At 38.7% G+C, this 137,047-nt stretch overlaps 2 protein-coding genes and 1 non-coding gene across 5 annotated transcripts; 2 read left to right on the top strand and 1 right to left on the bottom strand.

Annotated features, from left to right (window-relative positions):
* The first annotated feature begins 9,880 nt into the window (after positions 1-9,880).
* LOC109563538 (kynurenine--oxoglutarate transaminase 3-like) lies at positions 9,881-32,723 on the top strand. The gene is made up of 4 exons (XM_019966923.2): positions 9,881-10,012; positions 12,690-12,806; positions 21,949-22,031; positions 32,154-32,723. The coding sequence occupies exons 1-4, from the start codon at positions 9,881-9,883 to the stop codon at positions 32,665-32,667; spliced, it is 846 nt and encodes a 281-aa protein (XP_019822482.2). The 3' UTR covers positions 32,668-32,723.
* Positions 32,724-36,558: 3,835 nt separating this feature from the next.
* Positions 36,559-133,076, top strand: MOXD1 (monooxygenase DBH like 1). 3 transcript variants are annotated; one of them, XM_019967447.2, is made up of 12 exons: positions 36,559-36,881; positions 63,501-63,647; positions 65,814-65,981; positions 66,147-66,230; positions 107,588-107,767; positions 108,047-108,149; positions 109,583-109,749; positions 110,820-111,011; positions 112,515-112,574; positions 117,304-117,446; positions 131,167-131,335; positions 131,820-133,076. In XM_019967447.2, the coding sequence occupies exons 1-12, from the start codon at positions 36,618-36,620 to the stop codon at positions 131,985-131,987; spliced, it is 1,845 nt and encodes a 614-aa protein (XP_019823006.2). In that variant the 5' UTR covers positions 36,559-36,617; the 3' UTR covers positions 131,988-133,076. The 3 variants fall into 3 exon arrangements, with proteins under 3 accessions (XP_019823006.2, XP_019823007.2, XP_070652269.1); XM_070796168.1 differs by lacking the exon at positions 36,559-36,881 and adding an exon at positions 38,939-42,110; XM_019967448.2 differs by lacking the exon at positions 112,515-112,574.
* On the bottom strand, positions 49,037-49,140 carry LOC139185050 (U6 spliceosomal RNA). The gene has a single exon (XR_011568635.1). It is a non-coding gene; the product is annotated as a U6 spliceosomal RNA (small nuclear RNA).
* Positions 133,077-137,047: the final 3,971 nt, after the last annotated feature.

Genomic DNA, 137,047 nt, shown 5'->3' with positions numbered 1-137,047 from the left:
GCTTTATTGAACAGGTTGGGTTATGGAGGCAGGAGAATTCGTACAAATTCTGCCTATTCTGAAGGCAGTGCAAGCCCATCAGGCCTGCTGGAATGTGATCCTTCTCTGTAAGTGCACAGAGAAGTGTAATAAGCCAATCTCTTAGGACTATTTATGGCTGCCACAGATCAGCTCAATTTTCTGCTGTGATTATACTGGATAAAGTGTTTATTCTCATACAGGCAAATGCATCTACTTCTGTTTATTTCTTGCTGAGTTCCCAATAACAGCAAAAGCACTTACTTTGGGAGACATGAGTTTAAGCACCTTAATTTAAAATATATTTTATAAATTATTTTGACTGGGACACAGATCATTGAAAGCAGGAGCCTGAGTGGTTTGTACTCTTTTTAAGAAATTTATTAAGAGAAAATTTTACACAAAATATTTGGAATACAAAGAGAGAAAAAAATAAAATGAAAAATGGTACAGTATTCAAATATTTAAAATTCTTAACAAAGTTTCCTTTTAGGTGAATTTTAGAATCTCTTTGAAAGGCCATGCTTACTTTCATGACTGTCAACATATCTGAATCTGTTTGAGTTGAACCGAGTCTCAAGCTAAAGAAGTTTCCTTATCAAATGACACACCATTCCTTTTAGTGTGCTTTGAGCCCCCTGAGCACACTGGATGCCCGGCAGTTGTGTTTGTGTTGTTCACTGAGAGCACTGTACCTTGAAGAGGCTGAAATGGGATCTTCTTCGGTGTCGTCACTGCTTTCGTTAAAAAATAGTAAATTCAAAATAAATAAATAAAAAATAGTAAATTCAAGAGGGAGGGGATTCTGTGTATATCTATGGCTGATTCATGTTGGATGTTGGCGGAAACCAGCACAATTCTGTAAGATCAGATCAGATCAGATCGCTCAGTCGTGTCCGACTCTTTGTGACCCCATGAATCGCAGCACGCCAGGCCTCCGTGTCCATCACCAACTCCCAGAGTTCACTGAGACTCACGTCCAATTCTGTAAAGCTTCAATTAAAAAATTAAAATTTAAAAAAGTAAAGGAGAAGGAAACGGCAACCCACTCCAGTATTCATGCCTGGAAAATCCCATGGACCGAGGAGCCTGGTGGGCTACCATCCATGGGGTCGCAAAGAATCAGACACGACTGAGCGACTTCTGTGTTTTTGAAGCTCAAAGGGATATGGGTCACTGAAAAGGATATAAACCAGGGCAGAATTTCTTAAAGAAGTAACAGATAAGTTAGTTACAACATCAAGATAAATGGAATTGAAACAGAGATGCTACCAAGAGAGTTGGGCAGTACTGCTTAAATAATGCTCAAGAGTTTCTATTCTTAAATTGTTTGCTCTTGAGAGAAGATGAGCAGCCCTGGGCCCACTCCCCTCTGCCTTTTCTGTTCCCCACTTTGGTTGTGTGTTGTCACTTTCAGAATTGCACTTTTTTCACCTTGTCATAGTAGCTGCCAAAGTGTGTTTTTATAAACATGGGGTTCTAGAGCGCTGGCTTCCTGGGGCAGAGGAGAGAAAGAAATGTGTGTTGTACAAAATCAGTACGTTCATATGTTTAATAAAATAGTTCTGTTATTGAAAAAAAAAAAAAAAAGTAAAATACACACAAAAAAATTTGTTTTGAGTACTGATTTAGACAGATTTACAATGAAAAAAGACTTTTTTATTTTGAAGGCTGCTTGTTCTGCACTTTGTCCTGGTTAGGAAAATGGACTTGTTTACCAATAGAGAAACAGAACTGCTTATTTTTTTTCCTGCCAACTCTAATAGACGAGAAGGAAAATCCAAGGCTTTCTCCTTGACATAGTTGACTCTTTCCATCTGTCAGCGTTTCACCACTTCACCGCAGTGTCACTGTCTCCTCTGTGTAGTGTCCTTTGCAGTGCAGGGAAGCCAGAAGGTACATTTTTCTAGAACCAGATCCCCCTTTGTTTTCTAGTTCTAAGAGTGGTCCAATGAGAGGCATTTCCAGGCAACTGAGGAGGCAGAGAAGGGCAAGTTCACCCGCCCTCAGACACCCTCCCTCAGACACCATCCAGACAGAAGTGTGTGCAGGCTGCGGACTTGGGCGTCACAGCATCTTCGAGGTTTCTCACAGGTCACCTGCTGTGGCGCTATCAACAGCCAAGACAGCCGCTGACAGCTCCTTGAGACTCAACTGGTGTCAGTGGTGCAGGCTGCGGTGGCAGGAGTCTCCGGAAGGCTTCAGATTCACAGGGTCTCAGGGATGAGCTCCTGAGACCCGCCTGGGGCGGAGCCGCAGACACACCTTCCCTTCTGATGTTTCTAATTCACCACACTGAAACCCTTTAGGCTTATGTCATCATGTGATGATTCTAACTGAACCCAGGTATAGAGGTTGAAACAGCTTAATTCAGCATGAAGGGAAAACAGGTTTTCTACATGTCTTGTCATAGTGAGAGGCATGCTGCTTCACTGAGCCTATTGACTTTGTTAAATCCAGCTGAAATGAAGCAGGATGAACCTGCAGGTTTATATCCAGGCAATTTCTGTATTTCTCATGTGATAGTACTTTTGAAAACACGGATTCCTAAAAAAAGGTGGAGAAAATGGTTTTATCTTCACTGCTGAGAAATAACAAGCTGCTCAAATCTTCTGGTGTTACTGAAGAGGTCTGGGAGCCAGAGGCCTGAGCAGTTTCCTCCCTCCCTTGCTGTCTTGTTGCTCAATAAATATTTGAGTACTTAATTTGGCATTTATGTTGTGTCAGGCTGCTACTTGCCTGAGCACAGAGGCTATTAGAGTGAACCAAAAGAATGTGGCTCCTGCCTTTAAGGAGCTTACATTTAGCACTTGATGTTAGGGGGGAAATGGTGGGTGGGAGAGGGAAGAGGTAAGGGAATGAGAATGGATTTGTCATTCTTTGGGCCACCTATACTTGGGGACCACTCATTCTTGAGGACTGGCTTCCTGTGGTTCATGTTCCTTCACTACCAAGTAACTGAATTTCATTCATTTTTCTTAGTTAACAGACTACTAGAAAAGGGTAGAGTAACTTCTAGTTTGAAAATTCATCTGTATGTATTGTCTCTAGTAAAGAAACTTCCATCTTTTGATGGCAGCATCTGAATTTAAAGCTAGTGCATCCTGATAGTCAGGACTGACAGTTATAGGAGTTCTGCAAAATTATTGCTCCCAATATTGGAAAGGAAGGAAAATGAAAAGGATTTTGGAATCTATATTTCTTCAGAATACACTCAAAGCCAATGCATTATGTGTGCTTCTTGTAAAATGTCCCTTAAAATATTTTTAATTTAACCCTGCCCTATCCCTTAATATTTTGGGTGGGGGAGGGTGGGAGGGGGATGGGAATAAAGAACAGCCTCAGTGGCTCATGTTTAACCCATTTTCTTCTAAATTAAACACAGTTTCGATTTGTCAGTTTTAATCCTTTGTCTTGGCAATCCTTTGGTTAACAGTAAAATCATGAAATTGGACATGACTCGGCAACTGAACAACAAAATTATGAAATTTTACTTTTCTCTGAACATAATTTTAAATGCAGAAATAGAGCTAAATAACTGACACACTAAATAGATTTTTATAGACCCTGTTGCTTCTGGCAGATTTTTAAGAGGTTGGTCACTTAATTACTCGGAGTGGGATTCCTGTAGGTTTTGTGTAGTGATGGCATTCCTGCTTAAAATGTAAGTGGTAGAAGGCAAAACCAGATTTCCTGTGCAGTCGTTACATGCACAACACCCTTACTTGTTTTAGAGGGAGTCTGCTAGAACTCAACTGAGTCTTTAAATAAACTTGAAAGGGCATTAATTCCCACTTTGGCAAACCCTAAGTACAAATTTTTAAGTGTTTACTGTAAGTACCGTTAGACAGTAGTTACTAACTCCAATATCTCTTAGCATTGGTGGAAACTTAGAAATGCAGTATTTAGCCTCAACAAAGATTTACTGATACTAGTTTCAGTTTCTAGTGCCTTCTGGAAGTTTCATATCAATATTGAATGGTACATCTGAAATACTGAAATCAGACCAGGATAAAAGGAACCAAATTTACATCTTCAGAAACTAGAGATTTAGCCCAAGAGTAAGGGTAACTTGCATAGCTGAAAACCTAATCATGAAAAGCTTTCGTGAGTAGCTAACTGAAAAGTAAGGCATAACTGTAGCAAGGACACACAAGGGGACAGAAAATATGAATGACAGGGGATGAGACCTGAAGGATTGAATGAGAAGATCGAATATGTGTCTAATCAGAGTCTGAAAGGTAGAGAATAGAAAAACATGGAAGAGACGATTGTTGAGAAATTGCCAGAATTAGCCAAAAACATGACTCCATGGAAGAGATGATTGTTGAGAAATTGCCAGAATTAGCCAAAAACATGACTCCATAAATACAAGAAAAAAAAATGTATATCAAACAGGATAAGTAAAAGGAAACCAATGTAGTTTCCTTAAAAGGAAACTTAAGAACAACAAAGACAAAGCGATCTTAAAAGCAGCCAGAATAAATAAACGTCACATACAAAGGAATGATAAATTGACAGCCAACTTTTCAGTGCCAAAAATTGAAGCCAAAAGACAGTAGAGTAACATCTTCCGGGTACAAAGTGAAAATAACTGCCCAATGAAATTATCTTTCAAGAATGAGGGTAAAATAAAGACAGTTTTTTGTTTTTTTTTTCAAAAAGAATTTATGACCAATATTCATTTAAAGAATAGGATGAATTTAGAGTAGGGAAAAATGAAGAAAGGTCTGAGATGCAGGAAGGAGTGATGTACTAAGAAGGGAAATATTAAAGAATGTTTCTATGACCTCTAATTAGGGAAATTTTTCTTAAAAACCAATTTTTGTTTAAAACCTCTTTGTAAATAGCACTGTTAACTGTTTAAGAAATCCCCAAGACCCGTCACCTAAACAATGTCTAGTTAAAAAAATCTAAAAGTCCTCTATACAATGTATGGCATCCCTATCTTATCATCCCTTCCCTAGGAAAAAGACCATAGTGTCCAATGGAACTAAAAAAAATTTTCCCAACCAATCTAAAGCAGGTTTTCCTTAACTCTTAAAAGAGAAAGAATGATTTCTAACACATATATTTGTCAGTTTTTCATTGAGTCATACTGAAAATAGAAATTACATTGTCAGTATGCCTTAGTTGCCTACCCAGAATCTATGCAACTCTTGCCCATTCTGAATGGTCTCAGACTTTCCTTTGGAATATTCTTTTTCCTCTGTTGGGTAGCAGCCACATGCTTTGGGTGGAATTGACTCCAACCTGACTTCAGAGGTGGTAGGCACTACTTTAGATAAGTTGGTCAGCCTGTCCCATTCCTTTTGCCTTGGCGATTGGTTCAGGGATGAGCAGAAACACAATCCACACAAGCAGCTCCAGGATTCCTCTCCTGCAAACTAATCATATCTGGGCAACATGTGGGCTCTGGTGCACCAGACGTGAAGTTGGACAGCAACGCAACATCTTAATACTGTGAGGGATGACATAGCTTCAAGACAAAGACATGAAGTTGGATAGAATCATTCATTTATTTATTCAGTAAGAATTTGCTGAATGCTTAATAAATACTGGGCTCTAAGAAAAAGCAAAAACTTAATTAGCAAATTCTGGCACTGGAGACAATGAAATGGTTCCTAGCTTCCACAGTTCATTAGAAACATCTCTTAAAACTTCATCCTTGTATCTAGGAACACATTTGTTTTTCCAATCAGAAATTTTAGTTCCAGAAAGAAAGAAAAAAAAAAGACAATGAAAATGTTGTATGAAAGGTTTCTTTCAAACTTTCCTCAATCAACAGTTTTTACCCCAGTCATGATGCTGAGAGACTTCAGAAACACAAGTGACTCTGTGTTCAGACCAAGTACTTTGGCTTTGGGAAGATGAATGATCAGACCTACTCACCATATGATTATAAGGGTCAGGTAGTTTAAAAAGAAATTACAATCTGAATTGAACCAGGGATGAACAGTGTTGCTATTGAGTTTCAAATCCCAGCTAATAAGCATAACCTTGTAAAGAGAGGTTAGTGTTTGGGAAACTGCATGTTCTTGCAGAAGGGCAAAGCTTTTGCAATATAAATAGTTGTGAGTGTACTAGCTTTCATCTTTGATGCCTTAACCCTCTGTGTTTTGAGTTTTGTTTTTTTTTTTTTTTTTAATCCGGGCCTGGAATGAGAATTTTAGAAGCTCCAGATACTAAAAAGACTGTGACAGCAACCCCAGATGTAATTTTTTTTTTATTTTTTCAAAAGATCATAAAGCTCACCTAAATACTGAAATTAAAATGGCTTTTTCTAGATTTCCTTACTTTGAAATGCTGCATAAGTTCATCACAGTTAAACTTTGTTAGAAAAGACTGTGACAGCAACCCCAGATGTAATTTTTTTTTATTTTTTCAAAAGATCATAAAGCTCACCTAAATACTGAAATTAAAATGGCTTTTTCTAGATTTCCTTACTTTGAAATGCTGCATAAGTTCATCACAGTTAAACTTTGTTAGTAATTTCTGGTTCATCTGCTTTTTTGGCATCTTAAGCACTTACTTAGCCTGTTGGGTAACAATTCAGCATCAGTTGCATTATAAATGTCATAATTTTTCTGTAATCTTAAAAATATAGACAAAGGGGAAGAGTTATTTCAGAGAGGGATTTGATCACTCATGGCAAACAATATGCTTTGATTTGGGGGTACTCTGTTGTTTTAGTTGCTAAGTTGTATCCGACTACAACCCCATGGACTGCTGCCTGGCTTCCCTGTCCATGGGATTTCCCAGGCAAGAATACTGGAGTGCCATTTACTTCTCCAGGGGATCTTCCCCACCCGGGGATTGAACCTGGGTCTCCTGCATTGCAGGCAGATTCTTTACCACTGAGCCATCAGGGAAGCCCTTGGGGTACTCTTGACTTAACTTTTTTCCTAAATAGTTCTAGTAAGAAACAAACTTTAATCCCAAATATATCACACACTGACAAAAATCCTTCTTTTTCTTTTTTTTTTAAGATAAAGCAGGTCTTATTTTGGTACTGTGCAAAGTTTGGTTTGAATTAAACATAGTTGGAGGAGACACTTAGGTGTGTAAGGGTCACTGAGATTAACGGGTCAGGCTTTTTGCTGATTTGCTTTTCTAGGACTTGGTGGTAATGTATCTCAGAGAACTAGGATAAGGTTAGCCAGTAATTTTTAACTAAAGAATGCTACTTTTTCCTAATTCCCCAAAGCTATTTATGATTTGTAAAGTAGTATGTTTTAACCTTTTTTAAAAAGAACATTGTATTAAGGGAAAATGAAGAGCCCAAATCTCCCATTTAGTAATTTCAATATGACATTTGTATTTTTTTTTTTTTTATCTAAAAACCTCCTCAAGCTCTATGAAAGAGAGTAAAGAGATATTGATTCCTTTTTTTAGGGGGGGTGAATCATTCACTGGAAAACATTTGTCATATCAGGATCTTACAGCAAGAATAAATACTGCCCTCAAAGCTTACTATAAATGAGTAGTAATCAAGACAATGAGATATTGGCACAAGAAGGAACATATAGATCAGTGGAAGAAACGTGAGAGTCCTAATATAAATTATTACATCTGTGGTTAATTGATTTAATTAAACTGCATCAAAATTAAAAGCACTTCTTTCTTTTGCATCTGTCCCTGCATGGTTAGTCCTTGCTAAGTCACAGCCCAAATGGGAACCAGACAACAGTTTGTGTTGGATAGACTAGTGCCAGGTGGGTGGGCCTTCTTTAAGAACAAGAACACAAATTGTTCTTGTGTATTCATAATTGAACAAATTGTGAATACAAAAAATAAGCTATGAAAGTATTTAGAATGAGAAAATGAATCACAGAAATACTATTTTTAAAACAGACGAATAGCACCAATACCACAAAATTTAAAAAAAAGATAATATGTCTAACAGTTCTGTAACAATTTTCTTCCTCCATTTTTGGGCTGCATACACTGTATCTCTTCATATGAAAGTTTTTTGCAGTGTTTTCTCTAGAAAGAGTGGAAATTCAATCTTTCGTCTCTCATGATTAATGGATATTGAGTGATCAGAAAGCTTTCTTGCAGTTTCTTCATTCATTATTGGTAATGCCTCATCAGAATTTCTTTCTCAAGCAGTGGTCAGGAAAATGATAAGAAAACTCCAGCCTGTTGATGTCACTGGGTATGGACCCTGATGACCTCCTGCCACAGCGGATGGTCCACTTTGATTAGGTCTTTTCTGCTCCCTCTTCTGAGTGGGTGGTACCTGAGGTGATCAACAGAAAATATTCCTGAATGCTGGTCATAGTTGCCCATAAGCAGGGAGACATCTCCTTAACCCTTCTCACAGATGTGATCGGAGGCCTGAGGTTATATTTGGAGTCCCAATTACCACCATCAGATTGCAGAGGGTGACTACCAAGCTGGGCACTGCTCCCTGCTTCCTGCTCATGGCTAGCTAGGGCCACTCCTCCTCCAGTTAACCAGAGAACACAGGAGGCCTTAGAACCCATCCAATGGGAGGCCCTAACATTAAGATTCATTAACAACTTGGTAAATCTATAAATCTTCCTCTGACCACAGCTGACATCTCTCTGGAGGGTGTGTTTGTACATTTCCAAACAGATACTCAAAGCGTCTCTGTCACAGCATGCTAGAAGGCAATTAGCCACATGCTTTCATTAGCATAACATCCCTACCAGAGGCCTTGAAATTAGTTCAGAGTCTGAGTTTAGTCAAGTGGAGATATGCCAGTGGACAGACAGCGTAGGGGGAGAGGTACGATGAGTGTGGAAGTGAGGACAGATAGCAGGAAGGCACAAGAGAAGCCTTTGGGGAGGAATACCCAGTAGTAAACTGTCAGTTAGACTCAGTACTTGAGTGGTTTATTTTACGATTTAAACTTTTTTTAAAAAAACACAAAATCATTGTATTAACAGATTATACAGGCTGCAGTAGAGACCAAAACAGAACAGAATGAATTGCCACTGGGGCTGTTTTTTCAACTGTGAGAACTTGTCTTTGAAAGAGCTGGACAGAAGGAGAGTAAGCAGTCAACATGGGAATCAAAAGGCATGCTGCAGGGAGTGAGGGCCTCAGAGAGAAGACAGAAGGAATGGGAGCATGAACGGTGTCTCGGGACAGCAGAGGCCAGGTCCTCATCTGCACAGCCAGGGACATCCCTTAGCTGAGGTAGCCAGCACCATTGAAAGTCCACGGCCCAAGAGGCGGAAAGGAAGAGCTCTTACATCTGGAGGAGAAAGTGTGCCCCCAGGAGCTCACACTGGAGTCATTATCATCTGTGTGTCTCCTAGCATGACTGTGGATATGGGTTGAAGGGGTGGATGGCTTTCCTGAAGGTGGAGTACCTGCGGGTATAAAGTGACCGGTGAGTTTGCTCTGACTGCAAGCAACACACTTTTTGTGCTTCCTGGAAAATTCCAGACAGACACAAGAAGGAAAGACTGTCATTTGGTAAACTGAGGCTCTTAATCCATTTATCAAATTTAAGGTTAAAAATAACCACACATGAGATACCATTGGTAGGTCTTAAGGGAATTATTGTTGATTTTTAGTTGCTAAGTCATATCCAACTCTTTTTGCAAACCCCATTGACTATAGTCCACCAGGCTCCTCTGTCCGTTGGATTTAATAGGCAAGAATACTAGAATGGGTTGCAATTTCCCTGTCCAGGGGATCTTCCTGGCCCAGAGATTGAACCCACACCTCCTGATTCGCAGGAAAATTCTTTACCACTGAGCCACCAAGGAAGCCCCTTTTTAAAGGGTGACAAATTCTGAGTGCTTTCACACTAAGAACTCTTCAAGAAGAACCATCTTTTCTGAGAGTCACCTGACTCCCTCCAGACCGAGAAACAACCAGCCATATGGTCCTGCCTCTGCAACTGAGAGTTTCTAAAGAAGAGGTGCTACTGTTCGGCTCCACATCACAGTCTCCTAGAATAGGTGGCCGGGAGGAAGGTTCCTTCGTTGGTCCTGTTGACCAGCCAGCAGAGGGAGTAAGAACGACAAAGTTTATACCTTCTGAACAACACTATCAGCTGAATTTTTCACTGTGGTATAACTTTAAACCAATACATAAAAATATTGATTGTGAAAACATCTTTACTGATTTTCATGTTTATAAGGATAATTCATGTTTATTTGTAAATAATGTTAAAATATAGAAGGTAAAAGACTTAAGGTTTCCAGTTATCCCTCTTTCCAATAAAAAGTGTTGAATCGTTTGGTTTACATCCTTCCAGAAAGTTTTCTAAATAGTTTGAGTCCCCATCCTAGGTAGTTTGGGGAAATCTAGCATTTCCTTCAGCAGTTTCATCAATTCCTGAGAAAGATACTAATATAGTGGTTGTTGATTCCTCTAGCTCTGGATTCTAGGCTAAACTCAATTGCATGTTGCTTTGTTGCCTCCTCTTCATGCCTGCCGATAGCTCCAGCTTTTCTTTTGTTTTCTTTTCTTGGCTTCAAAACTTCAAAACCGGAGTTTCTTCCATGGACTGTGCTTTCCCCAGTGTGTTCAGCAGAGAAAGGGATTGCTTTCTCTTTTTAGCTTCAGTAAAGGATTTCTCAGGAATTCAACAGGTGCTTGTTTCAATGGAAAACTTTAGTGAGTACAATGACTCACCTTTCAGTCCAAAATCTACCTGACGAAGTCAGTTCCACAGCCTATGTGTCATGATGGCCTGCCTTAATTTTTTTTATATGCTTTTAAAATTTATTTTTAATTGAAGGATAATTGCTTTATAATATTGTGTTGATTTCTGCAATACATCAACATGAATCAGCCGTAGGTACACATATGTCCCCTCCCTCTTGAACCTCCCTCCCAAGTTTCTCCCCATCCCACCCCTCTAGATTGTCACAGAGCACTGGTTTGAGCTCCCTGAGTCATACAGCAAGTTCTCGCTGACTGTCTTACATATGGTAGTGTGTATATGTTTCCAGATACTGCTTTACAATGTTGTGGTCTCTGCTGTACATCAACGTGGATCAGTCGTAATTATATATATCCCCTCCCTCATGAACCTCCCTCCCTACCGTTCCAACCCTGCCTTCATTTTAAATCCCTTTGAGGTATGCTTTTTGGCTTCTGTAGAGGTATATGTTTGTGGGTACATTTGGCCATGCTTATAGAGATTCATTTAAATCTTTGAGCACTGATAGATCGAAAAACTTGTTTTAAGTTTATAATTTTGAGGATACTTGTTGATATTATTGCTCTTATACATATTTATGTTTAAAAATCAAACTTACAGAGGATGAATGGAGTAAGCCTAACACAGAATTAATACATATTTTAGTTTCAAATAACATGCTATTTCTCTAAAGCAGAATTTCAAACATTAAATGAAATGCTTGTTTGTTTATCCTTAGGAAAAGTAATACTCAGACTTATATGTTTTTTTAAATTTTGCAGGCAATGTTGTTTAATACCTAATTTGACTCAGTTGATGATAAATAAGAGATTTCACAGAAAAAAGTCAATTAACTAGTCCAAGAAATAATAAATCTAAATATTGAAAAGCATACTTTAAACCAATAAATGACAGACTTAAGAGTTGTTTAAAGAAATAGAAATAATAAGACATTTTCTGTTTGAAGCCTTAGATTTTGTTTAAAATAATATTACATGGTGTTGGTTACTACACCGTTTGTCTCCATTTGAAGAAAGCACATGATTGAATGAGCAACTTTTGACGTTTGAAAATCAACACTGTTTACATTTGAGAAAATTCACTGTAGGTTGTTTTTAATGAATTTAAAAAGATTCACAAACACTCATATAAACTTTATGTTCATATTACTTCCCTTCAATTTTATTTTTCCTAAAGTTTAATAACTATAAACCCTCTAATCCATATGTCCAGAGCAGTCACCAATTATCATTATTTTACATTATACTTGAGTTCAAAACATATCCCCAGTTAAAACTGGTTTAAAAACTAGGGCTTCCCTGGCTTCCCTGGTGGTGGGGTGGTAAAGAATCCGCCTGCCAATGCAGGAGACAGATTTAATCCCTGGTCTGAGAAGATCCCACATGCCTCGGAGCAACTAAACCTGTGTGCCACAACCATGAAGCCTGTGCTCTAGCGCCTGAGACCACAACTGTTGAGCCCATGTGCTGCAACTAACAAAGCCTGCATGCTGCAGAGCCCGCGTTCCGCAAGAGAAGCCACCATGATGAGAAGCCTGTGCATCGCAACTGGAGAGTAGCCCCCGTTCGCTGCAGCTAGAGCAAAGCCCGTGCAGCAACAAAGACCCAGCACAACCAAGAATAAATAAATAATTGTTTTATTTAAAAATAAGTAAAAATAAAAAGCTAACAAAAGGTGAAAGAGTCGGTAGGTTCATAATTGGGAAACAGGTTATGAATAAAGAAACTAATTATTGTGAATTTGTGTCCAGAACATACAAAAAAAGAAACACATAAAAATATTTTTAGCCAGTTAATCTATTGGCTTTCTAATACAGAATATGATATTAAATCTTGTACACAACAGAATACATTATGGATATACATGTTTTACCACTTGACTGTGGAATTAAAAAACAAAATGAAGTTGTTCAGTTAGGGATTGAGTTTTATGTTTGTATTTTTATCCTTTACTCTTTACCCCCAAAACCTTTATTGAGTGACCAATGTGTAGTCAGTTGATACATATTTCTCATTTTCAGTTTGGAGATACCAGTCGAGTGAGTATACTTAATGAAGAAGCATTTCCGGCACCAATGTTCCAGGACTCCCAGTTTAGAAGAGCAGACAGAGCTAGGAGTAAGATTTATGGGGCACAAGTATGAGTAGGAGGAAGGGACTATACCCTTTGGATCAAGAAATTAATTCCTTTCTCTTGCATTTCAAAAGATAGCCCAAGAAAAAACATCTTGAGCTTCTCTCAGACTTGTTAGAGGCAGGAGCCCAGAGACCTAAACACGTTCAGATATCTCAGTGAAAAGGCTTGCAGTCTTATTTTGTCTCTGACCTTGTCGTAAGCCTTTTCCCTTTTCAGTTGCAATATTCCATTCCTTAAATAACCTTGCTATCTCTAATTATATGCTATACATAGGTACATATATATTAAATGAACAAGTGAAGAGAACCAACCCAAGTTCATCTTCCTCCTTCAAGTTTAGGGATTCTCTAAAGATCAACTTCTATTGATACCTGAGTCTCTTGTCTTTTCAGTGGTGGTTGACCTTTTGTTGTTGTTCAGTCACCAAGTTGTGTTCAACTCTTTGTGATCCCATGGACTGTAGCATGACAGGCTTCCCTGTCCTGGAATCTTCCCAAGTTCACTTGCATTTAATCAGTGATGCCAACCAACCATCCTCTTCTTCTGCTTTGGATCTTTTCCAGCATCAGGGTCTTTTCTAATGAGTCAGCTGTTTGCATCAGGTAGCCAAAGTATTGGGGCTTCTGTTTCAGCATCAGTCCTTCCAAAGATAATCAGGATTGATATACTTTAAGATTGACTGGTTTGATCTCCTTGCTTTCCAAGGGACTCTCAAGAGTCTTCTCCAGCACCACAGTTTGAAAGCATCAGTTCTTGGGCACTCTGCCTTCTTCATGGTCCAACTCTCACATCTCTACATGACTACTGGAAAAACCATAACCTTGACTAGATGGACCTTTGTCAGCAAAGTGACATTTTTCCTGCCGGGAAATAATTGACTTCATAGTTTCATTGCTGAAGTCACTCTCCGCAGTGATTTTAGAGCCCAAGAAGAGGAAATCTGTGACTGCTTCCATCTTTTCCCCTTCTATTTGCCATGAAGTGATAGGACCGAATCCTGTGATCTTAGATTTTTAATATTGACTTTTAAGCTGGCTTTTTCACTGTCCTCCTTAATCCTCATCAAGAGGCTCTTTAGTTCCTTTTCACTTTCTGCCATTAGAGTGGTATCACTCTGTTGCCAGTTACTCTAGTTTCTGTATGTCTTGCATTAGCTCATGTAAGATGAATTCAGTTCATATTTCCCACATGATAATAACCTGAGAACCAACTGGAATGGTATCTGCAGGCACAGGTGCACTGAAGAGCTTTCTTCCAGGAAAATTACGTACACTTAACTTTTATACCAATTTGGTGAAAAGTGCTCTATGTGCTGGAAAGATACAAGCACGCCAGCTTGATCTCAGGGCTGCTGGTAGACAGAGGAATGAAAGGTGTGCTCCTCTACTCTCCCTTTCTCCCGCCCCACTCCATGTATGTTCACATGTGTGTTTCTGTTTACCCCTGTGTGCACTTGAAAACCCTCTCTGAACTCGTAACACTTTAAACTCATTTCAGAAGGGGTGAGTTGGTTTCAATAAAACAACATATGACCATCTCAAAGAAAGGAGAATTTGGGGTGTTTTACATGTAATTTTGAATCTTATTAACTGCTCCACTGGAGGTGACAATAACAATAATAGTATCTTCATCATTAGAATACACTGTGGGCAATTGATCCATATATTCTTTTTAAATTTTCTATATTATCATAAAAAAACCTTCAGAACTAAAAATATATTGTATTTTGGTAAGCATACTGTTGATTCCAAGTGATTTTTGATTCTCTGTTGCATCTTTCCACCACACTGACAGCTGAATTAGTCTAACACCAACAAGAATTTCTAGGGTAATTGGCTTGGTTCATTTGCCATGTGAAGATCTGACTTTAATCAGCCAAATAACAGTCTCATGACATATTTAAAACATCCGTATGTCCCAGGCACAGAAATAACCCTCTTCTCCATACTCTAGTCAGGTAAGTATTTCCCAATATTAAGGCAATCTTGCTTAAGTTAAAAATCAATTGTTGTTTGTATTCTTTTTAATACAAAAAATGGACATGCTTTGGTGTACTCTGGCATAACAAAAATCTGTAAGATGAAAGCAAGGAATAAATAAGTCTGATTAGGTCACATTCTTGCTTTTTGAAAATGAGCATTCTTCTCCACTTGAATATTTGATGTCATAAACATGTTTTTTTCTGATGAAGAATAACCAAATATAATCCTTTTGTGGAACTTACATTTAAAAAGCATTTTAATTAAATATGCAGTGAGAAACAAAAAAATTTAAAACTTTTGTATTCAGTTTTCCTATGGAGTTTTCTAAAGTGACTGTGTAGGAATTTGGTTTTTCAAGTTTAGCATTATAAGAAACAGAGTTTACCATGCCTAAGTTTAATAATTAGATGAAATGATGGAGGAAATGCTGAGCCCAAATAAATGGGTGAACTTGTGAAATTTCTACCCCTTTTCTGGTTTCAGAGACCCAAAAAGTGTTAGTTCCAATATAGAAGTCTTGTTAAGTTTTATGTAAATAAAATATATCAAACTTGGGCCAAAACAAACTATTTCTAGGAAAATAGGAAACTCAGGAAATTTCACTAACCAAAAAAAATTTTAATAATTAGAAGCTAGATGAGTGGTGTAGATGTTGAAATGAATAGAAACAAATAGGACGGATAGAAACTTGGCACATTACACCTACAAATCTGGGATACTGGGACTTCCTTCTACTGGGAATTAGTAGAGTAAGCTTTTATCAAGATGATATGGCTGAAGCTCAGGCTAAAATTTCATCTACTCCTTTACTAATTCTAGAAATATTTATTGTCGGAAGGAGTGGGGTGTAACTCAGTGATAGAGTGTGTGCTTAGCACGCGTGAGGCCCCAGGTTCAGTCCCTGCACCTCCACTTGAGGATCTCTAATGGGGACTTCAGCAAGCCAACTAGGAGGAGTTTTTCACTTTTTGATGAAAGTAATGGCTCAGACGGTAAAGAGTTTGCCTGCAATGTGGGAGACTCTGGTTTGATCCCTGGGTTGAGAAGAAATATTTATTAGACATTGACTGTTTGCCAGGAACAGTCCTTGGGTCACAGGACACAGCAGTGAACCAGTCAGAACAATATCCTAGCACTTAATAGAATACATGTTCTAGTTGGAATATAGACAGTTTTTAAAACTGAAGTATAATTGATCATGGGGTCTCAAAGAGTCGGACACGACTGAGCGACTGATCTGATCTGATCTGATCTGATACAACATAGTGATTCAGTATTTATATACATTATAAAATGATCACCACAATAAGTCTAGTTACTGTCACCATAAAAATTTCCTTTTCAATTTTTTTAATAGTTTGAGAAGAGATGTTAACTCTTTCTAAAATGTTTGGTATAGTTCACTTGTGAAGCTGTCTGGTCCTGAAGTTTTGTTTTGGGGGGAGATTTTCAACTTGTTTGCTTTTGTTTTTTACTGTTTAAATCTCATTACTGATAATCAGTCTGTTCATATTTTTTATTACTTTCTGATTTAGTCTCAGGAAATTGTATGTTTCTTGGAATTTATTTCTTCTATGTTTTCCATTTTATTGGCATATAATTGTTCATAATAACCTCCATCATTTTAGCTACTCAGAATATGTAGTTGCTATTTTTAAAAAATAAATTAGTACTATGTTTAACAGTGATAAATGCTAAGGAGAGGGGAAAAGCGAGGAAGGAGCATAGAAAGTGTGCAGGGGTGAGATTTTAGATCGGATGACTGGCAAAGGGATGAGCAAGTGAAAAAGCCTTGACACGAGAGCATTTTTCTTTTTTCATGACCAATACTCTGTATCTGGGAATATGATGGACTAAAAAATATGAACATCTTTATAAGACATCTTCAAATGCTGGAAATGGTATAATATTGGATTTCTATAACTGTGTAACAAATTACTTAATGGCTTACAGCAACAGTAAACATTCATTATCTCTCACAAGTTTTTTAAATCAAGATTTCAGGAGCAGCCGAGCTGGGAACCACTCCCAAAGTGGTTCCCTCACATAGTTGGAAAGCAGATGCTGGTTGTTGGTGGGAGGCCTCAGTTCATCCCCATGGGGGCCTCTCCACAGTGTGCTTGAATGTTCCTACAACGAGACGCCAGTTTGCCCAGGAGCAAGCAATCTATGAGAGAAGCCAAGATGGAAGCTGCATTGTTTCTATGGCTTTTTTTAGAAGGCACACTTGGTTATTTCCACATTATCCTAATGGGCACACGGGTCAACCATGATTCATTGTGGGAGGGAACTACCAAGGACATGAACAGCAGAAAGTAAAGATCCTTGAAGGCTGTCTTGGAAACTAGATAAGCACCACTGCATACACACAGATGTGCACTGAAGAAATAAGGAAAAGCAGGTACAAGGAGCTAAAAACATTTGCACTAAACAGCACTGAGTTAGTAGTTATTCCCAAGGGATTTTCCAGTCTCCATCTTCCTGGATCTGAGACATAATCTTCTAAGCATAGCAGTTATTAATAACTAAGGCTTAGATGCAGGAAGAGGGGAATTTGGAATGAAAACTAACAGTATAACTGTATCCCTGTGAGTGTTACACCCTTAGCAAAGGGAGACTAGAAAAATCTGCCCACCAGGAAAGGAAAACAAGAGTCATCCTAACTGGCCTGAGTTCTGGTGGAAAAATACTGTTTACGAAGAACTTGTAACCACTGTTAGACCCTCACATGGCTTCAGGTTTGGATTTATACTTCTTGGAACCAAGAGTCTCAAACTAAAAAAATTCACAGAACATGGTCTAGAGTTGGTAGCCTTGAGGTGTCTGGCAGAATTAGTTATAAATCCTCTCTGGAGAAAGATGTCTTCAGACCATGATCCCCATGTAATGTATGCTTAATAAATATAAGCATACATTACAAAATTATAAAGCACACAAATAAACCATTATGAGTGAGATTCAAAAAAATATTAAGCTACAGAACAGAACACCCAGGAGTTTGGATTAAAGGATTATGAAATTAAAAGTCTAATATATTTTAATTACAATGAAATATATTAATTAAGCTACAGAACAGAACACCCAGGAGTTTGGATTAAAGGATTATGAAATTAAAAGTCTAATATAAAAAAATAATAAAAAATAAAAGTCTAATATATTTTAATTACAATGAAATATATTAAATAGTAAAATAAAAATAAAATAAACATGTAAATAGATCAATCAGATTTAAAACTAAATGAGGAAAACAACAATCATGAATTACATTAGAATAAATAATATGATACTCAGAACTGTAATCTCATTGGGATCTCCTACTTGTAGCTCATCAGAATAAGGCGATAAATAAATCCTCTCCCCAAAAAGCAACCATAAAGCTGAGGAAAACACCATACAGCCATCTGAATAGGTACAGAAAAAATATCTGGCAAAATCAATACTGTTTAGGATAAAAATATCTCAACAAATTAGAAAAAGAAGGAAACTCTCTCAGCTTAATAAAGGGCATTTGTTGAAAAACCTATAGCTAAGATTGTACTTAATGATGAAAGAGTAAAATATTCCTTCCCTGTCATCAAGAACAAGGCAAAGATAGCCACTGTTTATTACTTCTATTCAACATTGTGTTTGGGGGTTCTAGCAAGAAATAAAAGGCATCCAGTTTGAAAAGAAGTAAAATTTTATTTATTCAGGTGACTTGATCCTGTATTCTGAAAACCCAGAGATTCCATTAGAGCTAATAAACATGTTCAGCAAGATTGGGTAGAAGATCAATATATAAAAATCAATTTTATTTTCCTGAATAGTCATTGGAAGGACTGATACTAAAGCTGAAGCTCCAATACTTCGACCACCTGAAGCAAAGAGCTGACTCATTGGAAAAGACCCTGATACTGGGAAAGATTGAAGGCAAGAGGAGAAGGGGATAACAGAGGATGAGGTGGTTAGGTAGCATCACTGACTCAGTGACCATAAATCTGAGCAAACTCCAGGAGATAGTGGAGGACAGAGGAGCCTGGCGTGATGCAGTCCATGGCGTTGCAAAAAATTGGACACGACTTAGTGACTGAACAACAGCTACCAAAGATCTGAAAATAAAATTAAGAACACAGTATCATTAAATAAAATTAAATACTTAGTAATAAACTTTATAAAAGAATAGCAAACCAAGTAGAATAAAAAAAATATAAAACTTGGCTGCTAAAATTTACAGAAGACATTTTGGTAACATGTAAATGGAGAGGTATTTTATGTTTATGGATTGAAATACTTAATACTAAGATGGCAATTCTCTCCGAATTCTCCCTAGCAGAAAATTTGAAAAAATTGGCAAACTGCTTCTAAAATATATGGAAATGCAAAAGACCAGGATAGCTAGAAGAATTTTGAAAAAGAAAAAGCCAGAGAATTTAGAATTCTCGATTTCAAAAGGTAGTATCAGACTACAGTAATCAGGACCATTAGTATGGGCATAAGAATAGACCTATAGATCAAATGAAACAAAAGTTAAAGTCCTAAACAAAATCTTTACATTTATGGTGAATTGATTTTCAACAAAGGTGTCAAGGCAATTCCATGAGGAGAAAGGATAGGCCTTTCAATAAATACTGTTGGAACAACTGAATATATCTATATGCAAGAAGAGGAATTTAGATCCTTATCTCACATAATATACAAAAATATTCAAATCAATCACAGACCCATATAAAAACTAAAATTCTTAACTTTTGCCTTATGTGTGTTATTTGTTTCGTTTTCTATGTATTTGGCACGTATCTATCATTAAACTCTCAGAAGTCTGAATTTTCTCTCAATACCTCAAACATGACAGGTACCCTGTCAATTTCAGAGTTTTGAAAGTTCTCTTGGGGCCTTTTGTTTTGCACCCATGCACACTAATTCCTTTCCATGACAGAGTCATTATTTCTGCATCTCTCTCCATCCAGCTCTTGCGGAGTGGAGGGGGACTCTCCCTTTATCTCTCCCATATCTGAGACGTTGATTCACGGCTCTTGCTTTATTTCCTCCAGAATGTTTCTGAGAAAGGATGCACAGGAGACAAGTTTTTTGAGATTTTTTTCAGGTCTGGAAATTCTTTATTGGTCACCTCATCCCATCTGATGTTAGGAAAGATTGAAGGCAGGAGGAGAAGTGGATGACAGAAGATGAGACGGTTGGATGGCATTACCAACTCAGTGGACATGGGTTTGAGCAAACTCCAAGAGATGGTGAAGACCATGTGGTCAGAAAGACTCAGACATGACTTAGTGACTGAACAACAAGCAACAGCAACATCTTTAATTGGTCATTTGACTGGGTCTAAATTTTTAGGTTGGAAATAATTTTCTTTAGGAAATTTGATAGGTTTGCTCTAATGACTTCAGGCTGCCATCGAGTTATTGGGACGTTTGACCCAATCCAATTTTCATTTTTTTACACAATTTTTTTTCTCAGGCAATTTTCAGATTGTTTTCATCCCATATTTTAGTGATTTCATGATGATGTTCTTTTGATACAATTTTATTTTCATCCTGAACTCAGTGGACCCATTTCTACAGTTTTGGGAGATTTTCTTGAACTATTTGATAACTTTTCCCTCCTCTATAGTCAAGTTACTCTGCTTTCTTTTTCTGGAAATTTTTTTATTTGGACAGAAGCTTCCTTACTAATTTGGTGTTATTAAAAATAGCTATTTTGCATCTTATTTTTATCTCTCCCTCCCCCCCCCCTTTTTTTTTTTACATTATTCTCTATGCCTTCTTTTGAGCTTTTCATTTATGGTATTCTTAATCTCTGAGATTTCCTTTTATTATCTGATTGTTTCTTTCTTATGGCATCCTGCCAGCATTTCACAGACGCTATATTATTTGGCTGTGAAGAAAGCTGAGCGCCAAAGAATTGATGCTTTTGAACTGTGGCATTGGAGAAGACTCTTGAGAGTCCCTTGGACTGCAAGGAGATCCAACCAGTCCATTCTAAAGGAGATCAGTCCTGGGTGTTCTTTGGAAGGAATGATGCTAAAGCTGAAACTCCAGTACTTTGGCCACCTCATGCAAAGAGTTGACTCATTGGAAAAGACTCTGATGCTGGGAAGGATTGGGGGCAGGAGGAGAAGGGGACAACAGAGGGTGAGATGGCTGGATGGCATCACCGACTCGATGGACGTAAGTTTGAGTGAACTCCGGGAGTTGGTGATGGACAGGGAGGCCTGGCGTGCTGCGATTCATGGGGTCGCAAAGAGTTGGACATGACTGAGCAACTGAACTGACTGAACTGATATTATTTCTTACTTCTCTGAGGATGTTAATGATTGACTTTTGTTGTGCTGTGTTTTCTCAGAATAGTTTCCATTTCCTCAAGTTGCATTTTTTTTTTGATGATTTGTATTCTTCCCCACCCCCCAACCCAACTTTCATTTTAAAACAGTAGAGCATTTCCTCAAATACCTTGTTATTTTTTGCAGTTCACTCATACTGAAAGTTAGAGAGTTGAACAGGAAATTCTAGGGTCTAGTGGGACATGTATACTCTTGCGTGACTTGACTTAGCAGTTTTATTGGGAGGCACCCAAAATTAAAATGTTTAGGCTGAGTAGATTCTTCAGTGAATGGTCTTCTAGTCTGGTGAGTCTGTCAGCTCTCAGGGTTCTAGAAGCTGGTGGAGACAAAACTGTAATATGACATTCTTCACTTCACATGTATTTCCCCTCTTTCCTTCCAGGACTCTTGCCTCAGTGCTGCCTAGTCCCTTCTCCTCCTTCCTCAATTCGAATTGCTCTGTTACCCTTTTTGGAGAATAAACCTATTTGGGACTGGAAAAGGCTTCCCGCTGGCTCAGTGAGTAAAGAGGCCACCTGCCAATGCAGGAGACACGGATTTGATTCCTAAGTCAGAAAGATCCCCTGGAGAAGGAAATGGCAACCCACTTTAATATTCTTGCCTGAAAATCCCATGGACAGAGGAGCCTGACAGACTGCAGTCCACAGGCTTGCAGAGAGTTGGACAGCTGAGCAAACTGAGCACACATGCACAGATGAGGGTCATTAACCCAATAAGGAGACCAGAGGGGATTTGGTTGCCTATGTGAAGCATGTAACTACTTCCTAAATTTTTGAAATCTTCTATTTTCGCTGCCCTCTCCTTCCCATCACCTTCACTTGCAGGGTTATCTGGAATTCACAGTGCATGGTCATTTGGAGATGCTGGGCTTGAGGTCACTTTGCTCCTGGACTTTCTCTGTTGCAAGGTTAGGGTTTTGTTCTCTCAGATTTGCTAAGTTGGTCACCACTGATCCGTATGCTTTATGGTTTCCAAAACTTTGCTGCTGTTTCCTGCCCTAACATTCTCGCTTACTTTGTTGGTGTAGGACTTTGAAAAACCATGTTAGTCCGGGAGGAAATCAAATGTGTGGTTAACCATCTTTACTTAGAAGTGTGTTATATTATCGGAGAAGGCAATGGCACCCAACTCCAGTACTCTTACCTGGAAAATCCCATGGATGGAGGAGCCTGGAAGGCTGCAGTCCGTAGGGTCGCTGAGGGTCAGACACAACTAAACGACTTCACTTTCACTTTTCACTTTCCTGCATTGGAGAAGGAAATGGCAACCCACTCCAGTGTTCTTGCCTGGAGAATCCCAGGGACGGCGGAGCCTGATGGGCTGCAGTCTATGGGGTCGCACAGAGTCGGACACGACTGAAGCGACTTAGCAGCAACAGCAGCAGTGTTATATTATTCTTTATGTCTTTTTGTGCCAAAAGTTTTCATAATTTAAATTAATTAATTAGAAAGATTTTGTGCTCTGAAACAGGTACATTCAGAACAAAGCTGGTGATTGATTATAGGTAAGGAGATTTATCGCAAGAAGGTCAGGTGCCATACTGTTAGCATAACCCTATGGAACCAACTTTCTCTACCACACAGAGAAATTACATTTCTATTGACCTCAAAGGAAATTGCAATTCCTTTCTTGATAAATGTAAATTAAAAAAAATACTTCTGGCTTGTTTCTTGCTACATATTTTAATCCTCCTGGTCTTTTTTGGTTTATATTTATTTTTGTTTGTTTGGCTGGGGTTTTTTCAGTATAGATTTGATTAGCGATTTAGTAAACTGGGAATTAAAGAGCAATAAAAAATAATCCCAAAATTCATATTTAAAATTTTCAGAATTAATGACTAGTTCAAAATGATTTCCTAGGTCCCCAGATTGGTATTTTAACTTTCCTACAAATGAATAGCTGTCTCAGAACACTTTCAGAACTAGGTCAGAGGGCAACATGACGCTACTCATAGAAAGCAAGTGCTTGGCAAGTGATGTCAAAAGCCTCAGGGGGAGTCTGCAAGTCTGAGAGGGTCTTTATTCATCCCAGTCAAACTCAAGGGTCCCAAGAAGTCACCACTCAAGAGACAAGGGAATGAAAGATCTGCCTCTGATTTCTGTGTGCTCCTTGATCTTCAAGAGGAACTGCCTGTAACATCATTTGCAGGCTCATATACCAGGGTTGGTGAAGATTTGCACTTAGGGTCAAAACTGCTTGTTTGGTTAGTCTGCTGGAAAATGATGTCAAACCCAGCCCATATCTCAAGGTTGGGTGGGGCCCCTTCGTACCCGCTCTTTCCCTTTGCCTTTGATGTGATTGCCCTGGAGCTGTTCACCTCTGTATTTACTGTTAAGGCTAGACCACTTCTCTTGTAACCTTGTTATTGGAGTCAGCCGAGGTCAACAGGACTCTGTGCATGCTTTTAATTATAGATTTTAAAATGTTTTCTTCTACTTTCCTGTATTTCACTTTTAGTCATTTTTGCTATACTTTTCTCTCTTTCCCCTCTGCTGCTCCAGTGTCATCTAATTTCAGAAAGAATCCTGCCTTACGTTGATGACCAGGGGAATGGAAACACTAAAACTTCTGGAATGTTTGTTTACAAATGTGAATTAAATAGACAAGAAAGAATCAATTTCAGTTTCTTGAAATAGATTATATTTGTTGGGCAAGGTTGGTGCAATGTGGAAGGTAAAAAAACTGGGTGGCTTGACTAACTTTCCACAGTTTTGTTCTAGAGAAATAATTTCTAAGTGAGGAACAGTTTTGTTTTTAGGCTTATTTATTTAACATGTGCTTTAAAAGTACCTCCTAGTGCCAGGTTTTAAGGAATTCATGAGTTCATTTGATCCTAAAAATCCTATGAAATAACTATTAATTTTATCTACAATTTTTAAGGGATTAAAAAATGAGGCACCGAGAAGTTAACTAAGTTCCTGAAGGCTGCACAGCTGGCAAGTGGCAAGGTTGAAGTTCAGCTCTAGGTGGTTCTCTGCTCCAAAGTCCATGCTCTTCTATTTCTAAAATTTTGAACTAATATCTTGTTACCTTTAGGTGTGTTCTGCTTGTAGAAATTACACAAGGAAGGGAGAGGGAGGGAGGGAGACAAAGGTGGGGAGAAGGAGGAGGAAAGGAGAGAAACAGAATCATAAGTGACTGTGATTGTTTTCATCACTATCATCACAAGCTGGGTTTATTTAATTCAATACCATACATTAAAAGTATATGCCATTTGAAAATGCTTCCAATGTAATCTTCTCTATGCTGCAATGCCAAGTGCAGCTGTACTTGAAAACACCAAAATAGTGCATTACAATATGAACCTGAACCTATTTAAATCAGACATTTCAATTTGATAAATAGACTATGATTGTGAGGGAGTTAAAGAGATTATTTCATCATATTTTTCAGGATATTCAGAAGATTCTCAATAATGGGCTAAGGAAAATATGGGCTTCAAAAGAAAGATTTCAATTTCTACTGTGGTGCTAAAAATTGTGTTTTGTTTTCAAATGTAGACTCAGCAACTGAGTTTTAACTTTTGCAGAAATGGATAAGGTAGATATTAGGAAGGACTGATGCTGATGCTGAAGCGCCAATCTTTTGGCCACCTGATGCAAAGAGCCTACTCATTGGAAAAGACCCTCAGCTGGGAAAGATTGAGGGCAGGAGGAGAAGGGGACAACAGAGGATAAGATGGTTGGATGGCATCACTGACTCAACAGACATGAATTTGAGCAAATTCCAGGGGATGGTAAAGGACAGTGAAGCTGGCGTGCTGCAGTCCATGGGGTTGCAAAGACTTGGACACAACTTAGCATCTGAACAAGATATTAGAAAGAAGTATGTTTTCTGGGCAAATACAGCTATTCCCTTACATATAGATGTTCTTAAACATGTGGATAAAAATACCACATGTTAATGCATATATATGGCATCTGGGAAAACGGTACTGATGAACCCGTTAGCAGGGAAGGAATGGAGATGCAGACACAGAGAACAGACTTGTGGACACAGTAGGGGAGGGAGAGGGTGGGACGAATTGAGAAAGTAGCATTGACATATATACTCTACCATGTATAAAGTACATAGCCAGTGGGAAGCTATTACCTAACACAGGGAGCCTGGCCTGGTGCTCTGTGATGACCTAGAGGGTAGGATGGAGAGTGGGAAGGAGGCTCAAGAGGGAGGGTATATAGTTATGACTGATTTGTGCTGTTGTATGGCAGAAACCAACACAACATTGTAAAGCCATTATCCTCGAATCAAAAAAAAAATTTTAAGTTAAAAAAAATGTGGTATGAAATATATGGTGAAATTGGAGATGTATTTAATCAAGTTTGTTTGTGGGTGTGCATGTGTGTTGCCAACGCAGTAGTCTAGAGGGTGATGTCAGGACATAGAGGAAGTAAGACTTTGGAAGTGAGGTGAAACAGGGGGACCCAAAGAGTGACTGTATGTCAAGTAATTTGAGTAAATATAAGACCAGAGGAGATAAAAATATTTACACAGTTAATGATTAAAAATGTCATACCTAAACATTCATTCGGTTGATTGAATTTGCTTCCTAGTAAGTTAATTTGATAAGTTTAAACAGCTCTACTTTGGGGTAATCACATAAAGACATGCACTGGCATTTCATTCTCACTCTCCTCTAATCTTGCTCAGAATGGCACATCTCCGTTTGTTTCTTTAGATGCATTGTTTCTTTATGGTGGTTTACTTTGTGTCTTGGCTCCACTAAGAGTCTCTTGATGCAGTTCTCTCTTATGTAAATACTCTTCCCCAAAATTTTTGCTTTGTTTTAGTTGCTCTTCATGTTCTGATAATTCTTACCACATGGAGCAAAACATTTCAGCACAATTTATTCAGGAGAGTGGAGGTCCTTATTTTGTTCTTCCTTTTGATGGAACTCAAAATAAGAAAGTGACAATATTTCACAAATGGTTTTATACTAAAGAAAAATGTGTCCTTTATCCACCTCAAAAACTTGTCTGGTTTTTGACTACCTATAATTTGATTCTTCTTCTAATGCTTCCTGATCTAATCACTAAAATGCAAGCTCCATGAAGGGATAGAAATTTTTTAATAAGTTTTGTTCAGCAGTATCTCCAACATCTAGAAGTACAGGCACACAATAGGTTCTCAAAAGTATAATGAATAAAACAGCATCCTGGGATGCAGTTTAAATGAAAATTTCACAAATTTCAAATAAAAAATAAAGGGATTAATCCCCTAAGGAATTGAGAAAATATTTGTTTATAGGGTTGTGTAATCATGATGATTTCTTAGGAAGGTTTTGCTCTACTATACATGTGATGGGGAACACATGTATACCTGTGGCAGATTCATTTTGATATATGGCAAAACCAATACAATATTGTAAAGTTAAATAAAATAAAATTAAAAAACAAAAAGAAAATCTTTTCATCCTCTCATGAACATCCACTGCTCTGATAATTTTTATAATTTGATTTGTTTATTTTGGCTGTGCTGGGTCTTTGTGCTTCAGGGGCTACTCTCCAGTTGCAGTGTGAGGGTTTCTCATTGCAGTGGCTTCTCTTGTTGCAGAGCATGGACTCCAGGGTGCGGGAGCTTCAGTAGCAGCACATGAGTTCGGTAGTTGCAGCTCCTTTGTTCTAGAGCACAATAGTTGTGCTCAATAGTTGTGGCACACAAACTTATTGCTCCTTGACATGTGGGATCTTTCTGGATCAGGGCTTGGACTCATGTCTCCTGCAACAGCAAGGGAATTCTTTACCACTGAGCCACCAGGGAAGACCTGATAATTTTTAATCATTGGTAAAAATCCAGAAGCTTATAAATTCTGGTGGCTATTCACAAAAGACTGACTAAAAAAAAAATAATCTCCATTAGAGAATGTGTACTGTGAACATTTCTTTCTATTATATATTTGAAAATTGGGAAATGTCAGTTTTCATTCCAATCCCAAAGGAAGGCAATGCCAAAGAATGTTCAAACTACTGTACAATTGTGCTCATTTCACTTGCTAGTAAGGTAATACTCAAAATCCTTCAAGTTAGGCTTCAATAGTATGTGAACTTCCAGTATGAAATAGTATGAAAACTTCCAGATGTACAAGCTGGATTCAGAAAACAGAGGAATCAGAGATCAAGTTACCAACATTCTTTAAATCAGGGAGAAAGCAAGGAAATTTTAGAAAAACATCTACTTCTGCTTCATTGGCTACTCAGAAGCCTCTGACTTCTGTGTGGATCACAGCAAACTGTAGAAAATTCTTAGAGTTGGGAATACCAGACCACCTTATGTTCCCCTGTATGCACATCAAGAAGCAACATTTAGAACTGAACACGGAACAACAGACTGGTTCAAAATTAACATTGGAGTACATTAAGGCTGTATATTTTCACCCTGCTTATTTAACTTTTATGCAGAGAACATCATGTGAAATTCCAGGCAAGATGAATCACAAGCTGGAATCAAGATTGTCAGAAGAAATATCATCAATCTCAGATATGTAGATGACACCACCCTTGTGGCAGAAAGTGAAGAGGAACTAAAGAGCCTCCTGATGAAGTTGAAAGGGGAGAGTGAAAAATCTGGCTTAAAACTTAACATTCAAAAACCTAAGATCATGGCATCCAGTCCCATCACTTCATGGCAAATAGATGGGGAAAAATTGGAAACAGTGGCAGATTTTATTTTCCTGGGCTCTAAAATCACTGTGGATGTTAACTGCAGCCATGAAATTAAAAGATGCTTGCTCCTTGGAAGAAAAGCTATGGCAAACCTAGACAGCACATTACAAAGCCAGAGACATTACTTTGCCAACAAAGGCTCATCTAGTCAAAGCTATGATTTTTCCAATAATCAAGTATAGATGCCAGGGTCAGATCATAAAGAAGGCTGAGTACTGAAGAACTGATGCTTTCAAATTGTGGTACTGGAGAAGATTCTTGAGAGTCCCTTGGACATTAAGGAGATCAAACCAGTCAATCCTAAAGGAAATCCACCCTGAATATTCACTGGAAAGACTGATGCTGAAGCTCCAAGACTTTGGCTACATGATAAGAAGAGTCGACTCATTGAAAAAGACCCTGATACTGGGAAAGATTGAGGGCAGGAGGAGTAGGGGGTGACAGAGAATGCAATGGTTGGATGGCATCACTGACTCAATGAACATGAGTTTGAGCAAACTCTGGGAGATAGTGAAAGACAGGGAAGCCTGGAGTGCTGCAATTCATGGGGTCTCAAAGAGTCAGATACAACTTAGCAGCTGAACGACAAATATTTGAGTAGACTTTCCTAATTTTTCTGGTGAACAATTTTTATTTTATTATTATTTTTTAAATTTATTTTTAATTGGAGAATAATTGCTTTACAATATTGTGTTGGCTTCTACCATACAACAACATGAATCAGCCATAAGTATACATATGCACCCTCCCTCTTGAACCTCTCCCCACCCCCACCCAACCCCACCCCTCTAGATTGTCACAGAGTACCACGTTGAGCTCCCTATTCTACACAGCACCTTCCCGTTAGCTATCTATCAGTAATTTACATATAGTAATGTATATGTCTCATTGCTACTCTCCTGATTTGTCCTATCTTCTCCTTCGCCAACTGTGTCCAAATCTGTTCTCTGTCTGCACCTCTATTCCTGCCCTGCAAATAGGTTCCTCAGTACCATTTTTCTAGATTCCATACCTATGCATTGAAATATGACGTTTGTTTTTCTCTTTCTGACTTATTTCACTCTGTATATCAGGCTCAAGGTTCATCTACCTCACTAGAACTGACTCAAATGGAATTTCTTGATTTTATAATAAAATGTTCCTTCTATAAAAATCACAATTTTGTTAAGCTTTCTGACTTTAGAGTTCTGGTGCTCCTCAACCTAACATTTTTTTCTATCAATGGAAATCTTTCTTCTAACCAAAACTTCATAGAGGACTCCTCACAAATTGGACATCACATCTTATATATATCTTGAATTTTATTTTAATCTTAACTTTCCTTTTCAGACTGGATGTTTAGATAAGATCTACTGCTACAGTCATGTCTGCACCAACTCATCTTCTCTCTCATTAAGATTTATGTTAATTGGGCAGAGCTATCTTGGATCACCTGTTGGGACATCCCAAGCTTCTGCTGTCCTGGTTTAGAAGCTCTATTGTGACATACCACCAACTAGCCAAGTCAGAGCAATGGCTATCATGGATGGAGAGTTACCTTAAAATTGGTGACTAACCAGAGGTGGTGATCATGTGGACTGAGGCCATGGAATTATGTTGGCAGGACTTTGGTATTCCCCTCGTCAGCCTTGTCCCTTTTTTTTTTTTTTTTTTGGCTGCACCATGTGACATGTAGGATCTTAGTTCTCTGACCAGGGATTGAACCTACGCCCCCTGCATTGGAAGCATGGAGTCTTAACCACTGAACCTTCAGGAAAGTCACACTCTTGTCCTTTTTATTTTTACACATTGCTCACTCTTCTGACTCATTCAGTGGGATTCAATCTGTTGCTTTTTCTAATCTTTCTTCTTGCATTTTCAGCCATCAAAGAAACATACAGAATTCACACTACCTTAGACAAATACTTTTCAGGTAATTATTTCATATAAAAGGAATCACTTACTTTTCTAGATTAATTAAGAATTAAGAGTCAGTTTAATTCAGAATTTAATCTTAATTCTGAATTAAGATTTGCCAATTCTTAATTCAGAATTGATGATAACTATGCCTTAAGAAATAGCTACCATATAGTTTATCAGTGTGCCTAACTTTACCCCCTCAAATAATAAACATTTTATCACATGGTGTTTGCTCTTGTTTACAGAGAATCAAATAATTAAAATTAATGTTCTTTACTTGGGTGTACTTATGACTTCCTTTTATATATTGATACAGGAATTTCTTCAAGACTGAATTGAAACATCACAGTTAAAGTGGAAGGGACTTAGTGGCCCTAGTGGCACAGTGGATAAGAATCCACCTGCCAATGCAGGGGTCACAGGTTCCATCCCTGATTCCTGAGTCGGACATTTCTGAAGTGACTTAGCATGCATGCAAGACATGTAATAGTTTGTGGTAATTAATAAATATTTAGTATTATAAGAAATTTCTTCCTTTACAGTTGAGAGGAGATCCTGTTGTCTTTGATTTTATATAAATTGGAAAGTATTTTTCACCCTCCCTTTCCTCCAGATAGGGAGGAAACAGCAATGTTACTGTAATGATTAAATGTGATAATTCATGTAACATTCCTGCAGCACTTAATAAATGTATTGTTACTATTGTGACAATCATTATCATTATGATTTTACTGCGAAGGCTAACAATACCTAACTCTATCCATATCCTCATCTTAACAGTTACTCTTTATTCTTTTGGTGTCTCAAGATCACTGTTGGAATTAGTTTTATGAAATATTAACTTCCATAAACTCACTGGAAGGCAAAGAGAAGAAATGAAGAGGTCATTGTGAGTACACTGAAATTTCCCTAAAGTATAGGGCTCCTTCTGCTCCTGTGTTCTTCTTATTATTAATGGTTTTACTCCTAAAGCTAATTTTGTAACGGCCTGGGGTTTTGAAAGACTCTGGGCAAATTCTGCTAAGTGAGGTGGCAGCAATTATTTGGTCAAGTATAGCAGTGACGGTCAACTTGATTATTTGTTTTAAAATTTACAGTCTTTTGCTTAATTACCTAAAGAAAAAAAAAGATGATTTTGGAATACCAAATTGTGTTTATGTAAAGCTAAGTTAATTAATCTTTAATTTCTAAGTGAATTAATCATTAATTTCTTTAACTTCTAATTTGGATCTTTAAATGTGAAAAGTTCCAAGGACTTAAGACTAGAGTGTAGATTTAAAAATGAAAAGAAATAAAATCTTGTAGCATGGGAAAGAAACATGCACATTTTTCCTTTTTTATTTAAGTATTGACTAGAGAAGGCCTTTCCAGGGGATGCAGTGGTAAAGAATCCACCTGATGATGCAGGAAACACAAGACACAGGTTGGATCCCTGTGTTGGGAAGATCTCCTGGAAAAGACAATGGAAACCCACTCGAGTATTCTTGCCTGGAGAATCCCATGGACAGAGGAGCCTGATGGGCTACATACAGTCTATGGGGTCACAAAGAATCAGGCAGGCAAAACTGAGTGACTAACAATTTCACTTTACAATACGATAGGCTAAGTGCTGATGTAAATCAGTTTCTCCCCTACCATATTATGGATACACATCATGGTTACGAATGAAGGTAAATTCTAAAAGATGGTCATTAGTGATAAAAATGAGTAATTTTTGTATACTTTTATATATTTATTTATTTAAGTTTCTGATTGCTCTGGGTCCTTGTTGCTATGCGGGCTTTTCTTTAGCTGTGGTGAGTGGGGGGCTACTCTTCACTGCAGCATGCAGGCTTCTCACTGTGGTGGCTTCTCTTGTGGAGCATTGGGCTCTATGGCTCACAGGCTTCAGTAGTTGCGGCCCATGGGCTCAGTACTTGTGGGTCCCTGGCTCTCGAGCACAGCCTCGGTAGTTGTGGCTCATGGATTTAGTTGCTTCGTGGCATGTGAGATTTTCCCAGACCAGGGAATGGAACCCATGTATCCTGCATTGGCAGGCACATTCTCTACTACTGAGCCATCAGGGAAGCCCCAAGTATGCTTATTTTTTTCTTCTGAGAATATTTTATTACTTTTCTAGTTGAAACAGTTTTATTTCAGAGAACAATTTATAGATAATACCAAAATGCAGGTTTTGCAAAGAGAAAGTAGTTTGCTTGTTGTTATCTTCATATGGAAGAGCCTAAAAGTGATCTTTCAATCCCAACTGGCACTTACTTTCAAAGTAACGTCAAGAACTTAGTGAAACCCATTTTAGTTCTTTAATGAAAGTAAAGGCACTATGGCCTCACCTTCACCCACATGACTGTCATCATTGGTATCATCCATTATTAAGATAAGGAATATAATACTGGGCCAATAGCAGATCATGGCATCTTGCTCATGTGAAAAATAACAGCCCATCTGAAAGTTATGTGATAATGACATAGTGGCTTTAAGCTTGGCTGGTCCATTGGTCCTAAACATTTGATAAAACATTTACAGACAGTTCAGCAAAACACCGTTTATACTTGTGCAACCCCTTTACAGGAAGCCTTGGCTCAAGCTTTCTGGATTGACATCAAGCGCATGGATGACCCAGAATGTTACTTCAATTCTTTGCCAAAAGAGTTAGAAGTAAAAAGAGATCGGATGGTACATTTACTTGAAAGTGTTGGCCTAAAACCCATAGTTCCTGATGGGGGATACTTCATCATTGCTGACGTGTCTTTGCTAGATGTAGACCTCTTCGATATGAAGGACAGCAATGAAACTTATGACTATAAATTCGTTAAATGGATGATTAAAAATAAGAAACTGTCAGCCATCCCAGTTTCAGCATTCTGTAATGCAGAAACCAAATTACAGTTTGAGAAATTTGTGCGATTTTGCTTCATTAAAAAAGACAGTACACTGGATGCTGCTGAAGAAATCATCAAGGCATGGAGTAGACAGAACTCTTGATACACACAGAGTGTGTTGTTTCTATTAAACAATCTAATATATAAAAAAAAAGTTATTTTTTTGTTGTTGAATATGAAGTGACAGCTAGGGAAAGTATATAATTAAAAAAAAAGAAAAAGAAAGAAACCAAAGTTCTATTTTTGGCTTGTCTACCACTGACTCACAGTGTTAACTTGAACCAGTGACCAGCTTTTGTGCATTAACTAAGGCTATCCACACAAGAGGCTTAGTGAATAGACAAAAATGAGAAAATGCTTCAGCTTCCCTATTTGACTGCTGGAGAACTGCTGAGATCACTTATATAAATATTTTTCTTTGAGCTCCCTAGAAGACAGGAACTTTATAAATATTTAGTCTTATTGTTGCACCTTAGGCACAAGTAGACAGGAAAATTATGATACTCCCATATTTAACTATGAAATAACCTCGTTCAGACAATCCTGGTTCATACCAAGGACTCTGCACTGGCTTGTCAGGGTCTCTTGAGTTTTCATTTTTCCATCCTCCTCCTCCCCCTGGCAGTTGACAAATGTGGAAATATAAATAAACCTTCCACAGCAGCAAGGGTTCCAAGGTAAGGAAGCCCAGCATGCATTCAGTCGCACTGGCTGATGGCATGCTGTGTATCAGAATGGGTGAGGATTCAAAATAAACATCACATTTAAAATTCCTGATTGAAAAGTGTGAGAAAATGACTCATTTTTAAGAATGAGTAATTTGGTTGAATGTACTGAACTAAAGTCAGACCTCACTGAATTTCCAGTTTTATCTCTTTTCTGTTTCTTTTTTAGATACATGTGTAGAGAAGAAACCTAAAAAAATGTGACTGGAACTGGCAGGCTTAGAGTCATTCTTTATTTCAAGTGGAGTTTTTCAAAAGTAATTCACCTGTTTCTTTGCAAATTCCTATTCAACAGGCTCTTCCTTCAAGGTTTTAATGGCTCTAGGTTCTGGAATGATGTTCTTGGAATGCATACAAGGGTTATTTTTGGATGGTGGAATTTCAGGTGATATTTTTAAATTGACTTTATTACTCATATTTTCCTGCATTTCTTGACCTTTAGCTTTAAATAAGAAAGAAGTATTATTTTTACAAAAACAATAGTGAATAAATTTGAAACCCCTTGCTACTGATTTTATTCTCTTCTTGGCCATATATCCTGAGTTTTTAATGGACCAGTGCTTTCTTCCTGCTTTCTTTAAGGATTTAAAACAAGCAGTTGTACAGTAATTAATTTCCAATTGGGAAACTGAGAGTTTATGAAATTGAATGGGGAGATGATTTTGATCCAGGGAACCCACTCAGCGTATAAAGCACACTTAGATAAAATTGTCTCTTTTGTCTTCATTTACTGGGTAATTCAACCCAAGGCAGAATGGATCTCTTGAAGGTGAATTATGCTAATAATGTTCTGTTGATCTAATCTCAAGATGATTCTATTAGTTTTAATAGTTCTTGAGCACTCAGGGTGCTTTAGATGCAATGCCAGCTGCAGACAAGCAACAGGCAATAACTTCACATTCAACAATCTTACTTGATGAAAGAATAAAACGATTTAAGACTCTGTTTTGTGTATTCGTGTGTGGTCGCTTTTCTATTTTGCCTTTATACCAGGGCAGGGCAGAGCATTTGATCACATAGGGGGCCAAGCTTTCCCTTCACAGCCCATCTTTGTTAAGAGGATGCTTCCTGGAGGATCTGAAATGCATCTATTTATTCTTCCTACAAGTCTTTATTAAGCACCTATTGCATGGTGGTCCATATTCTAGGCAATGGGTTAGAATAAGGAACCAGAATCTGTTTCTGATCCAAAAGGCTCCTGAAGGAAACTGTCTATAGACAGACACTGAAATGTTAGGAGTGAGGTCTGAAGAGAACATTCCATGGACATCAGTCCCACTGTGTAAGGGTCAACACAATCTGATGGAAATGTGGGAAGGAGGATTAGAAAATACTTCAAAGAATGGAGGGAAGAAAAGGCAAGTGTGGCAGAGCATGAGCAATCTGAAAAGGCAGAGTGATGGGAGAGAGCGGGGCTCTCTTTTAGGATTCTAGAGGCAATTTTTATATGTCCTTCTAGTGGGAAATGGGTGAGTGATATGAGAATGATTGATGGAAGGTAAAGCCAGAACAATAAACAGGGATCGGACTCTAGATGTGAATCTGGAATTTATATAACACCCCTCCCCCCACCAATGAAGTAGATGTAACCACATGTTCCAGGCTCCTCTATGCTAGGAATAAAAAGTAGGGTCACCAAAGAGGAAGTTTGCCTTTGATCATTCTGGAGTGACATAACTCCCTTGAAATCCCTGTGTTTCATGTAGCACCAAGATTGACTCTTCTTGGTCTCTGTGTCCACCATTTTGTTCCTCTCTCTGTATTCCTCTTCTCTTCCTGGCTAGAGCCATAGCAGTAACCACACCCCTGTACTTGTAAAATCTCAGTTCTAAGGATGAAATTCTTAGTTTGCTGAAGTTGATGCTGCTGCCTCTGATGTCTGCCCAGGGATCTACTGCGGCTACTCTCAACGGGTCAGTTCCTTTAAGTCTTCACAGGCTCTTTTATTTCTTGCCTTGTCCCAAGGTTTCAACACCTCTCTTCTCTGGTCTATTGTCATTGGCTAAACTTATAGATTTTTGTCCCCTCTCTCCTTGAGATGAATCCCCTCTCAAGCAATTTCCTGAACTCCCTGGTAAGCAGACCCACTGGAAGGTTGCCTTCTGGAATTAGTCAAATATGCCTGAGTCGTTGGGAGAGCACAGTTCTGATCATGCTGGTAACTCTGGGAAAGTTACAGGAAAAGGAACGGGAAGAGAAAACAAGAGCAAGAAAAAACAGGCTGAAACATGACTCTAAGAGACAAAGTAGGCAGCTTGTGTGGAGCTTCCAAATGCAGCGCAAATAGCACCGTTTGTATATTCTTCCTGCCCATGCTGTTTTCATCTGATATCCGCTCTTATTTTTCTATTCTGTATTATTTGTATCTTATGAGCCACCTTAGAACGTTTTAGAACGTTCTTAGAATATAAATAAATGAATGAATAAAGAAGGTAATTTGCAGTTACACTGAGTAATTAGCATTCTGAAGACAGGAGTGTTGTGGGTAAAAGAAGAGGCAAAAACACTTTTTGACAAACACGACTATGGCCAGAACTTGAAATAGTAGGAAGACTTCAAATTACAATTTAATTCCCAAATGATTTTTCAACCTTGACCTACTCTGCTGACGGCTGAGTACTTTGGCAGAATTTCTCCTAACCAAACCAAACCAAACAAAAACCAGGCATAAAGAGGCAAGCCTCAGGGCACTGACTCCTGGGGTCAGGAACCAAATGCGCTGGTGGAGGTGAACCGTGGGGTTAAGGGCATCGCTGTTTACAATGGTTTCCGATGCAGCGAATATCGAGATGTCAAGCAGTTACCCTGGACGGGACTTTCTCTCACTTGCTGTCCATCAAACCCAGGATTATTCCTCTGATTACTCAGGTCCTCCCCACCTCTGCTAAGCTAAACTTGCCCTCGCTCAGCAATCTCTGATTCTTTCCCCTGGGATCCCCACCCCCTGTTCCCCGCGACGTGCCCACACTGCCCAGGCAAGCACTAGCACTCCGCGCTCCTTTTCTGTCGACCCCCGGTCCTCGGCTTCTGCCTCCTCCTCTCTTCCAGGACGCCCGTCACTGCGCTCCCCACTGAATCAGACCTTGGGGACCAACAAAGTCGGGGGCGCGAGGCGGCAGGTGGATGGACCGGAAGGGCGGGTCGCGGATGGAGTCGGCGGCTCAGCCAGCAGACCGCCGGGGCTGAGAGGGAGAGCGACTTTGCGGCCCCTCCCGCGGGCGGGCCGGGGGGCGGTCCCAGGCCGCTTGCTCGCGCCGCCGCTCCGCGTGCGCCCTCCGCGCTCCAGTCGGCGGGAGCCCAGGTGCCCGTGGGCTGGACGCGCCCGAGGATGTGCCGCTGGCCGCTGCTCCTCCTGTGGGGGCTGCTCCCCCGCGCGGCGGCGGGGGGCTCGGGCTGGCCCTTCCCGCACCGCACGCTCCTCGACTCCGAGGGCAAGTACTGGCTGAGCTGGGGCCCGCGGGGCGGCCGGCTCGCCTTCCGCCTCGAGGTGCGGACCGCCGGCTACGTGGGCTTCGGCTTCTCGTCCACCGGGGCCATGGCCGCGGCCGACATCGTCGTGGGCGGGGTGGCCCGCGGGCGGCCCTACCTCCAGGTAAGCGCGTATATACCCTCCTGCAGCTGCCCCGCCGAGCCTCGGCCGGTCCGGATTCTGGGCAGGCAGGCGCGGTTGGGGGGCGCCCTGGGCCACCCGGCTTTCTCTCCGGCGGAGGCTGGCCGCCGTCTCCCCCGTATCCCCGCAGCCTCAGCCCGGCTTCCCCTACCCTTTGCGATTCGCTCTTGCACCCCGGAGCCCAATGCCCCTGGGGCTGGACTTCCCAACTCCGCCGCCCAGCCCCCGGAAAGCTGAACACGGTAACCCTGGGCTAGCTTTCCGTCTCTGAACACTTTCCTGTCCCCTGAGCCCCAATTAATACATGCCCCAAGTGCACACCTGCCACGCACCACCAGTCATCCCTGATGGTTAAGGAGACATCTTTGGGCTTTCGGGATCTACGGGACGGCTCTCAGGGTTGAAGGGACCGGAGAGTTTTGGCATCTGCTGTCTAGCTGTCTAGAATCGTGGATCTCAGAAGGCTTTTCTGAAGCTTCCCAACTCTGGGGCTGGGTCAGCTACCTCATGCCAGCAATGACTGAAAGGTCCCCAAGAATCCTTAGGAACTTGCTATTGGGAGCCGTTTAGGAAGCTGCGAAACCTACAAAACCTGAAGTCTTCAGGCAAAACCCCATATTAAGTGACAAAACGTTTCACTTACTTTGAGTTCAGTTCAGTCGCTCAGTCGTGTCCGACTCTTTGCGACCCCATGGACTGCCGTAGGCCAGGCTTCCCTGACCATCACCAATTCCTGGAGCTTACTCAAAACTCTTGTCCGTCGAGTCGGTGATGCCACTTACTTTATTTAATAGCTAACAAAATTAAATTGACAGCTACCGTTTTGCTTTGAAAGAGCCAGAGTAGAGACGTTGCCCGTTCACAGATATTTTAATGAATAGGAAAAAAAATTTAAAAAGAATTGAAGTGATCGGAATGATTAGATGCTTAGGTTTTTGGACATTTTTGTCTGTTTGATCTTGACCAACATTTGAACACTTCTCCACTATGATATAACATCGTGGTGAATATAGTGTTGCTTATCAAAGTTCATCCAAAAATACTGCCCTTTGCTAAAAGTCTCTTAATCCATATGAAAGCTAGTTCTTCTGGCTATGTATTACGTTTTGATGATAGTAAAATCGATGTACCTGATAAATTCCAAAAAGCATTTCTCAGTAATTTTATTTCTGACGTCTAAGTTTGATTTCCATTAATTTTTAACGCTAATTCTGGCAATGAGCTGTTAACTGGCTAGAAGTTTTAAAAATGACAGCAAAAAAAACTTTAAAACCCTTCCGTTGTCTATTTTTTCATGAATTAGTCCTTTCCTCCCCCAAATAAGCACAACTCCAATAAAGTTTTATGAGAATTACACCGTTGAAGTCATTCATGTATAAATTTAATCCTCCTGCAGCATCTCAGACATTAAATTTGTAAATCAAGAATTTGACCCCAAACACAGGCCTCACTAGCTGAGTAATTCAGCTCTCTTCTGATATGAAGTAGACTGTACCTTATTTCAACATCTATTGAGCCACATATTTTTGCTTGTCTATTTTTTTTTTTTAGGATGGGCAGAATCAAATGCCCCTTAACTATCCTTAAATGTTTTGTTGAAGGGAGCATGGAAAGTCTTACTTTAGTGGTATCATAAAACATGTATACTTTAAAGATAACTTGATGTTTTTCTCAAAGAGTAGCGTTTCTAGAAAGCCCATCAAGTTTGATATCAAATGAAAGACTAAGAGCAGAATTCTGTTTCAACATGCTATAAGGGGCACACCACAAACATAGTTTGTTAAACTACAGTATTTCCACACTGCAGGTGGCTCTTTGTAAAGAGAAAATAAGAACTAATTAAGTGCCCTTTAGATGGGTTTTGCAGCAGCAGCAGCAGCAGATGGGTTTTGAAACGTAGAACTTTTCTTAAGGTAATTTCTAAACACATAATACTGTTCAGTAAGCCTTGGATATGGACCTTTTCCCAATATATTTAATGAGCAAGAAATAGAACTTTCCCTTCTGTTTTTATTCCTAAGGAAATGGAATTTTTATTTTCATATATAAAGGATTATCATTTTCTCAATTGACTGACATCCTTTACTACTCCATTTTCTTAAGCATTGGTAAAGAGTTTGCATGCCAGTGAAGGAAATGCAAGAAACTGGTTCAATCCCTAGGTCGAGAAGATCCCCTGGAGTAGGAAATGGCAAGCCACTCCAGTATTGTTCCCTAGAGAATCTCATGGACAGAGGAGCCTGGGGCTTCAGTCTGTGGGGTCGCAAAGTGTTGGACATAACTGAACACACACACAGCACAGCACAGCTCACTCATTTTAAGGCATATAATATACAATAAAAATTATGCATAGCAGTTAAGTAGAAAGGAAATTGATTAAAAACCTTTTTAATAAAATTAAAGACCCCAGACACTAAAAACAAAAAGAAATGTATCAATTCCAGCTGGATCATCCAGGTTGGGAGATTCCATTTTCCAACACTTGAAATTGTATCTTCTCCCAAAACCTACTAATTTGAGATTCTTTGTACAGTGAATGGCATCTTCAGCAACTCTACCAAAAGGTAAATAAAGTTCTTAAACATTGTGTATGTGATTCCATTAGGAAACTTTGATTTTCATGTAATTTTACTTTCAGTGAGAACAAACTTTGCATGAAACAATACAACACCAAGCATTGCTTCTGGGGCAATGGCATTAAACTGTAGATGACTGATGACAACCTAAGCTGATGTCCAAGTCACATTCCCTTGTGGCTACTTTCTGTATATATTATTTCATTCTTTCTTATTTAATTAGAAAACTTGACCTTTAGATATTTTATTTTATTATTATTTGGACTTTTATTTTTTTCTGATGATATTAAGACTCTTCTTTCAATAGAATTTTAACTCCTGGATAACTATGTAAGACTAAATCCCAACTAGCCAGGCAGAGAATTGTTGGTGAAACAGATGTCATAAACCCAAATCCATACAGAGGTCAGGAAGCAAATGTAAAAGAGTGACAAGACTCCAGTGGAAAGGCAGTATTGTAATGCAGAAGAGTAGAGGGGATGGAAGAAACCCCAGTTTTCACATGTGAATTACTGTTATGTGGGAATGCAAATCAGGTATTGCCAGATCTTCTGTTTGTTTTTTGAGAGATGACAGATGTGTGTGTGTGTGTGTGTGTATGTGTGTGTGTGTGTGTGTAAGTAAAATCTGATTAGTAAATAGCAGCCACAATTCAAATTTGTATAACACACCCTGTTTTGCATATATACACACATAAGTTCAGTTGAGATATATCCCATGGACAGCTTGATCTGAGACCAAGAGGGAAAAAGCTAAAGTGAATCAACCCAAATTATGGAATCTGGTGAAAGGCTAAGAGGCTGGTTCCAATTCTCTTCAGGCCCCATTTATTCTGTGTTAGGAAATGTTCAGTGTCAGAGGGGACCTTGTCCCTCTTTTGGTTATCTATCACTGTGTATAAACTACCCCCCAAACATGGTGGTTTGTTTTGCTCACAAAGCTACTATTTGAGCAGGGCTTGGTGGTGACAGGTCTTTTTTGCTTCACTTGGTGTCCACTCCAAGGTGAGTCACTGAGTCATCTGGAGGCTCTCTCACTGGTTTTTCTGACTGGTGACTGAGGCTGGCTGTTGGCTGGACCTCCCCAGGTACTGTGGTAGGAATGTGGCCTCTCCCTGCAGCTGCCCGGCTTCTTCCCAACAGTGGCTTGAGTCCCAACAGTGAACATCTCAAGAGGCCCAAGTAGAAACTGTATGGCCTTGGAGTCCTGGACTGTGTCTTTTGCTGTGGTCCCAGTCCCTCTGGATTCAAGAGGAAATCTAGATACCACCTCAACATCCCATGGTGAGGAGGTCACATGGGAGGGGAAGATATTAGCATGGCCATCTTTGCAAAATCCGTGCAACCACACTCATTCTCACCAACCTGTCAATCTCCCTTCAACCACCGCTTCTGAGTACCTATTACTGTGTATCCACTCTACACTGCTGAGATGGGGAGGCAAGCGTTTACTTATTCACCTCTTTTTCACTCCCTCATGCTTACACACACACACCCCCCACTCACAAGAAGTTAGTGCATAGTTAGTCTTCCTGGTCCACACCCTTTCCACCCTCCCCCTGCCCTTCAAAGAAGAGTTCTAAACCTCAGCAACTCCAGATTTTTCAGTGGTTGCCAGTCACTAATTCAGGACTGGATGCAAGGAGACTACCTCCAGGGGGCAGTGCGATATTTGCTTGTAGATGGAAGTATCAGATTTTGATTCTGTTGCCTCAAGGCAGTATACTGGCTTGGACACTCTTAAAACTACACCCAGAGATGAGGTATTATGGAAATTGGCCCTGCCCGTTTTGTAATCCTCCAACCCTGGAGCAGATGTTTCTTTAAAGGGTGTATAATCGGGTACCATCAAAATGGGAAAGAAGAGAGAAACGTGGTTGTGGAGTAAAGCCCTTCTCCATGTAACCTATCAGATAAGTTGTTCACTTAGGGACACAGTACTCCTGGGATGGTACTGAGGTTGGCTTCCAGGCACTGTATTTCAGAGAGTTGCCAGGGGTGGGAAGCAGTCTTTCCTTTCGCCTTGGCTTTGGAAAGCCTCACTATTCTGTCTCAGTGAATTAACTCAATGCTTACTTCCTTGATAGATTCGTGTCCTCTCCTTGTACTTTGCCCCTTTCTGACAGAGAGCAATCCCACCCCCATCCAAGCCACTTAGCAACTGTTGAGTCGCCATTTGGGGAAAGTAATCAGGGTTGATGAATGCCTAGTTTGTGCGAGTTGGAGAAGAGGGCAGCATTGTCAGATGTGCCTGTTGAAATCTGCACAAAAATGAATTCACTCTTCCTTTGGGGGTGTAAATTGCTGGAGAATGGAGGCAGAAACCGATGTCATCATTTGTTACAACCTCACTGGTTGGCTGTTGCCACCACCAAAACTTTGCTGTGATGAGGAGTCTCTTCAGCAGCGGGGTAATTGCTGCTGGGCTGCTTGCTGAGGAAGTGCTGGGAAATTGTGCTGTGATTTGGAATCACAGAAAACAGTGAGCATTCTTTGTGGTTAACGATGTGCTTCTTTTAAGTGCACCGCAGCCAACGGCAACAAAGAAATGTTTGGAAAGCAAATTGAAAAGCTGTAAGGGGAAGACGAAGAGAGTGTACAACCCCGACACAGATCAGCTGGGGCTTTGTTAAGAGGTATTTATAAATCTTCAGGTTATGCCCTGCCCCCTGCTCCCTCTTTGCCAATTTCCAGATGACAAGGGACCTCTCCAACCTTCATGTTTGGTGTATTAGTAGTAAGTCCACATGCACCAGTGTAAGCGGGAACCAAGAATCACCAGGATGCTCTTCAGCTGTGTGGTCTCCCTGACCGAGCAAGTGATTTCAAGAAGCCAGCCCGAGGAAAGGACTAAGAGCCAGGAGAACAATGCACCTGAATTGACCGCCAAAGTTCAAGGCTTCAGGCGACCAACGGCCTATTTCTGGATTCTTGGGAAGAAAGCCAAGAGTCCATCCACTTCAAAGAAAGTGAATGGTGGTTTATTGATTCATCATTCGTAATAGAGCCCTGTTAAAATAGAGTTGCTGGCCAAAAGAATGAATTCACTGTATATCATCTTGTTTCTGGAAATGTTTGATCTATATGTAAAACAAACAAACAACTCTGCCTAAGGATGCCTCGTAATGTGGCTTATTGTAACTTTTAAAAGATAATTAGTACAGAACTTTTAAACAGAGAATTATTTCTCTAGAAAACCTCTTCTCCACTTCTGTCTTTTTTTAACTTGTTAAATTCTGGAGTAGACCAAAAATAAAGAAAAGCTTAAAGCTTCACAGCATATAGTATGCACATAAGCAGGAAATTCTGCAAAAATAAGAAAGCTTCAAATGTATTAATTTTTGTTAACAGTAAAAATGGGATTATATATGAATGCTATGGAAATAATGTATAGTTCAAATTTAATTTACTATTGAGGTCTTTTGTATTCAACTAATATAGCCAAATATTATGATAAATCTTTAAACAGTGTTTGGTTTTACAAATTGAATATTGATATTTTGGGCACTTACTTGTTGCTCTTCAGAGCTCAGAGTTCAGTTGATCCACCTTAAATTTCCTAACTCTCCCACCTGAATTTTACAGTTAAGAAACTGGGCCTTAGGTACCTATTAAGTGACCTGTTGGAAGCCATATAGGTCAGTGGTCTGGATTCATTTCCTCTTGGTCCTGGTTTGGTGTTCTTTCTTCTGCAAGCAGCTGGTAGCTTAAATAAAAACATTCCAATTTTCTTCCTCAATAGTGAAAGAACGTGTTAATGAAAAGCAGTTTTAAAAAGATTCGTAAAAATAAAATCATAGTATTTCTGTTACTATTTTTGTTGTACAAATACCATAGATATATATTTCTGTAATGTGATTTTTCATTCATGGAGTTCTTAATATATGCCATACATTATAGTCTTTCAAGTGTGTTATCTCATGTAATTCTCACAATAGCCCTATGAGGTCAATATCTTATTTCTTCCATTTTGTAAATGTATAAATTTGAGGCTCCAGGCCATATAGCATGGGGATCATTTGTGAGTTTCACATGACTGTTTTAGTAAAGTACTCACTGATAATGTTGGAGTGTTCATTCATTCATTCAACCAATATAGATTAAAGGTTTATTGAACAGTTCTAGATCCTGGGGACATAGCATTGACTGAGAGGAAATCAGTAGTCTCAAGGAGCTCCCATTTTGATGGGGGTAAACAAATAAGCAGGAAAAATATCAAAAAGTGGTAAGTGTGTGCAGAGTTTTAAAATAGGGTGATGTGATAAGGGGCAGTGCTGTGGCTATTTCAGATTGGGAGGCTTACAATTAAAACACGAAGGAAAACAAGTGTCCGAAGTTTTAAATGTTGTCTTTCAAGATTAACTATAGCATTTACCATTCAAAGTATTATATACTATGAGGAAGATTATCTGGCATGGGCTTCAAAGGACTCGGTAGACATTGACTATAGGAGTCTGCCTACGTGGAAGAAATATAATTAAAGTGTCTGAACCACCTGAGCTCTTTTCTGTTTCTGTAGCCTTGTTACACACATGTTTAGTAAGCTCAACTAGAGTCTTTCAGGCTTTGATCTAGAGATTTGGTGATTTTATAGGAGTTTCTTTCTTAATACTAGGTGTGAATGTTTTTCTTTTATACCCTGTGTTCCTTCTCATCTTCAATAATATGAGAGAGCTAAAGGACTTGGAGAAGCTAGATCAACAAAACTACATGAGTCTGGGGAAGATTTCCATCCTTCAGGCAATTTGTAAACTAACACCCGAGAACCTCAGTTTCTTAGATACAACTAAATTGCTACTATTTTTTTTTCTCCCCTAAAAGCTTCATGCCCAGAAGCCCATTCATATAGGAAAACTCATGGTAGATGAAACCATGTAGAAGCAAGGCCTCCTGGTATTTTGGACCTCCAGATCCCTTCAGACAGGGCCAAGATGGCAACGGCAAATTGCACTCCAGTGGTGAGCAGGCAGTGCTAATAGAGGACTGAGAACTGGGAAGATACTTCCCATGTCAGAAATTCCCGAATTTGCACGTTGGAATCACCTGCACATCTTTTAAAAATTTTAGCATCCAGGCATCCCCCCTCCCTCCTTTACACCATTAAATCACAGCCTCTAGCAGTCTACACAGGCCTTAATGTATTTTAAAGTTTCTTAATTGATTCTGTGCAGTCAAGTTCAGGAACTACTGACCTTATGTGGTCAGGCTCTTTGATCAGAATCAGGTAACTCCCATGTCCACCTACAGAAGCTTGGAAGATTCCAGACTCTGGGCATGGAGATGCATAGCAAGATTCCCAACAAAGCAATTCAGAGTGACTGATGTTTGAAGCAAGGGTTAGCATGCGCTTGGATAGAGATTATTTTGAAAAGTCGAAAAGTCAAGTGGGTTTTTCTAGAATTGAAACACTTCTGAGATATTTAACAAATGTGTTGATAATTTAAAGTATTTTCTCAAAGTTACATGCTGAAATGAGAACAGCAATGGAAGAACTGTGGGTAGCGGTGTATTTTGAAATACTCTGAGCCAGAAATCTCCCTCCTCCTCGTACCTCCCTGCCATTCCTACACATCTTTTGTCAGTAGGTTCTAGCTGCTATATTTCTAAGCAACAGAAATATCTGCCCACACAAAGCCTAAAATTGGTAAGTTATATATGGTCACAGGGCATCAAAGGAATATTAATAAATGAAAGTCTCAGGTTAGTCTCAGCCTGCATGTAAGCCAAGAGATGTGTTCTGCTCTCAAATCTTTTATTAGAATGAACAGTAACAAAATGACTCCCTTTGTATTTGGAAAAATTCTGAAGTGTATTTCTAGTTAGTGTAAAGTGTAAATAGATACTCTTTCCTTTCCCACTTTCATTTCCCAAGATTACTAATAAGCAGTGAAATGCCCTAAAGCTATAGTTGCAGCAGGGAGAAGGAGGAAAAGGAGTTTGCGTAGTAGATAATTAGTGTTTAATTAGGGCGTGGATGGAACATCTACAAGCTGATGAGTGTCTCATTTCCTGAGGGAACAGGAAAGAGTCCATTTGCCTGGTGGGTCCTCAAGAAATACCTGCTGAATAACTACTGAGCAGTTAAGAGCAGGAAGTCCTGCTATGAGTCCCAACACTGCTTGCTGCTTATTCCTTATGTGGCCCTAGGCCAACTCTTTAACCTTGCTCAAGTGACAGTTCCCTTTATGAAGAAGGAAATTATATCTACCCATGGCATTTTTTTGTGAGGACTCAATGAAATAGGCACTTAAAGCTCTTAGTAGAGTATGTGGTACACTGAAAGTACTCAGTCAATACAAGGGACTGTTAGCATGAGTCAATCACTTAGTGAAATATCAGAATTGTCAGATGATTGTGTGCATGAGTGTATGGTCAGTCACTCAGTCCTGTCTGACTCGTTGCAACACCATGGACTGTAGCCCACCAGACTCTTCTGTCTGTGGGATTTCTCAGGCAAGAATACTGGAGTGGGTTGCCATTTCCTGCTCCAGGGGATCTTCCCAACCCAGGGATCGAACCTATGTCTTCTGCATTGATATGTGAATTCTTTACCACTGTGCCACCTGGGAAGCCCTTATCAGATGATTACATGGAGACAAACGTCCCAGATTTTCAACTTGGAGAAAAAATATTTACTAAGGGAAGACTTAGGGGAGGTTGAGAGTCATTTGTGAAAACTCAAGGACAAACTTTAAGCAACAAATTTGTGAATGCTTTGCCTGAAGCAATTGGTTTGTGACTAGAGGTCAACATGCTTTCAATAAACACAGATTATACTGACAAGACTACATTTTCTTTGGCATTTGATTTGCTGGACTTGTAGTTCGGCTAATAAATGAATGTTGTGTCTAAACGATACTAAGGTAGTTGGCAGGTTTCCTATGATGTCACTGTAGAAGATGGACTAATAAAGTTGAATTCGTTATTGTAAATATTTAAACATCCATACCCGAAATATGTTGATAACAGGCTGCCTATATTAGGCTACAGAGTAAGGACTCAAAAGATAGTGATATATTAAAATAAAGAAAGAAAACTAAAAATTAAAAATTCAGTGAGAATACAAATAAACACTCTAATGTTTAATTCTGTATGTACAAAGTGTGTAAAGTTGGTCTTAATTGGAATTCATATTAGGTAGTCGTTCATCCTAAGCTCAAAAGATATGCCTGTTGAATACATGAATGCAATGCAATGCTGCTGCTGCTAAGTCGCTTCAGTCGTGTCCGACTCTGTGCGACCCCATAGACAGCAGCCCACCAGGCTCCCCAGTCCCTGGGATTCTCCAGGCAAGAACACTGGAGTGGGCTGCCCTTTCCTTCTCCAATGCATGAAAGTGAAAAGTGAAAGTGAAGCTGCTCAGTCGTGCTGACTCTTAGCAACCCCATGGACTGCAGCCTACTGGGCTCCTCCGTCCATGGGACTTTCCAGGAAAGAGTACTGGAGTGGGGTGCCATTACCTTTTCCACATGAATGCAATATTAGCCTTTAAATACTACATTGACATCAAGGGAAGTAATATTGACATTGTACTCTATTCTAGGCTAATCATTCCAGAAGACACCTTCTAGAATAACTTTTTAAAAGATGTATGGGTAACCTGGATTATTCTAAAGGCGAATTACAATGATAATTGAAATCTCTGGAAATTGGGCTACCGAGGCAATGGGAAGCATCTGGCAATATTTGGAGAAAGAACAGTTGGAAAAGACATAATCTTTGCCTTGAAATAGTGAACAGCCTTCCTCAAGAAAGATGGATTAGATGTTACCTATTAGGCTTCAGAGGAAGAAAAAAGACCCAATTAGTATACTTTAAAGATAGAAGCTTTCAGGTTAGTATAAGAAATACATTTCTACCATCAGAGTTATTAAAATGAGTTGCAGTATTTCCCTGGCTGTCCAATGGTTAAGACTCCACACTTCCAATGCAGGGAGCATGGATTCAATTCCTGGTAGGGGAACTAAGATCCCTCATGGAGCAGCATGGTGTGGCCAAAAAATAAACTTGTTAAGTGCATGAGCTTTGTCACTGGAGATACTGAAATATTGTGATCCTTTCCTAAAAACATTTTTTAAAGAAATCTTCCTTTGGTGGGAACTATGATTAGGTGTCATATCTTTTTGCCTTTTCATACTGTTCATGGAGTTGATGAAGAATTGATACTTTTGAACTGTGTGCTGGAGAAGACTCTTGAGATTCCCTTGGACAACAAGGAGATCAAACCAGTCAATCCTAAAGGAAATCAACCCTGAATATTCGTTGGAAGGACTGATGCTGAAGCTGAAACTCTAATACCTTGGCCACCTGATTAATTGGAAAAGACCCTGATGCTGGGAAAGATCGAAGGCAAGAGAATAGGGCAGTAGAGGATGAGATGGTTAGATAGCATCACCAACTCAGTGGACATGAATGTGAGCAAACTCAGGGAGATGGTGAAGGACAGGGAAGCCTGGCATGCTGCAATCCATGGGGTCCCAGAGTCGGACATGACTTAGCAACCGAACAACAGCACAACATGGGTTAGGTATACTTCAGGCTGTCTTCCAACTTGAGTGTGATGCTGGAAATAACTTTACTCCACAATCATACTTTTAGATTATTCAAGAAATTACCGGAAGAGAAAACATTATCAACTATGAAACTATGTGTGTGTGTTTTGCCACTTTATTTTTTTAATTGAAGGATAATTGTTTACAGAATTTTGTGGTTTTCTGTCACACATTATCAAGAATCAGCCACAGGTACACCCATGTCCCCTCCCTCCTCAACCTCCCTCCCACCCCCCTCCCCATCCCATCCTTCTAGATTGTCACAGAGTCCTTGTTTGAATTCCCTGAGTCATACAGCAAATTTCCATTGGCTATCTATTTTACATATGGTAATATAAATTTGCATGTTACTCTCTCTACACTTCTCACCCTCTCCCCTCCCACTCCGTGTCCATAGGTCTGTTCTCTGTCTGTTTCTTCATTGCTGCCCTGAAAATAAATTCATCAGTACCATCTTTCTAGATTCCATATATATGTGTCAGTATATGATATTTATATTTCTCTTTCTGACCTACTTCACTTTGTATAATAGACTCTAGGTTCGTCCACCTCATTAGAACTGACTCAAAATGTGTTCCTTTTCATGGCTGAGTAGTATTCCATTATATATGTACCACAGCTTCTTTATCCACTCATCTGTTGATGGATATCTAGGTTGCTTCTGTCTTCTAACTATTGTAAATAGTGCTGCAACGAACATTGGGGTACATGTGTCTTTTTCGGTTTTGGTCTCCTCAGGGTATATGCCTAGGAATGGGATTGCTGGGTCATATGGTGGTTTTATTCCTCGTTTTTTAAGGAATCTCCATACCTTCTTGCATAGTGGCTGTATCAATTTACATTCCCACCAGCAATGCAAGAAGGTTCCCTTTTCTCCACACCCTCTCCAGCATTTATTGTTTGTAGACTTTTTAATGATGGCCATTCTGACTGGTGTGAGGTGGTATCCCATTGTAGTTTTGATTTGCATTTCTCTAATAATGAGCAACGTTGAGCATCTTTTTATGTGTAAAAATATGGAACACTTCATGAATTTGCGTGTCATCCTTGTGCAGGGGCCATGCTAATCTTTGTATCATTCCAATTTTAGTATATGTGCTGCTGAAGTGAGCACATCTATGTTGTTTTTTAACCTGCCTCAAGAAGTTTTGTTTCTGTGGATAGGTGTGCAGTGAATCTTTACAATTATTGTGAGAGTATTTCATTTCTTTCCCTACTATATTTCAGTATATTTGAATTATATTAGTGAATATATGTTAATCCTATATGGTGAATATATATTCGTTCTGAAACCTAAAAAATGAAGAAAAAGAAGAAAGAGAATGTTTTATGACTTGTAAATACTCAGAAGAGTTTGGGGGGCTTTAGGAGCCTTTATATTCAAGGCTGACTATAGAGTCAGTGAGTTTCTGAAACTTGGTTGATGCATTATTTTGATCTAAGAACAGTCTAGATATACTCTGCCTCTAGACTTTCTCACCTGGATGTCTAGATAGCATCTCAGAGCTGCTCCTTCCCTGGCCTTTCCCATCTCAGTAAATGGCACCTCCTGGTAGCTTCTGTCAAAAATTAGGGGTCATCCTTTTTTCTTCTCCTTCCTTCATCCCACATATAAAACCTGTCTTCAGGTCTATTGGTGCTTCCTCCATACTAAATCTAAAACCTGCCTACCTCCCTTCAGTTTTATCACCATCACTCAAGATTGAACCCGTGGGACCACTGCTTGATTCCTGTCTTCTGGCCATGGCTCTTCTTTCTTCTCTTCATTTTTACATGGCAGCCTCAGTAACACACATACACACACTCTCTCTCTCACACACACACATATGCACACATAGGCACATATATACGTATTTGCACATCAATCAAAATATGGCACTTGCTGCTAAAGGCTCAAATGACTGTATAAGCTTAGTATTAAATTTGAGCTCCCTATATTGATTTGTAAAGCATCATAACCTTTGGGGCATCAGCTGATCCCTGCTGACTTCATTTTTATGTTTTGGGCACTGGAGTTCAGTCATACTGGCATTTATTTGCTTCACCAGACTGGACAAACCTTGCCCCTGCCTCTTCCCCTTCTTTCCAACAGCTGCTATCTCTTCCTGGACCTACTTCCTCCGCACTTTTCATTGGCTGGCTCCTAAATGTAGTTTATTTCTCAAAATAAGTCTCATTGTCTCAGTGGTGACTTTTCTGATGCCTCAACTCCAGGCTTTCCAATCCATCTCTAGAATCTCTGTTTTATTTTCCTATAAGCACTTATTGGCAAAATATTTTTGGTTATATTATTATTTAAGCTCAAAAATTGTTTATTCTGCAACTACACTATCAGTTTGATGATGATAGGGACTTTGTCCTGTAGTCTATACTGTACAGTCATGTGCTCTCAGCCCTACCACAGGGACTGAAGAGTAGCCACCATGCAATAAAATATGTGTTGGAAAAAAGGAGAAGGAAGGAAGGGAGGGAGGGAGGAGGAAAGACAGGAAAGAAGGAGCGTTCTTTTCAAAATTTATTCCTTGCATCAACTAGTCATTGGAGAAGGAAATGGCAACTCACTCCAGTATTCTTGTCTAGAAAATCCCATGGACAGAGGAGCCTGGTCAGCTACAGTCCAGGGGGCCGCAAAGAGTCTGACACAACTGTGCGAGTTGACAAACTGGTCATAGAGAGTTAAGAGAAGCCATCTAAAAATTTTTTTAAGTTAATATGATGAAATAGGTTGAAAGTAAAAATATGTCAGTGGTAAAATCTGAAATTCCTTTTTTCGTTGAAGTCTATTCTTAGAGATCAAGTCAAAGTTTTAATTTTACACTTTATCTGATAATTCTATAATGATAGCAAAGTATTAAGTTTCTCTCCATGAAAACTAAATGAGGTGATTGTCTGTGGGAGAAAAATCAGGATGTGTATTTTCAGAAGGTAGCACTTAAAGAACAACCAAATTGCTCCGGTGGCCCCTCCCTGGAAAGCAAGCTTACAGGGCTTCTGTTTTGATATTCTGGCAGCTACTTAACAGATCACTTCTTAGAACTAGAGTCTCAGTTTTATCTGAAGTGGTTCCTAGAAGGCAGTCCCCTTCTGTTTTGACATTCCTCTCAAATTTTCAAGATTAGCAAAGAAATAACTTATTAAAATCAGCTTATACTGAAATCTGAAGATTATATTTATATAGTTTGTTTATAGGGTTTTATGGTTTTTTAGGATCAAAGATTCCCTTGAACACAAAATATCTATTATACTATCAGTATTATTAAAGCACCATAACACTTATTACAGAAATGGATATTACAAACAGAAATGTTTGAAGTAACAAGGCTTTTGTGATTTAGAAAAAGAAGAAAAACTATAAGCACCTGTTGAAGAAAATGATGACAGATGGTCACATTTTTCTCAAGGTTTCCCGTGCAGCTGTGCTTACATTCAGTTCTCCAGGCCGAACTGGGGTTTATTCATATCTTTTATTACACCCGTAAGAATTTTCACTTCATCCTGTTTAACACAGCCACAGTCAAAGCTCTTTGCTGTTAAAGAGATTTTATTCAAGAGAGAAAGACTGACAATGAGTGAGGACCAATTTCACATCTGTGTAATCATGTTTTTTAATAAGAGTTTGTAGCCATTCTGTGGATTATCAAGGCTAGCGTTTTGGGTATGTTATCTTAGTTTGTAGGTGGCAGTCATTACTCTGGCTGTCATGCAAAATGATGATGCCAACTTCTGCTGATGTTGGCTTCACTTTACTATTGCCACATAGCATTTTGAAATCTCAGTAATATGCTTCATTTATTTCAGAGCATAACCTGTGCATAAGGAAAAATATCCCATGAGAGTATGTTTCAGGAGTAATATTTTTATGATACAACTGCAGATGTATTTTATTGACAAAGTCTAATTATCAAAGCAGATTTTCAAGGGTAAAGCTAATATTTTATGTTTAAAAAGTATAAACAAGGTTAATATATGATTCATATACTAATCTTTGATAAAAACAAAAAATAAAGCCTCAATGATAATTCATATTGAAACTTATCTTTATGCAGATATTTGAGTTCAAATATGACTGAAATCCACATAAAATCATTTATCTAGGAAAATATTACTTTCACATTTCACTTTACAGAACATTAGAAATGAATAAGTAGAAAGAAGAATGACTTTTGCATAACAGCTTTTATATATTACATAATTAAAACATTACATATTTTTATTCTTAAATGCTTAAAAAATCTCTATAGAATCATGATTCTCTGAATCGTCTTCAACCCTCCTGCTCTCATAAAGTCAATTTTTAGTGATTAACCAGAGCATACCTTTATTTATCAGTATTTTATGTTATAATTTGTAAATATATTTAATACATATATCATGCAATGAGACTTTTACACTGGCTGTGATTTTTATAATCAGACCGTGATAATAAGACTGTACTGTGATCAGTATTCCTGCTTTTACCTTAAAAGTCCTGGAATATCAAGCACTATAGCAAGATGGCTAAGGAATGGCCTTCACCATGGATGGACAGTGAAGCTACATCTGGCCCCCTTTGCTAAATGGATGAGGAGTGAGAGGGAGGAGAGCCATTTGTTTCTAATCCTAAAAGTGAAAATCAAATAGTAAAAATGATCTGGAAAACTTCCTTAAATATCCTGTAAGTACTATACTATCTGATTTTGTGAAGATAAATTTCTAGGTCATGTTGGTGCTGCTGCTGCTGCTGCTGCTAAGTCGCTTCAGTCGTGTCTGACTGTGCGACCCCATAGATGGAAGCCCACCAGGCTCCCCCGTCCCTGGGATTCTCCAAGCAAGATCACTGGAGTGGGTTGCCATTTCCTTCTCCAATGCATGAAAGGAAAAGTAAAAGTGAAGTCGCTCAGTCTTACCCAACTCTTAGCTACCCTGTGGACTGCAGCCTACCAGGCTCCTTCGTCCATGGGATTTTCCAGGCAAGAGTACTGGAGTGGGGTGCCATTGCCTTCTCCACTAGGTCATGTTATCAGTATTCAAATTCTTATTTGAATGTTATTCTATGTTTTGCTGTCATTCTCCATTTTTTCCCCTAGAAGATGATAGTAACAAAGTAAGTATTCTGTTTAATTACCCACTTGAAAACATTTATCCCTTTGTTAAACTGTCAGGAAACCCTTGAACTCACTAAAGTTTTTTTTTTTTTGGTTTAGCCAATTTGAAGGACCCATTCTCAAGATTGTTCTCTTAGTGACTCGCTTTCTTTTCCTCCTTCCTTCTTCCTTTTTTCCTCTCTTCTCTCCTTCCTCCCAGCTAGAATAATTGAAGGATAAGAAATTTGAGACCCAGGTTTTTTTTTTGCCCTTTTGTCTCCTCTTGATTCATTTAATTGTGCCTTTAAGGTTTGCCAGTATGTCATTCTTTTATTGTATAATATTGACATCATTGAGCCTGTGTTTAATTATAGTTCATATATTTTCTTAATACAGGCTGAAGGAAGAAGGTAGGAACTACTAGGGAATATTTTGCTCCTACTAAGTCAAATTATTCCTATACCACAAAGATATGAATATTGGAGGTTCATCAGTTCTTTTAGCTTCAAAATTACCCCCTCATTTAGATTTATCAAAAGGAAAGGCAGGATGTTACTTTCAAAATTGCGCATAATGTATTTAATGACTCCCCAATATGCAAGTCACTCCATTAGACACTGAGGACATAAATTAACATTAGAAAATATTCTAAAATAGGGTTTCTCTTTCTCAAATCTGTTTTTTTTTTTTTTTTAATTTCTTTAAAATAGGTAGGGAATACCCCCTAGTGTAAAAGGATTTCAATGAACTGTTGTATGCATAAACTCTTTTTCTAAATGTCGATGTCAGTTTGATAAGATTCATGTCTGTTTAAGGGCTAAAAGGTCACAACAGCCTTCCCAGATGTGTCTGCATCACAGATCATGCAGACCCAAACTCATTCTAGCATATGGTTAAATACATTCCACACCAGGTCTTAAACATATGTAAATATTATTAAGAACAAGTGGGAAAATAATCTATTGCTCCCCTCTTTTTGTTTCATTCACAATATAAACAACTTTTTTAAGGTGTAAATTTATAACTGGATTAGCAAGATTAAGTGTCTATTTCTAGGCAATTACCACTGGTTAGAGATACCAAGAGAATATTTCATGCAAAGATGGGGACAATAAAGAACAGAAACAGTATAGACCTAACAGAAGCAGAAGATATCCAGAAGAGGTGGCAAGAATACACAGAAGAATTATACAAAAGAGATTCTAATGACACAGATAACCACGATGGTGTGATCACTCACCTAGAGCCAGACATCCTGGAGTGTGAAATCAAGTGAGCCTTAGGAAGCATCACTACAAAAAAATCTAATGGAAGTGATAGAATTCCAGCTGAGCTATTTCAAATCCTAAAAGATGATGTTGTCAAAGTGCTGTAATCAATATGCCAGCAAATTTGGAAAACTCAACAGTCACCACAGGATTAAAAAAGGTCAGTTTTCATTCCAATCCCAAAGAAAGGCAGTGCCAAAAAATGTTCAAACTACTGCACAACTGCACTCATTTCACATGCTAGCAAAGTAATGCTCAAAATCCTTCAGGCTAAGTTTCAATAGTATGTGAACTGAGAACTTCCAGATGTTCAAGCTGGATTTTGAAAAGACAAAGGAACCAGAGATCAAATTGCCAACATCCACTGTATCAAAGAAAGAGCAAGAGAATTCCATAAAAATATCTAGTGCTTCATTGACTAAGATAAAGCCTTTGACTGTGTGGATCACAACAAACTGGAAAATTCTTCAAGAGATGGGAATACTAGACCACCTTACCTGCCTCCTGAGAAACCTGTATGCAGGCCAAGAAGCAACAGTTAGAACCAGACCTGGAACTATGGGCTGGTTCAAAATTGGGAAAGGAGTACATCAAGTACATAACTTACATGCAGAGCACATTATGCAAAATTGCAGGCTGGATGAAGCACAAGCTGGAATCAAGATTGCCAGGATAAATATCAATAACCTCATATATGCAGATGACACCACCCTTATGGCAGAAAGCAAAGAGGAACTAAAGAGCCTCAATGAGAGTGGAAGAGGAGAGTGAAAAACTGGTTTAAACTCAACATTCACAAAATGAAGACCATGGCATCTGGTCCCATCACTTCATGGCAAATAGATGGGAAAACAGTGGAAACAGTGTCAGACTTTATTTTCTTGGGCTCCAAAATCACTGCAGATGGTGACTGTGGCCATGAAATTAAAAAACGCTTACTCCTTGAAAGAAAAGCTATGACAAATGTAGACAGCATATTAAGCAGAGATGTTACTTTGCCAACAAAGGTCCATATAGGCAAAGCAATGATTTTTCCAGTAGTCATGTATGGATGTGAGAGTTGGACCATAGAGAAGGCTGAGTGCCAAAGAATTGATGCTTTTGAACTATGGTGTTGGAGAAGACTGTTGAGAGTCCCTTGGACTCCAAGGAGATCCAACTAGTCAATCCTAAAGGAAATTAGTCCTGAATATTCACTGGAAGGACCGATGCTGAAACTGAAGCTCCAATACTTTGGCCACCTAATGCAAAGAGCCTACTCGTTAGAAAAGACCCTGATACTGGGAAAGATTTGAAGACAGGAGGAGAAGGGGACAACAGAGGATGAGATGGTTGGATGGCATCACCAACTCAATGGAATGAGTTTTCGCAAGCTCCAGGAATTGGTGAAGGATAAGGAAGTCTGGCGTCCTGCAGTCCATGGGGTTGCAAAGAGTCAGACATGACTGGGTAACTGAACAACAGCAACCACAGTGGTTGAGAAGATAATGCTGTGCCTAGAATATATTGCATGCTACACAGGAATGGAAATAGAGGAATAAGAATTTGGAGAGGGAATGATCACTTCCAGTTGGAATGATTAGAGAAAACTTTGTAGAAGAATCATGAGTCTTGGAGAAAGGAAGCTTTTCAATGCAGTTGTTTCAATGGGTGGAGGTAGTGGTGAATATGTCAGTGAGGTGAAGACAGTAGGGGAGATAGAGAGGAAGAATATGAACAAAAGCAAAAGGCTGGGCAAAGGCAGAAAATTGTGTGTGTGTGTGTTCAGTTACTCAGTCTTGTCTGACTCTTTGTGACCCTATGGACGGTAGCTTGCCAGGTTCCTCTATCCATGGGATTTTCCAGGAGGATGCTAGAATAGGTTGCCATTTCCTACTCCAGGTGATCTTCCTGACCCAGGGATCTAATCCAGGACTCCTGCATTGGCAGGCAGATTCTTCACTGCCAAGCCACCAAGATTTGAAGGGAATAATAAATAGATAATAGAAATTATGTGGTGAGATTAATGATAGACACCCTGGAAAACCAGGCTGAACTTTAGAGAAATTTGAATCTAAATTATAGAACTTAGTACTCTATACTGTTAAATAAAATGTAATGGCATGTTGAGAGTGATTTTCAAGGAAGAGCTTGACAAAAATATGGAGTAATAGAATCTGAACTTAGAAACTGAATGGAGCAGAGATAAAGGTGGGTTATTTTTGAAAATGAGGAATCGATAGGACCAGGGATTATCTGTGGAGTTTTGAGTAATAAAGGAAGAAGTTAATAATACTGATTTTTGAATTTTGATTTTGAATTCACCTTATAGGTAAAAGGCGAATACAATTTTAATCTTACATTTGAAATGAAAGTAAAGAATTCCGAATAATGGTATCCAATGGACTTTTGGATATATGGTACTAAATAAGGGTGATGATTAGAAACTCTTGGAGAAGATGAGATTACCAAAGGATGAAATATGAAAACACAGTAGTGTAATGTCAAGGACAGAACTTTGATGACTTAGTTCAGGAATGGGAATAATAGAGACAAACTGTCAGAGGTGGACAACCAACGATGGACCCTTCTGAAAGTGAGGAGGTGGACATCCTTGCCTTATCCCAGGACTTTCTTGTTCCCATACTTAGTGGGGAAGAATTCAGTCTTTCATCATTAAGTATGATGTTATTAAGTTTGTATGCTTGCATGTTAAATCAATTCAGTCTTGTCTGACTCTTTGCGACCTTGTGAACTGTAGCCCTTGGGGCTCCCCTGTCCATGAGATTCTCCAGGAAGGAGTACTGAAGTGGGTTGCCCTGCTCTCCTCCAGGGGATCTTTCTGACCCAGGGATCGAACCCACCTCTCTCATGTCTCCTGCTGGTAGGCGGGTTCTTTACCACTAGCGTGACCTGGGATGCCCTGAGGTTTTGTAGACTCTTCCCTCATAGCTTAGCTGTTAAAGAATCCACCTGCAATGCAGGAGACCCCAGTTCAATTCCTGCATCAGGAAGATCTGCCAGAGAAGGGATAGGCTACCCACACCAGTATTCTTGGGCTTCCCTGGTGACTCAGCTGGTAAAGACTCCACCTGCAATATGGGAGACCTGGGTTCGATCCCTGGGTTGTGACGATCCCCAGAAGAAGGGAAAGGCTACCGACTCCAGAATCTGGCCTGGAGAATTCCATGGATGGTATAGTCCATTGGGTCGAAAAGTGTCAGACATGACTGAGTGACTTTTACTTTTACTTATAAGGTTGAGGAAATACCTTCTATTGCTAGTTTACTGAGAGATTTTACCATGGGTAAATGTTTCAAATAGGTTTATGTATTTATTGAGATCATTGCATGGTTTTTTTTTTTTAGACTTTGATATATTGAGTTGCATTGATATTTTCTAATATTGAACCAACTCTGAATGACCATAATACAGTATCCTTTTTTAAAAAAATATCACTATGTTGTACTTGCTGTTACATATTTTTAAGAAAACTTGCACTTTGGCCTATGAGAGGTCATGATCTTTGTTTTTTTTATAATGTCTTTGATTTTGGTATTAGGGTAAGTGAAGTGAAATGAAGTCACTCAGTCATGTCCGAATCTTTGCGACCCCAGGGACTGTAGCCTACTACTCCTCCATCCGTGGGATTTTCCAGGCAAGAGTACTGGAGTGGGTTGCCATTTCCTTCTCCAGAGGATCTGCCTGACCCAGGGATCGAATCCAGGTCTCTCTCACTGTAGGCAGACTCTTTACTGTCTGAGCCACCAAAAAGTGAGTTAGGAAGTATTCCCTCCTCTTTTCTCTTCTGGAAGAGTTTGTGAAAGATTGATATTACCTCTTCCTAAAATATTTGGAGAAATTCCCAGTAAAATACATTTTGGCTTAGAATTTTCCTTGTAGGAAAGTTTTTACCCCTAGGTTAGACTATAGGCCATTGAGTGTCTTTTTTTTTTTTTAACATTTTAATATATTTATTTTTAGTTGAAGGATGATTGCTTTATAATATTGTATTGGTTTCTGCCATATATCAACACAAATTATCCTCCCTCTTGAATCTCCCTCCCACTTTGCACCCTGTCCCACCCCTCTGCTGCTGCGAAGTTGCGTCAGTTGTGTCCAACTCTGTGCGACCCCACAGACGGCAGCCCAACAGGCTCCTCTGTCCCTGGGATTCTCCAGGCAAGAATACTGGAGTGGGTTGCCATTTCCTTCTCCAAACATGAAAGTGAAAAGTGAAAGTGAAGTCGCTCCGTCGTGTCCACCCCTCTAGGTTGTAACAGAGACTTGGTTTGAGCTCCCTGAGTCATACAGAAAATTTTCACTGGCTATTGGTTTTACGTAAGGCAGTACATATGTTTCCATGCTGCTCTCTTCATCGTCCCACCCTGTCCTTCCCCACAAGTCTGTTCTTTATGTCTTCATTGCTGCCCTGCAAACAGGTTCATCAGTACTATCTTTCTAGATTCTATATATATGCATTAGTATATGATATTTGTTTTTCTTTTTCTGGCTTACTTCACTCTGTATAATAAGCTCTAGGTTCATCCACCTCATTAGAACTGACTCAAATGTATTTCTTTTTATGGCTGAATAATGTTCCATTCTCTGTATGTACCACAGCTTCTTTATCCATTCATCTATCAGTGGACATCTAGGTTGCTTTCATGTCCTAGGTATTGTAAATAGTGCTGCAATGAACCTTGGGGTACATGCTCCTTTTTCAGTTATTGTTTTCTCAGGGTACACGCTGAGTAGTGGGATTCTTGGAACATATGGTAGTCTTTTCCTAGTTTTTTAAAGAATCTCCATATTGTCCTCCATAGTGGTTATATCAATGTACATTCCCACCAATAGGGCAAAAGCAGTCCCTTTTCTCCACCCTCTCCAGCATTTATTGCTTGTAGATTTTGGATGGTGGCCGTTCTGACTGTGTGAGGTGATACCTCATTGTAGTTTTCATTTGCATTTCTCTAATAATGAGAAACGCTGAGCATCTTTTCATGTGTTAATTAGCCATCGTCTTTGGTGAAATTTCTGTTTAGGTCTTCTGCCCACTTTTTGATTGTGGCGTTTGTTATCCTGGTATTGAGTTGCATGAGCTGTTTGTATATTTTGGAAATTAATCCTTTGTCAGTTGTTTCGTTTGCTATGATTTCCTCCCATTCTGAGGGTTGTCTTTTCACCTTGTGCAGTTTCCTTTGCTGTGCAAAAGCGTCTAAGTTTAATGAGTTCCCATTTGTTTATTTTTGTTTTTATTTCCATTATTCTAGGAGGTGGGTCATAGAAGATCTTGCTGTGATTTATATCATAGGGTGTTCTGCCTATGTTTTCCTCTAAGAGTTTTATAGTTTCTGGTCATTAAGAGTATCTTTTATTAAATACATTTTTCTGGTTTGTGTTCTTCAAGTACTTTGTCTGTTTCTCACCTAAATTGTTCAAGCTTTTCCCATCAAAGTGTATATAAAATTATTAACCCTTTGATGTCTGTAGGATCTATTGTAATATTTCTGTTTCATGTCAGTTACTTTTTGCTTTCTGTTTGTTTCATCTCTTTGTTTTTTATTTCTCTTTTCCTGCTTTGAGATTGATTTTTATGATGCCATTAAGTGATATAATATTTAGAATAGACAGAAGGCAAGATATAGCTCACATGTATATCATAACTGAAATTCTCTCAGTGAAGGGAAAAGTCTGATCAAAAGCTGAGGGCGGGAAAATGTTGGCATCGTATATAGAGAGGGTTTAGAATATTTGTTCTAGGAGATCTCCCAGGAATAGTAAGAGATTAGCTTGTGGGTTTTTAAGTAAGTAAACATGTACTGATAACACTATTTGGGTAATTAAGGTGTACTCTGATCAAATCTGAAGATATGTCTCCAAACAGACCCGAAAAATTGAAAAATGAGGAAAAAAAATTGTAATGGAATTACAGTGGTGATTAGGCTATTTCACATTTCAACCTTATATAAAGAAAGCTCAGTACCGAAGAATTGATGCTTTTGAACTGTGGTGCTGGAGAAGACTCTTGAGAGTCCCTTGGACTACAAGGAAATCCAACCAGTCAATCCTAAAGGAAATCAGTCCTGAATATTCATTGGAAGAACTGATGCTGAAGCTGAAACTCCAATACTTTGGCCACCTGACATGAAGAACCGACTCATTGGAAAAGACCCTGATGCTGGGAAAGATTGAAGACAGAACGAGAAGGGGACACCAGAGGATGAGATGGCTGGTTGGCATCACCGACGCGATGGACATGAATTTGAGTAGGCTCTGGGAGTTGGTGATAGACAGGGAAGCCTGGCGTGCTGCATGCAGTCCATGGGGTTGCAGAGAGTCAGACATGACTGAATGACTGAACTGACTGAACTGTACGTTTCAACCTTAGTTTTATTCAAACCCACTTATGTTTTCCCTTAGTGAGGTTGAAGATACCAACTTCTTTTGGACAAACACACTTTTCCAGACGTGTATAACTTTGACATAATTGACAGCCGTCTTTTCTGAACATTGAACACTCAGTGGTTCGATGAGTGCTCACAGTGCAGATGAGCTCAAGGGACTTTCAGTAAGACCTGAATGAGCTTTCTCCCCCTTTCTCATAGTTCAGTTCTCCTTTACTTTTCGCTTTTCTTCTTTTCACAGCTATTTCTCATAGTTAAGTTATCTGAAAAACCAGAAAAAGGTGGAATAACTGAAAAGAATTGGTTTTGGTGAGTGGAAATAAAACAAATGGAAAATTGGCAAGCCAGCTGGGTATTTTGTGGTACTAAGGCTTTGGAAACATATTTGCAAAACTCAGATAATTATTCTACTCTTTGAACTGATTGCATTTTGTATTGTATTCTGTTTGTTTGCAAAAACCGTGATTGCTTCAATCATGTTATGTAATGTGAGCTTGGTGTAAAGACAGTCAGTTTATCTAAATCTCTCATCCACAGGCATTGTTATTTCATTTATATACTGAAAATCTATGTGATCAAAAGTGAGAAAAACATGGTTATCATTGGAATATTTCATTTGAATTGCTTTCACAATTACAGCTGGTACATTTTTGACAGAGCCTGACTTTAGCAGTAGAAAAAGTAACACTTTATATGAAAAAATACTTGATGTATATAGTTCTGTAGGCAGAAGTATTTAAACTAACCCATCCTTTTCCAGCAGTGGCCACTGTGGTGTAGAACAGTGAAGGAGGCTCAGACCAAACTGCCTGAGCTGCAGCACTGGCTTTACCACTTACTACCTGTATGATTCTGGCCTAGCTGCTTACTTCTTTGTGCTTCAGTGAAACAGGAACATCATTTTGTCTCATAGCCTTGATATGAAGATTAAATGAGCTAATACATGTAATATGCTTAATCTGGTGCATAGAATGTACTCAGTATGTTGTCATTGTTACCAGAGTGAAGTTAGTTAGGGTCTGTGCATCACCAATAATGTGAGATTTGAACAATGTCAGGATGTGGTACCCTGAATGTCAAGCTTACATACACTAGATAGCTACCTTAGAAAAGTGCTAGGAATAAAAACGCTAAATGCCATCCATTTGAGAATGACCATTTCTTGTTCTTTTTTTTTTTTTTTTTTCACTCTTAAACGTTTAAGTGTATAATTACCAAGAACAAGGACATTCTCTTACATAACCATGATAATTGATGTTAGGTCATTTAACATTGTTATAATACTATTATCCATATCCTAGAGTATGACAATTATAGACAACTTAAAGTTTTTCTCTTGTACAACAGTATTTTCTCTGTCAAGCATGCAATCATTTCTTCAAATGTAATTTTAGTGTTATTAAAACTAGTTGTAATTTTATTTCAGCATGTATATTCTAAATCAATTCTTTGTGATTTATCAGACATAAAATACCATTATATGCTGAAAAACCAGTATAATTATGGCAAATTTTATATCTTCTATAAGTAATAAGAATGAACAACATGATTTTTATAACTCTTAACATAGAAAGCCAGTGGTAAAAAGCATAGAGACTATTTTGGGGAAAAACTACTCTAATTGCAAAAGAGGGAAGAAGATTGGCATTGAGTGAGCTCTAACTATGGTTGGCATTTTTTCCCTTATATACTATTTCATGTATTTATCTTTCAAAATTCATACAAAAAGTATGTATTATCTCAATTTTATTTTATTTCCTTTTTTAAAGATTTTATTAGTGTGGACAATTTTTAAAGTCTTTATTGAATTTGTTACAATATTACTTCTGTTTTATGTTTTATTTTTATTTGGTCACGAGGCATGAGGGATCTTAGCTCCTCCACCGGGGATCGAACCCATACCCCTTGCACTGGAAGGTGAAGTCTTAACCACTGGACCATCAAGGAAGTCCCTATCTCGATTTTATTAATGCTAGAACAAAAGTTCTGAGTTCGATTTCAACAATTCGTTAACATTTTTGGAGTAGAACTGGGGGGCTCAGATCCTAATTATCTGATTCAAAGCCTATGCGATTTCCATTGCATCTGTGTGCTTCTAAGAAGTGATCTTACACCATTGAACTAGTTTAGTATGAGAATTATAGCTGAACCATCAAAACAAAACATCTCTAGTTTTTCAGTATCTTGTAATTCAACTAGAGTAATTTCTTTCCATATTATCCCACTGCATTTCATTTTAATAAATGTATGTCATTAAAGCTCATACTAAAAAACCCTATAACCTTAGCCTGAGTCTCCTTGCTTTTAGAAGTGCAGAAGGTAAGCACCGTAAAATGTAATAGTGGAAAAAGTGCTGGTACCGGGTCTGGTCCTGGTTTTACTATGAACTAGTTATTCATTTCACTTTGGAGCAAGTCATTTCCCTGTGTTGAAGTTCTTTTCATCTGTAGAAGGAGGAAAAAGTACTCAGTGATTACTCATTCCAGCTCTTTCAATACTCTCTGTTGTAAATCCACACTGCCTTTTCCTGAAGGGCCAGAAGTTCAAATATGGATTTGTTTCCTAGGGAACTGTCCCTAGGGAGAATACTCCAGCCCCTTGGAAATTCCCAGGACTTAAAAAATGACTGTAAATACAGGATTTTGTAATGAGCAAACCAGAATTATTTTTCAACGTTATATGTATATGCTCTTAATCTAAATTCTTTTCACTCTGAATTTAGAATAGCTGGATTTTCCTTTTTCATATTTTCCACAGGATTATTTTACAAATGCAAACAGAGAATTGAGAAAAGATGCTCAGCAAGATTACCACCTAGAATATGCCATGGAAAATAGTACACACACAGTAATTGAATTTACCAGAGAACTGCATACGTGTGACATAAATGACAAGAGTATATCGGTAAGAAGTCTATCAGTAAATGCATGCATGAACAGATTGTACATTTACAGTTGGGAAATACTTTGCAGAATAAAAAAGAACAAGTATTTAAAAATAACCCTTAGCAACAAAGTCACATAATCTTTTGGGAATATTTTTGAATTCTCCTTAGAAGCCATGGATTGGGGTGGGGGGGGCCACCTATGACTATAAACTTCAATAAAGGCAGTTTTTGTGTGAATCTAAAACTTGGAAGAGTTGCTTAAAGTATGTGTGATTTTATCTATAAAAGATTGTAGCTTCTTTATAAAGTTTGAAAATAAGCAATTGATAAAGGTTGGAAGAAATCATATTACATAAGAGAGAATTATGATACTAAATACTAGGCTATAATTCATCTGAATTGTTACTGATTCACTTTTGTGAATTTCTGAAGTCAAGATGAATAGTAGACTGATGAAAATTGCCTGTCAACATGTTATACAAGATTTGTTATTGTCAGGCATCATGCAAAAATTAACATCTTTGTGCATATGCAAATTAAATATTTAGAGGATCTATAATTCATGTGGTACTTTGAAACTTTCCATGAATTTCTGAAACCAATTTCATTTTGTATAGACCAACAAGATTACCTTTTTTTTTAAATTGTAATTCATAACTTTAAAAATGGAAATGTAAAAATCTGAGGCAGTTTTGATTAACATTCTGCATAAAGAGTAAAAGAGGAAGAAAAATGTGTGCAACAACAAGGACCACTTTTATGTAATATACAGTGCTCTTATACTTTAACTGTAATAATAATTATAGTCATTTGACTTATTAAGAAATAATATAACTTTTAAAATGAATAGCTTTTGTTTTGTTGTTTATTTTCTTTTTTTAAAATAAATTTATTTATTTTAATTGGAGGCTAATTACTTTACAATATTGTATTGGTTTTGCCATACATCGACATGAATCTGCCACAGGTATACACGTGTTCCCCATCCTGACCCCCCTCCCACCTCCATCCCCATACCATCCCTCTGGGTCATCCCAGTGCACCAGCCCCAAGCATCCTGTATCATGCATCAAACCTGGACGGGCGATTCATTTCACGTATGATAATATACATGTTTCAATGCCATTCTCCCCAATCATCCCACCCTCGCCCTCTCCCACAAAGTCCAAAAGACTGTTCTATACCTCTGTGTCTCTTTTGCTGTCTCATATAAGGTTATCGTTACCATGTTATTTATTTGCAATGTTCTCATTATAAAGATCTGACAAAGGCATCTTTATGTGTGGGGTACTAAACTATTTTTTTTATATCCCAGCACACCCTCCCCGCTGCCCCACCACCCTTTGGGCAACCAGTTTCACCTGACAGCACTTTTCCTAGTTGGAATGCCTCAGTCCCTTGAAAATTCCCAGAGTTCATGAAATGATTACACCTAGATTCTACGATAACAAACAACCCAGAATCAGAAGTTCCTCTTGCATTTCCACTTTCTCTAAATTCATACATGTGACTGGGCTAGAGTCTAGGAAAAATCTATTGTGAAAATTAAAATCCTGACCTGGGAAGTCATTTTAACTTTCATTATATTTATTTGTTTTCTTTAAAATGTTCCATAGCATTGAAACAGGTTTTAATTATCCTAAACTCCTGCTACTTAACAAGAGTAATTACCTGGTAACTACTAGTTTGTTTTCAGTGTTTGGAGTTTTTGCATGACAATGATTTACTGTTGCTATCAACATGAAAGGATAACTACTAAGTCACTTGTCCTTCATTCTATTGGGTTGACCACAAAGTTCACCTGGGTTTTTCTGTTAACAATTTACTATAAACCCAAACAAATTTTTTGACCAACCCAATGTTTTGGAACATATTATCTTGCAAATATAACATATATATCATATAACATATATAAAACATATATCTTGCATAATATCTTCCAAAATATGTTTTGGAATATTTTATCTTGAAGAGATGATTTCTTTCAAAAAGGAACTCATCTATTTGGATTTTTAAGACTTAATCAAATTAACACAATTAAGTGAGAGACCATATTGAGACCCTGAATGTCATGCTCTTTTCTTTGCTTCTGTATCCTGCTTTAGGTAGCATTCATTAAACTCAATTCAATGGTAAGGAAAGTGCTGTCATGAGACATAACCCTACCCATTTCTGTTCACCAGGAGAGCACAGTAAGGGTGATCTGGGCCTACCACCATGAAGATGTGGGAGAAGCAGGTCCCAAGTACCATGAATCCAATCGTGGTACCAAGAGTCTGCGGTTACTGAATCCTGAGAAAACCAGTATGTTGTCTACAGCCATACCATACTTTGACCTGGTCAATCAAGACGTAAGTTTTTTTGTTTTCAGGTTTTTATGATTCTAGGGATGGGTTTATTGAAACCGTATAATAGTTGTGTTTCATTTTTTTACTTAAATTATTGTTTTTAATAGAATGTCAAGCCAATATGACTTTTGTCCCCTTCTCCTTTTTATTTATTTATTTTTAAGATAGGTTTCCATCCCAAACAAAGGTACAACGTACTGGTGCCAAATGTTTAAGATTCCTATGCTCCAGGAAAAGCATCATGTCATAAAGGTATGTGATTCACGCACAAGCTAAACTTAATTTGTATGAATGGAGGAGAAATTGTTCTTAAAATGAAAATAATAAATTTATAGAAATGATTTTCAGTTATTCAAAAGTTACTTAGAGAGCAAGAAATCGGCTTATCTGAATCACCCACTGTCCTAAAAGTCACTGAATTTAGCAAGAAACTTGGGTTGTAGCTAGTATTTTATGTTTTGTCTCCTAATTTTATATGCTTAAAGGTTAAAGTTTTGGGATGCATTTGTACACCTCTGGTTATTTCTGAGGTAACAGTTCAACAATTAGAATTTTTGGAATTACAATTTAAAATAATATATTTGTATATCAATAAATTCTATCCAGGAAGTTTACATTTCCCACAAATATTGTTTCATAATATCTGCTTCAGTGATATTTGGCAAAACTAATACAATTATGTAAAGTTTAAAAATAAAATAAAAGAAAAAAAAAGAAAATACTGCATATTTTCATAAAAGTAATTGTTACAGTATTTTTTTTGAAAATAGGAAAATGAGAAAATTGTAGTGAATTTCTACAGTATTGAAAAACACAGAATTGGGTAATAAAGCTAATTTGCCTGTGGCATCTAATTCTTATCTAATTCTCACTTCCTTCAGGGATAGGTCTCCCAAAACTTACATCTAGTTAGTGAATGAATAGGTATTTTTAAAAACTTAGAGGTCCTTGGCTCTGTGCTAGGAATTGTTGGGAAATTCCATAGAGGTTGAATATATGATCCATGCTCTCAAAGAACCTACAGTGAGATTGTGGGAGATGTGGACAAGACACAAGAAGGAATAAGATAGAATTACATAATGTACACAAAATACTGCAGACAGTCAGAAGGCCAGCTACTGCTGACTTTTTGTCGTCCCCTAGACTATGTGAACTCCGGGAGTTGGTGATGCACAGGGAGGCCTGGCGTGCTGCAATTCATGGGGTCGCAGAGTTGGACACAACTGAGCGACTGAACTGAACTGAGACTATGTGGTAAAGCAGTGTAGATACAAGAAAGGGAGAAGCTTCTAGATTCTAGAATCTAGAAGGAAACATGCAGGTTTAAAGAGCTCTTATATGGTCTCTTTATGTAGTCTCAAGTAAGTCACTCTGGGGTAATAATGCTGCCTGTCCTTGTTTCCTCATCCATGAAAAGGCAGTCAGTCATTTCATTTTTCCTGCCAACCTCAAAGCATTCTGGCAGAGATGGAAACATTGAGCACGTTCTATAAAGTGATTTAAATTTGTTAATTTCTAATATATTTCTCCAGTGGCACAAATCTGCCTTTTGTTTATAGAATGACTCATAACTACTTAGAGAGGCAAGAGGAGTAGGTTGGAGAATGATTATTGAATTAAATAAGTAGTCCTAAATATTTGTAGGATATTTTTACCATCAAATTTACCAACAGTGTGACTGTGGATGAGTCATTCACCTCCATGCAGTGTTAGTTTCTGTTTTTTGCTTGTGAAAGGAGAATGCAGATTCTAGTCTTATATGCTTAATATTAATAGTGCCTGAGTCCTTCCCTTAAACCAATGAAAAGCCTTTCTCAGAAAAGAGAATGTTATGCATGCTGTGTGTCACTCTAGAAAATTGAACTGGAACCTGGCTTAAAGGTCAAGTATAAAACTATTGGTTAAGCATATGTTTCACAAAACAGGTCCTTGATTCATTTTTCAGCAAATATTAATTGATAGGATGTGAAGTTCTTAACCACTTACATAAATGCATTTTTTTCTTGTTTTTATTAATGCTAATAATTAAGTTGAATGAAATAAAAACAACCGTCTACACTTAAGGGATGGCAGTATATGTTCTGACCCTCTGTGTAGGGTATTTGCTTGGTACTTCATCTGAGAATTCTTAGTTTTCCCATTACAAGCATATTATAGTAATGCTCAGATATGTGTGCATCTATTATCTAAGGATATGCTTAGAATTAAGTACTTTTGGGTTCACATTGCTGTTTCATAAGTATAAAGAGGAATCTCAGTGACTTGAAAGACTTTGGAAATCTTTTTTTTTTTTTTTCATGTTTGAAGATCTGTAAGAGGACAAAAATTCTTTACCCTGAACAAGAGGGGTTTTGAGTGAGGGAGGGTAGCAGATTGGTGAGCAGAGCTTATACAAACTTTTGTGGTTGCAGGGCAGAAAGTTGGTGACTAAAATTTAAACTCAATTACTTCTCATGAATGGGGCTCCCTTGTTGCCTTAGTGGTAAAAAGTCTGCCTGCCAATGCAGCAGATGCATGTTTGATCCCTGGGTTGGGAAGATCCCCTTCAGGAGGAAATGGCAACTCATTCCAGTATTCTTGCCGGAAAATCTCATGGACAGAGGAGCCTGGTCGGCTATAGTCCATAGGGTCACAAAGAGTCGGACATGACTTAGCAACTGAACAACACACACAAAAAATTATTTGCTACTAAAAGTATGAAATAATAAGGTAAGTTATTTGTAAAATTATAAAATAAGAAAGGAAAATAACAATCTACAGGAAAGATTGGGTTATGATATAAATTATTGATGGTTCCAGTTCACTTGTGATTCCATTTTACTGATTTATATTTTGATGATAGCAAACAAAGTCGAAAATTATGACTTGAAAATGTTGATGTTGTCTGATGCATATACAGAGATTGTGAAAAAAAAATTCTTGGTAAATTATATTAAAACCACACTTCTCATAGGAGATCATCTCTGTGATTCCTTCTTGAGATTCACCCTCCAGCTCATCTCTTCATATTTAAGCATGACCCTATTTGAGCTTTGCCAAATAGGTGACATTACCCCATATTTAAAATTTTTTAGAGGAAGTGATTCTTTCCATTCTCTTTTGTTGTTGTTCAGTCGGTCAGTCATGTTCAACTCTGCGACCCCATGGATGCATCATGTCAGGCTTCCCTGTCCTTCACTATCTCCCACTCCCGGAGCTTGCTCAAACATGTCCATTGAGTCGGTGATGCCATCCAACAATCTCATCCTCTTGTTGTCCCCTCCTCATCCTGCCTCTTCTCTCTTTAGTCGGTATAATATCATTATCACAATTAATAATTGGATATACTCTGCTAGATGCTGGGGCTATCAGTTTTTTTGAGGAGCTTTTCGTGTCAGTGGATTCTCCCCATAAACTAAACTCCTCATTCATCTGTTTAAATCTGATGTCTTAATCAATTTAATAAATAGTTGTTGATGGCTTATTGTGTTAAAGAGGAGGAAAAAGAAAAACATCCAGGTTGAATCATCATCCTTAGTCATCTCCCCTTAAAGGAGATGTCTCCCTAGTAGGAAGGCAGTAGGTTGGTTCTGCATTTGGATGGGCCAGATTTGAATCCTTCTTTCCATTAGTCATTGAACAGCAGGAAAGTTATTCATCAGGTACGTAAAACTCAGTTTCACGATTTAAATAGAAATAGTGCTTTCCTAATGGTATTGTTTAGAATAAAGATTAAATGACAGGCTTAAAAAAATTTTATTAGCACTTGCTACAGTATCTAATACAGAGGACTCTTAATAAATTCAATTTCTATTATCAGTCTATGTATTTTCAGTTTTGCTCTCCAAACAACTTTTCATTGAAAACTGCTATTTTTGTCTGACGGCCCAGAAAAGGAAGAGCGTCATGCTAGAAGGTTGACTATTGCTGAGTTTTAAGAGAGGATTTCTTTTACTAGTTGTGTGATCATGGGCAAATTATTTACTGTCCTGTACCTCAGTTTTCTCATCTGGAGAAATGGACATACTAGTTCTCTAAGAGAGCTGTTATGACCATTAATCAAAGGAGTTTAATATTTGTAATTTAGAACAGTGCCTGGCACACAGCATTTGTTAAATAAAGTAGCTAAATAAAATTATGTTGATCACTAGTGATACACAGTTGCTAATCTGTTGAACATCTTGTTAGGTTTCTGGGTTCCTGTGGGATTCCAAACCAGCCAACCTTTTCCAGACAGAATTCTAAATAAAACCTGGATTGTCACTTATTTCATTTAGGCAGGCCACTCAGAACTTTCTGCTCTGGAAAAATTGAAATTGAGTGAAAAAAGCACTCTTATCTCTCTCTTCTTCAGCGGTAGACACAAGGAGGGAAATCCTATGCTTTCTACTTGCTACTGGACAGCATATCTTTTATTGCCATTAAATTAGAAGCTGCTGCTCTTTTCCGTTGGTGGCATTCATAAATCTGTGTGGTTTAATTTGGGGGAATGTTTCCTGGGATAAGGAAATCTAAGCACGATTGACACTGAATACCCATGAAATGTCCTTGAACCCAGAGTACTGTATACCCATGAAATGTCACTCAAAAATCAATTTTCCTATGCTAGACACACAGCATGAAACCGTGACTTTATACACGATATTAAATGAACACTGCTGCCCATTTTCCCCATCACATTCATTCCTTCTTCTTTCTTAAATGAAAGGACACCATCAAATGGAAAAATTTAGCATTAACACATTCTGAAACATCAAGTGTGATAGCGGGTCTCTATTTCTGAAAATGTGTAAGACTTCAAAGCTAAATTTAGTAAAATGTGGGAATTCTCAGTGTCAAACTACATAATTTGACAACTGTTAGAGTGCTTTCTTCTCAGTCTACTTCCTTTTGTTCCCCCTGAAATGATATTTCAAAATATATTTTAACTGGTATGATTTTTCCCCCTGATAGAAATAGCATTTTGGTTTGTCATCAGGATGCTTTTACATGGACTCCATGCTTTAGTTCTCATTCTTTCACTGTGTGTTTACCTTCTGTTTCACTTTATTCTGTGGCAGACTAGTAGGTATTTATTATTGACCATTGACCGAACAATTGTTTGTATTTGCATCCATTTTCATTCCAACTCCATAGTACTTGTTCAGGTTTTCTGTTTCCCCTTTATCTTTTACTAATTTAACCATATTTCCTAAAGGCAAGCTTTGGCTTTTCAGATAGATTTATTTAGTATGTTGAAAAAAATTAATTTTAAAAGTATGCTTTGTGTAAAAATACTTTGCATTCCTCTTAAATAGTTTGCAACACTGTATTTGGTTATTTGGCTCAAACGGTAAAGCGTCTGCCTACAATGCAGGAGACCGGGGTTCAATCCTTGGGTTGGGATGATCTCCTGGAGAAGGAAATGGCAACCCACTCCAGTATCTTGCCTGGAAAATCCCCTGGACGGAGGAGTCTGGTGGGTTACAGTCCATGGGGTCACAAAGAGTCGGACATGACTGAGTGACTTCACTTTCACTTTCCTTTCACTTTTCTTAACATCAGTGTATTACCATTGACATCTGTGAATTTTATCACGATTGACAAGACAGATGATTTTTGACCTTCTGGGAAAAAAAGATCATGTGGTAAAATCATAAGAATCCTCTTCTTTGGGATTTTGTCATCCAAAATTTACAAATACCAAAATAATTTTACCTTTATATCCAAATATATCTGAAATGTTATATATCTTTTATCTACCAGAGAAGAGTTGAAAGTACTTGGGTGTTTACTGTAACAGTCTGAAACTATAACTTGGAACAGAAGTTGGTAGGAGCACCGCCCCTAACAATAATGAATTGACTCAAAGTAGCACATTTTAAAGATTGTTGACTTAGATTCTCAGTGTTGCCAAGTTCTTTCTAGATCCTCTTGGGTTACATAGACTACAAAAACACTGGAGATTGTCTAGCTACATGGGTGTTCTTAATAGCCACTAGAGTGGAGGTAATTGAATTCACTTTGAAAGCATGTCTTTTCATGGAAGTGATTTATTGCTAACTCTGTCACTAATTAGCTTTCTGACCCTAGAGAAAGTACTTAACCTCGCCCTGATCCTCAAATTCCTTGTCTATAAGATAAAGGGATTGGACCAGATGATTTCAATTGGTTCTTTTTTACTTCTAAGTATCTATGACTTGCTGAAAACTAAAACTGAAATCTGTGTGGGGGTTTGGATGCCCTGTGGTGTGACTTCCTGTTACGCCTGATTCTCACCATCCCTGAGCAGGTGTTCCAGGGTGAAAATGCTTAGGACCCCATTGCCTCCTTTGATGTTAAAAGTCCTCCTTCTTAAAGTTAAAAGTCTCCTTCTTTAGTCCCTTGGTCATGGGCTCTCTTATTTTTTTTTTTAATTAATTTTTATTGGAGTACAGTTGCTTTACAATGTTGTGTTAGTTTCTACCGTATAGCAAAGTTAATCAGCTTTATATATATATATCCCCTCTATTTGGGATTTCCTTTCCATTTAAGTCACCATAGAGCACTGAGTTCCCTGAGCTATTCAGTAGGTTCTCATTAGTTGTCTATTTTATAGATAATAGCAGTAGTGTGTATATGTCAATCCCAACCTCCCAATTCACCCCACCCCTTTCCCTCCCACCCCTTAGTGTTCATACGCTTGTTCTCTTCATCTGTGTCTCTATTTCTGCTTTGCAAATGAGATCATCTATACCATTTTTCTAGATTCTACATATATACACTAATATATGATATTTGTTTTTCTCTTTCTGACTGACTTCTCTCAGTATAACAGTCTCAAAGTCCATCCACATCTCTAACTCTTAGCTTAGGTTTCCATCTATAAAGAGGATAACAATAGTACTTGTCTCAAATGGTAGCTGTCATTACCAAATGAGACATTATGTGTAGAGTTCTTACGTGTTTGGCATATATTAGGTAGCTCAGTAAATACTAGCTGTATTCCCAGTTTACTTTGGTTTTCAGATACCTCTGAATCTTGGAAATAATCCAAATAAAATAATTTAAATAAATAAACAATGAAATAAATCTACATATTGGGAATAATGTCCTTTTAAAAATAATAAGGATTGAAATTAAGAATGGCAGGGTGAGGAAGGCTCATAGGTTGGCACAGCGCCCACGATGGACTCTGGAGATAGGTAAGGGTTGTGTTCTAATTCAGTTTTTCATTAACTGAGTGATCCGGGCAAACTAAACTCTGTGTGCATCTTCAGTTGTGAGGCAGGAAAAATAATTTCCAGTAAAGATGAAATGATTACAAGTGAAAACACCTGTTCCATAATCGACTCATAATTGCTTGTTTTCTTCTCTTGATGGGGATTATAGAGATGGATGACTATAAATTCATCTAGTATTTTCTCATACTTAAAGTCAGGATTGCCCTGAAATCATGGTAGGCAGTAAGTCTCTATTTTATTTTGACGAAAAGATTCCTTGGGAATTAGATTTCATAGCTTGCTTCCATTATTCTAAACCAAATGAAATCTAAGCTAATTTCCTCCTGTTCTTGTCTTACTAAGGATAAAAACCAGCTGGTGACTAACCTCTGGGAAATATTCTTTTACATTCTTAGATCGCCCATCAACTTTCCACTCTATGACCTTAAAAATTTTCCACAGACATAAAAAGATAGTTATTCTTCTTTGTTGCTCTTCTGCCACCCAACTCCACACCCAATCTACTATATTTTTTTAAAAAAAATAGTCCAAAAGTTTGGATTGCAGAATTGAAAAGCATTAGCTCATTTATTGATAATTATTGGCTATAAATGTTGGTAAATATTTTGATTAACAGCATTTCTTTTGAAATAGTATTAAGAAGGAATTCCCTGGTGGTTCAGTCATTAGGACTCTGTGCTTTCACTGCAGGGGCACAGGTTCCATCCCTGGTCAGGGGAACTAAGATCCATGCAGCCTTAGCAATAAATAAATAGAAATTTTTAAAAAAATGGAGTACTAAAATATTTAGATTGGATTCTAGCTGTTGATGGCACAATAAGATTAAGAAATGTGGAAATATTAATATATGAATGACTTTGCTTATATACAAAGAAGTACGTAAGTAAGATATTTTTTTGCTACTTGAGATATATTATCTTGTTGGATTTTCACAGCCTCCCTTTAACACCACTTTCCAGATGAACACAGTGAGGCATGGCATGCATAAAGAACTTGCTTAACATTACACAAGGTCTATGAAACAGAGGCAAGATTAAACACAGGTCTTCATAGCAAAGCTAGTAGATCTTTCTCTCTACAATACTACTAGCCCAGGCATTATGGTTTTTCTGGGTGATCTATGCCAATGGGAGCCTCCCCAGTGTTCAGCGGTAAAGAATCCCCCTGCAATGCCGGAGACCCAGGTTCAATCCCTGGGTCGGGAAGATCCCCTGGAGGAGGTCATGGCACCCACTCCAGTATTCTTGCCTGGAGAATTCCCATGGACAGAGGAGCCTGATGGGCTACAGTCCATAGCATCTCAAGGAGTTGGACATGACTGAGTGACTGAGCACACATGCATGCATATGCCAATGAAACATAAATACTACTAGCCCAGGCCTTTCTAGGTGATATATGCCAATGGAACTTAATTTGAATAAGCTTCTCAGTATCCAGGCTGAGGATACTTTTGTATCCTATAAGATCTGTTCCTAGACAGAACCTTCCATAAATATCAGTATAAAGGTCCTGGGAACTGAGTTAGAAAAGATTTGCGTTAGGTTGACTAGGTGAAGGATTATGCTCGTGAGTACAATAAGGCACAGAATGTTAGATCTCTGAGATGATGTTAGGGAGAAAGGAACTGGAAATTATTTCAGCGGGAAGAAATGCTACCTGTCTTGTAGCATAAGGATAATTGGAAACAAGCCCATAGCCTTCTGTATAAGCTGAGTTACAGTCCTCTTTGGAATTAAGTGAAAAAAATGGTAATGACTTATTTTATTCTCTTTCACTGTATAAAAAGAGACTTGTGAGAAAAAAATACCAACATTTTCATCTGGAAGTTAAATGTATGGCAAAATGCCTAGAGAGCAAGGACCCTAAAAGCAAGAAGAGCCCTGTTGTTGGAGAGAGGTCTAGAAATGTTGGTCTCTCTGAATGACTTAAGAATCAGTCTGAGTGTGGGTTCTAATCCTGCAGTAAACATTGGTCAGCTGATCAGTCATGTGTCTGCATCACAGTGCTTCTCAAAAGATAGAGTTCATGTCAACAACACAACTCAAAGGCTATAAATCCATATAACTGAGAGATTGTCCTAAGTGATCTTGAACCCTTAAAATTCTATGGCTAGTTAAATATTGAAATTGAAAAAACTGGAAATGTATCAAATAAATGGATACATTCATAAAGTTTGTAAGATAAACTGTAATAAAAAGTTATGCTAAAAATTACAAAAGGAGTGAAGATAATTTGTGTATATTTCCATGGGATATAATACACCAATTTTGCTTTGATGTCTGTTTTCAATGTAAGGAAATTGTATACATATCAAAACAGGATGTCATCCATTGATGACATCCTTTTTAATGCAACACTGAAATTTCTTACAGTTTTTATGAATGGAGCTTTTAGTAAAATGGCACTAGTCGTAAAGAATCTGCCTGCCAATGCAGGAGATGCAAGAGACACAGGTTCTGTCCCTAGAGCAGGAAGACCCTCTGGAGAAGGAAATGGCAACCCACTCCACTATTATCGCCTATAAAGTCCCATGGACAGAGGAGCTTGATGGGCTATGGTCCATGGGGTTGCAAAGAGTCAGACATGACTGAGTGACTGAACACATTACAACAGAAAAAATTATGTATGTGCTAGAAATTCAGTTTAAATAAGAGTTATTTACTATTCAAAGTTTATAAACTCAAATTAAAGAATAGTTTTATACAATCCTGATCAAGTGATAAAAGATTGCACTGTTGTGGATCGTTATCAAACCTTTCACTACATTAGAAATGAATGTATTTTTATGTCAAAAAATTCAGAATATACCTGATTTTAATAATATATATATTTTATGAAGAAGAATATTATGCTCATATATCAAAAAAAGTTATGGTTGAGTCTTGCTTCATTGCATAATTGTTTTTGTTTTTCTAGATTCATAACCTAGGGTACACATTAGAACCATCTGGATAGAATCTTTAGGGATAGAGTCCAGACTTTTATGTTGCTGTCATTTGTACAAGTTCCCTGATGATCTTCAAACAAACCCCATGGTTGAGAACCAGTGTTTTATATTTATTAAAATTTCCCAGAAGACCATATTTAAATTATATTTTATAGCACCTAGTAAAGTGCTCTTCATATTACATAGCATCCATGCATATTTTTATAGTTATATACTGTTTTAATTAACAACTGTTGTAAAAATTGAACACACATCAAATGTCTCCCATTGAAATGCACTGTTGTCTGCACATGAAGAAGACTTAAGCAATTTATGGTTTTGAGATAGTTTGTTCCTGATGCATTGCATATTTCTTTGTGGAAGTGGAGAGGCGAAAACACCAGCTGTTTCCTGGAACCACAGCTGACTTTCATTATAAAATTTCAACGAACTAATTCAGATATAAGGGATACTTTCTTCTATGAAGGGAAAAGGTTTATGTTCTAGTGAAACATATACATCAAGTTAACTCTGTACATTAACGTTTATAATGTAATGGATCCATTTTAGAAACTGTATACGGAAGGCCACCTTGCTGACTTTTGAATGCATTCCATTACCAACAAAGAGATATCTTTTCATCCGTGTAATCTCACTGAATTGCTCTGTGTGGAATCATGAATATTAACTGAAGTCCAGACCATGTAAATAACTTAATAAGTACATAAATGCTACCAAAAGCCTCTCAGCCTTTCACTTAATGTGAGGAAGTCTTACGAATATAGAAGAGGTACTTTGTTCGTGGCATATTTCAGAAATCAGGTGTGTACTTAATACACTATATGCTTAATCAGTGAGAAGTAGTCCTTCAAACTATCCTGTAAATCTCAAAGAATTATCAGTGAGTGTTTAGTGAGTACCCACTTCGGACAAGCTATGTCTTTTGTCAAATACAAGGTGATATAAGACATGGCCTTTCACTCCAATGATCTAGTCTAGATGGGGAGAAGAGACGCACATATGAATGAGAGAGAAACCCTAAAGCTGGCAAGTGAACATTGCTGTCTAACGACATAGTACAGGCAGTCAAGGCGAAAAGAAAGGAGTGAAGGTCTGGGCACAGTCCCACGCCATATGGAAAGAATCATCTTGGGAGAGTACAACCAGATGGATCTTAGGTAAGAATCCAGGTGTGGTGAGGATGACCAGGAGACAACCTCTGGTTTATGTGCTTAAGCGCCAATATAAAATTAGACGGAAGACACTTACTGAAAACATCATACATTCTGTGAGTCACCAATCCTCATAAAACAGCCTAGGAAATAGGTAGTATTATTATCCTCATTTTACAGATGAGGAAACTGAAGCCCAGAGAAGTAAGTTGCTCATTGCTGGTACTTTTCCCGTTTATATGCTTTTCCCCAAGGAAGAAGTATATTTTAAAAATAAACATGGACAAGCACTTTTGCTGAGTTAATCTCAAAATATGACTATTTAGGCCCATGGCAAAAAACAATCATTAGCTGAAAAATAGGATTCTTGCTTCAGCAGTAAAGTTTTGAAGTTGGTCTGTGCAGAAGTTTCCATCTGGTCCCACATGTGGCAAATAATCCTCAATGCTCCAGCCAACATCTGTCTGGGCTACAGCCGGCTAGCAGCTGCCGGCTGAACTTTAAATCCATAGTCTGGTTATATTAGATTAGAATGCAGAATCCCAGCGGTTACTTGTTGTCAGGGTAACTGCATTTTTTGATCAGAGAATGCCTTCACCATACCACACCAAAGCCCCTCATGTGAAATATTGAAAGGGACTGTAGATTGTGGCTTTCACTACCTAAATGGGGTCACTGATTTTATCTTGAATGATACTATTGTGTAGCTTTACCCCCAGTCATGAACTTACAGTTTTACTTATGTTAAAACTCTGGGTAGTTGCGTCATGCCCTCCAAAATAGAAACCAAGGCTACCTCTTAATTGCACACACATGCATACAAGCATTTAGTTCTTTAAAGAAAAGCTGCAGACAGTTCCTCGGAAGAGAGTGCTGGCCTTTCAGTTCTTGTGGAAATGAGAGGTCTTCCCTAAGAGTTCTAGTCACTGTAGGGTGGCTTGACTACTGAGGTTGCTGGACGTCCATTCCCATTGTCAACATCAGTCATGTTTCCCCAGTACTTTACAAGTATGTATTATGTGTGGGCTTCTTTACACAAGAGGTTTGTATCACTTAGTTCCCTATTTTATAGAATCACGGACCTGGTAAGGATCTCAAGAGAGAGTTTATTCATTTATTGCCTGAGATTTGAAAAAATACTGCTTTGAAACCACTCTCCAAAGAAGAATATTTCTGTTATTAAAAATTTCCAAATCTATCTTTATTCATGAAATTGGATATTTTCTCCATGATAGCTGATCTTAACATCATAACTTCAAGGCAAAATTAGTTCTTTTGAATGGAAACAACACAGTTTTTCACCACATCAATAAATACGGTGTTATTTATTATGCTGTTATTGAATATGCTTCTCTCACGTTTTATGATATTGGTATCAGTGTATGTTGTTGTTGTTCTAAGTCATATCTGATTCTTTGTGACCCCATGAAGTGCAACACGCCAGGCTTCCCTGTCCTTCACTATTTCCCTGATTTTGCTCAAACTCATCCCACTGAGTCCATGATGCCATCCAACCATCTCATCCTCTGTCGTCCCCTTCTCCTCTTGCCTTCAGTCTTTCCCAGCATCAGGATCTTTTCCAGTGAGTCTGCTCTTCTCATCAAGTGGCCAAAATATTGGAGCTTCAGCTTCAGCACCAGTCCTTCCAATGAATATTCAGTGTTCATTTCCTTTAGGATTGACTGGTTTGATCTCCTTGCTGTCCAAGGGACTCTCAAGAGTCTTCTCCAGCAACAGAGTTCAAAAGCATCAATTCTTCGGCTCTCAGCTTTCTTTATGATCCAGCTCTGACATCTATGACTACTGGAAAAACCACAGCTTTGACTATATGGACCTGCAAAATGGAGACAATGATTCTTGTCTTTTCAATGTTATTCTGAAAGTGCTTTAAAAATACTGATTTTAGAAAACAAATATGGGTTGATTGGTCTTAATGTTCCAGCCACTGTGCTAAGTACTGTTAATACTTACACTGTTTTGCAGAGGAGGAAGCTAAGGTTCAGAAAATTTAGATGTCTTTCCTAATGTTACAGAGGATTTAGTATTATAAAACATATTCACTTAGTTAGCAGTGGGAGCTTACAGAATATATTTAACTTATACGTACCAAAGTTTCAAGGACCCTGTCTTTGCAGTCACTTAGAGCTGGTTTCAAATCCTGGCTCTCCCGTTTACCATTTGTGTGACCTTTGTGGTTGTTCAGTCATTAAGTCACGTCTGACTTTTTGTGATTCCATGGACTGTAGTATGCTGGACTTCCCTGTCCTTCACTGTCTCCTGAAGTTTGCTCAAACTCATGTCCATTGAACTGGTGATGCCCTCCAACCACTGTGTCCTCTGTCATCCCCTTCTCCTGCTCCCTTCAGTCTTTCCCAGCAGCAGGGCCTTTTCCAATGAGTTGGCTCTTTGTGTCAGGTGGCCAAAGTATTGGAGCTTCAGCTTCAGCATCAGCCCTTCCAGTGAATAGTCAGGATTGATTTCCTTTAGGATTGACTGGTTTGATCTTCTTGCTGTCCAAGAGCCTCTCAAGAGTCTTCCCAAGCACCACAATTTAAAAGCATCAATTCTTCAGTGCTTGGCTTTCTTTATGATCTAACTCTCACATTCGTACGTGACTACTGGAAAAACCATAGTTTTGACTATATGAATCTTTCTTGGCAAAGTGATATCTCTCCTTTTTAATACTCTGTCTAGGTTTGTTATAGCTTTCCTTCAAAGGAGCAAGTGTCTTTATTTCATGGCTTCAGTCACTGTCCACAGTGATTTTGGAGTACAAGAAAATAAAGTCTCTCAGTCTTTCTACTTTTTCCCAATCTATTTGCCATGAAGTGATGGGACTGGATGTCATGATCTTAGTTTCTGAATGTTGAGTTTTATGCCAGTTTTTAACTCTCCTCTTTCACTGTCATCCAGCTCTTTAGTTCCTCTTCACTTTCTGTCATTAGGATGGTATCATCTGCATATCTGAAATTGTTGACTTTTCTCCCAGCACTCTTGATTCCAGCTTGTGATTCATCCAGCCCGGCATTTCACATGATGTACTCTGCATAGAAGTTAAATAAGCAAGGTGATAATATACAGCCTTGATGTACTCTTTGCCCAATTTTGAGCCAGTCCATTGTTCCATGTCTGGTTCAAACTGTTGCTCTTGTCCTGCATACAGGTTTCTCAGGAGACAGGTAAGGTGGTCTGGTATTCCCATTTCTTTAAGAATTTTCCACAGTGTGACCTTGAGTGAGTTAAACAGAATTCTGAACGTCACCTTCTTCATTGGCAAAATGGAGATACTCATAGATTAATTATCTGAAAATGTGTGTAAAGCACCTGATATAAAGGCATGGTATGGTTATTTTTTACTCTGACACTCTAAAACTTCTGTTTACTTTCATCAACATTTATTTCATGGTTGCAGAAAATGAAGTCTCATGAAAAAAAAACTACCTTTCTCATCCAGTTAATTAATTGAAATTGGGATTCAAACTTAGGTCATAAATTCCAAATTGCTGTTACTTATCTCTTTTTCAACATATGAAATAAAAAACAATTTTACAGTAAAAAAATATACCCAGGGTTTGTAACCGTTTCTAACCTGTCATCTTTCAATAATCTCTAATGAAATAATTTATAGAGCTTTTGAAAAAGTTCTAAATTAATGAATAATTACATCCAAGTAATTTAGAGCAGTTGTGAAACTCACTTTGATTTCATTGACTTTTTTGAGACATTAAAACGAAGAGAACATTGAAATATATTTGTTTATAGCCAAGAGGATTTCATATTATATATTGGTCCTTTATAATTTGCTATTCACTATTTCTGCTATCTTCACTTTTATTTCTGTATTCATTTTTAAGATAAAGCTTGATTCTTACAAGAACTAGGCTGCCAAATGTATCTTATTTGTTACTTAAGGTAAACTCCCATTTCTAGAAGTTGTAAGATTCACAAATGAATCAAATTTACAAGGTTAGGGAACTAAGTTTTTTTTTTTAATGATAAACAGGAAATGTCAGTACTCTGAGTAATATTTTCCACTCATATAGCAAATAAATTTTCCAATGGATTTTTGGATTGGTCACTTTATGTCAAAGTATATTTGTTCCAAGTGCTAAAAGATATTTTATAGAAAACTTTATTCTTCTGCTTGAATTAATAGCATATGATATTTATGTGATAAGATGTCCTCCTGGACTGGCCTTTAATAATCTTGAAAAGAGATCACAACTATTAAAAATTTGTCCCTCATTATTTTAAAGATTAAGGAGTTTGTTCTGTGCACTGTTTCTCAAGAGAATGCTTTAGTTTTTTCTCCTTTCTTGGGGTCTATTTTGTGTAATGTTCACGTTTACCTGTGCTGATTGAATATAAAATTTGAAAACTGCATTTAATGAGGTGATGGGATGTTCTTATTTTTAATTTAAATGCTGAGAGTTTAAGAAAAAAATGTTATAGGTCTTTTAAAAAAGATTGATTGATTTTTTGGCAGTGCTGAATCTTCCTTTCTGCACAGGCATTCTGTAGCTGTGATGCACGGGCTTCTCGTTGCGGTGGCTTCTCTCGTGGGACCCAGGCTCTGGGCACTTGGGCTTCAGGAGCTGTGGCTTGCAGGCTCTAAAGTCCTGGCTCAGTGGTTGTGGCTCACTAGCTCAGTTGCTCCGTGGCATGTGGGATCTCCCTGGATCAGGGATTGGACCGCTGTCCCTTGTATTGCAAGGTGGATTCTTAACCCCTGGACCACTAGGGAAGCCCTGGAGTTTTTTGTTAAGTGTTTTCTAATTTGTGTATAATTTTCTTTTGCAATGTAATAAAAACTTGTTACAACAAGAAAAAAGAGTGAACTGTATAGAAGAAACAGTGGGGTTCCCCTTCTTCCAAATTCCACTTCTCTGAGGTAACCAATGTTAATAGGCTTATTTGTTAATTTCTATAACTTTATATTCAGGAAAAAAAATACAGAATTAGATAAGGTTTTATTGGGTTAATATCCCTTCTTTTTTGAAACAAAAGTAGGATCACTATATATATTACTTTGAAATTTGCTTTTTCAAATTACCACCCTTATCATTGCAGGTCAAAATGTAATAACACATGCATTTTAATATTTAAATAATTAAGTCCCCGGTTACATATAAACTGCAGCTTTTGTAATGATCCACATTTGATGTATATTCAAGGGGATTTAACTCTTTTGCTGCTATGAACAGTGCTTCAATAAATATTCTAGTAACTATATCCTTACATATTAATGATTTCATTTCTATAGGATAGATTCATAAAGGCATTGAGTAAAGATTATCTGCATTCCAAATTTTAGTATATTTATTAGATTACTTTCTAAATTTCACATACTAGCAGTGTGCAATATTTCCTTATTCCCTCTCAAGTACTGAATATTTCAGTCTTTTAAATATATTGCCTACTGGTGGGTGAAAGCTAGTATTTATGAGTGCTTTGACTTGCTTTGCTCAGACTACCAGTGGGAGACTGATGCTCTTTTTATTTATATTACCTCTTTGGTGAATTTGCTGTTCAATTCCTTATCCATTCCTTTTAAGAAATCCTTTTATTGAATTATATAAAAGTATACAAACACTAGTATATGACCCTTGGATTTTCACAAGATGAACTAGCTCACGGAATCAGAGTCAAGTTCAAGAAATTAGAATATGACCACTCCCCCAGAAGTGGCACTCGAGGCCCCTCCAGGTACCGTTTCTCTCCAGACATAACCACTATCCAGTCACTTTACTAACTTAGCTTGTTTTGAACAGTGTGCAGAGAGAATCAGGCAGTAGTACTCTTTTGTGTCTGTCTTCTTACCTCAACATATTGTGAGTCAGCCATGCTTTTGCATGTATAAAACATGTGTTCATTTTCATCTTTGTGTGATACAGTGTTCAATAGCCTGTATATACCAGACTTTTTATTTGTTTCAGTTAGCTATTGCTGTGTCCCAAATCATCCCAAAATTCAGAGGCTTTAAATAAATACACATTTATTACAGTTTACAGATTAGCCGGCAGGTGTTCTTCTGTTTGTTGCTTTGCTTACTCATAGTTCTGTAACCAGCTTGGGTTGTGTAGGTGGTTCTTTAATGGTGGCTGGGCTCTCTCATATGGTTGGAAGTTAGCTTTTTGTAGGCTGGTCTAGGAGTCCTCAGCTGGGAAGTGAGCTCTACTTTATAGTATCTTGTTCTCCAGAAGTCTAGACTGAGCTCATTCAAAGGTGGTGGCAAGGTTACAAACACATTTCTGTAAGACCATTTGATGCCTCATCTTGAGATTGACACACCTTTACTCTTAGCCCTATAAAATAGTTTCAACCTAGACAGAAGACAGTTTTCAGTGGTTTATAATGTTCTAATTTATAATAGTTCTAATTTATATATGTTCTAGTTTATAATGGTTCTAATTGCTCTGTATCCTTGTAAATCTTGATATTACCAGTGACTTCCATTTTTACGCTTTTGGGTCAGAAGTCCTTGGGTCAGGAAGATCCCCTGGAGGAGGGCATGGCAGCCCAGTCCAGCATTCTTGCCTGGAGAATCCATGGACAGAGGAGCTTGGTGGCCTACAGTCCATTGGATTACAAAGAGTCGGGCACGACTACTGCAACTTAGCACACACACAGATGGAGCATGGTGATTATTGCATGGTGTGATTTTTAACAGGTTTGCTAAGGTGTAAATGATGTCCACTATCTGGAGAGACACTGTTCGACCTCACTACTCATTGTGCACGCGTGCTTAGTTATGTCTGAGTCTTTGTGACCCCGTGGACTGTATGTAGCCCACCAGGCTCCTCTGCCCATGGGATTTTCTAGGCAAGAATACTGGAGTGGGTTGCCATTTTCTCCTGCAGGACTCATTAAGCAAGTGCAAATTAAAGTCACACTGGGATTAGCTATCACATATAAAGCTGCTTTGAACACTCTTTTACAGGTCTTTTTTGGACAGATGCTTTTATTACTCTTGGATATATGTCTAATAATAGAATAGCAATAGCTGGATTCCGTGGTGTGCATGTTTAAGAAACTGTCAAATAGTTTTTAAAAGTAGTGTTGCTATTTTATATTTCCATCAGCAGTGTGTTAGAATTCCAGTTACTTCATATCTTTCCATCCCTTTGTGTGTATTCACAGTCACTCAGTCATGTCCAGCTCTTTGTGGCCCCATGGACTGTGGCCTGCCAGGCTCTTCTGTCCATGGAATTTCCCATGCAAGAATACTGGGCCTGATTGCCATTTCCTACTCAGGGGATCTTCCAGACCCAGGGATCGAACCCACGGCTCTTGCATCTCCTGCATTGGCAGGAGTGTTCTTTACCACTAGCAGCATCTGGGAAGCCCCTTTAATTTTAGCTATTCATATAGGTATGTTATGGACAACTGGTAAATGACAGAAATTTATTTCTCACAGTTCCAGAGGCCAGGAAATCCAAAGTCAAGGCACCAACAATGTAAGTTTCATCCTGAGGCCTCCTCTTTTGGCTTATAGGCAGCTGCCCTCTCTTTGGGTGCCCATATGACCTCTTTACAGGAAGAAAGAAAGGAGAAAACAAACTGCCTGATTTTTCTTCTTAAAAATCTTTAATTCCAAGATGAGGGTCCTACCCCCATGACTTTATTTAACCCTAATTACCTCCCAAAGGCCCCATCTTCAAATATCATCACATTGGAGTTTAAGACTTCAAGATATAAATTGAGGGGGAGGACTTATTAACCCAGATTTGCCGGGGTCCAGCTCCGGCTGATCCAGGGTATTCGAAGCGGGGACGGCGTTGGCGAGGATCAGGATACAATAGCTTCAATTAGATATTAATTAGAGATGTAAAGAGTAATAGAATGAGGATAGCTCAGCAGGAAAATTCAGTGGAGAAAAGAGGCTGAGTAGCTTGGTTTACGTGGGAGACCAATAAAACTTCAAGACAAGAAGTTTGCACCACTTACGTAGGCCGCAGGCGTCCTTCTGTTCTCCCAAAGGAGAGGAGACACTGAGGCCTCCCTGGTCGGATCTTAGAAGCCCAGGCATAATTAGTAAGCATGGCGGGTTCCGCGCTCCAGAAGGAGACTCAGCCAGAGTGAGAGAGAGAGCGACATGGGGAGACCAGTATTTCGAGAAACTGATCCCAATTCTTTATTTTCCATGGTCTACTTTTATACACTGAGATGTTATGCAAAAGTCACGCGGGGTCAGCAGTCCTGACTTTTATCAAAGTCAGGTGCTTTATACAAATGTATACAGAGGTCTTAGGGGTGTAAGAGGTCTTATATCATCTTCTGGCCAGGGGGCCTGCTGACAATTTATGACCCTCTCCTTGTGACAGCGGTCAGTCAACCAGGACACTTATTTCTCCAGGGGTGATTATTCTTAAAACAGATGCCACCCAAATAAAGTTACATTCCTATAGGGTGAGGGTGTAGTGGGTTTTAGTTAAGGAAAGAATTTACTTAGCCTAAGGTCTAACGTGATTAATGTCAAAGGTTAATACTTATTTCTTCTATATATTCATTAACGTGTGTAAGGGCAGGGGATGTGGAGACTTAGCAACAAACATTGGTTCAACAAATGAAAAACCCTTCACCAATACAATTTCTAATCAGCCCATTATACTTATACTAATAGTTTTCTAACTTTTCTAAGGAACCTGTTTTTAGAAGGTTTAAAGCATCTCCTGCCTCTCATGGTTGGGAGGCTGTGAGCAATCACATGTGGCCGGACAAGCCTGTCAGGCAGGCTAGAGAACCTTCAGAGGAGTTTGTAGGTTAAAACACTCTTGTCACGCCCTGGAGTTTTTATTAACTGGAGCTGTAAGTTAACTCCTTCTCCGAAAAAGGTGGTGGGGGACAGCCCCCCGTAAAGTCAGAGGTGTAGATGAGCACAAAGTAGTAAAGTAGGCAGGCTCTGGTTATGGGGGTAGATGCTCGAGGATTTCCAGGGGGACTCTTGAGGCTCGATCCAGCCTTTGTGTATGTCGAGCCTCCTTCCTCATGACCTTTGCCATGGGCGGAGTGCCTCACTCTGGCCCCCAACACAGATTTGTGGCAGAAGCAAGTTTTTTCATTGGCTGCCTTTGCTAGCAGTTAGATTTTTCTAGTTTACCATTTTACTGGAGTTGTATCAAATTGAGGGGTCCAGATTCTATGTCTAAATGGAGTTGGGGAAGAGGAGTGTGTCAAGCTCAGTCTCCCTCAGAGCATTCCATTAGCTATCCTGTTACTGATATTCCCTGAGTCTCTGTGATCATAGTAGAGACACATATTCTCATAGGAGCCTCAGCTTCAGTTTTTGTCTGTCACTTTGATTTCAAATATATGTATAAATTTACCTTTGAGAAGTTTCCCTTTATGTCTTACTGAGCTTATCAATATGCTTGATGGTATATTTAAGTTTTGAGGATCCAGATGTTTTCCAGCTGAGGGGTGTTTAAAACAGCTAAATATCCTAACAGAACTTGAATTCTGGTGGATACATTTCAGTTTTGCCAGATTCAGGCTTGAGAAGACTGGAATGCCATGATCATAAGTGCCGAGAACAGATCTTCCTGGTACGGTTTGGGGGTCTTGTGACACTATCATATGCAGCATGGGTGCTGCTAAGTCACTTCAGTCGTGTCCAACTCTGTGTGACCCTATAGACGGCAGCCCACCAGGCTCCCCCATCCCTGGGATTCTCCAGACAAGAACACTGGAGTGGGTTGCCATTTCCTTCTCCAATGTGTCAAAGTGAAAAGTGAAAGTGAAGTCACTTAGTTGTGTCCGACTCTTCACGACCCCAGGGACTGTAGCCTACCAGGCTCCTCCGTCCATGGGATTTTCCAGGCAAGAGTACTGGAGTAGGGTGCCATTGCCTTCTCCAATGCAGCATGGGTAGGAGGCTGAAAAGTGAATTTCTCTTGAAGCAAAGTGGAGCTGTTAGGTTCTGCCTAGAGGAATGGCATGATTTGTTGTTGAGGTTTTAAAACACCAAAGCTTAGAGGAAGGAGTTTAGCCCTGACAGGTTGGAATAGCGTATGTGAGAGGAAAAGACAGACCCCACTAGGAGAGTGGCTTGGGAATGAGAGAATGCACATGTGTTGTTGTAGAGGGAGAAGTTGAAATGCTTGGCAGCTCACTCGATGTTAGAGGTTAAGACCTTAATAAAAATTTGAAAGAAGAGATGGTTCATGGGGGAGAGAAGATGATGAGTTCTCTCTTGGAACCATTATCATAGCTTGATTTATCAAATAATTTTTAGATATCTTCTTTCAACTTCCAAGAAAAGAGATTGGCCACATTATTGAAACTGCACATTTCTCTTGGACTATGAATACCTATGAAGGCTGTGAATTCTGAAGTTTAGATTGCATGTGTCTTTTATCTGATTGAGAAGAATGTGAAATAAATCACCCGTGCTTGGGACTTCCCTGGTGATCCAGTGGTTATGACCTGGTATTCTCAGTGCTGGGCCCAGGTTCAGTCCTTGGTCAGGGAACTAAGATTCCATAAGCCACAAGATCCATGGCATGACCAAAAAAACATAAAAGCAAAATAAGTCACCCTTGCTTTTTATAACGTTTCTCTATAAGTCAATTCATACAGCAGACCTAAGAATATTTAAATTCTGATAAAAAATATTGATTGCCAAAGTTATTTGAGGTTTAATTTAAAGGAGGTGGTGGCCATGTTTAGGAAAAAAAGATCAGACTTGTTGAAACTGATGATGCCTGAGTTTTTCCTTGAGACTCTGAATACCTGAGTTTGTCATTCAGGTCATCCTTGAGTACCTAGTGAGAGCAGAGACATGTGCTGTGTTTAGTGGGGGCAAAGAAGAATAACAGTGTAAAAATGACAATATGCTATTTAATTCTGGGTGGTTGTTATATAAATTGTTATATTATTTTCTCTGTATATAAACTTCTCAAAATCAAAAGCAAGCAAGTAACTTCAAAGATAAGTGTTAACTCAGCCATAGCCTGAGTGAGACACTCTTCAGCTTATTGGTTTCCCCTTTTCTTGGAATTGCTCTGTGAATGAGGACTTCTTTTTATGGAAGTCTTATGTTTAAGTATGTAGAGAATAAGAAAGAAACAAAGAGAGGAGACATAATTACAAAAGCCATCCACTGGTATTCATTTATTTATTTAAGTTTCCTGAAATGTAAAGATGATTCATGTGTATTTCTTTTATTTAAAAATTTTTTTGGTTGGTTGGCATATGGGATCTTAGTTCTCTGACCAGGGATCTCAACTGCAACCCCTGTAGTGGAAGTGTAGAGTCCTAATCACTGGACCTCCAGGGAAGACGCTATCAGTTCAGTTCAGTTCAGTTCAGTCGCTCAGTCATGTCCAGCTTTTTGCGACCCCATGAATCGCAGCATGCCAGGCCTCCCCGTCCATCACCAACTCCTGGAGTTCACCCAGACTCATGTGCATCGAGTTTGTGATTAGTATTTCTTAATTGATATCAATAATAATGGCTAGGGATTCCCAGGTAGCTCAGTGGTAAAGAATCTGCCTGCCAATGCAAGAGACATGGGTTCGATCCCTGGTTTGGGAAGATCCTACATGACTTGGAGCAACGAAGCCGATGCATGACAACTCCTGAGGCTGTGCTCTAGAGTCCGGGAATCGCAACTACTGCAGCCCGAGTGCTAGAGCTTGTGCTGCACAATCAGAGAAGCCACTGCAATGAGAGGCCCATACACTGCAATAAAGAACAGCCCTCCCGGTGTGCAACTAGAGAAAAGCCCATGCAGGGATGAAGACCCAGCACAGCCACCACCACCACCACCCCGCCCCAAAAATAGCTAGCCGCAAATTCTGTGAGGTCATCATCTTTTTTATTATTTTTAATGATCTCTTTTCCAGCCAGAAGGCAAAACTTCATAAATAAAATCAAATGACTCTTTGAAACAGTGCTGTAGTGTTAAAGTAAAAAATTATTTTTGAGCCTTATTCCAACTTCTTTTCTAACCATAGCTCCCAATTTAGACCCCCTCTGCAACCTGTGTGGATAAGAAAGGGAGAGAAGAACAGTCCCCCAGAATGGGACTTAGGCTAGTCAGCCCTGTTGACTTAAGACAGTTCAAGCCTACTACTCAGCAGGTGTGTGAGTTCATTCCTTTGACTTAATTGCTTGTTCTATTGACTCAGTTCCCTTGTCTGTAAAATAAGGACATGATACCTGTCTCTAGATGGTATGAAGGTGAAATGAAATTAAGCATCATAGTGTGTGTAATGTCTTGGAGCATATAAACAGAAATGATGGCTGTTACTGAATGCTATAGTACCTATATATTTCCTATAGGACTCATCTTTTTTTTTTTTTTTTTAATTGAAGGATAGTTGCTTTACAGAATTTTGTGGTTTTCTGTCACACATCAACAAGACTGACTTTAGAACCTAAGCCGTGGGAAAATTGTTCTGTTCTCATCCTTAGACCTTCAATTCTGGGCAGTGGTGCTTGGTGAATGTTTGTTGAATGAATGGCCCAAATCTAAATTCAAGTCAGTGATGGTGAGTTATAAATAATGTTCAGAAAAATCTCTCTTATCCATGAAACAAATGAACTTTGAATGTGTGGCACTATGGATTATGTTTCAAATTTAAGGGCTGAACTGAACTGTTCTGCTGTGCTACTTGTAGACACTTAATAGAAAGGGGCAAAATTCAATGAAATTAATTATTTTGGGGAAACCTGCATTTATTACCAGCTCTAAAGCAATGTTACTTTGTATCTTAGAGAAAAATACTTAATATCAGTTTCCCCTACTTTCATTACAAGATAAAATAGACTATGCTTTAAACTTAAATTTAATTTAAAGAGCAGTGAATTTTAGACCTTTGGATAAAAGCCAACATAGAATTCTGCATCAGGCAAGTGTTATTCATTTGTATTGCTTATAGTTATAGCTAATCTTTAAACTATGCCTGAAGGAATAAAAACTACCATGAAATGATTATTTTCCTCTTCCTAGAAGAAAAATAAGATGGCCCATTTATTAAATTTCTGCAGGAAACAAAGTCCTTAAATTATGATGAATCAATGCTAAAATAATATACTTTATTTAAATAAGCCAAAAGTATTATGATAAATTATATATAAACATATCTATTAGAAGTTTCAGAATGTGGAAGTAAGTCTTGAAGTGAAAGTGAATGTGAAAGTCGCTCAGTCGTGTCCAACTCTTTGTGACCCCATGGACTGTAGCCTGCCTTGCTCCTCTGTCCATGGAATTCTTCAGGCCGGAATACTGGAGTGGGTAGCCATTCTCTTCTCCAGGGGGTCTTCCCAACCCAGGGATCAAACCCAGGTCTCCAGCATTGTAGGTGGATTCTTTACCATCTGAACCACTAGGGAAACCCTCAGTTCAGTTCAGTTCAGTCGCTGTCATGTCTGACTATTTGTGACCTCATGGACTGCAGCACGCCAGGCTTCCCTGTCCATCGTCAAACCTGGAGCTTGCTCAAACTCATGTCCATGGAGGTGGTGATGCCATCCAACCATCTCATCCTCTTTTTGTCCCCTTCTCTTCCTTCCTTAAATCTTTCCTAGCATCAGGGTCTTTTTCAATGAGTCAGTTCTTTGCATCAGATGGCCAAAGTATTGGAGCTTCAGCTTCAGCATCAGTCCTTCCAAAGAATATTGAGGCAAACCCTAGTTAGTATTAAAATATGCAGAATTAAATCAGTTATATTTACATGTAAGTTGTATTGAGCTAAGTGAAATACTAAGCTTTTTTTCCCCTTAATTTAGGGCTATGGCATTTTATCGTGAAGATCATCTGTTAGTCATTGAGTTGTTCTTTCATGAATGGAATTATTAGGCCTTTAAACTATAAAAAAACAAACACACATACACACATAACAGCAATAACAACAACAAAAAGCAGACTATCTACTGTAACTTCAAAGGAGACCAGAAAGCGGAAACAATCCAGGGAGACAGAAAATGTTTGGTGTAGAACCAAGGGAAGGTCTGGGTGTCTTTGCTAAGACTCTCCCAGAAGGAGCTGTGTCTGTTCAGAGGTGAAACCAGCTCAGTGACATCTGCCAGTGGGCTGCAAAGTCTTGAGAGCAGGCTTGGGGAGAAAACTCTTTTATTCTAAGGACCTAAAAATTTGGAGGCTATAATTGGGTTTTCAGAGGAACAGTATGTTGCTTCATCTTGATCAGTTATCACTCTAAATAACTAATTTTGAATTAAAAATTCATGAGAAGAGAAAACTATGTTCCCATAATTCAAGATTAGGGAAATAAACATTTTGAAGGACTCCATATAATATATTTAAGTCTAATAGTATAGTATAAATGCAATATATATGTAATAGTCAAGGAAGTATTGTAGGTAGATTATGAATCAGAAATGTGAGAACTGACATTTGATGAATGGTTGTATATACTATGCACTGTGTAGAAGTTGGGCTTCCCGGGTGGCTCAGTGGGTAAAGAATCTGCTTGCAGTGCAGGAGACACAGGAGATGTGGGTTCAGTCCCTGAGTCAGGAAGATTCCCTGAGGAGGGCATAAAAACTCACTTCGGTATTTTTGCCTGGAGAATCCTATGGACAGAGGAGCCTGTCAGGCTACAGTTCACACGGTCACAAAGAGTTGGACACGACTGTGACCGAGCATACTTCCATAAGGGCTCTGTCGCCAAACACAGTCACTTTGGGGGTTGAGACTTCAATGGATGAATTTTGAGAGATACAGATGCAATGATACTAAGTTGCACAGAATTGAGTAGAGTTTTCAGCATTGTACTAAGAGTTATGAGCTAGACATATTTTCCTTTACTTTTTATAATGGATTAGAAGTTGATTTGTATTTACATTTTATACATAAAGACCCTAAGTTTCAATAAGGTTAAGCAATCTGCCTCAGGTCACACAGCTGGTAAGTGCCAGACATTGGATTCTAAACCAAGTCTTTGGTTTCAGTCTACCACATAGTATTGCCTCCTGAAAGAAGTTCAGAGAAACAAGACAAATATGAGCCAAAATAATCAGGGAAGGCGTCTGGGGAAAACAAAACCTGGGCTTTCAAGAATGAGTAAGATTTTAATAAGCAGAGTTGAGTAAGGGGGATGTACTGGATGGAGAAAACAGTACTTAATGAAATCATGGAGGGAGGAATGAACATGGTGCATAAAGAGAAGGGATTCCTATGGCTGGAAATTCATGCATATTGAGACTGTGTAAATAACATGCAGCCAATTAAAGAGAGTCCTTGATATCAGAAGCGTAAGTGTGGAGTTGATTGGCTATAAGACAGGTGGGGTGGTGCCATCAAATATTATTCTGATTAACAAGGTTAAAAGTGCTGATTTCTTTTTTTTTTTTTTAAACTTTACAATATTGTATTAGTTTTGCCAAATATCGAAATGAATCTGCCACAGGTATACCTGTGTTCCCCATCCTGAACCCTCCTCCCTCCTCCCTCCCCATACCATCCCTCTGGGTCGTCCCAGTGCACCAGCCCCAAGCATCCAGTATCGTGCATCAAACCTGGACTGGCGACTCGTTTCATACATGATATTACACATGTTTCAATGCCATTCTCCCAAATCTCCCCACCCTCTCCCTCTCCCACAGAGTCCATAAGACTGATCTATACATCAGTGTCTCTTTTGCTGTCTTGTACACAGGGTTATTGTTACCATCTTTCTAAATTCCATATATATGCATTAGTATACTATATTGGTGTTTTTCTTTCTGGCTTACTTCACTCTGTATAATAGGTTCCAGTTTCATCCATCTTATTAGAACTGATTCAAATGTATTCTTTTTAATGGCTGAGTAATACTCCATTGTGTATATGTACCACTGCTTTCTTATCCATTCATCTGCTGATGGGCATCTGGGTTGCTTCCATGTCCTGGCAATTATAAACAGTGCGGCGATGAACATTGGGGTACACGTGTCTCTTTCCCTTCTGGTTTCCTCAGTGTGTATGCCCAGCAGTGGGATTGCTGGATCATAAGGCAGTTCTATTTCCAGTTTTTTAAGGAAACTCCCACTGTTCTCCATAGTGGCTGTACTAGTTTGCGTTCCCACCAACAGTGTAAGAGAGTTCCCTTTTCTCCACACCCTCTTCAGCATGATTTCTAAAGGCGATTTGCCTGGGATAGGGTTGTTGTTGTTGTTATTCAGTCACTAAATTGTGTCCAACTCTGTGATCTCATGGACTGCAGCACACCAGGCTCCTCTTTCCTTCACTGTCTCCCAGAGTTTGCTCAAATACATGTCCATCGAGTCAGTGATGCTGTCTAACCATCACATACTCTGCCTTCCCTTCTCTTTCTGCTCTCAGTCTTTCCCAGCATCAGGGTCTTTGTCAGCTCTTAGATTCAGGTGACCAAAGTATTGGATATGGAGTGTGGTTCAGAAAGCAAACTCCTGTACATTCAAGAAGATAAGTGTGTGGCTATTGCTATAATTCAGGTAGGATGCATAGGAGGTGTGGACTGGGATGAATATTATGACAGGAAAGTTGCTTGAAGGTTATTTTATAGGTGGGAAATACAAAATAGGATGAGCCATATTGCTCTGAAAGTGAAAGTTAGTTGCTCAGTCATGTCTGACTCTTTGCGACCCCTTGGACTGTCCATAGAATTCTCCAGGGAAGAATACTGTAGTGGGTGGCCATTCACTTCTCCAGGGGATCTTCCTGACCCGGGAATCTAACCCAGATCTCCTGCATTGCAGGCAGATTCTTTACTGTCTGAGCCACCAGAGGCATATTCTAAATATTTAGTGTTCTCATAAAAAAAATTGGGTTTCAAATATGTTACATACAGAACCCAAAACTCAGATGTTAGCTATTTTGGGAACTCGTTTTTGTGGGGTTTTTTTTTTTTTTTTTTTCCAGAAGTCTTAATTAACAGAGCTTATAACTTAATCCAGATTTGAGTGCTCATCTCAGTTTGCATTATTTGTCTAAAGAGAGGAAAGAAATGAAGGGTGATGGAAGAAAATTGTTGTCATTGACAATTACTATCAGCACCAAACTGATTTTCATTTCAACTGAGCATTGCTTTGTGTTGATTTCAGGCAAATCTGTTAGTCTGGAGATTTATAATGTTTCAAGAACTTCAGCTTCATTGACTTTGGCCCTTACTATTCTATTATTTTCATCCTTGGCCTGTTTTCTCTCATGTTAGGAAAATGGTGGCCTCAACTCCCAACATAACATTTTTTCTTTCACATCTTGGGGAAAGGAGAGGACGTCTCTTCCATCAGTCACCATGGAAAAGTCCCTGTGGTTTGACCAATTTAAGTTCATGTCGAGGATGGGATCACATAAATGAATTTAGGCCACATAAGGGAAGTAGGAATCATTCTTAGCCCATTGGTATAGCTAAGCAATTCAGGATTCTGGTAGGGAAATCTTCTAGGGGAATCAATGCTGGGAGGCAACCAGAAATTATCATTCTCTGGTCTATACTTCTCTACCATTCTAGAATATGAACCATATTGTTGCAGAAAGTGGGACTCCTTCCAGGGACCGAAACAGGGCTCTTGTCTAACACTTGGAAATGAATTGTCCAAGGAGACATATGTGCTGACAAAGCAAGAGATTTTATTGGGAAAGGGCACCCTTGGAGAGCAGTAGGGTAAGGGAACCCAGGAGAACAGCTCTGCCACGTGGCTCGGTGTCTCAGGTTTTATGGTGATGGGATTAGTTTCCGGGTAGTCTTTAGCCAATCATTCTGACTCAGAGTCCTTCCTGAGTGGTGCACACCTTGTTCAGTGAAGATGGATGACAGTGAGAAGGATTCTGAGAGGTGGTTGGACATGTGATGTCTTCTTTTGACCTTTCCTGAACTCTTCCAGTTGGTGGGGCTTATTAGTTCCGTGTTCCTTAGCAGGACCTCCTGTTGTAAAACAACTTACGCAAATGGTTACTATGGTGCCTGGCCAGGGTGGGCGGTTTGAGTCAGTGTGCTTCCCCTAACAATATGACTGTCAGAGTCATGTTTGATGCCTCTTTGCTTTCTCCTTTGACACCTAACACAGAGTGCACAGTAGACTAGATATAGGTGTGTGGTTTTTTGTGTTTTTCCTTAGTTGATTAGTCAAGTGCATGACTAAATGGAGAGCATCTCTTTGAGAGAAAGGATTTTCAGAGCAAAATGATAAGGAATGTTTATGTTCAAAACTGTATATAAACACCCTTAAGTGTCAATGTAGCTTAGTTTCTTTTGGAGAAAGGAGGGAGGCTGTAATTCAGAAAAAGATCTCTGTAGAGAAAATACATCTCAGTCTTATGTATACAGATTTAAAATTCAAATCAAGTCTTTTAGCATGTTGTACACCTTAAATTTGCACAGTGTTATGTGTCAAATATATTTCAAGAAAAATAAATAAGGTAGTAATGGAGAAAGATTCAAATCCAAGAAAATGTGGTCCAAAAATGCTCTTCCATTACACTACTTGTCTTAGGTTGGGTAACCAGAAGCAGTCCTTGGAGACAAGAATTTATGTAGAAGGATTGATTAAGGAAGTACCAGGAGAAAACAGTAGGGGGCAGAGTAAGGCTATGGAAAGAGCCAAGCAAGGATATGATGGCTTTGTCGTTCCAGGTTTAACTTATTCTCAATGTCTTAGCCTGTTTGATCTAACAGAATACCACAGACCGGGTGGCTTATAAACAAGAGAAATTTATTTCTCATAGTTCTAGAGGCCGGGAAGTCCAAGACCAAGGCACTGGCAGCTCTGGTGTCTGGTGAGAACCTCTTCCTCAGAGGTGACTGTCTTTTCACTGCAACCTCACATGGAGGAAGGGACAAGGCAGCACCCTGGGGTTACTTACAAGCACAGTAATCCCATTCATGAGGATCTGCCTTCATGACCTAAACACCTCCCAAAGGCCTTGTTTGTAATAAGCTTGGGGGTTAGGATTTTAATACATGAATTTCAGGGCGAGGCACAAGTATTCAGTCCATAGCATATGAAGTATGTTTAGAGCTGTCCCACTTGACCCAAGATTGCTAGACATTCATCCTCCCTTTTCACCTTCCCTAGAGCAATGTACATTATCTTGCACTTCTTGCTGTTTGCAAAGTGAGTGCAAGATTATGCCTCCGAGGACTCTCAGGGGAAGTAATTAAAAATTAGACAACAGAATCTGGATGATGGGTATACAGTAAAGGCTATGGAGACCTGACGTGATCTCGGTGGAGCAGACACTGCCACCTACTACCCTGCCAATAAAGAGGCCAGTGCATCAGTCAGTGTGGTCGTGAGGAGCACCGACTCACAGTCCAGGCCATCAGAAGTTAAACAGGGCTTTGACACCTGGGCAAGTTTCTTAATTTATATGTGTTTTACTTTCCATTTATAGAAAATGTGATAATTCTATTACCTAAGCTCATTATGTTGTTTTGAGGATTAAATGAATATAATGTTTATATGTCTAGTCCAACCTAGACAGCATATTAAAAACAGAGACATTACTTTGCCAACAAAGGTCCATCTAGTCAAAGACATGGTTTTCCAGTAGTCATGTCTGGATGTGAGAGTTGGACCATAAAGAAGGCTGAGCACCGAAGAACTGATGCTTTTTAACTGTGGTATTGAAGAAGACTCTTGAGAGTCCCTTGGACTGCAAGAAGATCATACCAGTCAATCCTAAAGGAAATCAGTCCTGAATATTCCTTTGAAGGACTAATGCTGAAATTGAAACTCCAATACTTTGGCTACCTGATGCAAAGAACTGACTCCTTAGAAAAGACCCTGATGCTGGGAAAGATTGAAGTCAGGAGGAGAAAGGGATGACAGAGGATGAGATGGTTGGATGGCATCACTGACTCAATGGACATGAATTGAGCAAGCTTCAGGAGTTAGTGATGGACAGGGAAGCCTGGTGTGCTGCAGTCCATGGGGTTGCAAAGAGTAGGACATGACTGAGCGACTTAACTGAACTGAGTCTCTATATAAACATGAATCTTAGAGCCTGATAAAAAGTAAGCACTAGTGTGATGTGACCTGCTCAAAGTCCTGTCACACAGCAAGACACAGTTAATGGCACAGCCAGGAAATGAACTTGGTCTCCAAACCTCCAGGTCATTCAACTACTCTTTACTGGCCATATAGCAAATTTATAAATTAAATAAAAATTTAAATAAATTAAATTTAAATTTATAAAATTAATTTTATAGTTAATTTAAATTTTCTTAGAGTAGCTTGGTGGTCTCTAGTTTATTAAAAATTTCAATTAACAAAAAATTAATATATAACTATAGGTCATGAATAGTCTGTTAAGAATTCAAAGAACAATATATACACTATGTTGTGTTATAAACGCTCTTAAAGGTAATTTTATATCTTTTCTTTATCATTATTGAACTGTTTGGCAAAGGTACCTAGTTAATTCACATGCAGAAGTAAATGACTAAGAATCACAATGTTTAACATTTCTCAAGGATACTTGCATATTCACCAAGTAAAACAGGCTTAATGTTTAATATTAAGTGCCTTGGAATTTCAGGAATCAATAAGCAAGGGATAGAGATACTTATGTGTGTTAGGGGGTAGATTTCTCTCCCCATATTGTCTTTCAAGGGCATTTTATTGAAGTAACTTTGTTATTACCTTCAGTTCAATTCAGTTCAGTTTAGTCACTCAGTCGTGTCCGACTCTTTGTGACCCCATGAATTGCAGCATGCCAGGCCTCCCTGTCCATCACCAACTCCCAGAGTTCACTCAAACTCAGGTCCATCAAATCGGTGATGCCATCCAGCCATCTCATCCTCTGTCATCCCCTTCTCCTCCTGCCCCCAATCCCTCCCAGCATCAGAGTCTTTTCCAACGAGTCAACTCTTCGCATGAGCTGGCCAAAGTACTGGAGTTTCAGCTTTAGCATCATTCCTTCCGAAGAACACCCAGGGCTGATATCCTTTAGAATGGACTGGTTGGATCTCCATGCAGTCCAAGGGACTCTTGCACTCAGCTTTCTTCACAGTCCAACTCTCACATCCATACATGACTACTGGAAAAACCATAGCCTTGACTAGACAGACCTTTGCTGGCAAAGTAATGTCTCTGCTTTTGAATATGCTATCTAGGTTGGTCATGACTTTCCTTCCAAGGAGTAAGTGTCTTTTAATTTCATGGCTGCAATCACCATCTGCAGTAATTTTACACAGATCCAATTATGAGTAATAATTAAAATAAAAGAGTAAAACAAAAGCAAAGTAGTTTTATGTGGCAAATTTCCTAAGAGAAAAAGAGATGTTTTCAGATAGTACTACATAAATGCACACGCATATTGATAAATTGATGATATATGGTTAACGGTGTGATTGTTAATCGGTGGCTTCCCCAGTGGCTCAGCAATAAAGAATCCACCTGCAACGCAGGAGCCGCAGGAGTCATGGGTTTGATCCCCGGGTTGGGAGGATCACCTGGAGGAGGGCATAGCAACACACTTCAGTATTCTTGCCTGGAGAATCCCATGGACAGAGGAGCCCGGTGGGCTATAGTCCATAGGGTCACAAAGAGTTGGACACAACTGAAGCAACTTAGCATGCACATGATTATTAATCAGGACTCTTGGTTGCAAGTAACAGAAACCCAACCTGAACTAGCTTAAGAAATAGAAAGGAATGTACTGACTCATGAATTAAGAGGAAAGGTTGAATAAATAAGCCACAGGATGGTAGAGACAAAGCTGGTTTCAGGAACAGAGTTAAGTATTCAAACCCTACCAAGACTGTCTTATCTTTGGCACTTTTCTGTGTGCTGTTATTGTATCTCACCACATGCTGGCTTCTTCCACAGTCTCCACCTTCTAGTAGACAATGAGTTCTTTTTTCATAGTTTGAAAATCCAAAAAAATGATTGATGTGTTGGGCACCGGCCCCTGAACTAGTCAATTGTGGCTGGCAGGGCATGGTCCCACCTGAAGATGGTAGTTCCTGTGAGAATTCAAGATTTCAGTAGGGGATGAATTATTTCCCAGTGGTGTCTCTCCCTCAATTTTCCCCTTTTCTTCATTTCTTCTATTCATCTCCATCTGATTTGAACATGATTTCCTGGGCTTTAGTTGCCAAGTCCATTCAAGCTGTGGCCCCTTGATAACACATCAACAAGTCGGGTTTTGCTTTGAACCCTGAACTATTTCAGGCTGGATTACCTGTGGGACAATGATATCATTCTCTTGCTCAATTTGGTTGCCTCTTAAAAGTCAGATATATTGTCATTCTCAAAGAGCTCTGCCCAGCGAGGATGGAGATAAGAAGGGAGAAAGGGAGGCAAATAGTCATATGACTTTATAATTATCTGCACTGCTAGTTCTGGCTGAAATGTTCTCATAGGCTGCATCACTTTATCAACCAGATGCCCTTTGGCTAACCTTTGTCAGAGATGGTTTGCCTGCTTTACATGGACAGCAACCTATGCCTCGGGTGGGTACATAGAATGGGATGCCAGGGACAAGAACAGGCAAGAACAGTGATGAGGATTTACAAAATTTCCAGCTCATTACAGATTCCACCCATCACCTCTTTCCTTTTGTTTTAATTTTTAATTTATTAAACTGCAAGTTGGCTTTGGAGAGCTGTGTTCCACACATGTTTTAACAAGTCACATCTTAAATGGGAAGACATAGAAGAATAAATAAAGGAAAATTGCTCTTAAGAGCTCTAATAACCTCCTGTTTTTCTCACTGATCTCAGTATTCCTAGACCAGTCAAGAAGGGCATTTTATCTCCCCCTTTTTTTTAACCCTCCTAAAATAAAATCAAAAGCAAGATGCACATATATTTGGCTATAGATAATGAATCTTTTTTTTATTTTTTACATTTTTAAATTTTGAAATCATTTTAGACTTACAAAAAATAGTTGTAAAAATAGTAGATTTTCCTAAATGGTAACATCTTATCTTCCTTAGTTTGATTATCAAAACCAGGAAATTACCCTTGCGACAATATTATTAAATCACCCATGTGCAGGCCAAGTTGCTTCACTCATGTCCAGCTCTTTGCAATCCAGTGGGCTGTAACCTGCCAGCCTCCTCTGTTCATGAGATTCTCCAGTCAAGAATACTGAAGTGGGCTTCCATGCCCTCCTCCAGAGGATCTTCCTGACCCAGGGATTGATACCACATCTCTTGCATCTTCTGCATTGGCAGGCAGGTTCTTTACCACTAATGCCACCTGGGAAGCCCCCAACTAACCTACAGACTTATTCACATAAGAGGAAATGATGTATATTTGTGATAAGTTCATGTCACAAACCAGTGCAGAGACAACCATGACCTAGCTACAAATGCACACATCTGAAAATTGTTAGTTTTTTATTTAAAAATTGAGATGGGGGCTGTACTAGATTCCTAGAGCTTCCACAATAAATGACCACAAGCTGGGTGGGTAACTTGAAACAGCAGAAAGTTACTCTCTCAGAGCTCTGGAAGTCAGAAGTCCAAAATCAAGGTGTTGGCAGGGCCATGCTTTCTCAGAAGGCTCTAGCAGAGAAGCCTTCCTTGGTCCTTCCAGTTTCTTGTGCTTTCTGGGGTTACTTGGTTTCTGGCAACTTGACTCCCATCTCTGCCTCTATCTTCAGATGGCCATCTTCTCTTTGTGTATCTGAGTCTGAATCTTCTCTCTCTTCTCTAAAGACACTAGTCAGTGGATTTAGGACCCATCCTCAGCCAGTGCAAACTCATCTTAACTAATTACAGGTGCAAAGACCATATTTTCAAATAATGTTACATTCTGAGGTTCTAGGTGGATGTGAATTTTGCAGGAACACTGCTTAACCCAGTACAGGGGAATTAAGCAAAAAATAATTTTATTTTGCAAGCGTTAGTATTGAGGTCATTGGTATTTGAAAGCTAAGAAAACATGGTTACACTCAGGTTACCTTTTTTAAAATTAATTATTCATTTATTTTTGGCTGTGCTAGGTCCTCATTGCCGCACATGGGCTTTCTCTAGTTGTGGTGTGTGGGCTTCTCACTGAGGTGGCTTGTCTTGTTACAGAGCGTGGATCAGGGATTGAACCTGTGTCACCTACAATGGCAGGCAGATTCTTAATCACTGGACCACCAGGGAAGTTCCTAGGTTACCTTTTAAAGGTAGCACTCACTAGACTTGGTGACTGCATCTCTGGGAGATGGTGGAGGAGGTGGGATGTAGCCTAGGTCACTGGAGTTGAGAAGATCAGGAAACTAGGAGGCAATGTGTTTGATGACTCAGCCTCCTTAATGTTGGCTTTATTTCCATTCAACGAGTAGCTATTAAGCAGTCAGTGTGTTACAAGGACTTTGCTTTGACCTGGCTAAAGAGAGTAAGAGAAGATGGGTTCATGAGGAACGGTATAAGGGCTTTTTGATGCTCAGGAACATAAAACAACAGTCAATAACACTGCTTTATGGTCAGTTTTAACTTTCGCCTTGATCTTGGCTATGCTTAGCAGCTCTCGTTTTTTCTCCTTTTTATTGCTAAGTCTTCTCAAGAATACCCCAAAGTTCCATTTTCTTGAACTAACTGAAGGGACTGTTTTAATCTTTAAAATCCTTCAGGTCAAAGACTTCCCTCTCTTTTTATCTGTGTTTTGGTTCCTGGGCTGTTTTTTAGTTTGCACATAGGCTAACAGATAACCCACAGCTGCTAGACCATCCTTGCTTGGCTTGTTGCATATGACGGTGCATGTACAGGCCTACCATCTGTTCTAGGTCTGTCAATTACACTTATGTACAAAAACACAGTGATCAATGACATAGTTTAATATTCGGTGTCATTGCCACCTACTTCCATAGGCACTTTTAAATTATATTTTTTAAAATTTATTTCTTCTGCCAAACTCATACTCAGCTTAAAAGCAAAATTCACTTAAATGTTCATTGCAGTCTCAGAAATACCAATTTATTTATATTTGTGTGCCTTATCTGGCCATGACCTTCTGTGGCAATTTTTATCACTGCAATATTTTTTTGAATAGAGGAAACTTTGGGGATTCCCATTTTGATTGTGATGATAATGTGACATCTGTGAAGTAGGAATCAAAATAAGAGAGTGCTTCCCCTTATAGTAGTGATAGACAAATAAGCATTACAGCCGTGTTTGTCTCAAAAATTTTTAAATACAGAAGTATAGAAGTCCACCATTGATTCAAATCGGGCGGTGATGCCAAAGGAAAACTCTTTCCTGTGGACTGTTACCAGGACACAAGAAAGAGCAGTGCTAAATGCTTGTGTTCTGCCACCAAGCAGCGTGAGTCATGGAGCTCTGTGCGCTTCGGTCTCCTTCCTCAGATGGTGCTCGCCTGTCTCTGCCTCACTCTTCTTTGGTGTAAAGAAGGATATCACAGCAGGGGATAAAACACAAGTGCTGTGACTGCTTCAAATGTTTGTGGAATGGTCATGGCAGCAGAAGATAATATGCAGTGGTCATTTGGTGGGTGATTGGTAGCCATGAGCTGGCAGCACTAGGCTTTGTAAGCATGACAGGAAGCTTTGTGGGAAATTCTACCCCATACCGGGTGCCATGAGCCAATGGCCCTGTCCTGCATCAAGCTGTTCACATTCCCTGGAACTTGGACTCCGTGCTAAGTGGGTATTTCCTGTCCAGAGGGATATTATTGGTGTCTCACTTAATTATCCCCCATGGTCAACTCAAAATTCTCTATCAAGAAGTTCTCCTCTTTTCAAGAGTTTGATAGTTCATATTTTTTCTGGCGGCCTCTTGGCTCACATGGTAAAGAATCTTCCTGCAATGCAGGAGACCTGGGTTCTGTCACTGGGTTGGGAAGATCTCCTGGAGAAAGAAATGGCAACCCACTCCAATATTCTTGCCTGGGGAATCCCATGGACAGAAAAGCCTGGCGAGCCGCAGTCCATGGGGTCACAAAGAGTCGGACACGACTGAGCGACCAACATTTCAACACTTTATTCAGTAGTTATCCTTACATATTATTCTCAGGCACTTCTCTTTCTTTGTCTCTCAATCTCACAACAGGAAACAAAAACAAAAACAAAACATCTTTTTTCTAAGGACTTTGCCTCTTCCAAGGCTTCTTATATTTCCCAATGAACAGTACCTGGGTTTGCATGCAGTAAGTTTCCTTGTTGCTTTGTGGGTGTATTTTTCTAGGAAATCCTCATTTTCTAGGCTGTACTATCAATTTGTAACCTGGGGGGTTGGATTGCAATTTAATTCTCCTTGAAGCCTTCACTGGGTTTCCAGGTGAGACCTTGTTATTTGCCCTCCCACAAAGGCCATAGTCTGTCTCCTCTCCCTAGAGACCAGGGCATGTGGACAGGGTAGCAAAAGAAGGCAGGAGACTCCCCAGGCATGAGGCTCCCTCCCAGTGTGGCGCTGCTCCCTTGATGGCAGCATTGTGTGGGGATTTTCAGTAGTGGCTCCCGAAGCACTTCCTGGGGCTGGCTCCCTGGTGTCATCACCCTCTTGCTGACAACTGTCGGCAACTTGACTATGTGAAACCTTTCATCCACCCACTCACTGGCAGCAACTTCCAAAGTTGTTGGTCATCTCCAACCTATCTTCCTTCAATATTATGTGTTGCAATTCAAAGAGTACTAACTTAAGGGGTCAGACCAGCCTAGTTTCAAATCCCCATCTACCACTTCCTAGCCATGATTGGATTTGCTGCAGAATCCTCCGAGTCTCAGTTTTCTCCTCTGTCAAATGGAAACAGTAACATTTACCTAATAGATTTGTTATAAATAGTAAGTGAAATATGTGAACTGACTCAATAGTGGCTGGTAGGAGGTAGGAGGTGCTAAATAAAAGACAGATGTTACTATTGTCGTTCCTAGAGTGCTTTGTGAGCTTGGCAACTTGGTGTTGGTTTCAGCACTCGCTTTGTATATAAAAAAGCACTTATTCTTTTAAAATTAATTATATTGGAGTTGCTTTACAATGTTGTGTTGGTTTCTGCTATACAGCAAAGTGAATCAGCCATGTGTGTACATATATCCCCTCTTTTTTGGATTTCCTTCCCGTTTTGTTCACCACAGAGCACTGAGTACAGTTTCTTGAGCTATACAGTAGGTTTTCATTAGTTATCTATTTTATGCATAAAAGTCACTTACTCTTAAAAGTTTTTTTTTTTTTTAAGAATTTTTAAAGTTATTTGAAGCTCCTTTAAGCACCATCCAGCCTCGCATAATCTGCCCCCTTGCTCTCTAGTGCCCTCTTGTGGTGCCTCAGTGAAAGCCACTAGTTTCTGCAGCAGCCTTGCTGTGTGCTGTGCTTAGTCACTCAAGTGTGTCCCACTCTGCGACCTGAAGGACTATAGCCCACCAGGCTCCTCTGTCCATGGGATTCTCCAGGCAAGAATACTGGAGTGGATTGCCATGCCCTCCTCTAGGGAATTTTCCCAATGAAGGGATCAAACCCAGGTCTTCCACATTGCAAGTGGATTATTTACCTTCTGAACCACTAGGGAAGCCCAGGGTAGCTGCCTTGGGAGAAGCCAATCCTCATTTGCCCTTAGGGGCTCCAATCCAGAACCTAGCTAGTAGAGCTCAGTACAGCCTACAGGGTTTGGCTTGAACTTAGAAAGAAAAGAAAGTGAAGTCGCTCGGTCGGGTCCGACTCTTGGAGATCCATGGACTGTAGCCCACCAGGCTCCTCTGTCCATGGAATTTTTCAGGCAAGAGTACTGGAGTGATTTTCCATTTCCTTCTCCAGGGGATCTTCCTAACCCAGGGATTGAACCTGGGTCTCCCAAATTGCAGACAGACACTTTACCATCTGAGCCACCATGAAAACCCCTAGGCACATAGCAAAATCCTCACATGTGCCTGAATATTTAACTAAAGACATATTAGCAGTTCCCTGTCCCCCTTGGAGTACTGATGCACCCAAATAAGTATCAGTTCAGTTCAGTTCAGTTCAGTCGCTCAGTCATGTCCAACTCTTTGCGACCCCATGAATCGCAGCACGCCAGGCCTCCCTGTCCATCACCAACTCCCGGGTCCATCGAGTCAGTGATGCCATCCAACCATCTCATCCTCTGTTGCCCCGTCTCCTCCTGGCCCCAATCCCTCCCAGCATCAGGGTCTTTTCCAATGAGTCAACTCTTCTCATGAGGTGGCCAAAAAAGCGCCTTCCCTGTTGGCTCAGTGGTAAAGAATCTGCCTGTCAAATTCAGGAGCTGCTGGAGACATGGGTTTGATCATCAGATTGGGAAGAATACCTGGAAGAGGAAATGGCAACTCTCCCCAGCATTCTTGCCTGGAGAATCCCATGGACAGAGGAGCCTGGCAGGCTACAGTCCTTGGGGTTGCAAAGACTCAGACACGACCAAGCATACATGCACACACACACAAATCAAATTTGACATGGAAACTATAATCTCAGAAAATCCTGGGCTGCTCTTCTGTGTAATTGTTATACCATGTGTGAACAGTAACTGTCATTTTGAAGCAAAATAGAAAACAGTTTCTGTCTTCAGGGTATACAGTCCTCTAGAGATGAGTGCAAGCACAGCCATGTGCAAGGTCATTTTCTGTGAATGTGATGTTAAAAATGTACTTGTGGGTTAGGCATAGCAGGGCTCACTATTCCACACAAAACAAAAGCTGGATTTAAAAATTCAGACCGCCTGGCTGCCCATTCAAATCTCTACCTAATGCCTACTGCTTCTCTCTTTGGCTGCCTTGACCTTTCCCTATTAAAAAAGTAAGAATGAATGAGAGACTATATAGAAAATCAAAATGGCAAGACTTAGGAGGAAATAGCTGAAAAGACTTCATCTTTTTATGCCCCGTGACTTCACTTTCACTTTTCACTTTCATGCATTGGAGAAGGAAATGGCAACCCATTCCAGTGTTCTTGCCTGGAGAATCCCAGGGACAGCGGAGCTTGGTGGGCTGCTGTCTATGGGGTCGCACAGAGTCAGACACGACTGAAGTGACTTAGCAGCAGCAGCAGCAGCAGCAGCAAAGCAAGGTTTTTAAATGAATTGTTTGCATTTGAGTAGTTAGGGCTAAAAGCACAAGGATGGATGAGCTCTAAGACAGCAAACTCTTGAAAACACACAAAGGATCACTTTGTCAGATGAACAGAAGGCTCTACCAACCCTGTAACCAGTGGCCATCCCTATAGTCCAGCTAAGCCAAGTACGGGATTTGTCTACCTTCTCTGGCAGTAAGGCTTTTTGAGGTGTTAGAATGTGCTTAGCTCATTCTGGTTTCCTGGACAGTGTTCTGAAGGGAACTTACAGAAAGGACAGTCGAATGAACATAGTCACCTTACTCATGCTTTCAGGACCAACATCACCACTCATTCTGTTTTCAGCAGTTTCCAGTCTCCTTCTAATTTGAATCACTACACATCACATCACTACAATGACTTTTTCTCTCCTAAATTCTAATGGTAAAATTCTTATTAGAATTTGATTTTAATCACTAAAATAAAAGTATCCTTTATTGAGCCTTCCTTTGTGCCTAGGACTATGCTCTGCACCATATAGATGATAGATAGAAAGATAGGTATTACTACCTCCAGTGCATGTGTGCTAAGTTGCTTCAGTTGCATCTGACTCTTTGCGATCCTGTGGACTGTAGCCTGGCCAGGCTTCTCTGTCCATGGGATTCTCCAGGCAAGAATACTGGAGTGGGTTGCCATGCCCTCCTCCAGGAGATCTTCTCAACCCAGGGATCGAACCTGCGTCTCTTAAGTCTCCTGCATTGGCAGGCAGGTTCTTTACCACTTGTGCCACGTGGGAAGCCCCAATACCTCCAGTAGGGATGGGCAAAGATAACATTTTAAGGGAGACTGAAGGAGTTTATGCCTGTGTGATTTTTTTTTCCTCTGTGAGAGGGAGACAGAGAGATGGAGAGATAGAGAGTGCCAGGCAAAGTAAAGCCTGGAAGAGAGCAAGCAGGTTTTGAAACAGCTGCTACACAGAATGTTAAGGGAAACAACAAGTTTAAAAAGCAAACAACACATTAGTAAAGTCCTTCCCAGGTGGTAAGGAATCCACGTGCAGTACAGGAGATGTGGGTTCAATCCCTAGGTCAGGAAGATCCCCTGGAGAAGGAAATGACAACCCATTCCAGTATTCTTGCCTGGAAAATCCCATTGACAGAGGAACCTGGAGGGCTACAGTCCATGGAGTCACAAAAGAGTTGGATTCGACTCAGTGACTTAACAACAACGATTCTTAGAGAAGTGAATGGTTATTGCATCTTTGCTCTTGCCATCATCATCATCAGTCATCATCTCCAGAATAAATTACGCTTCAACCGCACAACAGTTACACAATTGAGAAAACTATTCCTTTGAAAAACGGATGATCATTTATGCTAGTTTCATGCCTATCAGAGGGTGTTGAAGGGTGTTTATTGATTGCATCGTCCCTCTCACCTGTGCTTGCTTAGGTTGAGCCCGTGATTCAGAAAGGCCACGAGAGTCTGGTCCATCACATCCTGCTCTATCAGTGCAGCAGCAACTTCAGTGACAGCGTGCTGGACGACGGGCACGAGTGTTACCACCCTAACATGCCCGATGCCTTCCTCACCTGTGAGACCGTCATTTTCGCCTGGGCCATTGGTGGAGAGGTGGGACCACCGATTACTGAGATGTAACAAAGTAAACTGATCACTTTTCCCCCTACGATTCTAACACTTCTAAGTAAAACTCGATGTACGCTTTTTGATATGAGGGTGGGTTATTTTTCTTTCCACAGGAAATCATTCTTAAGCCATTTTATTTGATCAACTATAGATTAATACAGTTGTAGAATGTTGAAATATCATTGAGAGTGTTTGGTTTTTGAATGGAGTAGAGCTCGGAGGGACTTTCACAGAACACTGTGTCATGGAATTTTGCTCTTTTAGGGTTTTTCCTATCCACCTCATGTTGGATTATCCCTTGGCACTCCGTTAGATCCTCATTATGTGCTCCTGGAAGTCCATTATGACAATCCAACATATAAGGAAGGTGAGTATTTTTGTATACATTCTACCTATGATTTTTAAAAGTTTTGTAACTTTTCCCTTTATTTTAACAGAGTTAAACAGACTTCAAATAAAATAGCATTTAATGTTGTAAAAAAAAAATTAACCTATACATTTGTCATCCAAATTAGGATACCTTTTAGAGTAGAAAAGGGCACTATAAACAATTACACTAGGACAGCAGTCATTGGCCAGCAATGAGCCAGGCAAATGGGCACATGTGGTCACTAATCTTAAAAAGCCATTTGGACATAACTTACCAGAAAGTAGAAATATAGACTTTTCCCTTTACGGTGTAAATTAGTCTGAAATACATGGTGCTTATGAAACATTTTCTGTCTAAAAGCACATATGAAAAACTACCATTCATCACACTAGAAAATATTAAGCATTTTGCTGTGTTGACAACTGCAGTTGACACTGGTGTAATATGTTGAAATGAAGAGGGGCAAGTATTTAAACCTGAATTTACTATGTAATATCCCAATGCCAAAAACTTAAAGGATTCCATATGAAATTATCAATAAAAGAAATTCAAGGTTATGATTTTACACTGATTTGTGCAATTTTTCAGAAAATACTGAGCACCAAGGATGTGCTGGATCTGTGCTTAATGACATAATGTCCTCACCTTCAGGGATATTATAGTGTAGCGGGAAAGGCAAACAATAAAATAATCACAACAATTAATACAAAATTATTTATATGCTAATTGATCCAATGGGTCAGTGTACAGGTAGGTAAGTCACTGTTGCAGAAATGAGTCAATTAATTTCCAAGTGGAATGGATTTATGAAGTGTTTGGGGCCTATACTCTCCCTCCTTATGATAACTGTGTCACAGCAAGAGGAGTACCTTATCTTTCCTCCCCACCAGAGCTGTTGTTATGCTGTTCACATCATAGATTCTTAATAATTGTTTGTTGATTATATGACTGATGAATTATTAAAAGACTGGTGATAAACTATAAAGAAAGTTAATTATTAATATTTTTCTCCATCATCACATGGTTTCTAGACCCAGTGGTTTTCACCTCTATGTAAATGTTACTGAGCTTCACCTCAAAACAGTATCAAATAAAACTTCCATTGAGTTACTATATATTCTAATGAATGACTTAGAATTTTTATTTCTGTCTTCATGTTAGATAATTGTGGAATATATCATTAGATAATACAAACGTGTCTCCCATGGTACACTGTGTAAGTTTTTTTTGTGAATCTGGATGTTGCCTTTCATTAATCTTTGCTTGTATTCCTTTCCTTTGTGAGAGTTTAAGGAAAATCATAAAATAAATGATATTTATTTATAAATAAAATATATATAAAAATAAACCTATATCAGCTGAATATGGAAAACTTTTTCAAGTACTCAAGCTCACTTTTAATTTTTCTTGTCTAAATGCTCTTGTTCCAGGCTTAATAGATAATTCTGGATTGAGATTATTTTATACGGCAGATATAAGGAAATACGATGCTGGGGTGATTGAGGCTGGCCTCTGGGTAAGCCTCTTTCACACCATCCCTCCAGGCCTGCCCGACTTCCGGTCTGAGGGTCACTGCACCCTGGAATGCCTGGAAGAGGTATGGTGTGCCTGGGTCTGTGAGCTGCTCTTCCTAGATTAATCTATGCTCGTAGAAACTGTGTTTGGAAAATTCCAAGTTTATTACTAATCTTTTTCTTGTTGTCATGCTATGAAATGATTGTTTACAATTTTAGCGAGACCTTTATTGCTTTTTAAAATCCTGAAGGCTGCAGGAGTAGAATTTTGGTGTTTTCCTTCCTTTCCCTTCCTTTGTTTGTTTCATATTGGACACTTCATTTTATCTTTTACGGTTTCAGCCTTTGTGTAGTCCCCTTTTGCTTTCTCAACTTTATTTTTTATTCATATTTGTTTTTTCCATGATTTATTTTCATTTTTTCTCATTTTCTCTGATTTATAGCTACTGACCCTTCTTTAACCAAATAGCAAAAATAACTAATATAAAATACATATTGGATAAGAGAAAACTATATATAAGTATTTTATAATGGCTGCTTCATTCATAGTTCTTTTTTTCTTGAATGAAAGTATTTCAACATGGATCGTATTCTTTATAAATCATAGGATATTGTGGTTGTAGACAGTATGGAAGAATGGTAGAATGGAAAGGTTATGCTCTTCTGAATTATTTAGACTATTTAGACCATGAATTAAATTGCCATGACATCATTCTCTAGCTGTAGGACTGTGAGCAATTCATTTAATTTAATTCTCCCAGTTCAATTTTCTTATCTGGAAAAGTGGGAGTAGACTCTCCCTTTAAGAGTTTCAATTTTCAAGCTACCAAAATACTGGATTCTTTTTGCCAGAAGCTGTAACTGTTTGCTCACTTCCTAAAAGAAGAAAAAAGAAAGATAAGAAAAAAGAAAGATAGAAGTGATCAGTTGGTCCTCAGCAAGCATTAGTTCTTCTTCTTTCCTCCCAGCCAGTATCGCTTCACAAAGATTGGAATAAGTCAGGAAAAATCCAAATTATAAATGTCTGGCAGCTCATGTGTTGACTTAAATTGTGTTAGCTTTTCTTCTCAGTTGTCCCTCCAAGTCTGTTTTAAGGTGAACTGTTTGCACTTGTTTGGACACCTAATCAGGGCTCCCCCTGTATCTCCCGTAGGCTTTGGAAGCTGAAAAGCCAAGTGGCATCCATGTTTTTGCTGTTCTGCTCCACGCTCACCTGGCAGGCAGAGGCATCAGGCTGCGTCATTTTCGCAAAGGGGAGGAGATGAGATTACTCGCTTACGATGATGATTTTGACTTCAATTTCCAGGAGTTTCAGTACCTAAAAGAAGAACAAACAATCTTACCAGTATGAATGTTTTTATTCTTTATCACTGAATGTCATCAAAATCCTGAAGCATATACCTGCTAAGAATTAGCCAGGTTTTTCCTGGTGTAATGAATTGCTCATCCTATCCATAGCTTCAAAGCCACCCACCATGGCTGTTGCATAACCCTCACGGAATGTGTTTGATCTGTTTTCCAAAATTGAAACTTGTTTTTCTTACTATTCCCAGGGGCAACTCAAGTCGTTGATTTCAAAGGAAATAAAACTTAGGTTTTGTGCTCTAAGCACCATTTTTCTAGACTCCCCAGTTAGTAATCCCTTGGCTTGCAGTTCTGGTAATGGTAAGATCAGAAGTTTTGAAAGTTCCATTGCAATAAAAGTAAATATAAGATCACTTTTTCTTTTGACTAAGATATTAGGACTTAGCTAATTATATTACTGTGTGTAACCCGGCTGGCAACCATACTTGAAGTTCTGATGAAACAACACAGAAAGGAATCTTGTGCCTTCCAATGATGAACAATTTAAAAATTTTATGATGCTTCATTTTGTCAAATTTTTTGACATTGAGCTCAATAGTTATACAAGTTCCTACCCTACTTTTCTTCTTAAGAGTCAGATATTTGTACTATTTATGAAATGAGAATAATAGCAATATCTTTTCTACATGCAGTAATTCTCTGGTATACTCTGGGAGTAGAAGGATGAAGTTTGAGTGATCTCAAGATTCTTAAGGACTACACTCCGTTTTATGGTGTTGTCTGGTGTTGGGGCTCTCTAACCAGCTTTTTTTGGGTTGTCTCAGAGTTCCTCAACTGATATGTCATGAGAGGATATAAATGTTGAAATACTGATTCCTCCCTCTGAATATCCAGGCAGCGAGGACAAATCTGAGGGCCATTACCCAGAGCTTGCTGCTTCTGGTCTGTAACTAGCCTGTCCACTTACCTGACCTGGAGCCATAAAAAATTAGTTTATTTATGTGCAGTACTGTTCAAAAGGTTGAAAAGTACTGGAAAAAATAAGTTACTAGTAATTTGCCTCACAAGTCTGTTTTACGAAAATAAATACCTGATTAAGGACCTTTAAAGTAAATAATGTAAATAAGAAGATAATCACAGTAACTAGTATCTGTGGCCAACACTTAAGAAGTGTTTAATCTGTACTTAGAACTAAATGTGTGTTCTGTCATTTAATTTCCTCACAACAGCTGTGTGAGATAAGTGCTATTTTTATCATTATTTTTTAGATGAACAAATTGTGCCCAGATGATTCATTTCCTTACCTAAGGTCATGCAGCTAGAACATTGTGGAGTCTGGCCTGAACAAAGAGAGCCTTATTTGTTTGTTTGCTTGCTTATTATGCTAGCAAACCTAGAATTTAATAGATCAAAAGTCTACTCTTGAGTCAAATTACTTAATGCATGCATTCATATAGCAGATTAAACTGTTGGCCTACAGATGTGTTAGATAAATAAAACAGCATGAAACTCCAATCTGAAAGCTTCCACTTTTATGTTTTAGGGAGATAATCTAATTACTGAGTGTCGGTACAACACAAAAGATAGAGCCCGGATGACTTGGGTAAGAAGAATTTCATTATTAAAATTTATTTGTGGAGGGGGAGAAATAAACTTTGATTTTAGAACAGAAAAAAAGAAAAAGCATTCCTACTTGGAAGCAAAATTCCTGACTGTCTTGAACATGAAACATCGTAAAAGTGAAATCAGAGCCGTTTTAAGATTTTATCAGATTAACTAATGATACTATGGTAATATTTGCAGTGCAATTTATTGACTCTTTCATGAAAAGCTATCCTTATTCTTTTAGTTTTTCCTCACCGAATATTATTAATAAAAGACCTGTGGTTACTAATGACCATGCACATGAGTCTGGACTTAGATGAATCAAAACTTCAAAAAGAAATGAATTCCATGACCTTAGGGCTTCTGACCCAAAGAGAAATCTGGTTCCAGCAGATTTACTGGGGAGTTCTGCCAAACATTCAAGAAATAAATCTCTCATGTCTTCCTCAGTCTCTTCCAGGGAACACACAAAAAAGGGGGAAACACTTTCTACCAACTCATTTTATGAAGTTAGGATAATCTTAGTACTGAAACTTGACATGGGCAGTACAAGAAAGGTCAACAAGACGCACCAGTTGGAAGTCACTTGGACAATGTATTGACAAACCAAATCTCTCATTATATAAAAATGAAAGTTAGGACTGATTTGGGTATAACTAAGTAATGTAAAATTGGTTTGAATTAGAAAATACATTAATGCCATTATACATTAAGAGATTGAAGGAAAAAGACTTATGAATTATTTCAATCAGGGCAGAAAAAGCACTCATAAAATTTGTCAGTCATGGGGGTAAAAAAGGACATTTATCAAACTAAGAATAAGAGAGAATTTCCTTAACCAGCTAAAGATTAGCTGTGAAAAATCTGTAGAAAATATCAAGCTAAATGAAAGGCTAGAAGTATTCTTTAAAATCAGGAAGAAAACAAGGATATTTATTATCACTGGTTTTATTCACTATCATAGTAGAAAAGAAATAAAATGAAATATGAAGATCAGAAAGGAAGAAGCAAAGAAGTAAAACACATTATTCACAGATATTGTCATTTTCCACATCAAAAACCTCCCCCAAATTGATATACCTAAAGTTAATTATATTTTAGTATGCAGTAAACTATCTGAAGAAACTGTAATTTAAGACTATAAATTCTATAGAAATAAAATAACATTAGATGTGTTTGATCTCTGTGAAGAAAATTATTAGTTTTTAAGACATTAAAGGTCACCTAAGAGATTGAGAGGCTGTGTTCATGGATAGAAGGCTCAGGAAAAAAAAAAAAAAAACAACACAAAGATAATCCTTCTTTATAAATTGGTTTATAAATTTGATGTAATTCATAAAGCTTTTATTATTTGGGGTTTTGCTGTCTAACCAAGAAACCTTCCCTTAGCCAAAGCTTTTCTCCTATTTAAAAAAATTTTTTCTAAGAATATTGCAGCTTTTTTTACATAGAGCAAGTTAATTATAAAATCTACATAGAAGAGCAAAGGGTTAAGACTTGGCAAGACTCTACTAAAAGAATAAGATGAGAAACAAATTACTAGGTATGAAAACTTACTTTCAAGCTATGGTGATATAGTGTGGTTTGAGTCCAGAGTTAGAACACTGGAATGGAATAGAGATTCTGGAAACAGACCTACAAACCCCCTGTATGGAAACTTGATTTAGGATAGAAATTGGCATTCAGGTAAGTGAGAGAGGATGGACTTTTCACTAAAGAATTCCTGGTACAATTGCCAGATGGCAAAAATAAAATTACATCTTTATCTACTACAATTCACACATAAAAATAATTTCCAGGTAAATTAAATATTAAAATGTGAAGAATAAAATTTTTAAAACCATTAGGAGAAATATATATATATATATATAAACAAATGTATATTATATATATATAACTTTATGACTTTGGAGTAGGTAGGAGCTTCTCAAAATATGAAAAGTACAAATTAAATTAGGAGATTGATGAGTTTGTCTACTTTAACACTTTTGGTCACTTAAAAACACTATTAGGTGAAAAGATAAGTTTTAAACTGAAAAAAAAATTTGCAACACATAAAGCATTAGTATAATTTAATTTTTTAAATTTAATTTAATTATAATTAAAAATAATTAATAAAAAGCATAACATTTAAAATAAATTCTATAGATCCACAAGACAAGCATAAGACAAACATACAATAGAAAAAGAGCAAGTGTGTCCTTCACTGGACGTTGCTGTTGATGTCAGGGAATGACTCACTTAAAGTCATACTCTCTTCAGTGGGGCAGCCAGCAACCAATGACTGGTTGATGCGAGAACACAAAAGCTTGATTCCCTTCCTACAATTTGATGTAACTCTGAGTAACCATCCAAGCTCAAAGGTAGATTAAATAGATTTACTGAGATGTCAGTTGCAGCCTCATTTGTAGATCAGCTTCTCCTTTTACCCAACCCTTTATCAAGTGCAAGGCATGATGTTTTGCAATTTGTAAAATCATTGCATATTAGCCACTATACTGCATTAATGTATAGCTATAAACACTACTGGCACCCTACTCCAGTACTCTTGCCTGGAAAATCCCATGGACGGAGGAGCCTGGTAGGCTGCAGTCCATAGGGTCGCTAAGAGTCAGACATGACGAGCGACTTCCCTTTCACTTTTCATTTTCATGTACTGGAGAAGGAAATGGCAACCCACTCCAGTGTTCTTGCCTGGAGAATCCCAGGGACGGGGGAGCCTGGTGGGCTGCCGTCTATGGGGTCGCACAGAGTCGGACACGACTGAAGCGACTTAGCAGCAGCAGCAGCATGAACACTACTTGGAGAAGGAAATGGCAACCCACTCCAGTACTCTTGCCTGGAAAATCCCATGGATGGAGAAGCCTGGTGGGCTATAGTTCATGGGGTCACAAAGAGTCAGACACGACTGAACGACTTTGCTTTACATTTTTTACTTTTTATGAACACTACTACTATGTTTTCCATCTTCACTTTTGAAGGATAGAGGATTTGCTGGATACAGAGTTCTTGAATAATTTCTTTTTTCTGGAGCACTTGAATATGTAATTCCAATATCTTTTTGTTACTTCCATCATTTATGATAAAATGTCAGTTGTCCATTGTATTATTGTTCCCTGTATGCAATATATCATTTTGCCTTGCCGCTTTCAAGATTTTCTTTTTGTCTTTGGCTTTCAGCAATATGACTATAAAGTGTCTAGGTATGACTTGCTTCATAATTGTCTTTGGCATTTGTTGAGCTTCTTGGGTCTGTAAGTTAATGTTTTTCACTAAATTTGGGAGAATTCCCACCATTTTTTTCAAATAGTTTTTCCTACTCTTTTTTCCTCTTCCTTCTCATTCAGGGCCTTCGGTTGCATGAAGTGAAAGTGAAAGTCGCTCAGTCCTGTCTGACTGTTTGTGAATTCTCCAGGCCAGAATACTGGAGTGGGTAGCCTTTCCCATGTCCAGGGGATCTTCCCAACCCAAGGATCAAATCCAGGTTTCCCGCATTGCAGGCGGATTCTTTACCATCTGAGCCACAAGGGAAGCCCAAGAATACTGGAGTGGGTAGCCTATCCCTTCTCCAGCATATCTTACCATCCCAGGAATCAAACCAGGGTCTCCTGCATTGCAGGTGGAGTCTTTACCAACTGAGCTATCGGGGAAGCCCATTTTGGTTGCATACATGGAATATTTAATATTGTCTTACAGCTCTCTTGGGTTGTTTTTTTACTCACTTTAGTCTTTCTCTCTTTGTTCTTTGAGTTGGGAGATTTCTAGAGATCAGTCTTCAAGTTCATTGCTTCCTTCCTCTGCCATCTAAAGTTGCTGTTGAGCTCATCCTGTGAACTTTTAATTTAGTTACAGTATCTTTCAAATCTAGACTTTCTATTTGGTTCTTTTTTTGTGTTTTCCTTTCTCTGATGTTATTCCTTATTTGTTCACTCATTTTTAGCTTATTTATCTTTATTTTTTTTAATTTTATTTTATTTTTAAACTTTACATAATTGTATTAGTTTTGCCAAATATCAAAATGAATCCATCACAGGTATACATGTGCTCCCCTATTTATCTTTAATTGAACATCTTTATTTAGCTATTTAAACATGTGTATGTCTGTTTTTAAGTCTTTGCTAAATCCAGCTTCCATATCCTTCACAATAAATTTCTGCTTCTGAATACAGGTCATAGTTTCCTGTTTCTTTTCATGTTTAATAACTTTTGGTTGAAAATTGGACATTGTAGATAATATATGGTAAGCAACTCCAGATTCTGTTCTTCAGAGGATCTTTGATCTTTTTTAATTGGTCCACTATTTACATTTAGATTCAAAGTGTGTAATCTGTTTCCCCTGTGGTGTGCAGATGCTGATATTTATGACAACAAGATTATAGAAAATTCAATGCAATCAGGCAAAGATTCCAGCACACTGACTGACTGGTATCATGTTGCTGAACATCCTCGGAAACGTTCACTATAGTGAGAAGTTTACACCATAAACAGAACTTTGAGGAGATTATTAGGTTATTTAAGAAAGATAACTTTTAAAGAGTTGGAAATAATTAATTTTAAAAGTGCTACTATCTTTTTGAAAACCAAATTGTCATTTAGGTGATTATTTTTCAGCTTTAAGATGGGTTACATTTCAATATTGGAAGAAACTGTGTAACATTTGTGGTTTGTGTGCTGTATTAGAGTTGGTGGAACATATACTTTTTTAAGTAAAATATCTCCATTTTCAGGGAGGATTAAGCACCAGGAATGAAATGTGTCTCTCATACCTTCTTTATTACCCAAGAATTAATCTTACTCGATGTGCAAGTATCCCAGACATCATGGAGCAACTTCAGTTCATTGGTGTTAAGGAGATCTACAGGCCAGTCACGTAAGTAGTAAATGGATTTCATGATGGGGTATGGGTGGGCTTTATTTTCATTTTAGATTCATCACCATGTTATGGGATTCCTTTATGTGCTGTTCTATTTGATTATTTTCAGCTGAGGCGTCCAGGTGACCATCTTGTTTGATATGTCCAAGGTCTTTCAGACTACTCATAGGTTCTCTAGTTTTCTAGGAAGACCTGAAGGATTCAGCATGTAATTATATTCATGGGTCCATGGGGTCGCACAGAGTCAGACATAACTGAGCGACTTCACTTTCACTTTCAACACATATTATAGTGAGACTATAAAAAATGAACCAAAGGAAAAAATACATGAGGCAAAATCCACAGGAAACCAGGTACAAGTTTCCAAGGCAAGCTTTCAAGAAACCCCTTCCAGTGGAGTCTCACAGAATGTGCTTAATTCTACCAGCAGCAAATTATGACAACACAGATGAAGTGTTGTCAATTGGAGAAGCTCATTAGAGACTCAGAATTCAGAGTTTTTATTGGGGGCTGGTCACATAGGTGCTTTCTGCTTGGAAAATACCAAAATTCCAGACTCCCAGAAGGAAAGCAAGTATTCAACATAAGCAGCATCATTTATACAGACAGTCTAGGTATGGTAAATTATGCTTATCATTTAGAGAAAGTTCTATGTTAGTAGAGAAAATTGTTTGCTATTGTTTGCTATTTAAGTTCCCTGATGTCAGCCTTCCAAGCAGGTGTTCCTAGGATGTCAGTCTCAGGCTTGCTGTGTTAATTCTTTCTTCACAGTTGTATATGATAGGAATGACTTATGGCAAAATAATAAACAAGATAAATATTATTCTTGCTCCCTTGAGATTGTATATTAGAGAGGGTAAGAAGTAATAAGCAAATATACATATAAGATTTCAGATATTGAAAGATGTTATGAAAATAATTGAGACAATGAAGGAAGTGTGTTGTTGTTCTCAGCTGGGTGGTTAGAGCTTATCTAGGGAGCTGTCTTAGTCCCTTTTGTTTTAACTACCACAGATAGGGTAGCTTATAAACAATAGAAATTTGTCTCTCACTGTTCTGGAGGTTGAGAAGTCCAAGGTCAAGGTTCTGGCAGATTCAGTGCCTGCTGAGGACCCAGCCAGCCATCTTTTCACAGTGATCTCCCGTGGCAGAAAGCTCAGGGGAGCTTTCTCAAGCTGCTTCTATAAGGACACTAATCCCATTTATGAGGACAGACTGTTCCAAAAGACCCACCTCCTAATAACATCACCTTGGGTGTTAGGATTTCAACACGTGAGTTTGTGGGGCGGGGCGGGGACACAAATATTCAGTCTATATCAGAAGGTGATGTTTGAACAGAGACCTAAGTGTTGAGGAGCCAGTCATGGAAAGATCTGCAAGTATACTCTGCAGAGAGAATGAGGCCAGCATGTTCAAAGAACAGCAAGAAGGTGAGTTTGGCTGAAGCAGAGGGAGATATGGTGGGCAATAAGTGGAAGGTCTAAGAGCGAGGGGGACCAGACAGTGTAGGACTTTATAGGCAACAGAAGGACTCTGGGTTTTAAATGCAAAGAGAAGCTCTTACAGGGTATGGTGCATGTATGCTAGTTGTTTGGTCATGTCCAACTCTGCAACCTCATGGACTGTAGCCCACCAGGCTTTTCTATCCATGGAATTTTCCAGACAAGAGTACTGGAGTGGGTTGCCATTTCCTACTCCAGGGAATCTCCCCAACCCAGGGACTGAATCTGAATCTCTTTTGTCTCCTACATTGGCAGGCAGATTCTTTACCTTTGTACCACCTGGGAAGCCTTCTTATAGGATCAGTTCAATTGCTCAGTCATGTCCAGCTGTTTGCGACCCCATGCACAGCAGCATGCCAGGCTTTCCTGTTCATCACCAACTCCTGGAGCTTGCTCAAACTCATGTCCATCAAGTCAGTGATACCATCCAACCATCTCATCCTCTGTCATCCCCTTCTCCTCCTGCCTTCAATCTCTCCCAGCATCAGGGTCTTTTCCAATGAGTCAGTTCTTTGCTTCAAGTGGCCAAAGTATTGGAGCTTCAGCTTCAGTATCAGTCCTTCCAATGAATATTCAGGACTGATTTCCTTTTGGATCGACTGGTTTGATCTCCTTTCAGTGCAAGGGACTCTTAAGAGTCCTATTATAGGAAATAGATATTCAAAATGTTAATTTAGCCACTATGTTGAGAAAAGACTCTAGGAGGGCAAGATTAGAAATAATATAATCAACCAGGAGATTTGTGATTGTCCAGTTGAAAGGTGAGAATGACTTAGACCAGGATGGTGCCAGTAAAATTGGTGAGAAATGGTTCCAATCAGATTACCTTTTGAAGGTAGCCCTCACTGGACTTGTTGATTAACTGCATCTCTGGGAGATGGTGAGGGAAAGAGAAGAGTAAAGGAAAAATAATGATGTCCTAATGGTACAGGGAAACATGTTTGAAAAAGAAATTGAGAATTATTATTATTATTAATATTAAGTTTGATATAGAAAAAAAGGATTTTATCCATTATTAAGCAGTACCACAAAGAAGAATTAGGATGGCTGGTAGAAAGTTTGAAGTGTAGATTTTATTTTTATACAAGGAAGAATTTTCTAATGATTAGGATTTTTCTAAATCAGTCAATTACAAAAGGACTGATGTAATTAGGCAAAAGTGACACATAGGTTTTTGAGGGGGTGTATTTAAGGAAAGATTAAATAAACACTTAATGAGGACGTGGTAAAAACATAGATCTGAAGGAGAATATAATTATGGCCTACTTTTTGTTCCAAAATTGTATAGGGATTATAAATTAGAAACTGCAAACACTCTTCTTTTTAAATTAAACCCACTATTCATAGATACGTTCCACCGAGTTCCTATTCAGTCAGCCCAATGACCACCATATCAGAGGTCTGTATCTGCTAAAATACAAATAACAAAATGCTGATATAAATTAGGTTGTAGCTTCTGAAGTGTTTTCACATACGAAATTTCAGTTAATTTATTTTCACACAGTTTTATTAGGTAGAGCAGTATTTGCAGTCCCAGTTCAGAGAAGGAAAAATGGAAACTAAAGATTAAGAATCTGTTCAGCTTCATGGATTACATAATCAATGGGGAAGGTGGGGTTTGTATTGTCGTTGCTATATATGTGCCTTTTTGTTCACAGTGACTACATTGCGAACAAATAAAATGTCAATAAAACGACACATAAAATGTCACTCTAGAAGCACTAGGAAGTAGTCTTCTTTTTAAAATATCAAGATTGCGTGTTTCTTGCATAGATGTTTAGTCACTTCAGTCACACCTGACTCTTTGGTACCCTATGGACTGTAGGCCACCAAGCTCATTTGTCCATTGGATTTTCCAGGCAATAATACTGGAGTAGGTAGCCATTTACTTCTCCAAGGTATCTTCAGGACCCAGGGATCAAACCCAGGTCTCCTGCATTGCAGGCATTCTTTACCATCTGAGCCACCAGGGAAGTCCATAGTGCTTCTTACTAAGACTTAAACAGTCTTCCCTGATGGCTCAGACTGTTCAGGAGTCCAGCTGCAATGTGGGAGACCTGGGTTCGATCTCTGGGTTGGGAAAATCCCCTGGAGGAGGGCATGGCAACCGACTTCAGTATTCTTGCTTGGAGAATCCCATGGACAGAGGAGCTTGGCAGGCTGCAGTCCATGGGGTCGCAAAGAGTTGGACATGACTGAGCACAGCACAGCAAGACTTAAATAGCTTTGTTTTTTTCCCTTCAGAATATTTTTAATGTATTGACTAGACACTCCCTAATCAAGAGAACATTGGAGAGAATGTTAGATGAACATTCAAAGCTGTGTATTTACAAGATGAACAAACTGCATGCTATGATCCAGTTACTTTCTTTTCTGCTCAACTTGTATGAAGCCTCAAAATGCTTGTCTCCTGTGTCTCAGCAAGCTTTGTCAGTGTCCACTAGTTTGATCTCCTCCAGGAAATACTGAAGTTGGGATTTTCATCACTTATACAGGGAGAATTGCTTCACAGAACAATACTAGTTTTGAGAGGTCATTGCCCACATAAAAAGTTTAACTACATGTTTAAATATATTTATTCTACAAAAATATGAATGAAAAAGAACCTCTGTTATAAGTACATGTTTGGACTTTAAATCAGACTTTTAAGTTTAGTTCATCATCAGTTCAGTTCAGTCAGTTCAGTTCAGTAGCTCAGTCATGTCCGACTGTTTGCGACCCCATGAATTGCAGCACGCCAGGCCTCCCTGTCCATCACCAACTCCCGGAGTTTACCCAGACTTATGTCCATCGAGTCGGTGATGCCATCCAGCCATCTCATCCTCTCTCATCCCCTTCTCCTCCTGCCCCCGACCCCTCCCAGCATCAGGGTCTTTTCCAATGAATGCTTTGCATGAAGTGGCCAAAGTATTGGCGTTTCAGCTTTAGCATCAGGCTTTCCAATGAACACCCAGGACTAAACTCCTTTAGGATGGACTGGTTGGATCTCCTTGCAGTCCAAGGGACTCTCAAGAGTCTTCTCCAACACCACAGTTCAAAAGCATCAATTCTTTGGCGCTCAGCTTTCTTCACAGTCCAACTCTCACATCCATACATGACCACAGGAAAAACCATAGCCTTGACTAGACTGGACCTTTTTTGGCAAAGTAATATCTCTGCTTTTGAATTTGCTGTCTAGGTTGGTCATAACTTTCCTTTCAAGGAGTAAGCGTCTTTTAATTTCATGGCTGCAATCACCATCTGCAGTGATTTTGGAGCCCCCCAAAATAAAGTCTGACACTGTTTCCACTGTTTCCCCATCTATTTCCCATGAAGTGATGGGACCAGATGCCATGATCTTAGTTTTCTGAATGTTAAGCTTTAAGCCAACTTTTCCACTCTCCTCTTTCACTTTCATCACACTGACATAAATATTATTAAAGGCCAAAGCAACAAGGTACTGGGAAAAAGATAGAGAAAAGGTTTTGGGTGCTTTTTTTTTGTTTTTATTATGAAAATATTGCTAATTTGGTTTTAGGATACAGTATTGAACAGGAATATCATATAACATAAAACCTAGAATCTTCTAGTTTTGCTTTTAATGTAAGGATTATTTAGGTGCCCCATTTTATTTTAAAGATTCTGTAGCAATTTTAGGATTAGAGGATACATTGGGAGAAAAATAGAGACATGTACATCCTGTCTCAAAATTTGTGTGTTGTGGAGGGTACAGTTTTCCTCTGCCTTCTACAGATCTGGCAAGGCTTAAGGAAAAAGTAAACCTCCCAAAGATCAGATAACAGAATAGATAATGAGTTTAGATAAATTTGTATTCCCTGCTGGACAATACATCAACACTCTCCATGTGGTTCCAGTGAGGTTTATGTGATGGGAAGTTCCTGCTTCATTTGTTCTCTTTCTTAAAAAACAAAAAAATCAGGAGAGGTGTTTTTTCTATTCTCTGCAGGAAAAAAAAATCACTTTATGTTGATAAGGTGTTAAAATCACATAGGCTTATTATAGAGCATTTAGGTAATGCATAAAAAGGTTTTAAAAGAGAGGAAACAAACTATCACTCAAATTCTGTTAGAAACAAATAACACTGACATTAATTGAATTGGAGACATTTTTCTGTATAGGTATTGATGCAAAGATGAACAGATCAGGGTTGTGAAAAGTCTTGCAGTCGTGTCCAACTCTTTGCAGCCCCAAGGAATTCTCCAGGCCAGAATACTGGAGTGGGTAGCTGTTCCTTTCTCCAGTGGATCTTCCCAACCCAGGGATTGAACCCACATCTCCTGAATTGCAGGTGGATTCTTTACCAGCTTACCTACAAGGGAAACCCAGATCAGTGTTAGAAAGATTATAATTTGTGTACTGCTTTAAGCAAAAATATTAAAATTTAATTTTGTTTAAATTTATCAGAAGACTAAATTAAAATTGAATAATTGTTGAATAAATAAACGTTGTTTTTAATGAGAAGAAATAATATTGTATAAAGGAGCTCTCAGATGCTGAGAAAATAGGTCATAAAAGGTATTAACATTTTTTTAAACACTGTATTTTAGTTTTAGATCATAAAAATGAGAACATTCACACTTTCACATTTTCTCCCAACCTCCCTTTTTGTACCTCCAAATATTTATTATTTATATTAGAATTTTCGTATTCTCAAGATTTTTAATATTCACCTTTAATTCTGAAACACAATTTCCACAATATTTATTGCAGCTTTTATAGATTCTGTGATAATCCCTAATCTTCATATGATTTCTGCATTTCTAAGGGCTTCCCTGGTGGCTCAGACAGTAAAGCATCTGCCAGCAATGCGGGAGACCCAGATTCGATCCCTGGGTCAGGAAGATCCTCTGGAGAAGGAAATGGCAACCCACTCCAGTATTCTTGCCTGGAAAATCTCACGGATGGAGCCTGGTAGGCTACAGTCCATGGGGTCGCAAAGAGTCAGACACAACTGAGTGACTTCACTTCTACTTTATTAGGTGCTTTAATTTGTCTCTTCTGTATTTTGTCCTTAGTTACTTAATCAAGAAGGGCTTCCACATGCTTTATGTCCTTTATGTTTGGAAATTTCTGTATTTATATTTGTGCAGCATTTGGTTAGATATAGTAATTGGGACTTAACTTTCACTTTTCGCTTTCATGCATTGGAGAAGGAAATGGCAACCCAGTCCAGTGTTCTTGCCTGGAGAATCCCAGGGATGGGGGAGCCTGGTGGGCTGCCGTCTGTGGGGTCGCACAGTCGGACACGACTGAAGCGATTTAGCAGCAGCAACAGCAGCAGTAATTGGGAATCATATTCCGCCCCCCGCCACCTTCCAAGATATCTTTGGATAAATGGGCTCATTCTTCCTCTACCTGTATTTGTAAGTTCACTTGAACATATTTCAGTGTTGAGTATATGAATCAAAATTTTTGGAAATACAAAGTGTTTTACATATTTACACATATAAATATTTACATATTTTCTGGAAGTATATGTATTCACTTCTTTTTTTCATTACAAGGAAATTTTCTTATGTCTACAAACTTTTTTCTAATCTATTTGGGATTTTTCTCAAGAGTTTCCCTATTATTTTTCAGAAGTGCTCTTCTCCCTCTTGCTTTTTTTTTTAAAAAAAAAACATACTTGGTGCTAAATTTGTTTTGTCTAAAATTTATTTCCTTTGGTCCATCTCCTTTTTCATCTCATTCTGTTGTTTTATCATCCTGTATTTGAGCTCTTGTTTAATCACATTCATGTTCTTATTAAATAAACATAGCATGAAACACTTGTGGAAATTCTCTCCAGTATACTTGGTTTATATCATCTTCTAGAATAGATTTGTTTGTCTCTCCCTCTCTCTTTCTTTTTGTCTTCACTGGATATTGAAATAGTTGAAATGTGATATTATTTCCTTTCACCCTAAGTTTCATGGTTGTTTGGCCATTCCTTCTTTTTGCTGAGCCAGTTCTGTTTAAAACTTCTCTTTAGTAAACATAGGTGAGGTTTTGACTACTTTCTAAGCAAATCTGAGAGTAGTTTGCTTTCTCTCACACCACAGTTTGAGGTTTGGGTGAGATAGATAGATAGATAGATAGATTTTTTTTTTTTTTTTTGGAGGGGTGATATATTTTATGTGGGCTTCCCTTGTGGGTCAGCTGGTAAAGAGTTCGCCTGCAATGCAGGAGACGTGGGTTCCATCCCTGGGTTGGGAAGATCCTCTGGAGAAGGAAAAGGCTACCCACTCCAGTATGCTGGCTTGGAGAAGTCCATGGACTATATAGGCTATAGGATCGCAAAGAGTCAAACATGACTGAGCAACTTTCACTTGTCCACTTGTTCATATTTTATGTACTTTCTTTTTTGTATTTTGAGGGTAAACGGCTCTGTGTGCAGAGGTGTGACTCTGTTCTCTATATCACAATACAAGGGTGATTCCTTCCTCAGATTTTATTAAAAATCTATTAGAGGATGTTTTCTAACTGGTTGGAGCTGACTGCCTTTCAGTAGAGCAATGTCCCAGGCCTTAATATATCAGTCTGCCAAATCTGTTCCATCCCAGGGATGGGTTCCATCAGCTCACAAACCTCTGCTTCTGTTAGGGAGATTCAACTGTGCTTGATCCTTCCCAACTTCATTTACTCAGAGAGCATGGAGAGGGTTAGGAGTTGTGCCTCATTAAGTCAGATTTCCTGGTTTCCTTCTTTAACAATTTGATTGGTAAAAGTATAGGTTGTATCTTTTTTGTCTGTTGATACATTTTTATTTCTTGTTTGTTATTTATTTATTTAAGTCAAATTGCTTGAGATAGAGCTTACATCCAATTAAACGCCCTTTTGTTAAGTATGGGCTTCCCAGGATGTGAGAGTTGGACTGTGAAGAAGGCTGAGCGCCGAAGAATTGATGCTTTTGAACTGTGGTGTTGGAGAAGACTCTTGAGAGTCCCTTGGACTGCAAGGAGATCCAACCAGTCCATTCTAAAGATCAGTCCTGGATGTTCTTTGGAAGAAATGATGCTAAAGCTGAAACTCCAGTACTTTGGCCACCTCATGCAAAGAGTTGACTCATTGGAAAAGATTCTGATGCTGGGAGGGATTGGGGGCAGGAGGAGAAAGGGACGACAGAGGATGAGATGGCTGGATGGTATCGCTGACTCGATGGACGTGAGTCTGAGTGAACTCCGGGAGTTGGTGATGGACAGGGAGGCCTGGCGTGCTGCGATTCATGGGGTCGCAAAGAGTCAGACACGACTGAGCGACTGAACTGAACTGAACTGAACTCCCAGGTGGCTCAGTGATAAAGAACTCCCCTGCCAACACAAGAGATGCAGGAGACATGGGTTCAATCCCTGTGTCGCAAAGATCCTCTAGAGGAGGAAATGGCAACCCACTCCAGTATGCTTGCCTGGGAAATCCCATGGACAGAGGAGCCTGGTGGGATACAGTTCCTAGAGTTGCAAAAGAGTCGGACAAGACTGAGCAACTGAGCACACACGTGTGCTAAGTATGCTGTTAGAAAGTTCTCTGATGTGTTCCCATGTTTAACCACATCACAGATGAGCTCTAGGGCATTTTCATCACCACTAAGACTTCTGTCACACCTCTGGAGACACCCACCTCCACACAAAGCCCCAGGAAAGCATGAATCTGCTTTATGTCACTATTAGATTGATCTTTTCTAGATTTTATGAACATAGGATCATATGGTATATACTCTTTTGTGCCTGGCTTCTTTCACTCAGAATGTTTTTGAGATTCATCTATACTGAAAGTCGTCTATACATATATATGCATGTGTAAATTTGTGTGTATGTATGTGTATCACCAATCCATTCCTTTTTATTGCTGAGTAGTATTCCCCAGTGTGTATATACCTAAAATTCCATTTATCTGTTCACCAGTTGAAAGACATTTGGATTGTTTCCAGTTTGTGGCAATGATGAAGCAAGCTGCTATAAACATTATTGTATTCATCTTTGTATGGACATACGTTTTCAATGTCTGCTTTAATACCTAGGGGTGGAGTCCTTGGATTGTACACTAAGTCTGTGTTTACTGCACTGAGACTCAAATGTTCTCCCAAATAATGTACCTTTCTACATTCTCACTGGTAATCTGTAAGATTTCCCACTACTTAGCAATCTTACCAGTGTTCTCTGAATTTTCTGTATTTTGAATTTCATCTATTTTAATGTGTATGCAGTGGTATCTTACTGTAGTTTTATTTTCCATTTCCCCTGTGACAAATGATATTGAGCCTCTTTTCACATGCTGATTAGTCATTTATATATGTTCCTTTTTAATTGTTCAAATTCTTGTCCATTTAACTGAGTAACTTTTTTATTATTGATTTATAAGAGTTCTTTATAATTTTAAAGAGTTCTTTATACTTTAGATATAAATTCTTTGTCAGGTGTATGTTTGTAAATAGTTTTTTTTTCTGGTCTGTGGCTTGATTTTAATTTTTTAGCTGTATTTTTCTGAAGTCCATTTTATTATTTTTGGTTTGTTTTGTGTTTTTGATATCCCATGTAAGAAACTGTTGCCTGCCGAAGGTTGTGAAGATTTTCTGTCTCTCTTTTTTTTTTTTTTTTTCCCTTAAAAGCTTTATAGTTTTAGCGTTAGGTTGAAGATCCATTTTGAATAATTTTCTGTTTGTTGAATTTTCTGAGGTTCATTGTATTTCATACAGACATCAAGTTGTACAAGAACTGTTTGATGAAAAAAGCTACTTTTTTCCTATATAATTACCCTGAAATGTTTGTTGCAAATTATTTCACCATATATTGACAATTTCTAGACTCTGAGTTCTGTTCATTGTGGTACATGTTTAGTTTTACTATAATACCACACAATTATTATTATAGTTTTATAGTAAATCTTGAAATGAATGTGTAAATCCCCAAACTTTGCCATTTTTTAAAAATTATTTTGGATAGTCTAAGTTTATTTCATTTCTGTACATTTTTAAATCGAGTAGCCAATTAAATTATGCTCATAAAGGAAAATTACTCATCAGTATTAAATCCTTTATTTTTATCAACTAAAGTGATATATAAATAGTACTCTTCAATATATATGTGGATCTGGGTATTTAGACACTGCCCAGATGTGCAGAAATGTAATGGTTTTACTTTCTAGAACATTCCTAAATTTTTAATAACTAAGTCCCAGTCCCAGTGAGAACAGAACTTGCTACTTGAACATTATCTGTTTCTGGTTTAGACTGTAGTCTTTTAAGGAAAAATACTTAGGATAAATATTTACTTTTTCAGGATTACTCCTCATTCTGTCTTTTCCTTCTCTTCTCTCCAGTGGTAATCAGCAAGTGTGGTGTAGGACAGGCTGGAAGGTTAGGAAGTTTGTTGGTATGATGTTATAAAGTAGGAGCCTGAACAAATTTAGTAGGAAGGGAAAGGAGACAATAAAAATGGGAGAAGATGCCAGGTTAGGGAGGTTGTGACACTCTCCCCACCCAGCCTGTCCTGCTGGCTCCAACGTAAGGTTCATTGGGCTTGCCCTTTTAAAAATCCTTGTCTACATACTTATAATAAGTAAAAAAAATGTGTTTACACCTCTTCTGTAACTTGATACTGTGAAATCTCAAACGGATGCTAATTTGTTCTAGCGGTAAAACTTTTTTAAGATTTCATCTATGTAATATACAATACATTAGTGGTAAAAAAAAAACAAAACAAAACAAAAAACCCCACCAGCCAACCCAGGAGACATTAGAGACTGGGTTCGATCTCTAAGTCAGGAAGATCCCCTGGAGGAGGGCATGGCAACCCACTCCAGTATTCTTGCCTGGAGAATCCCATGGACAAAGGAGCCTGGTGGGCTACAGTCCATGGGGCCACAAAGAGAAGACACGACTGAAGTGACTCAGCACACACGCGTTCACTCTTACTAGCAAACTGCAGAAAACTTAGGGAGTTAGCAGAGAGTCCAGTGCCCCCTTGTGGTGGTTTAGGAGATTACAGGCTGATGCTCTCCCGCGCACCCCCAGCATTTTCCTGGTTATAAAATAGATTTTTCCTTTTTTCAAAACAAATACCTTATTTCCTTGAAAAGTAAATTTGCTTTTTAATATTTGATTTAAATTTACTTTATGGGAGGCTGTAGTTGCTTCAGTTGTGTCTCTTTGTGACCCCATGAACTGTAGCCCACCAGGCTCCTCTGTCCATGGAATTTCCCAGGCAAGAATGCTGGAGTGGGTTGTCATTTCCTTCTCCAGGGGATCTTCCCCGTCCAGGGATGGAACTCACATCTCCTGCATTGGCAGGCGAGTTCTTTACCACTAGGACCTAGCTTTTAGTATATTTTAAATAACATGGTATGTAAATATAATGGGCCCCTTTCAAGTTAAATTTTTACTTTAAACAAGTTTTTACATGTACAAATTTTATTTTGTACTAATTCTGGATTGTATCTCTATAAGTCTCCACAGAGTATTTAATTTACACTGTTATCAATTTTAGGTCATTGCTAGATCTGTTTGCTGCAGTGTGATGGCATTTGCTCATTCTTTATGGAACTTTAAGGTCTCTGCAAAACACTGCATTTAAAACTCAACAAAGATATATTGACTTTGATTAAAGAAAAAAGGTTAAGAATAAAGAATATAAAGATCCTTGTATATAACCTATTGTATTATTCATTATCTCACATTAAAGTACAGAGGAAATGTTTTCATTTTAAACATAAAAAATTTATCTTCATAACTCTAAAAGATTAATAAAGAATGTTTAATTTAATTAAAAAGATAATATTAAATGTGCCTGATTAGGTTATGTGTGTAAGAGAGAGAGCTGATATGACATAATTAAATGAAGAAATTATGAAGATCAAATATTAAAAATGTAGATTCCTCAGCTGGAGGTTAATTCGTTGCTAACTATTGAAAATCGCTGGAACTTCCTCTTGGGGTATTAAGGGAGCCGAACACCTACCAGTTACCCGTGATAATCTCCTGGATGGTCCATAGAACAGACCATGCAAATTTTTGAACTACACTTAAACACTTTTCCTTTTTTCAAGAATCAATAATATAAAACTTATATTTCTTGGACATTTAACATATATTTTTCTTCCGCAGCAAGTAGAAGCAGAGTGTATCATCTCTAAAATATTTTTTCCTCAGTGAAATTTTAAAAACACTGGTTCAATTTTTTTTAAAAACACGTTGCTACTTAGGCAAGCAAAAACAGGGCAACCAGCAGTGGTCAGGCTTTTCCACAGTGTGGACTTGAAATTTCCATTGTTGTTCAATATCTTTTGATATTCTGCAGATTTCTTCATTACACCATTAGCATGGTAGTCTTCAGAACTGAATTCCTATCAGTTATATTGTTAACCAAAGCCAAAACAGTTATGTGAGGAATTGTGGGTCTCCAGGGAAGCTTTCTAAGTCAAAACTATTGGTCTAAAAGTAACACTCATCTGCTACTAAACTGAGAAATTTTCTTTTAAAAAATGATTTCTTATTTTATATGTATTTCTTCTAGTAACTGCTTAAGAGTTCATTAGTACTTTCAATTAGGTTATCTATGTGTGTGTAAAAATGAACTAGTATGAAGTCTGTTTTAGAATACAGTACCCCCACTCCAGTACTCTCGCCTGGAAAATCCCATGGACGGAGGAGCCTGGTAGGCTGCAGTCCATGGGGTAGCTAAGAGTTGGACACGACTGAGCCACTTCACTTTCACTTTTCACTTTCATGCATTGGAGAAGGAAATGGCAACCCACTCCAGTGTTCTTGCCTGGAGAATCAGTGGGATGGGGGAGCCTGGTGGGCTGATGTCTATGGGGTCGCACAGAGTCGGACACGACTGAAGTGACTTAGCAGCAGCAAGTCCCCTACATACAAATGCATTTCCTTCTGAGAGTGTATTCATAAGTCCAATTTGTTAAGTCCAGCAAAGTTAGCCTAGGTACCCAGCTAACATAATTGTCTATATAGTACTGTACTGTAATAGGTTTATAATACTTTTCACACAAATAATATGCAGATAAAAAACAAACATAGAAAGTAAAGAAACATTTTTAATCTTACAGTACCATACCTTGAAAAGTGCAGGAGTACAGTGCAACAGCTGGCATACAGGGGTCTGTTTGCATCTTTTTGCATCTTTAAAAGCTCACATGTAGGGGACTTATGGTATTGAAAAGTAATGGAAACACAAAATGCTTTTGTTCTGAATATAACTCATTCTGGTTATTTATTTTACGTTCAGGACCTGGCCTTTCATTATCAAAAGCCCTAAGCAGTATCGAAACCTTTCTTTCATGGATGCAATGAACAAGTTTAAATGGACTAAAAAGGAAGGTCTTGCCTTCAATAAGCTTGTCCTTAGCCTGCCGGTCAACGTGAGATGTTCCAAGACAGACAATGCAGAGTGGTCGGTAAGTCCCACTTTGTTTTAATCTTCAGGGAAAACAGATACTGCATCTTACCTGAATCCACAACAGATAACATGAAAGGAAGGAACAGACAGATATCCACAAATTCAGTTGTCTTTTGATAAGTCTGAGAATTTTTCAGTGATTACGTAGATGCCCCAAAACTCCTGATCCCACTTCCTTCAAAGAAGGAAGTTTATTGTAAAACTAAAGTTGGGATGAAAAAGGAATAAGGTGGGATGAAAGCTTCAAAATGAAACCCAACAGAGCATGTTTTATCTCTTCTTTCTCAAAGGTGTGTCTGACCCTTTCTCCACATTCCTGGGAATCCCTAGGATTCTGACTGCCTGATGGACAACTTCAGCATCCGTTCCCCCTCTCCCACCCTTTTAACCCCTGCAGAAGTGCAGGTGCTGAGCAAGCTTGGCCGCAGTCCTGCTCTTCAATCACACACTCAGTGGCTTTGTTTCTGCTCTTTGCTTTTCAGATTCAAGGCATGACAGCATTACCTCCAGATATAGAAAGACCGTATCAAGCAGAGCCCTTGGTGTGCGGAGCTTCTTCCACTTCCCTGCGTGGAAATGTCTGTCTCGAGCTGCTCCTGAGCTTCGTGGTCCTGGGCAGCTCACTCAGCACCAGAAGCTTGTGGCCGTAACTCTGTCCTGCTCGGAGACCATGGTTTTCCGTGATCTGAGCCTGACATTTCACGTGCTGGTTAAGGACATTTATGGGGTGTGAAGGATGAGGGTGAAGACCTTGGAGACTTCCTTTCACAGGTTCCCTTCCTCCTGTCCCCTCTTCCTTCCCAGGCTTCCTGAGAGATGTCCATCAGGTTCTCATCTTTTCCTCAGAAATATCTGGTAACATGTATGAATCGTTCAGTAAAGCAAAATTGACCTTACATAACCTCTTTAAAAAATTGGACAAAGTCAAGTAGAAGTAAAAAACTTCTTTATCTCCTGTATTTCATTTTATTGAAATACTTGTTGCTATTTTACTTTTTAAAATTTTTGATCTGATTTCTATATTCCTCTTTTTAAATGTTTTCATCTTAAAGGTGTAAATGGAGGTACTCTCCATTCCAGTGTTCTTCCTCTTCACTGCTCTTTGGTGTGATTTCCCAAATGAAACAGTGGTTCCTCCTACTTTCTTGTAATATCCGGTTCTGTCCTTTTCTGTGAATTATCCATGGGCCCCTGACCTCAACACTTTCTGATGGTGCCCATTCTAGTCTGCTCATTCACTTGAGCCTGAGTCCCAAACTACCCTGAACCCATCTTTTTTTCCCCCTTCCTTGCTCAGCACTGGCCAGGTGAGTTTTTCCTTTGAGCTCTGTCACTATCCAAAAAGAAAGAGGCTATAGAAAACACAGCCATGGTACATCACTGATTGTAGGCTGAGGAGGAAACGTAGCTGGCTGCAAACTCAGTGCTGTGAGGGGTCTTTTGTGAAGGTCCAGGACAAAGGCCAGAGGGTGTGAACCAGCTGAGGAGGATGTGAGGTCCTCTCTGACCATGTTGGGTATCACACGTGTTGCATACTGGCTCGATTTGAGTCACAGTTGCTATTGTAGATTTATTTTTATATTAGTTAATGAACTAACTTTCCAGAATAAAACTGTCACCAGTCCTGTCACCTTTTTTTGTTCTTTTGGTATAGATCAGCCAAATCTTGTCTTGTGTCTTTTGCTCATTGTCTTAAGCTAAGTTTGTTTGATCATATTAATAAACTAAATGAAATTAAATTTTTGTGTGATATCTTGTATACTCCTTGAGAGAAGCAAGTGGTTCAATACTGCCCGATTTGCCAGTCACATCAATTAAGAGTGCTGTATTTTTCCATTTCATTTTTAAGCCGTTTCTCCCCAGCAAACAATGTCTTAAACACAAACTATGCATGCGTGTGTATTTAGTTGTTGAGTATGTGTGACTCTTTGCACCCTATGGACTTAGCCTGTCAGGCGTCTTTGTCCATGGGATTTTTCAGGCAAGAATACTGGAGTGGGTTGCTATTTCCTCCAGGGGATCTTCCCTGTGCAGGGATCAAACCCATGTCTCCTGCATTGCAGGTGGGATCTTTACCACTGAGCCATCTGGGAAGTCCCAACACAGACTATATTGTTTTTTAAATAAATATTGTCTTTTGGAGTTTTTCCTTCTTGATTCTTTGAATTTGTCCACTTAATGGAATGTTTGTAATACTTATGAGGAGTATTTTACTGTTAAGTTTAATTATTTTTCATAAGTGCTATATCAGATTCTATGGTTTTCCATCCAAATATTTATATAATATGACCATCCCAAACACTCCGTATTTGAAATTTCATGTTTATTTTTAGTTCAGAATTTCTGAATCTGAGATGTCAAAGAAAAATGATTTCCTTTGGAAATTGTGTAATATTTTATTTGTTTTCATTGTTCTTGGTAAGGAAGCTGAACATACTGGCTAGAAAAGGATACACAACTTTTGGAAACTCAAATTTTTGGAGCCAGGGGAAATCTATTTTTCCAGTCAGTGTTGCTAAGAATAAAGCAGGTATTCCTCTCATAGGAATCCTCATGAATGAATATATATATATATATATATATATATATATATATATATAATTTTGAAGCACTGACTCTTTGAAAATTAGGATAGGTTATCTGTTGTATTCAAATCCAGTATAGTAAGGTGGTATTTTATAAGCAGAAAGTGGTCAATTGAATAGACTCATGGCAGCATCCCTTATCCCTTGGGCCAGAGGAGTGTTCCATGGAAAATATGAAGAGCTATGGAAAATTGCTACGAATTTTAAAAGGCTTACTGTTGCACTTCTCAGTCTTGAATATATGACTGCGTATTGGAAAGTTCAAGTTATGTAGTGTGAAACATTTCCCAAACTCATTGACCACTTGACCATGTTGTCTTGAACCAACGTTCCTCAAGGAATAAGCTTTGGGACATGTACTTTTCCCAGCAGAGCATGTCCAGGTTTATGCAACAATTTTTCTAAGAATTTCAAGCTGTTCATGGTGAACTGCAAAGCATAGCCCAACAAACATGGGCCTTCCGCTTGTGTTCACTAGTCTGTTCCTAATTTGCTGTTCTATTTTGCCAACACACTATTTTTTATTAACCTAGAGTTAGTACAATTTACAGAGAAATAGAAAAGGAAATTTACATTTTTAAAAGTGAAAAATTCACTAAACTGAATTATGTGGCACAAATGAAATATTTGAGAAGTATTGACAAATAAGGCCATATATTTTTGAGAAGTTTTAGACCTATGCTGCTGCTGTTGCTAAGTCGCTTCAGTCGTGTCCAACTCTTTGTGACCCCCATGGACTGCAGCCTACCAGGCTCCTCAGCCCATGGGATTTTCCAGGCAAGAGTACTGGAGTGGGTTGCCATTGCCTTCAAGATGGGATTGATGTAATGCAAAAAACTTTTTTTGAAAATTGGGAGGAGTCATTCCATATTGCAAATATAGAATGCAAGTCTGATTTGAACCAATTTCTCTCTTAGTATTTTAAAATAAGCCCATTAAATATTGACAACCAAAATAATTCCATATATTTGTACAGTGCTTTGAAATTTGCAAACTGCTTTCATGATATTTCTCAGTGTTTAAAACTGCTTTTCAAGTTGAGTACTTGTATGCAGAAAAGCTAACAGATAGCATACTGTACTGCAGTAATCATTGGAGACCTAAGTTTCAATCACTTTACAAACTACACATGTATAAATTAAATCTAATTACTTGCACTTAGTAAGCTTTGTTTTCCTACTGGTAAAGTAGGAATAATAGATTCTAACCTTATGAAGTTGCTTGTGGATTAAATGTGACAATCAAGAAATAGCATCTGGCATAATGAACTGTCAATGTTAGTTTTCTTCCTCCCTTTGCAAAATCTCCAGTTTAAGGTAAACAGTATCTGATAACAAATGCAGATTTTTCTCTTCTCCTTACAGACATAATCAGCTGAAATTTGACTTTAACCACTTTTACTAAGTGAATGACACTTGTCAAATGAATAGTAGGTCTGAGTGAATTTGGCAATCGTGAGTTCATGCTCAGTTGCTAAGTCGTGTCAGACTCTTTGCGACCCCATGGACTGTACCCGCCAGGCTCCTCTGTCCATGGAATTTCCCAGGCAAGAATACTGGAGTATGTTGCTATTTCCTTCTCCAGGGGATCTTCCTGACCCCGGGATCAAACCCACGTCTCTTGCATTAGCAGATAGATGGGTTATTTACTACTAAACCACCAAGGAAGCCTGAATTTGGTAATCACTCCCTCAAAATTTTTTTATTGACTGCCTGCTTGTTAGGTTTTATGTTTCTGAAGAGCAAAAATACTATGTTTTGCTCTTTTATTTCTGAAAATAATGTGTTCTCATTGAAACTAATGATATTTCAGAGTTCAAATGCACTATTTCTTGTCTTTTATGTGGTTAGTTTTTAAGGTGAATAGCTTTAAAATTCTACACTATTTTTTATTGCTTCATGAAAATTTTTCTTCCATATTTGATGACAGCAACTTCACTTAATCTTGAGAAATTACTTTATAAGTTGTCTTCTCTTATCAAGATATTTCAGGAAAAATATGTTCTTCCAAATAATTCTACTAAATATAATATTCTGTTAACCAAAATTAAGGAAAAGACAGGGGAAATAAGAATGGGGTGGGAGAGGTATCCATAGTAACGAGAAAAGTTTCTATTCACCACTAGAGGGCGCTCTGTGCACCTGTTTGTCAATCCTGTCCGCTCTGGAGCAGGTTTAAAAGTGCTGCTGCTGCGGCTGCTAAGTCGCTTCAGTCGTGTCCGGCTCTGTGCGACCCCATACACGGCAGCCCAACAGGCTCCGTCCCTGGGATTCTTCAGGCAAGAACACTGGAGTGGGTTACCATTTCCTTCTCCAATGCATGAAAGTGAAAAGTGAAAGTGAAGTCGCTCAGTCGTGTCCGACCCTCAGCGACCCCATGGACTGCAGCCTACCAGGCTCCTCTGTCCATGGGATTTTCCTCCAACAACCTGATCTGAGCCTTCACATCTTGGATTCTACTTCCTTCCGTACTACTTTTGTTTTTGTTCATTCTAAACTCAGTTACCTGAAATTTAAACTTTCTTTTTGTGAGTTTAGCTCTGGGATCAATCTTAAGTTTTTTAACCTCTTACTGTAATAATTCTAAGCCTCTTTCTAAAACTTCCAAACTGTCATTTTACTGTAGCTTGTGTTATTTTATACTTCACCTTCTATTTGGGGTTTACTTTGATCTTAAATGTCTGTTCTCTCACTGTTTGGTTTTCATTTTTTAAATTGAATTGTTGTTCAGTCGTTAAGTTGTGTCCAACTCTTTGTGATCCCATGGACCGTAGCACACCAGGCTTCCCTGTCCTTTACTCTGTCCTGGAGTTTAGTCAAACTCATGTCCATCAAGTCAATGATGCCATCCAACCATCTCATCCTTTGTTGCCTCTTTCTCCACCTGCCTTCAGTCTTTCCCAGCGTCAGGGTCTTTTCCAATGAGTAAGCTCTTTGCATCAGGTGGCCAAAGTACCCAAGCTTCAGCTTCAGCCTCAGTCCTTCCAATGAATATTAAGGATTGATTTCCTTTAGAATTGACTGGTTTGGTCTCCTTGCAGTCAAAGGGACTCTCAAGAGTCTCCTCCAGCACCACAGTTCAGAAGAATCAGTTCTTAACAGTGCTCAGCCTTGTTTATGGTCCAG

This window comes from Bos indicus, chromosome 9, assembly GCF_029378745.1.
Source record: "Bos indicus isolate NIAB-ARS_2022 breed Sahiwal x Tharparkar chromosome 9, NIAB-ARS_B.indTharparkar_mat_pri_1.0, whole genome shotgun sequence".
Taxonomy (NCBI): domain Eukaryota; kingdom Metazoa; phylum Chordata; class Mammalia; order Artiodactyla; family Bovidae; genus Bos; species Bos indicus.
The sequence above is the reverse complement of the archived record's forward strand: the minus strand, read 5'-3'. Positions and strand labels throughout refer to the sequence as shown.

Bases quoted from the DNA above. Each gene is read 5' to 3' on its own strand.
- LOC109563538 (XM_019966923.2), top strand. From the start codon at position 9,881: ATGGTCCTGCCTCTGCAACTGAGAGTTTCTAAAGAAGAGGTGCTACTG. The intron at 10,013-12,689 runs GTAAGAACGACA...TCTCATTTTCAG, and splicing joins TTGACCAGCCAGCAGAGGGA to TTTGGAGATACCAGTCGAGT. The intron at 22,032-32,153 runs GTTAGGGTTTTG...ATAATGACATAG, and splicing joins TGGACTTTCTCTGTTGCAAG to TGGCTTTAAGCTTGGCTGGT.
- MOXD1 (XM_019967447.2), top strand. From the start codon at position 36,618: ATGTGCCGCTGGCCGCTGCTCCTCCTGTGGGGGCTGCTCCCCCGCGCG. The intron at 66,231-107,587 runs GTATGTGATTCA...GTGCTTGCTTAG, and splicing joins AAAAGCATCATGTCATAAAG to GTTGAGCCCGTGATTCAGAA. The intron at 111,012-112,514 runs GTATGAATGTTT...TTTATGTTTTAG, and splicing joins AAGAACAAACAATCTTACCA to GGAGATAATCTAATTACTGA.